General features: G+C 40.2%; 5 protein-coding genes and 2 long non-coding RNA genes across 19 annotated transcripts in view; 4 read left to right on the top strand and 3 right to left on the bottom strand.

Annotated features, from left to right (window-relative positions):
- Positions 1-11,933: 11,933 nt before the first annotated feature.
- Positions 11,934-39,842, bottom strand: LOC130928465 (oocyte zinc finger protein XlCOF6-like). The gene is made up of 2 exons (XM_057855079.1): positions 39,096-39,842; positions 11,934-13,934 (listed from the first exon to the last, which is right to left on the bottom strand). Exon 2 carries the CDS (start codon positions 13,474-13,476, stop codon positions 12,562-12,564), a length of 915 nt encoding a protein of 304 aa, XP_057711062.1. The 5' UTR covers positions 13,477-13,934; positions 39,096-39,842; the 3' UTR covers positions 11,934-12,561.
- A 7,317-nt stretch (positions 39,843-47,159) lies between these two features.
- Positions 47,160-80,493, top strand: LOC130928464 (zinc finger protein 664-like). 3 transcript variants are annotated; one of them, XR_009066688.1, is made up of 5 exons: positions 47,160-47,441; positions 64,725-65,111; positions 66,010-66,144; positions 66,231-66,449; positions 73,856-73,976. XR_009066688.1 is itself a non-coding variant. In XM_057855077.1 (3 exons), exons 1-3 carry the CDS (start codon positions 47,435-47,437, stop codon positions 74,656-74,658), a joined length of 1,197 nt encoding a protein of 398 aa, XP_057711060.1. In that variant the 5' UTR covers positions 47,160-47,434; the 3' UTR covers positions 74,659-80,493. The 3 variants fall into 3 exon arrangements, 2 of the variants coding, with proteins under 2 accessions (XP_057711060.1, XP_057711061.1); XM_057855077.1 differs by lacking the exons at positions 66,010-66,144; positions 66,231-66,449 and having other exon boundaries at positions 73,856-80,493; XM_057855078.1 differs by lacking the exons at positions 66,010-66,144; positions 66,231-66,449; positions 73,856-73,976 and adding an exon at positions 65,915-65,956.
- An 8,506-nt stretch (positions 80,494-88,999) lies between these two features.
- LOC130929181 (zinc finger protein 135-like) lies at positions 89,000-108,785 on the bottom strand. The gene is made up of 3 exons (XM_057856179.1): positions 108,154-108,785; positions 102,288-102,371; positions 89,000-90,614 (listed from the first exon to the last, which is right to left on the bottom strand). Exons 1-3 carry the CDS (start codon positions 108,272-108,274, stop codon positions 89,794-89,796), a joined length of 1,026 nt encoding a protein of 341 aa, XP_057712162.1. The 5' UTR covers positions 108,275-108,785; the 3' UTR covers positions 89,000-89,793.
- LOC130929182 (uncharacterized) lies at positions 108,621-112,056 on the top strand. Of its 10 annotated transcripts, none has more exons than XR_009066841.1 (9): positions 108,621-108,781; positions 109,303-109,401; positions 109,466-109,572; positions 110,801-110,873; positions 110,949-110,988; positions 111,184-111,252; positions 111,367-111,475; positions 111,559-111,628; positions 111,763-112,056. It is a non-coding gene; the product is annotated as an uncharacterized LOC130929182 (long non-coding RNA). The 10 variants fall into 10 exon arrangements; XR_009066840.1 differs by having other exon boundaries at positions 110,949-110,984; XR_009066842.1 differs by having other exon boundaries at positions 110,949-110,984; positions 111,373-111,475.
- An 8,500-nt stretch (positions 112,057-120,556) lies between these two features.
- The window catches only part of LOC130929064 (oocyte zinc finger protein XlCOF6-like), a 36,462-nt gene continuing 12,839 nt past the window's right edge, over positions 120,557-144,179 (top strand). Inside the window, exons 1-2 of the mRNA XM_057855977.1 lie at positions 120,557-120,836; positions 135,379-135,780. Of these exons, the coding sequence (XP_057711960.1) occupies positions 120,830-120,836; positions 135,379-135,780 (409 nt within the window). The 5' untranslated portion in view covers positions 120,557-120,829. The remainder of the gene's footprint in view (positions 120,837-135,378; positions 135,781-144,179) is intronic.
- On the bottom strand, positions 127,242-129,589 carry LOC130929066 (uncharacterized). The gene is made up of 3 exons (XR_009066801.1): positions 129,495-129,589; positions 128,078-128,559; positions 127,242-127,750 (listed from the first exon to the last, which is right to left on the bottom strand). It is a non-coding gene; the product is annotated as an uncharacterized LOC130929066 (long non-coding RNA).
- LOC130929065 (zinc finger BED domain-containing protein 4-like) lies at positions 128,810-133,195 on the top strand. 2 transcript variants are annotated; one of them, XM_057855979.1, is made up of 4 exons: positions 128,810-131,234; positions 131,308-131,454; positions 131,783-131,939; positions 132,270-133,195. In XM_057855979.1, the coding sequence occupies exons 2-4, from the start codon at positions 131,355-131,357 to the stop codon at positions 132,418-132,420; spliced, it is 408 nt and encodes a 135-aa protein (XP_057711962.1). In that variant the 5' UTR covers positions 128,810-131,234; positions 131,308-131,354; the 3' UTR covers positions 132,421-133,195. The 2 variants fall into 2 exon arrangements, with proteins under 2 accessions (XP_057711962.1, XP_057711961.1); XM_057855978.1 differs by having other exon boundaries at positions 128,810-131,454.

Below are 144,179 nucleotides of genomic sequence, written 5' to 3' on the forward strand. Positions count from 1 at the left end.
AACATAAATTATCAAGAAGTAACGTTACATTAGACCTGCTGATTCGGGAGAGACAAAAATTAGATGACCTACTCACATTCAAAGCAGAAGGAATGCTGAGATTTGTGAAGAGTAAATATTATGAGATGGGGAATAAAGCTAGTCGATTGTTGGCATTTCAATTAAGGAAAGCCCAGTCAAATCGTATCGTGCCCAAAATTAAGCACCCAGACACAAGGAAGACCACTTTTCAACCAAAGGAAATAGCAGATGCATTTGCTGCCTATTATGAAAAACTGTATGAAGGCCAAGAAGCACCTAAGGAGAAAATAAAATCATTTCTGGATATGATTCCACTGAACAAATTATCTCAGGAGGAGGCTGAGATTATGTGCTCGGCCATAACTGAGCAGGAGATAGTGGCTACAATTAACAAACTAAAGAATAATACAAGCCCAGGTGTCGACGGATATTCGGGGGAATTCTACAAAATTTTTATTAATGAGTTGGCCCCAATACTGTGTAGAGTGTATAATTACGCGTTGACTGACAGGGACCCGCCAAAAACATGGTCGGAGGCAATTATTACTGTAATACACAAAGAAGGAAAAGACCCTGCGCAATGTTCAAGTTATCGACCTATAAGTTTGCTATGTCAGGATCTTAAGATCTTGACTTCCATCCTGGCAAATAGAATACAAAAATATACCAGTCGACTAGTGAATAAGGACCAAACAGGATTCATCATTGGGCGGCATGGTACTAATAATGTTAGACGTGCTCTAAATCTCCATTCAGTTGCCTCTAGAAGACAATCCCCATCAATGTTTCTCAGCCTAGATGCAGAGAAAGCCTTTGATAGACTAGATTGGGTATTCTTAGAGCAAACACTGGGGAAAATGGGCTTTAATGAAATGTTTGTTAGATGGATTGGAGTCTTCTACACGAAACCGCGGTCAAGAGTCAGAGTTAACGGTCAATGCTCTGATTTTTTCAGTGTTGGTAGGGGAACGAGGCAAGGGGATGCCTTGTCTCCTGTTTTGTTTGCACTTAGTATCGAGCCCTTGGCGGAATTGATAAGAAATAATGGTTTAATACAGGGAATAAGGGACGAGGGTGGTCACCAGCATAAGATTGCACTGTATGCAGATGATATTTTGCTATTTATCGAAAATCCTGTTCAATCGATTCCGCCACTTCTACAAAATCTTGAGGAGTATGGTCTAGTGTCTGGATATAAAGTAAATCCCACTAAATCACAAGTAATGATGGTATCAGGGACATGGCCCAGTCAGCTTGAAGAGATTGCATCGTTTCGACAAGCAAAACAGGGCTTTAAATATCTAGGTATCACACTCACTCCTCAAATTACACGATTGTATAAAGCAAATTACGAAATTTTATTTGACAAGTTTAGAAATGAATTGTTGAGATGGGATGTGCTCCCACTTTCCCTTTTGGGTAGAATAGAGGCTATTAGAATGAACTTTCTACCTCGAATATTATTTCTGTTTCAGTCTCTCCCGGTAGGAATTCCAATTTCAGCCTTCAATATGTTGGATAAACTGATCTCCAGGTTTGTATGGCAGAACAAAAGACCGAGGGTGAGACTTAAAACACTCACTCTTGGGAAGGATAAGGGTGGACTCGGACTTCCCAACTTGAAATACTACTTTTGGGCAGCTCAATTGACAGCAATTGTTGCTTGGATCACCAATGACAAAGAATCAGGATGGGTGAACATAGAACAGAGTTCACTGCCAAATATGCCATTATCTGTCTTGGTGTTTTTAAATAAACAAACCCAAAATAGAGTGCAGATAAATAATGTGTGGGTAAAACACACCTTAAAAATTTGGTCAACCGTCCAAAAGAGAGTTAAGGGGGTTACGGCCCTATCACGGGCGGTACAGATTGATGGGAATGTGGACTTTCCCCCCTCAGTATCTGATATCTGTTTTAGGAGATGGGCAAATAATAACCTAAAAATTATTGATCAGTTGTTCCATGATAACATTCTGCAGCCATTCGCTTACCTCCAAGAAAAATTCTCTCTAGCACACTGTGATATGTTCAGATATCTTCAAATTCGACATTATATTACTACTCATAAGGACTGGGAAATTATCAAGAACGAGCCATCGAATTTGGAAACATATTTCATCAATATAATCAAGAACAAATTGCCCACCAAGAAACATGTCTCTCATCTATATAGTAATCTATTGCTGGATATAGTAGATAATACGTTTTATATAAAAAACAAATGGGAGCTTGAGATGAATGTTATAATCGAGGAATCTGAATGGGAAAAAATGTGTACTGGTTGCCATAAGGGGATTAATAGCAACACATGGAAAGAGTTTGATTGGAAGACAAAAACAAGATTCTTTAGGACTCCCCTGGCTGTCTCTAAATTTGTAAATGACCCAAATGTAACAAAGTGCTGGAGGGACTGTGGGTTGATTGGCGACCACACTCATATATTTTGGGACTGCCCAAAGTTGAATGCTTTTTGGAGGGGTGTGAAGGAAGTAATTGACAGAATTATGGGTGTGGACTTGGAATTTACCCCAAAACAGATGATACTGGATTTAACCCATGAAGAGGTCCACACTAGTGAACAAAAGTATCTCCTACACATACTGTTAATGGTGGCCAGGAAGATGGTGACAATTAAATGGAGAAATCCACAGCCCCCAACGGTGATGCAGTGGAGACATAAATTGAATGAGGTGTATGAAATGGAAGCGATAACTGCAAGGCTACAAATGAGATATTTGAGTTTCCAGAAAAGATGGAGGCCCATTGAAGAATACTTATCTTCTTGAAGGGAAACCCAGAACATGCTGTATTTGGGTTAATAATGAGTCGTGTGCAAATGTGTCCGCTTTTCATTTCCCTGATCTGATTTGTCTGTCTGTCCCTGTGTATATATGCATTCTGTATAATACTGATGACGTTGTCAAGGAGTGTTCTGTGTTCTAATGTCTTGTGTGTTAAATAAAAACAAAGTTCCAAAAAAAAAAAAAGATGATACATTCATGTCATATGAAAATATAGTCCAAGATTTCCAAATCAAAGAGGAATATTTCCTTCAATACAATCAAATCAGGGCAGCCATTAAAAGCAAACTCCCATCACTAATGGGTACGTTAGACCTGGCACCTTTCATAAATAGAATAGTAAATATTCATCCTCAACAACAAAAAAATACTTTCAAAAGTACATAAAGTTTTCTCATGTAGCAACTCTACTTGTCTTCCAATCGAAAAATGGAGTAACGTCCTTCCGGTAACATTAGATAATAAATATTGATCCGACATCTGTAAAAATACATTTATAATGACAAAGAATAAGAACCTTCAACTTATACAGTTCAAAATACTGCACAGATGGCATATTACTCAATCTGAAATGCATAAAATGGGCTTCTCCCAATCCGATAAATGTACAAGCTGCAACGAAGATACTTCAGATACATACTTTTATGCTCTTTGGCAATGTAAACCAATACAAGATTTCTGGGCACAGGTAACCAAGAAACTTTCTTTCCTATTGAACTGCAGGATTCCATTGTCTCCAATTCTTAGTCTGCTTGGCGATCTGAATACAGTTAATATCTCAAACCATCAAGCCCGTCCACTACTAGCAAGTTTGCCTCACGGTTACCTCCTCACGGCAGGCCCTACCATCCCTGCACCTTTTTTTAACGCACCACACACATCATACGCCACAGGAGAGCTCTGGCAAAGGGCGGTGGGACGGGCAGCTGGGCTGAATTTCCATGTTGTGGTCCCACTGCCCCAAGCCAAGACCTCCTATTTTAATGCAAACATCGTACTACCCTCACCTCACAATCCCATCACGGTGCTGGGTTATGGCTGCCAGCCGGGAACCTGGCAGTCACAGTAATAGGGTGGTAAGTGGGTCCCACACGTTGTTCTATGGCATGGCTCCCGAGGCGTGGCCTCCTCTCTGCCTGGGCTCCCGGCCGCCGTAGTGGGGGGAGGTCAGGGCTCCATTCTTGCGTTGCCCCACGGCGGCTCCTCGGCGTTCTCCTGCCTTCGCCGTGTCGGCTGGGGGGCTGCGGCGGCAGCTCGTGGCCTGGGTGGGCGGACGGGGTTGGGGACAGGTGTGGAGTTGGTGGTGCGTCCCCTCTCTTGCCATCACCGAGGGCCGGTAGCCACCACCCTGGATTCCGGGGGGGGGGGGGGGGGGCTCCTTTGCTGGGCTGTGGGAGGAGGGATGGGCTGCGTGGCCCCCCCCCCCCCCCCCGGGCCCGCCCTCCCTCCCCGGGCTGGCTGGGGGCCGTGGCCCTGTGTCGGCACCCGCATGGCGTCTCCGCTCGTCTGCGTGGCTGTTGCGCGCCCGGCGGGGCACGCGTGCGGCTGGATGTTATTGGGTGCGCTCGGGCGGGGGGGTCCCGGTGCCGGGATTGGCGATGGGGCGGCGTAGGGTCGGTCGCCAACGGGCTAACACTCACAAGGCATTCACACGATTACTGGGTTCTAGATCACAGAAATGATTTGTGTACACTCTACCCCTTTCTATCACTCTTTCCCTGGTCAACAGGCCCCCCACATGGTGTCAACCGGAAATACATTTAGCTGACGATAGCACCAACATATTAGTAGTTAGTGTAGTTAGGCGTTCAATGTATTTCTTGTTGTTGTTTGTGTTTCTTCTCTTTCTTCTCGTGTTTCTTTTCTTCTGTTCCCCCATAACCCCTTCCTGTTCGCTGTTTTGTCATAATAAATGAGGTATGTTGAATGATCACAAAGGGAGTATGTCAGACTCTCAATGTGAAACATTAAAACTGTTCCGACTACCCGGGCACTTAGACCTCCATTCTCCGTGTCAAAGCTGAACAGAACAGGTTAAAAAAAATATATATATAAATAAATAAATAAAAACAGATGGCGTAGGAACTAGGGCTGTCAAACGATTAAAAATTTTAATCGAGTTAATTACAGCTTAAAAATTAATTAATCGTAATTAATCGCAATTAATCTCAATTCAAACCATCTATAAAATATGCCATATTTTTCTTTGAATTATATATATATACTGTAAAATGTTGGAATGAAAAGGTAAGACACAAGATTGATATATACATTCAACATACGGTACATAAGGACTGTAGTGGGCATTTCACTCTACTGTCATTTAAATCTGTCTATGCTGTCCTCACTCCGAACCGTCTACTTTTTCCAAAGCTAGACAGCTAGTGAACGACGCCTTAATAATCAGACTTCTTCCTTTTTCATCTGATTTATTAATAAAATGGCCTCAAACCATTGTCCTCTTTAGACCGTCGTAAAGCTACAAAAAAAAGTACACAAACATTGCATTAGCAACAACGTTAGCTTAGCACGCTATACAGGTTAACTAAACATAAACAAAAAGCGTCTCATACAAAAAATATAACATTTCGCTTATTAACATAATATGTACATTCTTTACAACAACCATACTTACGGACAAATCTTGTCCAAGGATCATATAAGCACAACAGAGACGTCGTGCAGCCATATAGAACTGGCAAGAAAAAAAGAAACCATGTCGCAAAGTGACCACAAGAGTTCGCTGTTAGACAGCATAAAAAGCCTTGCTGTAAACCTTACCAAAAGGCAGAATACTGTCTGAATGGGACATGTGCGTTAATTGCGTCAAATATTTTGACGTGATTAATTTAAAAAATTAATTACCGCGCGTTAACGCGTTAATGTTGACAGCCCTAGTAGGAACATGCTACCACAGAAAAAACAGCAACGGTTGCTCAGATGTTGGAATTGGGAAAGGAATTGTTTTTCCCAGATGGAATTTCATCCAAAGGAGAAGTTTGTGTCAGTTGGTACAATATTTTGTATGTGGACTAAAAACTGTGGGCAATCGCAACAACAAATTTAGGGTAATATAAAATAATGGCAGCTGTAATTGCTCGAATTGTACGGTTACATTTTTTTTTGGGGGGGGGGACTATCACCACAAATGTTTTTTGTCAAATTAACATTTAACTACCGTATTTTCCGCACTATACATCGCACTTAAAAGCCTTCAATTTTCTCAAAACCATTGCTTATATGGATCAGTATTGGTTAATCACGGCATGACATTCCCATGAGAGCAGTACCATCTAGTGGATGTATAAAGCAAATTCAACCACTACTACTTCTACTACTGCGCCATGTGACAAATGTGGAAAAAAAAAACCATTAGCGTAAAAGAAAAAAAATAGAGGTCGAAGCAAAAAGAAAAAAAATTACATTGAAGCACAATTTTTTTTTTTTTCACGTTTTTCACGTCGAGGCAAAAAAAATGTATTTACATTGAAGCAAAAAATAAGACAAAAGATTAGGGCCAAATCAGGGAGTGAAAAAAAAAGGACGACAAGATTAAAGCTGTACTGGTGCGACGACAATAAAATTATTACATAGGGTAAACCGCTGCGCACTTTACGTTCATATACCCTAACTGGGCGTTACGACGAAAAATCAGTATTATATAATAATAATGAAAAGATAATAATAAGAAACTAGGCCTGCAAGCAAGACTGAACGGGCCCTCGCAATCTAGCGCAACTCGGACGTCATGCAACTCGGACAGTGTGCAGGTCAGGGTGGTGGCAGATCGTCCTTTCTAATCATCTCATTAGAACCTAACATGCGCGAAAGTTGCCTCTTTACATTCACACACCTAAGAGATAAAAACCCCTATTGGACAGAGGACTACAAAAAAGGAGCGAATAAAGGGTCATAACAGCAACAGACAGAGAAATGTGGACATGGGCCGTAAAATAAGTATTTTAAAAGGTCTTGAAACTACAATGACCAACCTGAAAAGAACTGGACATATATTTTAAAAAATGAGTGACTTTCTATTGCCACTAGTTGGCGCTGTAGGGTTGATGCAAATGACCCCTACAGGACCCTTCAGACTATGACTCAACAAGCACGATATGTTTGGCGCAGATATGTTGTAGAAGTTATGACTGTTCAAAACTTGTGATGAGACGAAATGGCTTCAGTCATTTTTACTTCTCCTGTTGGACCCTTCTGCTTCAACCAAACCTCAGTATTTTTCATCAGGCACCTGAACACATGTCTTCAGGCTCCCCTGATGCAGGTTTGAGGTGAATAGATTTTTTTTTCCTTGGAGGAGGAGCCTGTTTCGTAAAAAAGGCATTTCCTGTTCCCACTAGGGGGCGCTAGGCCTAATGAGTAATATTTCAATGCACTCGTGTTCAGGGTGGGATCCCGCACATACATGCCAGATATGAAAAAGATTGAACGTTGTTTCAAGGAGCTATTAGTCCTTTACTGAATTTGTCATTTTGCCGAAAAAATGGCCGACTTTGGCACCACGCCCAGGTCAGACCCATGAATGAAAACGCACCATTTTGAAAAGTTTAGATTTCATAGGTCTCCTGAATTGTCTAACCAATTTTGAAGATGATCCAATTGATTCCCTCTGTGACAAGGTCTCAAATGTGCACCCTGTTAATTGATAAAAATTTCACATTCGATCCAAAATACCCGATTTCCTGTTGGGTTTGGAATATGGGTGCAAGAGACTTTTTGGAGCAGTTTTGCACAAGGTATCGACTCCCCAAATTTCATTGCTCTACGTTAAAAAAACCTAATAGGAAACGCCTTTTTGAAAAATTCAAGGGGGCGCCACTGAGCCATTTTGTTACATTTTTTTGTAACGTTGCAAGATTATCGAAATCCACACAAAGCTGCACGTATGTGCAAAATTTGGTGAGTTTTCGTGCATGTCCAGGCCTCCAAATGTAAACTGTACTAGAAATGGACAGAAATTTCACATTCGATCCAAAATACCCGATTTTCTGTTGGATTTGGAATATGGGTGCAAGAGGCTTTTTTGAGCAGTTAGGCATAAGGTATCTACTCCCCAAATTTCATTGCTCTACGTTGAAAAAACCCAATAGGAAAGGCCTTTTTTAAAACTCCTTTCTGTCGCCACTAGTTGGCACTGTAGAGTTGATGCAAATGACCCCTACAGGACCCTTCAGGGTATGACTCTCAACAAGCATGGGAAGTTTGGCGCAGATATGTTGTATATCTGCTGAGTTATGACTGTTCAAAGTATTTTGCGAGACAAATTGTTGATGATCATTTTCACTTTCATGTTTGGACCCCTCCGCTTCAACGAAACCTCAATATTTTTTATCAGGCACCTGAACACAGGTCTTAAGGCTCCCCTGATGCAGGTTTGAGGTCAACAGATTTTTTTCCCTTGGAGGAGGAACCTGTCTCGTAAAAAAAGGCATTTCCTGTTCTCACTAGGGGGCGCTAGGCCTAATGGGAAATATTTCAATGCAGTCGTGTTCAGGCTGGGATACCGCATATACATGGCAGATATGAAAAAGATTGAAAGTTGTGTCAAGGAATTATTAGTCATTTACTGAATTCGGTGTTTTGCCGAAAAAATGGCCGACTTTGGCACCACGCCCAGGTCAGACCCGTGAATGAAAACACACCATTTTAGAAACTTAAGATCTCATATGTCTCCTGAACAGTCTCACCAATTTTGAAGATGATCCAACTAACTCCCTCGGCGAAAAGGTCTCAAATGTGCACCCTGTAAATCAATAAAAATTTCATATTCGATCCAAAATAACCGATTTCCTGTTGGGTTTGGAATATGGGTGCCAATGCTTTTTTGAAGCGGTTTTAGACAAGGTATAGACTCCCCAAATTTCATTGCTCTACGCTGACAAACCCTAATGTTATAGGCCAATTTTAAAATTTCAAGGGGGCGCCACTGAGCCATTTTGTTACATTTTTTTGCAACGTTGTTAAATTATCTAAATTTACAATTTTCCGCACGTATGTGCAAATTTTGGTGACTTTTCGCGCATGTTCAGGCCTCCAAATTGGCCGTTTTCATTTGCCCTGAAAAAAAATAAATAAATAAATAATAATAATCCTTTGCAAAACAATAGGGCCTTCGCACGCCTAGTGCTCGGGCCCTAATAATAATGTTATTCTATATCGCGTGTGCGCGAGGGTCGAAGCAGCGCATGGACACGCTGCCGTAGCTGGCGATGGTAGATATCATTGTGATTGCTCGCAGCTGTTGTCGTTCCCACGTCTGGCTTCCACCCTGCTATCGAGATATGCACTTGAGTACTTAATTAATGAAGTAAGGAGTACTCGAGTACTTGAGTAACGAGGTAATGAGTACTTGAGTACTTAAATTATGAGTACTCGAGTACTTAAGTAACGAGTCCTTGAGTCATGAAGTAACGAGTACTCGAGTACATAAGTAATGAGTACACGAGTAATGAAGTAATTAGTTCTCAAGTATAATTACATGAATACTCATTAATTCACTTAACTTCACATCACTTATGTAGTACCCGAGTACCTAAGCATTGAGTACTCAAGTACTTACAGTAAGTAACGTTTACTCAAGAACTTAAGTAATGAGTACGTATGATATATAATTACCCACGTGACATGGACCACGTAAAACTACAAAAGTACCTGCTTTAAAATTTACAAGTAAAAAGTAAAAGTATTTTCTCCTGATGCAAAAATGTAATATACGTGTATATTATACACTCTCCCAAGGTGGTGGCAAAAAGAGCTAAGATCCTGTGGGACAGACTGATAAGGTGGTCGTGGCCAACCAACCGGACATCGTGATCATGGATAAGCAGCAGAGGACAGCTGTTGCCATCCCGGACGATACCAATATCAGGAAAAAAGAACACGAGAAATGAACTTTCGCTGTGGCTTACCAGATCTGACATGTTGTGATTATGATTATGTTGTCTACTTTGCACCATCAACTGTTTTATTCAGTACAGTGGGCAAGTTTCTCATTTCGCTTTGAACTTCCTTCATGCTTCAAACTCAGGGCTGCATAGGTTTATTGCTTCAGTGCACACAAAATACAGATGATGAAAAATATGTGACAAAAAAATACCAATGTAAATATATCAAATGTTTGAATGTAAGGTGTACAGGTTGCCATGCACTGATTCTACTTACTCCTTGATGAGGGTGATACAGTCACAGCTTGCAAAGTGGAGCTTACAAGTCAAAAGACCAGTCACCTGCCAATACTCACAAATTAAGATAATATATAGAGATAAATTGTGTATCTCGCATGTTTTTAATATTACTTGAAAAGGCTAAATAACAGTCTCATTAGCCACACCAGATTACTTTTTTAGGGCCTCATCAGATTTATATGAGAGTACTTTAGTCAGAGTCCTGGCAAATTCCAGTGCCCCCCCACCCCCATACCTGTTCTTGTATGTCTACATCTTAAAGTTCAGCTACGTGGATTGCTTCCAGCAGCATCTTCACTCAAATGAGCTGAACTTCCATTTTAGAGCCTCGCATTGCGTTAGATGTGAACTGCATGTCATTTTTTATTTTTAGGTGCACAGTCAAATTCAACAAAATAATTAGGCTCGAGCGTATGACGTTGCACTAAAAAGGACATTACATTAGTGTTAGATGCAGAGTTTCTTTTTTTCCTGAATTTTTTTTTTTTTTTTTTTGCGTATTGTCATTTGTATTGTGAAGCATTGACTCGTGACAGGTGGATTTGCTTTAGCTTTTGAGACCAATTTTTAGAAAAAAATGTTCTCAAAATACACTCTGAATTGGAAAATATCACATCATTTTGTAACCGTGATATATCATGTTTATAAAGTCTTCGAAACAGGCAATCCTTGGCTGTTAGATTCATTATTCTCAATTTGTGATCTGTTGATACTTGTCTCAGAGTTCAAACTTGAGCTTCCCTGACATTTTTAACTAACACATTTCAAAACTCAAAAAAGGTCCAATACGCCTCAGTTTAACACCCCCTTTTCACAACATGAAAATGAATAACCAACAGAGCTCTGCACGCCGGAAGCTCAACAGCAACAACAAATAATATTATAATGGCTACAAAACATATCCTACCTATTTGAAGACACCAAAGATAGAGTTCCTTTCTGGACTCCACATTAAATCCACACTAAATCTGCAGATAACTTTTCCCCACTGGGCACTATTATAGAACTATCATCATCTTCATTTTGGACCTCCAATTGAAGTTTAGAGAATTTCAGTTTTTGTACAGTAAAAATTCATTTTTGCGCCACGGTTACGTTAATCCCCCTCCCCCAAAAAAACCTCATTTGTAAACCAGAATGGATTTTTTTTTTACAATTAGTATTTTTGCAATATTGAACAATATATTCTAATGTTCCATGTTAATTTAATGACAGTATTTTGAATGATTTTGAATTTGGGGTCTGCTATTTCAAATTCCAAATGTGAAAAGTGTAGTTTGAAAGGGAGATTATGATATAAATAATGCCACTTAATTTTGTAATGAAACGGCGAGCTGTGTAATATGGATTCAACACAGACGAGGAAGTTTGTGTAGGATTTATTACAAAAATCCATGGCAACAATGAACTTTTCCGTTCCAATAGCTTCTTATTCAATGCAGCCCTTGTAGCAAGCAATGTGTCAGGTGGTGACCATGTTATGAACAAACAAAAACATTTTCAACACAAAACATATATAATCTGCAAATTTAAATACAGAAATGATTCCGTGTGTCTTATTTATATAGATTTTTTTTTTTTTTTTTTTTTGTGATATACCAAAACTTGACTTGCTACAAGGAAAAAAAAACATTCTTGTCATAAGAATACAACTTTGTTGTCATAGTCCTTTATTCTTGTTCTTCATTTTTCTTTATTTGTCCCTCATACTCTGTCAATCACGAGTAGTAATAGTAATTTAAAAAAATTTATATATATATTTACATTAACCCCCACACAAAAAAAAACTTTGTGAGCCAGTTTTTAAAAAAATAATTTTTGCAAAATTGAACAATGTATTCTAAACTTCCATATTTATTTAATGACAATATTTATGAATGATTGTGAATTTTTGGAATTTGGGGTCTGCGGTTTCAAATATTAAATGTGAAAAGTGTAGTTTGAATGGAAGATTATGATATTAATGATGCCAGTCAGCAAGATAACCAAGGGAAAGACGTTGATGGCCAAAAAAGGTAAAACACAAAATGGCAAAGGCCATTCCAAACAAAAACGCAATCACAAAAATAAACTGTACCACAAATATGAACGTAATCTCCAATCCTAACCTGCGTGCAAAATCTGATGAAGCCAGCATGGTTGACAGGGTAAACAGTCATTGGCCACTGCTTCTTACAGTAACACACACCTGTGTGTTCTTTCAAGTATTGCCTTGAGCGAATCTTTGACCACAAACTGAGCAGGAAAAAGGTTTTTCGCCAGTGTGAGTTCTTGTGTCTTTTTAAGGTGCTCTTGTGACTGAATCTTTGACCACAAACCGAGCAGGAAAAAGGTTTTTCGCCAGTGTGGGTTCTTGTGTGTCTTTTTAAGGTGCTCTTGTGACTGAATCTTTGCTCACAAAATGAGCAGGAAAAAGGTTTTTCGCCAGTGTGAGTTCTTGTGTGTTCTTTCAAGTATTGCCTTTGAGCGAATCTTTGACCACAAACTGAGCAGGAAAAAAGGTTTTTCGCCAGTGTGGGTTCTTGTGTGTTTTTTTATGGCGCTCTTGTGACTGAATCTTTGATCACAAATGAGCAGGAAAAAGGTTTTTCGCCAGTGTGAGTTCTTGTGTGTTCTTTCAAGTATTGCTTTTGAGCGAATATTTGACCACAAACTGAGCAGGAAAACGGTTTTTCGCCAGTGTGGGTTCTTGTGTGTTTTTTTAAGGCGCTCTTGTGACTGAATTTTTGACCACAAACTGAGCAGGAAAAAGGTTTTTCGCCAGTGTGGGTTCTTGTGTGTCTTTTTAAGGTGCTCTTGTGACTGAATCTTTGATCACAAACTGAGCAGGAAAAAGGTTTTTCGCCAGTGTGGGTTCGTTCGTGACTTTGTAAGTTTTGCTTTAGAGAGAATCCTTGACCACAAACTGAGCAGGAAAAAGGTTTTTCGCCAGTGTGGGTTCTGATGTGGACTTTCAAACATTGCTTCTGAGCGAATCTTTGACCACAAACTGAGCAGGAAAAAGGTTTTTCGCCAGTGTGGGTTCTTTCGTGACTTTGTAAGTGGTGGTTTTGAGAGAATACTTGACCACAAACTGAGCAGGAAAAAGGTTTTTCGCCAGTGTGGGTTCTTGTGTGTCTTTTTAAGGTGCTCTTGTGACTGAATCTTTGATCACAAAATGAGCAGGAAAAAGGTTTTTCGCCAGTGTGAGTTCTTGTGTGTTCTTTCAAGTATTGCCTTTGAGCGAATCTTTGACCACAAACTGAGCAGGGAAAAGGTTTTTCGCCAGTGTGGGTTCTGATGTGGACTTTCAAACATTGCTTCTGAGCGAATCTTTGACCACAAACTGAGCAGGAAAAAGGTTTTTCGCCAGTGTGGGTTATTGTGTGTTTTTTTATGGCGCTCTTGTGACTGAATCTTTGACCACAAACTGAGCAGGAAAAAGGTTTCTTGCCAGTGTGCCTCCCCATATGCGCATGACAAGTTTGCTTGGTAGCAAATGTTTTCCCACACTGAGAGCATTTGCAGAGTTTGTTGTCACTGTGAGATTTCTTATGACCATCATCATTATAAGGTGAGTGTGATGTGGTGCCACTTCTGTCTAATGGAGCGATGAAAATGCCTGCCTGCAATCCTTCTGTTGAGCTGCTGCTGCTGCTGCAGCCGCTTGGAGGCTCCGCCCCTCTGCCAGCCTCACTCGGACCATCTTCACTGTTCAAGGGCTCACCATTTGACCGAGTGATATGCTCCTCCTCTTCCTCTTTTTTAACGCATGGCAGCCATTCCTCCTCCTTTTTAATTGGAAATTGCTTCTGTTGACAGGGCTCCGGCTCCTCCTCCTCCTCTTTGATTTGGGGGAGCTCAACATGCTCTTTAACGCCAGAAGATTCTGGCTCCTGCCGCTCAGCACCAAGATATCGTCTTAAACCTGCCAGCACAAGAAAACAATTAATATATTTTGTGAACTACCACCGAATCTGAAACAAGAACAGTGATCCCTTGCGGTGTCGTAGATTCAGTGCATGGTGCGGTTTTAAAAAGTATTTTAAAAATATGCTAGTTATGGTATTTGATGACACTTCATTTGACAGTGGCACCATAAAACTGTCATAAGACCAAGTATGACATGACACTGCTATAAATGGTATTAAATGCTTATCACAGATCTCATTTTGTGTCATCCGGCAAATGATCTCACTTTTGAATGGATGTAAATATCCGGGCTGGACATAAATGGAGTTAGTGACATATTCTGCCGGATAACACTTAATATCTGTCATATGCACTCATTAACGCCCGTGATAGTGTCATGTCATAATTATGACAGTCTTACAGCAGTCTTATGACCTCACTGTCAAACAAAGTGTTTCCTATTGACCTAATAAATCAACAAATAAGCCGCATTGGACTGTAAGCCGCAGGATTAAAAAAAATGTAGCGGCTTGTCGTCCGAAAATAACGGTACCTAAATTGTGATATTGACCTTCCGTCGTTACCCTAATACCAGAGGTGGGTAGTAACACATTACATGTACTCCGTTACATTTACTTGAGTAACTTTTTGAAAAAAAAAACACTACAGTTACTCAGCTACTTTGGGCTACAAGAGTAATCACATTTTTCCTCTTTATTCTACACATGAGATTTGTTATTATTTTTTGCCAGCGATGCCTAGAGTCGAGGGGTACCTGGTGTATAACCAGGGTATTTCTACCGATTTCACCAATGAGACGTCGCAACAATAATCACAATACTCCATTATACCAATCAGACGCAATCTTCACACCACCCTGTTCAATCATGTGGTGTCTTTAAAGCACCGTAAAAAAAGAAGTACTTGATATAGATTGCTGCCCCCAACATGACTCGAAAACGCGAATTTTAACCTCTCTCCCAGTTTTTATTTGGCACCAATTGACCATGGAAAACCGGAGATATGATCCTTTTAATTTTAAAATAGTAATTATGAAGGAACGCTTCACTTTTCAAACTCGGAACTATTTTCTCCACTAGAGGGCAGTCATTTCTTTGGACAAATAATGCTTCATTTATTAATTTTTTTTCTCTTTCGGAATTCAAAGATTTTTTTTCTGGATTTCTTTGGCTTAATGTAGTTATGTAATGGGTTATTGTACATTATCACTGTAATAAAAGTAGATAACTGCGCTCAGAAAAAAAAAATCCAACAAAAATACAAGCAGTTACTCACAATGTTACTCATTACTTGGGGATTACTTTTTACTTGTACTTGAGTAAATTTTTTTGGACGACTACTTTTACTTGAGTCATATTATTTTGAAGTAATGCTACTCTTACTTGAGTATTAAAATTTTGGGCTTCTCTACCCACCTCTGCCAAATACTGCTGATTCACACTGTTATTGTGCTAAAACCTTAAAATATGACACAGACCAATGAGAGTACTAAATGTTGTTTAATGCCAAGTTTAGAAAATTCTTGATGAAAAATGCCTTGGGTGGCAATGAAGGTCAGGTGGTTAAAACTAAGATCTCCTAATGAGTAAAATTGATCAATTTTCTGCACTTTTGACTTTTTTGATTAAATTAATTAAATTCTTATCAATGGTTCTTGGCCGATTAAAAAATGATTTGAATGCAGTTCAAACACTATTCAATTATTGTGATTTCAGTTCAATTCCATTTATTATTATGTATAGTATACGCATATTTATTCTGTAAATATTACTGAGCCCTGATCAGTTTCTATAGTACATTGCACGTAATATAAATATATTTGTGTGTACATATATATATATATATATATATATATATATACACATATATATATGTGTGTGTACATATATATTCATATATGTGTGTGTACACACACACACACACACACATATATATATATATATATATATATATATATTTTTTAATATATATATATATTTACAGTGCCTTGCAAAAGTATTCGGCCCCCTTGAATCTTGCAACCTTTCGCCACATTTCAGGCTTCAAACATAAAGATATGAAATTTAATTTTTTTTGTCAAGAATCAACAACAAGTGGGACACAATCGTGAAGTGGAACAAAATTTATTGGATAATTTAAACTTTTTTTACAAATAAAAAACTGAAAAGTGGGGCGTGCAATATTATTCGGCCCCCTTGCGTTAATACTTTGTAGTGCCACCTTTTGCTCCAATTACAGCTGCAAGTCGCTTGGGGTATGTTTCTATCAGTTTTGCACATCGAGAGACTGACATTCTTGCCCATTCTTCCTTGCAAAACAGCTCGAGCTCAGTGAGGTTGGATGGAGAGTGTTTGTGAACAGCAGTCTTCAGCTCTTTCCACAGATTCCCGATTGGATTCAGGTCTGGACTTTGACTTGGCCATTCTAACACCTGGATACGTTTATTTTTGAACCATTCCATTGTAGATTTGGCTTCATGTTTTGGATCATTGTCCTGTTGGAAGATAAATCTCCGTCCCAGTCTCAGGTCTTGTGCAGATACCAACAGGTTTTCTTCCAGAATGTTCCTGTATTTGGCTGCATCCATCTTCCCGTCAATTCACAGGTATGTGAATCAAGGAAATCTAAACATTCTCTGGAAAAACAGTACAGTGATACCTCGGCTCACGAACGCTTAAGCTCACGAACTTTTCGCCTCAAGAACATTAAATTCGCGAGCATATAGTCTCTGCTGGCGAACTAGTTTTCGGCGGACGAACCAAGCCACGCGGTCGGACAGCGCCACGAGAAGCTGACGCACGCTCACGGCGTCCCAGTTCGTCCCCTCCCTTTCGTTGAGTGCGGACGTGGTTTGTGTTTGATAGACATTTTGGACCATATTGAGTGTACTTTTGCTATTATGGGACCGAAAAAGAGTTACATACAGTCCTTATGGAAGGTGACTCGTGTTACCAATTCGCCCTCGACTGGTAATTGGCGGTGCTTTCAGCTTCCCACCGTCGTGAGAAGTGGACCGGCGAGTCACGTTGGCTCGTTGTCGTCGGTTGTCTTCGGTTCGCCCGATTTCCTCTCCAGAAAGGAGGCGGCGTGCATACAAACACCCAGAGGCGTCGGATGGCTTTTTGTGGGCACTTTTATTAACAACCAAAAGCATGTGGGGGGCACAGCAGTGGAGTCTACGCTAACTGCGCACTTTGCCGGTAACACTCTCCTTCCAAACAGTAACTCCCTCCCTCCTCCTCCCACTCCTCCCACTCCCATACCATCGCAAAGGTAAATAAAACAACTTTATTATACAGTACAGTACAGTTTATTTCTTTAATTATAATACAATAGCACACTTATTATACATAAAATAAGGTATATTTTTGTGTAGTTTTAAGGCTTATTTAGTAGAAAATTATGTTTTATGGGGACCTGGGAACGGATTATTCTCATTTTAATGGTTTCTTATGGGAAATAAATGTTCGGAAGACGAACTTTTCGCCTCACGCACACTTTCTGGGAACCAATTATGTTCGTGAGCTGAGGTATCACTGTATTCTAGTTGTGAAAAAAGAAAAACCTAAATCAGCTTGCATTTCAATGTGAAAGCCGATTTCCCGTGCTCATGCTAACAGAAACATGATGTGTTCACAATATGGGAAAGTACCCCTCTGCGTTAGAGTTTACATAGTTTTTAGTTGTCGCCTGACCACTCCAAATGTGAAACTAGCACTTACATATATGTCATAATGCAATGACATAATCAAACAAGTACTTAGATATGTTATTTTATCCATTTTTCCATAAATGCCACAATTACCGCTGTCAGTTCCATTGCAAACCACTATAGCACTGCTTGTGCTTGGAACTACTCAGCCCCACATGAACCACGTGACCACCGGCGGCAAGAACAAAGAGTGTCCCGACTCTCTTTATATGGCTCTGGTACGACTTTAATCTAGTCGTTCTTTTATTTATTTTTTTAAATTTATTTTGCCATAATACTCTGTCGTACTATATCACCACAACAACAATAGTCCTTCTGTTAACTCATTTGCTCCCAAAAACGTATAAATATGTTCTATTTTTAAACGGTTCATTGTCCCCAAAACGTATTTATACGTCTTTTGCGTTTTTTTTTTTTTTTTTTTTTTACAAGAAGCCTCTATAGCTTCCGCTCTGAGAAACAATAAACAAAGCACCAAACCCATTTTAACGCAGTAAAACTGGCCACTGGAGGGCAGTAGCGCATTTTGGAAGACCCGCAACCCGATTCAACAGCAATGAAAGACCGGGTAGCACGGTCGGAGCGCTCGTGGCATGATGCCAGGTGGCGGACGACCGAACAAAACAACCGAGAGGACGCCTGGAATGCCAGGCGCTGGACGACCGAGCAAAACGACTGGGACCACCGTGCAGCGGGCTCGTCAACCAGATCCTGCAGAGACTAAAAAATAATCCATCTTTGTGAGACAGACAAAGATGAGGGAAGAGTTTACACGGCTGACGCGGCGACACCAGCGTCATCCCTCAGTAGTACTGTGTAAATAAATTGTTGTTTTGCTATCAAAAGCTCTGTTTGTCTTGTTCTTTATGATACGTCGTAAGGAAAACATTATTCAGATGTTTGGGATGTAACTAATGCAAAATATAGCTGTGTTAAAGTCAGTTATGATTGAAATGTATGCGTTTACAAAAAACTAATTTTCTCCGTTTTTTCATCAGAAATTGGAAAATTGCTCAAACTAAGCTATTTTCTATTGCTGATTTCTAAAAAATGGAAAAGGATATGAACTTACTTTTTTTTCTGCTGAAAGAAGAGTCTAATCTTTCTTTTGGTGAGTTCCATGTTTATATAGCAATAGAACAGAATTTTCTGTGTTGCTCCGGTGAAAATGGCTGGGAGTGAATAAGTTAATGGACCCTCATACATTGACAACTTTTATCTTCCCAAAATACTCGTGTGAAATTACAACGAGTGACGTCAGCAACGAACAAATGCTTTGCAAGCACGCGACGATTCGGGTTAAAGACGCCATAAACTGAGCAGGAAAAAAGTATTTTTACTTGATGTCCTATTTCAGACAACTTCCGGCAAATAGTGCATAAATAATGAGCTAAATATATTCAGATAGACGTCATGTTCAATGATACAAATTAAAAATGATTAATGTATTTTATGAATCTAGAAAAAACAACCATCTCATTTGCAAGACGTGGCGGCTTTTATTATGGTGTGGCGGTGACATCATTTGCCACGTTTACATGGAGCCAAATATTGCAATTACAATCGGAATATTTGTTCAAACCGAATAAATGTGTTCCATATAAACATCTCATTCGGAATGAACAGGCCCAAACCGAATGGAATTTCATTCCAATTCACAGGGGTGGAATATTCCTTTTCCCAAACCGATTAGAAGTAAAATTATATCATGTAAACACGGAAGCGGAATGGTGTCTGCTTGCGTTCTTTCTGCACATGCTCCGTACTGACGTGGTGACGTCACTTGGTGACGTAAGTAACGTCACATGCAACATGGCTTCCAAGCACACGCACAGCGCACCCACATAACTTTTTAAATGAACGGCATGTCATTCTGAAGTTTTGTTTCCACTCGAAAAGTTAAAACAGCAGCTGATCTGACGATCGATCTCCATGTTTTGCAACGTGACGCTTTGTTTTGATTAATCTGCGCATGTCAGACGGCAGTTGTCAAACGTCCTTTCGGAATAAAGGCAGACACATGTAAACGCTGGATCGGAATAGATGAAGTGACATGTAAAGAGCTGATGTGAAATTTCCATTCGGAATGATTTGAATCGGTATGAATAAAAGTCAGCATGTAAACGTGGCTAAAGACTGACGTTGGAGTGGTTTAGGGGTGCAAACACCCCTGTAATGGTGGCCAACCACTAGAGGACAACATACACAAATCACAAGTCAGATTAGTCATTTGTTTTAACATTTATTCATTGATTTCAATTTGTATTTCAATATTTTTTCATTTATTTCAACATTTATTTCATTCTTGCACTCCCGTTCCCCTTGTAACTGCATAAAATAATTTTATCTGTCATTGGCTCATCAAACTCAATGGATGAGGTTTGAGTTATCAAGTTTGAACAAGTTTGCAAATGAAGAAATAAGATTTGTTTGTGGTCTTTCAGATCTATATGTCAGCCATGCCCATCGTCTTGAGCACCAGGAGTCTGCATGCGTCAAGGGGGAGGTGGAAGAGTCGCCATGCATCAAAGAGTCCGTTCACATTAAAGGTCATCCCAAGTATTGTTTTTTATTTCTTTAGATGAGGCAGAAATAAAATATGATACCTTCTCATCAGTACAAAAGTGTCTAATATAGTGGATTTTCTTTCTTAGTAGCTGTGCAATGGACTTGCGAACCAACGTAAGGTTTGTGCCACAGCATCGACTTGACTATTGTTTGCAGATTGAAAGCTTTCTTTCTATGTTAACAAATTGGCTTTGTTCGAAGTAATGACATATATATTACGCAATTACGAATGTAGAACAGACACACTGAGTTGCACAAACAAGTGCGTAACGCTGGGTCAGACACACTGACGGCAAACATCTGGTCACTACAACCACATCAAATCAAGTGGAACATTTACTCATAGGGGTGTGACAAAGGTTTGGGAAATTTCCGATTCTTAGAATATTCGCGATTCTGCCGCTGAAGAGTCAGATACCAACAGGTTTTCTTCCAGAATGTTCCTGTATTTGGCTGCATCCATCTTCCCATCAATTTTAACCATCTTCCCTGTCCCTGCTGAAGAAAAGCAGGCCCAAACCATGATGCTGCCACCACCATGTTTGACAGTGGGGATGGTGTGTTCAGGGTGATGAGCTGTGTTGCTTTTACGCCAAACATATCGTTTTGCATTGTGGCCAAAAAGTTCCATTTTGGTTTCATCTGACCAGAGCACCTTCTTCCACATGCTTGGTGTGTCTCCCAGGTGGCTTGTGGCAAACTTTAAACGAGACTTTTATGGATATCTTTGAGAAATGGCTTTCTTCTTGCCACTCTTCCATAAAGGCCAGATTTGTGCAGTGTACGACTGATTGTTGTCCTATGGACAGACTCTCCCACCTCAGCTGTAGATCTCTGCAGTTCATCCAGAGTGATCATGGGCCTCTTGGCTGCATCTCTGATCAGTTTTCTCCTTGTTTGAGAAGAAAGTCTGGAAGGACGGCCGGGTCTTGGTAGATTTGCAGTGGTCTGATGCTCCTTCCATTTCAATATGATGGCTTGCACAGTGCTCCTTGAGATGTTTAAAGCTTGGGAAATCTTTTTGTATCCAAATCCGGCTTTAAACTTCTCCACAAAAGTATCTCGGACCTGCCTGGTGTGTTCCTTGGTTTTCATAATGCTCTCTGTACTTTAAACAGAACCCTGAGACTATCATAGAGCAGGTGCATTTATACGGAGACTTGATTACACACAGGTGGATTCTATTTATCATCATCGGTCATTTAGGACAACATTGGATCATTCAGAGATCCTCACTGAACTTCTGGAGTGAGTTTGCTGCACTGAAAGTAAAGGGGCCGAATAATATTGCACGCACCACTTTTCAGTTTTTTTATTTGTTAAAAAAGTTTAAATTATCCAATAAATGTTGTTCCACTTCACGATTATGTCCCACTTGTTGTTGAATCTTGACAAAAAAATTTAATTTCATATCTTTATGTTTGAAGCCTGAAATGTGGCGAAAGGTTGCAAGATTCAAGGCGGTCGAATACTTTTGCAAGGCACTGTATATGGCAGAAAACACAGACAAGACTGAAAAAGCAGTTTCTGCTCTTGCACACCTCTCTAAAAGAAACTGCTGTATTTTAAGCCAAAACAGATTAGCAGATAGCAGATTCGTGGCGCATTAAGCCCCTGAACTATTTTTAATTTGTCCGTTTTACCCTGAAAACCCCCATTTACAGACGTCGCGCCACCGCTTTTGTTTCAACCCGGCCATAAAACAAAGGTAATTAATTATATTTATTATTCAAAATGTCTGTCATTTGTAGCATAGAATCATTAATTGATGTCTGATATTTCGTTTAAAAAAAGAAAACGGCTTTAAACAATTATTCACTCGCATATTTTAAACTTTTAAACAAATTACGTCATAATGAAAAAAATGGTGTCTGTAAAAAAAGTCACGGATATCTATCTCATAACTGTCACTTAATTGTATTTTTTTTGTTACTGTCGCATTTTCTCCGATATGTTCGATGATAAATAATGGATCCAAACAAAGAAAAAATGTTTTAAAAAAAAACATTTAAAAGGGTAAATATATGGGAAAAAAAACTCTCGACCACTCCTTGATGTCTGCGATTTCTGCATCGCGACCCTTGTTATGTTTCCATGTTTCACCCATAAAATCCCCCCAAAATCCAGCTGTGGCCATTCACAGCTGTGTCTTGACACTCAGTGATACATGCTACGTGGAGTTTTTGGATCAAAACAAGATAAGTACGCGATAACATCTCGTTAGTGTCATAGCGTCTGTATTTCTGCTCTTGAGTGTTCTCACCTCCAGATAGGGTTTTGCTGTTTAAAAACCCCCCAGGAAATTGAGATTTTAAGCTTTCCAAAGATGTATCACTCATGCATACCGGACAATTTTGAAAGTTGGCCAAATTGGGGATCTCAGAGCAGAAATTCAAGTCACCTGAGTGTTTTCCGTCATATATACTGTATATATACATATTGTAATTACTTCAAACAAAGACAATCATTTACATGTAAGGAAATCTTTCATTTTGTCGACGCAGTGGTGCAACCTTATGTCAGCTATCGAGTGCATTGCACGGCTACTAAGGAAGCAACACCACGATATAAAAGGAATGAAAAATACTTCATTAGACTGATAAACATTTCTGTACTAATGAGGAAAAAGCATTGCTCGGGATGACCTTTAATGGATACCAACTCCTCCTCATTCTTAATGGATGGCCACTCTTCCTCCTCGTCCTTGATGCGTGCAGACTCCGGGTGCTCAGAATAATGGGCTTGGCTGACATATGGATCTGCAAGACCACAAACAAATCTTATTTCTTCATTTGCAAACTTGTTTCCCCAAAGTTCATTTCTGTTGGAGAAAATTCATCCTTGCCAATTTTTTTTTGTTTATTCGTGTTTTGTTGTCTTCCAATCCAGCACCAAAGTAATTTCTAAGTGTTGACATCACTTTAACTGTGATTAAAAATTGGAATCCCATGACAGCACTACTGTTAACATTAATAATGAATTCTCATCACCGCGATCTGACATGTACAGTGTACTTATCATCGAAAGAAAACCAACCTTTTAGTCTGTGAAGAACAACCTGAGCGTGCATTAATTTGCACTCAGTCCAGTGTCGGTGACGTGGGGGCTCCTCTTTCACTCCGTGAAGTTCCTCCGGTCTCGTAGACATTTTCCGCACTTGATTTCTGAATACTAAGACGAAGATTAGCTAATGATCTTTTAGACCACAATGCTGGACACGTCGTCGAGAAAAGAGGGAAAATGGCGAGTCTTTGTCTTTTATCTTCTTGATGTCTTTATTTCTTTGATCGCGTTCTCTTATAAAAAGCCAATCGGGAGAGCGGCTGTGGCAGCGAGTCAAGATCGCATAGCCAATCACGAGATTAGCGCCAAGCAAGTCAAAGTCTGCGCAGCCAATCACGAGCGTGGTCCGATTGCTGAAGAGGAGGGCTGTTCATCGTTGTCGATTGTCACTTTCTTCTGTTTTTTTTTTACCATCGCCCTCGACCGACATTCCCGACGGACAATTTAGAACGTCAGTAAAAAAGAAAGCAAATTTCAGTTGTGGACGTCTACCCTTGTCCTGGCCCAATTTCGTATGGAAGCCCATTCCTGCCACGGAAAAAAAAAGTATGAAACTTTTTTTTTTTATTTCAACAAAACAAGGCTACGGAAGCGTATCGGTTCTTGTCTCGTGACGTTTCTGGCGCAATGCATTGTGGGTTTTCGTGTATTGCAGAACAACAACAAGCCCGCGACGTGACGTGATCCTTTGCTAGGCATCCATTCTGCGTGTTAATCGTTGAAAATGGTACACTCGTGTTGTGTGAAAGACTGCCATTCTAGGTCCCATGATAGAAACGAATGCAAAAAGGATGGGATAGTTTTTTTTTTTTTTTAGCATTCCCGCCTGGAAGAGAAGATATGGAACTCAGATGAGTTGACCAAGAGTCTTCGACTGCGGTGAACACCGCAGTAGACTTCGAATGGTTGCAGCGGTGAGAAGAAAGGCCATCACTTTTTATTCATCAACTGAAAACATGTCGGTCTGTTCCCTACATTTCCATAAAGGTAAGTAATTGGAAGTGTTAATGTTCTTCGGATGCTGATACAGACTGAAAACATGTCGGTCTGTTCCCTACATTTCCATAAAGGTAAGTAATTGGAAGTGTTAATGTTCTTCGGATGCTGATACAGACTGCATTTAAACGCTTATGGCGTGTGGTTTTGTTGTTTACTTTGGCTAACCACGCTAGTGTCTAAGAGAGTGCATAAGCAACAGGCGTTCACCGTATGGTACTAGTACACAAAAAACAGTTCAAAGGTAACAAAGTAAGGGTAGTAAGGAAGATGTAACAGCACACAATGAATGATTATAAGTATGGGAGACGCGATATTTACCTCCCGTTTAGGCTACTGATATGCTTGACCAAGCACTCTGTGGAGGAGACTACAGATCTACTAAATCACCAGAAGAATCTTCTGCTTGTTTGTTATGTCTAATGATCAGTTAAACTTAATAAAAAAAAATTAATTTTTTTTTTAATAAGTCTGTTGCATACATACAAATCAGTGCCCTATGAGGGCAGGTCCCACCAGTTTAGACACACTACAAACCTTTAAAATCCATTTTAAGTTACTAATGTTAACCTCTTGTATGACTGATACGACTTTTATAATTTCAGGAAAACCAGCATATGAAATAAATGCGGCAGACCCTGACTGGGCACCATCCTTACGCCTGGGACACACATGTGATCAGCCCACCAACGTGGACCGTTCTTCTAGGCGAAGTAGGCGTGAGAAATTGAGGATGGAGGAAGACGTTGGTGAGCTACAGGAGGAGCCATCAGCGCCCTTTAGATGCTCCTTCTGACCTTCATGCGCCTGCATTTGGACCTGCCTACACTACACATTGCACACATATTCCATGTTTCCCGTAAGACTGTGTATTGAGTGTTCAGTGGCATGGTGCCCTTTTTACATGCTAACTTGAGACGAGCAATTGTTTGGCCCAACAGAGAAACACTCTATAAAACAATGCCTCACGAGTTTGTTGAGTCCTTCAGACGCAGAGTTGCAGTGATTATTGAGTTTTTTAAAATTTTTACAGAGAAACTATCAAATCTTAAGGCGCGTGCGCAAATGTTTTCTAGTTACAAGCATAACTACACCATGAAATACCTAACTGGAATCACACCAAAGCGGGGAATTTGTTTGATGTCAAAAGGTTGGGGTGGTCGCACAAGTGACAAACATATCACCTTGAACAGTGCTTTTTTTAATAACCTTTTGCCCGGGGACATTGTCTTGACTGACAGAGGCTTTGATATTCAAGAACATGTGGGTATGTTATGTGCAGAGGTCAAACTCCCTGCGTTCACAAAAGGTCGCTGTCAGTTAGCTGGTAGAGATGTGGAGGAGACTAGGAAGATAGCACATTTGAGGATCCATGTTGAACGGGTAATTGGTAATCTTTGCCAGAAGTATAAGATCCAACAGGAACTATACCTATTAACTTGGTTCTGCCATGTGACAGCGAAGATTGCACATTGTTGGATAAGATTGTTTATGTATGCGGTGCCCTTACAAACCTTTGCCCAACTGTTGTGTAGTTTGTACTGTTATACCATTTACTATGCTAACCGTTTCAGCCTTTCAAACTTAGCTGTTATTGATATTTTGTATTTTGTTGTGACTTGATTGTATTTAATAAAACATATTAAGTCATCTTGAATCCTATTCTTTGTAAGTACAGCATGTGTCAATACTGTATTATATATATATATATATACTAGGGGTGCAACGGTTCAGTTAGCCCATGGTTCGGTTTGAACCTCGGTTTTGGGATCACGGTTTCGGTTCGGTTTCGGTTTGCGTTTTGCTTTTTTTTTTTAAGCTGCCTTTATTTTGCTTTTTAAAAAATGAAATAAACACTTAAAATGTAAACATTTTTGACTGTTAAAATGCCTCTTAGCTCTTTGGCAAGTGTAGTGACTGATTACTGAAATACACACAGTAGTAAAAAAGTTACTTGGCAAAGTAACTGGTGATACCTTTCATGTTTTTTTTTTCATAAAAAAAAACAAAAAACATAGTAACCTTTGCTACGTTCGGAGGTCATTTAATGTTGTGAATCAACCATTAAAGTTGATAAAATTGCTCCCGTTTTTGCCTTAGTTCCCTTCCGTCTACTTTTGACATGTGAACATTTTAAAACTGTTTCATCCTTTAAAGATAGACTCAAGTCAAGATTTTGCCGATTTAGGAGTATTTTGGATAAAAAGTTGCTTGGGTTCGCTCGGAAGGTTTACTACAACAGAGCCTTTCTGAGAAGTATACTGCTCTAAAATGGCGACTGTTTACTAACGCTACCGGGTGGCATTTCGCTTGTAGTTCTATATGCAAGAGATATCTAGGCGTAGATTGTATGATGTCGGCCACAGTCAGGAAATATTGGAGCCACCTAGCCTAGCATCGCGTTTGCTACAGCGTCTCAACAAACACTCTTCCCTCTCCGTGTCTGACTTTTCTCGTGTCATTCAAGTATTCACGAACATTAGCTCCTTGCAGAAACGGTGACCAAATCCGAACGGATGAAAAAAACCAAAAACGCAATGCACGAAAAACGTGCAGATTTTGAACGTAATGTACGGCGTACACATTTAAAAACCAGTGCTCACTTGTACAAATTACGACGAGACCGTACAACTTGACAGGTATGAATTATAGTGGACCGTCACAGTTAGGTAGTAGCACTCTGTAGCACGGGACGTCCAACTATCAGCGGTCAGGGCGAAACTATGTGCTTTCATCTTCGATGGCTTTCCGTGCCATTTCATAAATGTCGGGGATTATGTTGTGGGCGAAATATGTCCGCGAGGGAACAATATAACGCGGGTCAAGCGTTGCAATTAAATTAACGAAGCCCGCATCTTCAACCACGGAATATGGTTGCATGTCTTTTGCAATGCAAATCCCCACTGCGTGGGTTATTTTCTTGTGTTTTTCTGACCTGATATTGTAAGGCTTTTGGAACGCCTCTTCTATAGACCCGTGTGTTTTCACTGGTGTCATCTTCGGGGTTGTCCTTCTCTGAGAAAGCGATGTCTGTGGGTGATGCCGGGTGAGGTGCTGACTGCTGAGTCATGTTAGAAGTGTTGCCGTTAGCATAGGGAACAAGCGCTGAGCAATGCTTGCAAATTGTTTTATGTTTTTTTTCAATATTTTCTCTCCGTCTGCATTGTAGTCCACGGGGAAACCGAAATGTTGCCACACCGCAGATTTGAAAAAAGCCGGTGCTTCCTCAAAATTCGGTCTGTCGACTCCTCCGCTCGCCATAACTTTTTTTGTTTTCTTTCTTGTTTCACTTTCACCTCGCTCGTAAGCGAGAGAGGGCGTTACTCGGCTCCTATTACTCAGCTGCTTGACAGCGATTGGACATTTACTCACGGGGCGGGAATTTCTCCACAGCTGAGCTTCAAGTCACACACAGGCACACAGAGTTTGACCAATTCATTCCACAAGCGTTCGGAATAAATTACTGTAATTGCAAAACCAATAAGGCGCGGTTCATAAAGGCGTATTGAACCGTACAGGGCGAACCGTTCGGTTCGGTTTTGAACCGCGAACCGTTGCACTGCTAATATATACACACACATAATAATGTTTATACAAAGGACGACAGTTAACTACTTTGGCCAGGTACTTTTAATGTTGCCATATTGTCAGTTAAATCACAAACTACCAACCACCACTAACTTAAGTGGAGCACAGAGAGCAGAACCAACACGTCTTTATCTGTTTCATGCGGTGTAAACCAACACAGGTTAAATAATAATGGGGCAGATCTCATTATCACACGCAACCATGTCATCTTTGGTCTCCAGACCACAGCAGATGCACCATAACTGACGTCATAACTGACAAATACCGATCTCTCGCTTCCTTTTCAAGCTTCTCCACATAAGGAGTCCTGTCGTTCTTCTGGCTTTTTCCCATTTTGATGTGACATTCGCGTGGCTGCTTACCCGCAAAATTGTCAACAAAACAAACGTGACCGGGGCGGATGTAGTCCGGGTCACTGAGATACACGAAAGATGGCGGCTCAGGTGGTCGTGATGACGTAGGTGACAACAACCGATTGCATTCACTTGAAAAATTAAAAAAATGGGAGGCTGTTTTTTGAATTATTTTTTTTCAACCCTCCGTTTTTCTGAGTAATTTATTTTTAGCGTTGTTTTTTTTAATTAATTTTTTTTTCAACCCTCCGTTTTTCTAGTTAATTTATTTTTGGGTTTGTTTTTTTAATTAATTTTTTTCCTCAACATCGTTTTTCTAATTAATTTATTTTTGGGTTGGTTTTTTGAATTAATTTTTTTTCCAACTTTGTTTTTCAAAATAATTTATTTTTGGGGTTGTTTTTTTAATTAATTTGTTTTTTTCCAAACTTGTTTTTCAAAATAATTTATTTTCGGGTTTGTTTTTTGAATTAATTTTTTTTTCAACTTTGTTTTTCAAAATAATTTATTTTGGGGTTTGGTTTTTGAATTATTTTTTTTCCCGACTTCGTTTTTCAAAGTAATTTATTTTTGGGTTTGTTTTTTCATCAAAATCTCTTTATTTTCCAAAATTTCACACTAGTTGTGCATGGATTTCCAGTTCAAAAAGGAAAAGACAAAATGTGATGAAAAGCGGGACTGACATCCAACACCCACACAAATAAATAAAAGAATAATCATAATAATAAAATAAAATGAAAACAAAACAAAAACAAACAAAAAAACCCCCAAGAAACAAAAAGAAAACCAACAAAAATAAACCATTAAATTAATCCCCGTCACTGCCAGTGAACTTCGTGACCATTGAACATTGAGTTTTACTAATAGTTTTGGATAATAAATATCAATACACTAAAGAAAAGAGTTGCCAGATTGTGGAATGCCAAGGGCTTAAGAGGCCTGACAAATGTTTAAAAATGGTCCCCAGGCACGTAAGAATCTACCATTAGAATAATGGAGAGAATATCTGATCTTTTCAATTTTCAAGCATGTCATTAAGGCCGTCAGCCATTCGGTATGTGTGGGAGGGAGGGGGTCCACCCACCTTAGAAGGACCGACCTACGAGCTAGGAGGGAGGCAAACGCTAGAGTGCGGCGCTGTTCAGAAGATAGTCTTGAGTCCTCTGTAACTCCAAATCAGCCAATAAGGGGGTTCGGTTCCACCCTCACTGTTAAAATCTGTGAGAGGGAATGAAAAATCTCTGTCCAGAATTTGCCAAGTTTGGGACAAGTCCAAAACATATGAAAGAGTGAGCCGTCTGAGATATTGCATTTGGTACAAAGTGGGCTAATGTCAGGATAAAAAGTGGCCAGTTTGGTTTTGGAGATGTGAGCTCTGTGGACCACTTTGAATTGGATTAAATTATGACGAGCACACAGAGATGAGGAGTTGACTCGTTTTAAGATGGATAACCATGTTTCCTCAGAAAAGGGGGTACCAAGGTCTTCCTCCCATTCTGCCCTGACTCTATCCATAGATGCAGTCTTCAGGGCCAACATCATGCTACAAAAAACAGAGACATACCTCCTCTGGTTTGGATTTGTGGAAAGAACTATGTCAACAATAGTCTTGTCAGAGCTTAGCGTGGTGGGTAAGTTAGAAAGTATAAAATGTCGAATTTGTAGATAACGGAAAAAATTTGACTGTGGAAGTGCAAATTTGTTGCGTAATTGTTGAAATGTTGCCAAATTATTACCAATAAATAAATCTTTAAAGTGTTCTATTCCCCTCTGACTCCACTCTTTGAAGGCGGGGTCATTGAGTGAAGGTTTGAAAAAATGATTATGTAATATTGGGCTTGATGGTGAGAAGTCATGTAAAGCGAAAAACTTTCGGAACTGAGACCAGATCCTCACTGAGTGTTTGACTACTGGATTCTTTAAAGATCTGGTTGAGAGTGGAAGAGAGGAGCCAATCAATGCAGCCAGGGATACATTGTCCGCTGATCTCATCTCCATTGCCACCCAGTCAGGAGGATCTGGGCGATTATGAAAGTGAGACCAGAATGTGAGACACCGCAGGTTGGCCGCCCAATAATAAAAACGGAAATTAGGCAAAGCGAGACCACCGGCAGCCCTCGTCTTTTGTAGGTGAGTTTTATTAAGACGAGCCCTTTTTCCTTTCCAGATATAAGAAGAGATAATCGAATCCAGATGATCGAAAAAGGTTTTGGGAATAAAAATTGGTAATGCCTGAAATAAGTACAAGAATTTTGGTAAAATGGTCATTTTAATGGAATTTATTCGCCCAATGAGGGACATAGAGAGTGGTGACCATTGTGTAAGTGTTTGTTTGATTTGAGTTACCAAATTTAAAAAGTTCTCTTTAAAAAGGTCTTTGTGCTTCCGGGTCATCGTGATGCCTAAGTAGGAAACTTTGAGAGTTTCAATTTTAAATGGAAAATTAGTGAAGCCTGAAGCAGATATAATATTGCCAATTGGAAACAGTTCACTTTTTTCAAAGTTTATTTTATACCCAGATAGTTGACTGAAGTTATTAAGTAGTGATAGAGCCGAATGGAGAGAAGTGATCGGGTTTGAGACAAGGAGCATAAGGTCGTCTGCATACATCGAGACCTTATGTTCAATGCCGCCTCTCCATATACCCGTGATGTCATCGCGGCTACGGATGGCGATGGCGAGAGGTTCAATAACCAGGTCAAATAGCATGGGGCTGAGAGGACACCCCTGGCGGGTACCACGCTGCAGTCTGAATGGATTAGACAACTGGGAGTTGGTTCGGATAGAGGCTGTAGGATGAGAATATAGCAGTTTAATCCACGCTATGAAATTTGGCCCAAAACCGAATTTCTCCAGCATTGCCCACAGGTAGACCCACTCCACGCGATCAAATGCCTTTTCAGCATCAATAGAGACTATACATTCAGGCGTGTCATCAGGAGTAGAATAGATAATATTTAATAGTCGACGTATATTGGAGAATGAGTGCCTACCCTTTATAAAACCAGTTTGGTCCTCAGATATGATAGTCGGAAGGATGTTTTCTAGTCTGCGAGCGAGAACTTTAGCTAGAATTTTTGCATCAGTGTTAATAAGCGAAATGGGCCTATAGGAGGCGCAATGTGTGTGATCTTTGCCTGTTTTGGCGATTAGGGTAATACAGGCTTCAGAAAATGTTTTAGGAAGGGAGCCTTGCCTAAATGATTCGCAGAGCACAGAACAAAGTTGTGGAGACAAAAGTAAAGAGAACTTTTTAAAGAACTCAGATGGGAAACCATCGGGGCCTGGACTGGTGCCTGACTGCATTGAAGAGATAGCTGAAGCTATTTCAGCCTGTGTTATGGGCTCATCAAGTCTCTTACCATGGTCTGGTTGGAGTTTGGGAACATTGAGACTGTTTAGAAAGCTGTATATGGCATTCGGATCGGGAGGAGATTCTGAGGAATAGAGATTTGAATAGAAGTCCCTGAAAGCATCATTAATTTGAGTACGGTCCCTGGTGATTTCACCATTTTGTGTATGAATTTTAATTATGTCTTGTTTCGCAGAGGAACCCCTCAGCTGGTTTGCAAGCAGTTTGTCGGCTTTGTCTCCGTGGGCATAAAATGTGGCTTTATTTTTTAGGAGCAAATATTCTACTGAATGGGTGGTAAGTAGGTCAAATTTAGTTTGGAGCTGTAAACGTTCTTTATAAAGATTTTGATTTTTAGTTAGCGCATATTGTTTGTCAATTTCCCCAATTTGATGAGCTAGATCTGAACGCTCTTTGTTAGCTTTACTTTTCATTTGAGCCGTGTAAGATATAATTTGTCCCCTGAGGTAGGCCTTAAGGGCATCCCATACAATCAAACTGGAGATCTCGGGGGATATGTTAGTGGATAAGAAAAAGGTTATTTCATTTTTTATAAACTCTACAAATTTGTCATCCGACAGAAGAGTGGAATTAAAGCGCCACTGTCTGCTCCTTCGGGGGAGATTTGGGAGGGAGATGGCCATGGAGACAAGCGCGTGGTCTGAAATGACAATACTATGGTAATCACAGGAGCGGATAAGGGGCAGGAGTCTATGGTCAAGTAAAAAATAGTCTATGCGTGAATATGTATGGTGGACATGTGAAAAAAAGGAATATTCCTTTTCCTGAGGATGTAGAGAGCGCCACACATCACAAACACCATACTGTATGAGGAAGGCCTGAATGAGATTGGCTGATTTACTCAGCATGCCGGGGTTGGTGGAGGACCGGTCTAAGAGTGGATCCAGCCAGCAGTTCAAATCACCTCCGAAGACGAGAGAGTGTGTATTTAAGTCTGGAAGTAATGAAAATAGGCGCTCAAAAAAGGTTGGTTCGTCCACATTGGGGGCATAAACATTAACGAGGACCACCATTGTGTTGTATAATTTCCCAGTCACAATAACGTACCGGCCAAATTTATCAGAAGTCACATTATGAGGCTCAAAGGTGATATTTGGAGAGATTAAAATTGAAACTCCTCTGGCCTTGGCCTGAAAGGAGGAGTGGAATGCCCCTCCCCCCCAACCCGTCAGGAGACGCCTGCTGTCTGAGCTGCGAATGTGTGTTTCTTGCAGAAAAGCAATATCTGCTTTGAGCTGTTTTAAATGTGAAAAAATCTTTCTCCTCTTCACTGGGTGGTTCAGGCCCCTGACATTCCAACTGACAAAGTTCACACAACTATCCACAAGCAATAGAAAAAGTGAAGAATGTGAAATTAACTAAATGGCAGGTCAAAGAAAAATAGATATATGTATGTACATTTGATTCCCCAGCTGGTGGCAGTGACCACCTCCCCATCCCTCCCAAGAAAGCTGCCAAAAAAAAGAGCAGCAAGCTCTTAAACCCAAACATAACTTTAAATCTTCCTGTCTCAACAAAGTTAATCCTCCGGTATTGAACATTGGAATAGTAAAAATAAAACATCCCTTTAGACAACATTGGAATGTCAATCAGTCCTGAAAGACTTGTCAGATTATATTTAAATTAAATTGAATTAAATACGGAACCAATTAAAAAAAGAACAACTGAGTGTAAATCAGTGCACACTGACATGTCTACAGTCTTAAAGTTTCAAATGAGCTGGCTCCACGATAGCTGTCACTCCGAATGCAAACGTAAAAAGAAAAAAAAACGGATATATGTATGGCGCACGCACCCACACACATACAGGATTATTATTATTATTTATTTATTATTTTATTATTGTTATATATATTTTTTATAAAATAAGAAGAGTTACGGTAAGCGCGCTCCAAGCGTGTTCTGCATGGCTCAGCCGCGGTGCTGTAATAAAGTGGCTCTCATCCAGACATGTTGAAGAAGGTGTTTATGAATTCTCACGTAATTTGGGAAGGCCGTCGATGTACTTCTGTGCCTCCTCCACTGAGCTGATCCATTTCCTGGCTCCCCCAGCCAGCGTGAGCCGTAGTCGGGCTGGGTACAGCAGCGCGGGCTTCAGACCCCGCTTGTACAACTCCGCCATGACGTCTCGATACTCCGTGCGCTTGTTGGCCACATCGGGACTGTAATCCTCCACCACTCGGATCTTGTGGCCGCGGTAGTTGAGCATCCCTCTCCGACGCGACTCCCTGATGAGCAGGTCCTTGGTCTGGTAGCGGTGGAGACGGACGATCACCGGCCGCGGTCGCTGTCCGGGAGCCGGTTTAGCCGCTAGAGTTCGGTGGGCTCTGTCGATGTCGGGCTTGGAAGGCAGCGTCTCAGAGCCGAAAACCTCCAGCAGCAGGTCCGCAAAAAACTCGGAGGGGCGGCCGCTCTCGATGGACTCAGGGATCCCCAGGATACGGATGTTTTGCCGGCGGCTTCGTCCCTCCAAGTCAGTTACTTTTGCCTTCAACTTGGCGTTGTCGATGCTCAGCGCGGCACACCTATCCTCAAGGTCGTTAACTCGCTGGCTCAGGTCGTCCGCGGCGAGTTCCAGTGAGGACACACGTTGGTCGTGGTCATCCACAGTCTGTCTCAGCGTGTCGAGCTTTGAGTCCAGTTGGTTGAAAGAGCTTTTGAACTCAGCCGCGATTTCCTCGCGGTGTTGTTCAAGTAGCGTCGAGATCGCGTCAAATGTTAAGCTAGGGTTAGCTTCTTCTCTCCTGCTCGATTTACTGCCGTTGGAAGACATTGGAAAAGTTGATTTTGCCGTTTAGAGCGATGTCAAGCAAAATAAACGAATGACTTAAGTTCGAATGAGCAGAGTCGAGGGCGATGTTGTTAATGAAAGGGTAAATTAACCGGAGAGCACGTGCTGCGCAGCTACTCCATCTATCTCCGGAACCGGAAGGCCTCAAGGGTTTGTTTTTTGAATTATTTTTTTTTTCCTGGACTTGGCTACCGAGGAAAAAATATTTATTCAAAATTCAAGCACTTGGAAGTCTCACGCGAACTGCATCCTGCAAGTCCAATACTGGAAGACACGTCTCGCGACACCTTCAAGCGGCCGTTTTTCAAATAAATATTTTTTTCCTGAGCTTGCTTATGCTAATGGCTACCAAGAAAAAAAAATGAATTCAAAATTCAAGCACTCGTGAGTTATCGAGGTACTTGGAAGTCTCGCGCGAACTGCGTCCTGCAAGTTCAAGACTGGAGAGAGGAGTAGTGACGGGATCTGTCGTTCACTTGAGTAAACGAATCCATTCCGGTTCGTTCAGTAAAAAGATTCGTTCAAACGAATCGTTCGCCCCCCTCATCTCCCTCCCCGCCCAAACGAATGGTTCGGTTACTGAACGGGAAGTGATGTTGCCGAACGAATCACCAAAGACTGCTTCGCAGTATAACTGAACGGGAAGTGACATTGCTTGGTCCCTCCCTCTCTTGCACACAGGCTCCTCATTGACTGCTCGTCGTAGTTTCAGAAATGAGTGACAGGCGATATCATTGTGCTTTCACAGCCTCGTCTCCCTCCCGCTGCTGCTGCAAAAGCGAGGGAGAACTTCCGCGTTGTCTGTACTAGTTCTATGGGCTCAAAGTCATGGCTCGTGCTTGCATTTCGATTTAGGACACGGTTAAACATTTTCCTTTTGTGGGGGAAGTGGGGGTTTGGGGTCGGGGGCGCACGGACTTTCTTTAGCATGTTCTTGATCACATATACAATGCTGCTGCTACCAGCCAACGCAGCATGCTTGCTGTCACAAAAATAAAAATAAATCGAAAGTTTAATTTCTAAATATGGAACGACCAACACATCATATTTACCTCTTGCTCTGTTGTATTTTTGTTTTTATGCTCATCAGTATTATTTTTGGTCACTATTGTTAAAACTAAAGTGTAAATAGCTAGTTGTAAAATGTGCTGCTCTGAAATAAAAACAATACTACATTTTGATATTTGACAGTTTAATTGCTAATCAGTATTAAGATGATCATATTGAATTTTTGCACTGGTATAAATAAAACAATCCGGTCAGCTCCCCTGTCGTCCCCGCATCTCAGATCGTCAAATGCTGACGAGAAATAATTGTTTGCTCTTTACGATATCGCCTTTCTACTCTCGTTAGTCTGTTAAGAAAAATGTAGACATATTGCGACATCTCCTGTGTCCGCGTGCGTTGTTTTTGGGTGCTTGAGTAGCACATGATGGACGGATTGACATAATTTGTCAAACCAACCAACACCCGACACGCTCTGACACGAAAAAAAATAAAACACTCGGAAAAAATTGACATGTATATACAGTTTCATTGCAAATCAGTATTATGGTGATCATACTAAATATTCTTTTTTTTCCGTGCACATATGAGGAAAATATCGCTGCCATGAAGCCTCCATATAGTGACAGTTCTCTGCCCCCTTCACTGCCGTCACGCGACCGCAGCTCAGCTTTTGCTTGCCTCGTAGCTACCCGTGTTTTAAATTACTGTAAATTTGATGGTATGTCGTCATAGGTAGTCCCGAGTCTGTTGAGAAAAGTAGTACACTAAACCATGCTCGCTAGATTTATGTGGTGTTTTTGTCTGTTTTAGCAACATTTGATAGGCTCCACGTTGCGCACATATGAAGTAAATATCGCTGCCATGAAGCCTCCATATAGTGACAGTTCTCTGCCCCCTTCACTGCCGTCACGCGACCGCAGCTCAGCTTTTGCTTGCCTCGTAGCTACCCGTGTTTTAAATTACTGTAAATTTGATAGTATGTCGTCATAGGTAGTCCCAAGTCTGTTGAGAAAAGTAGTACACTAAACCATGCACGCTAGATTTGTGTGGTGTTTTTGTCTGTTTGAGCAGCATTTGATAGGCTCCACGTTAACAAATATGTGACAAAGTCATTTCCTTTAATTTTTTGACTCAAAGTCAAGTTAGCAGCAAGCTAGGTCAGGAACCGGAGGACCGAGTCACTGAACGGAAAATGACAAAACTCAGTCTTGCCCCCCTGCCTGCACGCTGGCTACTTATTGGCCACACGTGGAAGTGAGTGACAGACGCCCTGATTCTATTTCCGCCCCCTCCCCTGCCCGCGAAGAGGCTGGCGTCGGATTGGTCGTGTGCGATGTCAGAAGATGCTGCCACTTGCTCAACGCCCTCCCACGCAGCGAACAAGCACCAACTTCATAGAACGAATCAGTGCAGATGGTGATTAGTTCGGTCTCGTTCACCCAAACAATTCGTTCAAATAGAACGAATCGTTCGTGACCGATACAACACTAGAGAGGAGTCTGGAGGACACCTGTCGCCTACACCTTCAAACGTCTTCTATTTTCGTTCAATTAAGGTAAGTCATCAATATGAGTCATGCTAAAACTGTCCTTCTGTGTTAAGCCTTTATATTATGATGCAGCAGTAGTAGGTAAATTAAAGAGTTACGGACTAAGATATGCGATTGGCTGCAAACTGTTCAAAGTGCCTTCGTTTTTTAGACTAGCAAACTTCGTCGGTCAAAGTAACATACCCGAATACTTATTACAGGGCCTTTCCACACATAAAATGGAATGGTTTGATTATGCCATTGTCTATACCGTAATGCAGTACTGTACTTGTGTAAAATAGATATTATCCATGCCACGTGGACCACATGTGTCGTCCATTGCACTGGCTGCCTTCTTTATAATGAAAACACGATTGCACAAGTATGAGGTTTCTCCGATGACGGGTATGTTGATGTGTCCGAGCTCGAGATTGGTAGAAATAAACTATGTAGAAAAAGAATGGATGGATTTGCGTTATTTATTTGAGTGACCTGACTGTTTTATGTTGTTTGTTGTTGGCTTGCTAGACGTGAATTTTCTTGGCACAGGAAAAACAAAGCCCAAAACGTATTTTACAGCAATAAATTCATGTTTATCATGGGACATGTAAGCAATTAAATAATACTACTGGCACACACAGTAACTTACTGTATATTCGTGCACAATGATGAGTTGCCCGGGTTACAGCACAGAAGGACACCAACCAAACCAATTTTGGCAATAATTTGAATAAGCACATTTTCTCGGTTGGTTGCCAGTTAAATGATTGAATTCCTCCTTTTTCTCTCATTTGCCATGCCAGCATTGCAATGACAACCGCTGCTGATGTTCTACGCAGAAGAGGTGTTTCCAGTGACGTGCAGTGAGGTTCATGGTTGGTGAGGCACTGACTCCTTTAGTGTCAGATTTCCAAATATATAAACCGAAAAGGGTAGCTTATTCAATTGGCTACTGGTTATTTCATATCTCATCAGCATTCTTCACAAAACACGCACACACGGTACATATTATCAATATGTAAAAGTGAGAAAATAACATGCATTTGCGATAATTCATGCAACATAAATTAGGGTAAAGAGTTGTGTACGAAACCACAGAATTCTGACCTTTAGTGAAATATTCAGTTTTTCAAACTTGTAATTCTGATACTTTAATCAATTTATTACAGATTGCTAAACAAAAAGTGTGAAAAGAAAAACAAAGAATATTTTATTTAAGGCCAAAATTTAGTTTTTAAATATTCTATTGTATTTTTCTTAGTCTAAGCTCTTTTTTAATTTTTTTTTTATAAGATTGAAATGAAAACTGTTTGTGGTCTTGCGCCTGTCCTTCACCACAAAAAACGCCGTTACTTTGGAAGAGCATAGGTTTGGTCTCAACATTCGTAGGGATGATATAACAGCATAACCTGCATGTAGGTACACTTTTTGCTGGGGACGGGACATTAATAAGACCAAACAGATTGGATGAAGGGGGCAAAGGGCCACATTTCTCATGTATACGAACCTAGTTAATTAATAGGCAAAATGATCAATGCAAAATAAATCCTTATCTACTGATAATAACTTTTATGTGCATTGGTTCAGATGATACACTGTTCGATTCAAACCTTTGTTTTCAAAAAATACTAAAACATTTTGAAAACTTCCTGAATAAATGTCTGGTTTTTATTAGCATAAACATAATGAAAAAAATTCACTTAATAATGGTAGGGTCAATTCTATCCTTACAACATATGGAACTATTGAAAGATCTAAATTCTCTATATAACTGAACATTATATCATGCAAAAAAGGTAAGGTTGCTTAAATGTTGGTGGGGACAATTTTAGCATCCTGAAAAGTTGGTAGTGTTGTGTCCCTACCGTCCCTATGCAAACCTACGCCCTTTTTGTAAAAGTCCTCCTTATTTTCCTTTACTTTAAAAAAAAATCTCTCCGCCTCAATGGAGAGGCTTGCTTCAATTAGATCGCTGTGTTCTATTTGACAAGCCAGAACACATAGTGGATGTGTCCAAATGTCTAGCTAACCTTTCATCTTTCTCAGCAAAACCATGTAATCGTTCTACATATATGCCACGTTTAGAAGAGCTTACACGCTCATCGTTACCACGAAATGCTAACTCCTGTTTAGCTAGGATGCAGGTTGCATTAATGAGGTATTTCAAACTCTTTACCTTAGCGTTCACGATGCTACCGTTGAGCTTCCGCTGTTCGTCAAAGCCAAATCGATCCTTGAGCTTCCAAAAGTTCTTAAAGCAATCAGGCTTTGAATGTGAGTGGTCGAGCTCTCGTGTTTGCTGAGGCTTCGTGGTAGTTTTTTAATGTCACAATATCTCGTGTTAGTCCAGACATTCGCACAAGTTGAGAAAAAAAGGCAGGGAAAGCAGCAAAGCCGATTTTTTCGAAGGACAGCCACATAGCCAGTCTTTTCGGGTGTACCAGTCCGTTTGAAAAGCGCGAGTTATCTTCTGTCCCGTAGTTTGAAGCAAACCTTTTAGCTCCGGTGTTGTTAATCGCGTCCACTTTTGACGGAAAGTCCAGTTTCACGTACGCCCCCTTTCAGTGCGGCAGAGTACTATCTGCCGCAGCCTGTGCCTTTTCATTGCGGTTTTATTTCCCATCAGCAAAACTAAATATGTCGCTAACAAACATTAAACTTTAAGGGTTAAAGACATTAGCCAGACTGTGGAAAATCAGGTCAAATAAACGTATCTGGAAACATTATAATGGCGACATGCAGATGTACGGCAACCAGCACGCTCCAATTCCATGTATCAACCCAGTTTGTTATGGATTGCGCAATCAGAGGTGAGGCTTTACTCGTTGCTGCCGCACCTCTCGTTTCATTTCGTTATTTGAACAGGAAATGGGCAAATTCAGCGATTTTGACAATAAAAAATGTTTGAAATGAGTCATACATAAAGAGCAATGGACAAATATTAATATAAATTTGATGCTATAATTATTTTTTTGTCATGATGACAGGTGAGGCTCTGCCTCACCTGCCTCCCCTGACCGCACGTCACTGGGTGTTTCGGAGGACAGCTACAGGATTGCATAAGTCAAAAGAAAAATTCCATGGTAGGTTTGTCAAAAATATGAAAAAGTGTCAAAGAATTGTTATGGAAATTTCGTATACTGACATGATATTTGATCACAAAAGTACGATATTCCGCCTAATATTCAGCCTATCAATAGCTGGATAGTTTTCAACAGTTGCTGCTGCTAATACAGCATTGCAATGTGTATGTTCTGATGTTAACTGATTGGCAACTTGTTTTAGTGTCATATAGTTTTAACAAAATATGAACGGTTTGGTTAATTTTTCCAATGTTTTTTTTCACCCAGTTAACATTTGAGTGTATTGCACAGCATTGACCCTAAAATATTGTCTCATTGGTGACATTTGTTTTATTCGTTTTTGCATTTGTTGTCATGTGGAAATGATTTGCACTACACTTAATAGCAATTGAATTTTTTTCTTATTGGTAAAAAAAATTCTGGCTTTTTAATGTCGTATCATTTTTTAAGGATTGATATAGAGCTGAAAATGTGTATTTTGACAACCCTACTGCATGGCATATTGAATATAAGCTGATCTTTTTTACTGTAATATATAACTGTTTATTAAGAAATGTTCACATTTTACTCCCTTAAATTGAGCTTGTGTATGTCTAATGCATACTTTTTTATTTTTATTATAGATTGAAAGCACAATAAATGGACAATTAGATGCTGCTGCTCTGTCGTCATATATTCCAGCCTGGTGGAGATGATTCAAAGACTTTCCCTGTTCCCTAAACTTGGGGGGTGGGAAACAAAGATTCTGATCGAGGTTTGAGAGCAATCCATTAGAAGTTGGTGGGCAGGCAGGGATCATTCACTGCTTTATTGCCCAGCAACATTCAGGCAAAAGATATTGCATAAACATTTGTTTTGGAGTTGAGAATGTAGTGAATAAATACTTTGGTGTATTTCACTGTTCTTTTCCTTTCGGCTTTTCCCTTCAGGGGTGCCCACAACGAATCAGTTGTCTCCATCTAACCCTGTCCTCTAATAAATTTTTGTATTTGTATGAAGTTCTACCTCATGTGAAATTAATACCAAAAGTGTTTTTAAATGTTTTTCTTTTTCAAAAGGTACATTAATTTTTGCCAACTGATTGTGTCTTTACTGCTGAGTCAGGTAGTTCAGTACTGCTCTGCACGATGCATTACTCTGTACTGTCACTGTCAGTTGAGCAAATGAGCCAAACTTATGATTATTTCTGCCAGTGCTTGCATGTTAGCAGTCCACAATGTGTGAAATAATAATACCAAGTTTCACAGTTTTTATTTGCCATTTGCTATTAAATTTAGAAATACAGTTCACATATGTATTACAATACAATGTGTAATATATAATTTGTTTTTGATTGAGAGACGGCTTCATAAAATATTGGTATTGAAACAAGTTCACAGTAAATGTTTCAGTCAACATAAGATTATGGGCATTACTGTAATTTTTCCATAGTTATTGCACTGTCAGCACATTTTGATGTACATTAGGACAACGTATAGCTTGTGCAGTTTATTACACTTATCAGAGATAAGAAGAATGTAAAAACATAAAAAGGTCAATGGCTTCCTCTGGAAAAGTGAGTGGATGAAGACCATTTTTTGTCATGGCAAGGCAACAAATCGAAAAAAAAAAAATTTCATCACAGGGATAGGGTCCTCTCTGCAGACAATCTTCTCTGTAGGTTATCTTTATTTGAGATTCCTCTTTGAGATACTCTTTGGCACCAAAAAGATGGGGTAGGGTAGGTACTAGATTCCCAGCTGGAGGTACAGCATTCCTGCTTGGTCAAAAAGATGGGGTAGGGTAGGGTAGGTACTAGATTCCCAGCTGGAGGTACAGCATTCCTGCATGGTCAAATTCTGATTGTTCCAGCGGTGAAGAACTTCCTGCAGTTCTCTCTAAAATAAAATGGACACAACACGAGAGAAAAATTCACAAATTAGCGCCATCTGTGGAAAAATATTTTGATGCATTTAAGTACTGCAGTATAACTTTGCTCGTACTTATAAATCTGCCAGTGCAATAGAAGGCGTATTTGCTTCCTGAATTCAAAATTTGTATTTGACAAGAAACGTGTTGTCATTTGTGTGTGTAAATGATTTTTTTGAGTTAAATAAGGCGAATCGATCCCATTTGCTAGCGTCTGAATAGCGTATTCCATTGTAGGTTTGCATTAAGCTAGCGGGACACATCAATATATCCAGTGGAAGAGGAGATGCCTCACGTTTGTGCAAAAGTATTTTCTTCGAAAAAGAATGCAGCCACTGCAATGAACTACACACGTGGATAACACCTATTATACAAAAGTATTAAGAGAATTATACAGCGATTTAGGATTTAGCGATTTTTACGTGTGGAAAACCGCTGCTGTAAGCATTCAGTTATGTTACTCCGACAGAAGAAGTTTGATGTTGACGCCGTATGCTTAGTTAAGAGTCTTTATTGCTCGAAATGCTGCTCTCCGTGAACTCTCGTACACTCTCTCATGAACCAGAACGCGCGCGGCTCTTTATAGTGTCTAGTCACGTGACTGTGACGCAGCCGGTAACGTGCTCGGCCAATCAGACACACAATTACGGTTGGTGAATTATGTCAACAAAGGGTCACCACAATGTTCTAAAAAACGGGGACGCTTCGAGCAGTTTCCATCCAATTGCATCTCCTAGCTGGTTACGTTACAACTAGAAAAGAATAAGAATAACTCATATCGATATCTTACCTTAATTGAGCCAGTAGTGCGACCGTCATAAGTAGTTTGGGGTGTACGCGAGAGGTGTCCCACTGTCCTCCAGTCTTGAACTTGCAGGACGCAGTTCGCGCGAGACTTCCAAGTGCTTGAATTTTGAATAAATATTTTTTCCTCAGTAGCCAAGCTCAGGAAAAAAAATTAATTCAAAAAACAAACCCAAAAATAATTTACTTTGAAAAACGAAGTGGGGAAAAAATACTTCAAAAAAACAAAGCCCAAAATAAATTATTTTGAAAAACAAAGTTGAACAAAAAAATGAATTCAAAAAACAAACCCGAAAATAAATTATTTTGAAAAACAAGGTTGGAAATTTAGAAAAACACAAATTAATTGAAAAAACAACCCCAAAAATAAATTATTTTGAAAAACAAAGTTGGGAAAAAAATTAATTAAAAAAACAAACCCCAAAATAAATTAATTAGAAAAACGATGTTGAGGAAAAAAAAAAAATTCAAAAAACAAACCCAAAAATAAATTAATTAGAAAAACCGAGGGTTGAAAAAAAAAATTAATTCAAAAAACAGCCTCCCATTTTTTAATTTTTCAAGTGAATGCAATACGCTTCCGTACTATTGCCTGCTTCCGCCAGTGAAAAAAAAAGTTGTTTTTTTAATGTTTTTTTTTAACTTGCTGTTGCCTGTTTCTACGGAGCCCCCTCGTACGGAGCCCCCCGGGTGCCAGGATAGAAAAAATAAAAAATCATAGCTAATCTGTACCCACAGGTTACTAATCTGTGGGTACAGTTTAGTAAACTGTACCCACAGTTTAGCAATCTGTACCCACAGATTACTCATCTGTACTCACAGTTTCCTAAACTGTACCCACAGTTTACTAATCTGTACCCACAGATTACTAAACTGTGCCCACAGTTTAGAAGTGACCCGGAAACAGTAGTCACCGATGTTTGGACTCCCGAGTCCAACGCCGAGGGACCGACCAAGCAAGCATCTCCACCATTTGCCCTCGGCGAATCAAGGGGTTTTAAAAGGTAACCAATGCACGTTTTCTTTGGTCGGCGTCTTTCAGGTGTCATCAAACAATATGGCATATTGTGTTTGCACATTTTCTGTGCTGTTGCCGTGTTCGTGCCTGCTTAATTCAAGTAGTGTTCATTTGTCAGTAGGGAATGGGACGTACCACGTGATTGTTTGGACGCGCCTCCATGCTGATAATATGCTTTACTTGCGGTCCGCCAAACTCAACGGGGATTGTAACGTGTGGTAGTGCTAAGCTAATTCCTTCGGTGTATTAGAAAGAAATTATGGGTGTGTATTGTTGTGTTACCGGGTGCAACAGCGTCTCCCACCCACGACAAAAAAGGGCTAGGAAAACTGGACTAACTTTTCACTGTTTTCCTGCATGGAGGACCAAATATCAGATCATGAAGGCAAGACGGATGGTGGTTCGTCGGAAAAGCATTTCTTTTGATCATATTTTTGCTGGAATGAGAGTGTGTACCCATCATCTTTACTCTTGTAAGTTGATCGATTTATCCACTGTTTTGGTTTCAATACATTTTTGTTTTACCGTTGTGTAACCTGTTGTGTTCCTAGGTAAACCTGCATATGAAATGCTGACAACACATCCCGATTGGTCACCGTCTGTCTTCTTGGATTATTTGACAAAGAAATTTGTTCCATTTGTCTTGTGTCGGACTCAAACAAGCCCCTGCAGCAGACGCCATCTGGGTCTGCCCTTCTTGTCAATGGACCGCGGGCTTTTAACTTGTGAAAATGCAAGAACTTAAATGCACATATTTATTCTGCCCGGCTATTTAACTAAGGCCAGTGATTATGTTTTTTTTAACCACTTTGACAAAGACACGTTTCATTGTAATATTGTATATATTCTATTATTTCTTTATAATATATTCTTGTTTGCTCTAATGTAGACTTTAGACTGTCAATTCAAATAGTGTTGGAAAAGTTGCAATACCTAAAATAGAAATGCAAGAACTGTAATGTACATATTTATACACCTTTATTTACCTAAGGCCAATGAATTTTTTAAAACTGCTTTGAAAAAGACAGGCTTTGTTGTGATCTTGTATTTATATAGTATATAGCTTTTAATAATGTATTATAATATTTGCAGCCCCCTGTCAGAGGGTGGGTCATTTTGCGCTAAAAGGATTTTAAACTGTCAGTTCAAATATTGTGTTGGAGAACTTGCAATACTTAAAATGGAAATGCAAGAACTTTAAAGCCCACATTTATTCTGTCTCGCAATTTACCTGAGGCCAGTAAATAGTTTTTTTTTTAACTGCTTTGACAAAGACACGTTTATTGTAATCTTGTATTTGTGTATTACTTATAATTTATTATATAATATTTGCTGCCCCCGTCAGAGGGTGGGCCTTGGTTGCACTAATTTAAAGATTTTAAACTGTCAATTCAAATATCGTATTGGAGAAATTGCATTACTTGAAATAAATCTATTGCAACTCATGAGTCCCAGTTCTTGTCTACAACACTGTCCAAACATTGTCAATGAATATTCCATATAGAATAACAAAATTAAATCACCTGACTTTGTAATTATTACACCTGTTTATTATGAAGAGCTGAAGTAAACAAGCAATTAACAGTTTGTCAAGAACTTGTTCAAGTCATGTTTTTGTATTCACATTTTATTGACTTTTCACAACACTTGGGCTCATGTTTGGAAGAGCACTGCAAACAGAAGTTTCAGCGTGCACTCTTCGCCTTTCCAACCTCTCATAAAGCTCTGATGTGGTGCGCTTGACCTCAGAATAACTCAGGAAGAGAGACGGTGACCAATCGGGTTGTGTTGTCAGCATTTCATCGCAGGTTACCTAGCAACACAACAGGTTACACAACAGTAAAAAAAACCAAAAATGTATTGAAACCAAAACAGTGGATAAATCGTTCAATTTACAAGAGTAGAGGTGACGGGAACACACTCTCATTCCAGCAGAAATATGATTGAAAAAAAAAGCGTCGTGCCTTCGTGATCTGATATGTGGTCCTCCATGCAGGAAAACGGTGAAAAGTGAGTCCACTTTTCCTCGCCCTTTTTTGTCGTGTGTGGGAGACGCTGTTGCACCCAGTAACACAACAATACACACCCATAATTTCTTTCTAATGCACCGAAGGAATTAGCTTAGCACTACCACACGTTACAATCCCCGTTGAATTTGGCGGACCGGAAGTAAAGCATATTATTAGCATGGAGGCGCGTCCAAACAATGACGTAGTACGTCCCATTCCCTGTTAGCTATTTTTAGTTGCATGGCACCCGGGGGGCTCCGTACAAAGCTACCATCAGTGACCATTGTTAAATGAGGCCCTTCTAGTAGCGTTCCTGTCTGTTTCACGTTGGACAATGAAAAGTACGCAAAAAAAAAATAAAAAATAAAAAAGCAAGTGGTGTCGTATAGACCTTACCCACGTGACGTCACAACTCCTTCCTCCTGACTGGTGCCGCCCAATTGTCCGTCAACACATCATGTTTACCTGTTACGGCTACGTACATTCCTCCTATTTACGACGTGTTTTTCTGCTCGTTAACATTAATAATCAAAATGGTGAAGGCGTGTGTGGCGGTCGGTTGCAATAACAGAGATGATAGACGGAGAAGACGGAGAGACTTGAAGTTCTACCGGATTCCGAGAGACCCGGAGAGAAGAGAGCGAGATGGGCTGCTGCAATTCGACGAGAAAACTGGGCTCCAAACGATTACCACAGATTATGTAGTAGTCATTTTATATCTGGTAAGATGCATTTAATATATAATTAGAGGGTTTTGGGCTGACAACCACAATTAAGATCATTGCTAGGCTAATCGCCGACAACATACACGTATGTATGTAGTGAGAGTGCTATCGCTAAACCATATAAACATTAAAAGCCCTAACTCCATTGACAAACGACATGAAATGCATTAGACTTGACAGTGGATGTTAGCAATAACAAAAGATTTTGAATTGAAAATTTCGTAACTCACCTTTCCAAGCACAAGATAGATTCCTGCCGAATTTTCGTGGCCGAGGACCTGTTTCACCCAACCAGCAACGAAGTATTTATAAACCTCCAAGCTCTTAAAGTTTTTCAAACTTTCGTGAGAATAGGCTGATTTTGTGTGGACAAGATAGTTGTACATATCAGGGTAGCTAGCAGATGTCAGCGGGTCGAAAAACATCGATTTAGGCATCAAATATGGATCTGGCGAATGGATAAACTGAAGCTTTTCCACATAACGCCTTTTATGCAACGCATCAAGTGAGTTTACGGCATCCGAAAGCACCCGGTCTTCCATGAAATGCATTATAAATTGCTCGATCAATTGAGACCATTGATAATACAGACACAAAATGACGGACAAGGGGGCGGAACCATACAACGAGCACGTGATTTTGTGACGTCGGTGGGTAGGATCGATACGTGCGCGTCATGCGTCGTGACGTAGAGGATGTGAGTGGCTGGAGTTGCCGTCCGATTGCTTTGGAAAAGTGGTGCTTTGAAGACAATCCATTTAACCCCAAGATGCAATGTTATCGACTGAAAGGTGTCAGATATTTTTGGACAAGAATCCGTTCAATCTCGCTTCTGCTTCGAGTCGTTTGGGTGCACGTTGAAACTTCGAAGCCTGCTTTGTTAGCCTAGCCTAGTTTAGCAGCTAACAAAGAGAAACAACGCGCCTGGGATAAACACGTCGCCGAGCAAACCAGCGTCAAGTCCCAAAATGTCAGGTAAGTAAGTTAACTTTTGACTGAACGGTCTCGCAAATACTATACATGACAATTCGAATGTTTAAAGACACAAAATGTCTGATTAGTGCTGTCGCGCAGCACTATCTTTACTGTTTTTGTTTTTGATTCAATTCAATTCAATTTTATTTGTATAGCGTCTCTTACTAATTTGAATGTGATGTAAAGCACTTAAATTATTCTCATGTAACAAGTCTACATACTTACCAATCGAAAAATGGAGTAACGACCTTTCAGCAGTGGCGGAGCTAGACTTTTATTCTTGGGGTGGCCAGGGGGTGGCCGAGGCTATTTCAGGGGGTCCACAGACTATAACAATACATTTGTTTCTTGACTTATCAATTGCAATCAGAGTGTCAAATGTTGAAATGTACATACTAAGCACACAGGTGATGAGATTTATGTATATAATTTGTTTATTAACTTGATAATAACTATTTTTTACAAAAATGGTGAAAATGCACCAACACATTCACAGTTACTCATACGACCCCCCCCCCCCCCCCCCCCACCCATCAACATCTTAACGATGTAAAAAATGTAAAACACAACTTGGTAACAACTTTTCGATCAGTCATTAATAATAACTATTTTTTACAAAAATGGTGAAAATGCACCAACACATTCAAAGTTACTCACACGACCCCCACACACACACACACACACACTTCTCTCTTATCAATATCTTATCAAATATATTAAGATAACTATTAAGATAAATATATTTCCATACAATGGCTTCCATACTAGTGGTATGGAAGCCATTGTATGGAAATACTGTATATAGTAGAACTACTACTATAGAACTAAATATAAAAAATCAAGTTCCATACTTTCCATACTCACGTAGGAAACCTGTATCTGAAAAATTACTGCTGAAGTGAGCATGTGACTGCTTCTCAGACCAGAGAAGCTGCTTCTCTGCTCTGACTGACCTGGTGATGGGCAGTGTGTGCCAGATTCTTTCTCATCCTGAGCCTGATTCGTCCCAGACTTGGATCGCTTTAAAAAGAGGTTATAAATCTTGGCCCCCTGCCTTTTCATTCTGAACTGTCCCTATGAAACAATGAGCCAGTCCTGTTAACGTTACTCCTAGCATCACTCATAATCACACAATGTTGGTAAATGATTAAATCCCTACTTCAAGCCTTAAAAAATTCGGGGCAAATAAACCACCGTAGACATAAATTTAATATTCTGACTTTTAAGCTAGTTGACAGCAGGCCCGGCCAACTACCGTGTTCACGTGACGTTTCATTTAAGGCAAGAGAGCATGAGACAGCTGGCTAATGCTCTACAATTATTGGAGAAACATGTATGTAAATAGCGACCCAAATGAATTAAATATAGACGTTAATATCGAGCGGCTGTTGGAAGCTAGACGACATGAGATAACGTTAACGCTTGCTTGATGCCGTGGCTCTCTGTTTTAGCGACAACAAAAAATCTCCTTCCTACAAATTTAAGCATTGACTCATTAGGACACCAGCAAAAAACTTACATTACGACGAGGATTTCAGTGGCTTGAAGGCAGGGTATCCAAGTTCGTCTCCTTGTTTGTTCTTGTCACTTTGTTTATCTTCCGTGTTCCGTTCCGTCAACGATGACCAAGTACTCAAATCTCAAATCTTACTCCGTTTCAGTGGCGATTCTTCTTCTCCTCATGAAAGCGAATTTGCAACGCTTTAAGGTACATAGCGCCAACTACTGTACAGGAAGGACTTAGCAGTCGGTGCCGCGATATGTCATTGTCAATCATCTGGGGTGGCACCTGGGGGGTCCAATCAGATTTTAGGGGGGTCCAGTGCTACCCCGGCCCCCCCTCTAGCTCCGCCACTGCCTTTCAGTAACATCCTATGATAGTTGCTGGGACACAAATATGTAACAATACATTTAGAATGACTACGAAAAGCAATCTGCAATTTATCCAATTTAAAATATTGCATAAATAGCATAAAACTCCATTTATTATGTACAAAATGGGCTTTTGCCATTTCAATAAATGTCCAAACCATAGGACGTAGCTTTGGTTTCAATATGGGTAGGGAAGGTATAGACCCTACCCACCGACGTCACAAAATCACGTGCTCGCTGTATGGTTCCGCCCCCGTGTCCGTCATTTTGTGTCTGTATTATCAATGGTCTCAATTGATCGAGAAATTTATAATGCATTTCATGGAAGACCTGGTGCTTTCGGATGCCGTAAACTCATTTGATGCGTTGCATAAAAGGCGTTATTTGGAAAAGCTTCAGTTTATCCATTCGCCAGATCCATATTTGATGCCTAAATCGATGTTTTTCGACCCGCTGTCTCCGCCGTATTTGCCTGACATCTGCCAGCTACCCTGATATGTACAACTATCTTGTCCACACAAAATCAGCCTATTCTCACGAAAGTTTGAAAAACTTTAAGAGCTTGGAGGCTTATAAATACTTTGTTGCTGGTTGGGTGTAACAGGTCCTCGTCCACGAAAATTCGGCAGGAATCTATCTTGTGATTGGAAAGGTGAGTTACGAAATTTTCAATTCAAAATCTTTTGTTATTGCTAACATCCACTGTCAAGTCTAATGTATTTCATGTCGTTTGTCAATGGAGTTAGGGCTTTTAATGTTTATAGACCCTACTCACGTGACGTCACAGCCACGCCCCCGCGCCATGATGTCCGCATACTCGCCATAGAAATGCATTAGCGCTTCGTAAATTCTTCCTATTATTGCACCTTTTACTGCTCGTCAACATTAATACTCAAAATGGTGAAGTCGTGTGTGGCGGTCGGTTGCAAAAACAGAGAAGATAGACGGAGAGACTTGAATTTTTACGGTATTCCGAGAGATCCGAAGAGGAGGCCGCGATTGACTGCTGCAATTCGACGAGAAAACTGGGCTCCAAACGACTACCAAAGATTATGTAGTAGTCATTTTATATCTGGTAAGATGCATTTAATATATATTTAGAGGGTTTTGGGCTGACAACCACAATTAAGATCATTGCTAGGCTAATCGCCGACAACATACACGTATGTATGTAGTTAGTGCTATCGCTAAACCATATAAACATTAAAAGCCCTAGCTCCATTGACAAATGACATGAAATATATTGACAGTGGATGTTAGCAAGAACAAAAGATTTTGAATTGAAAATTTCGTAACTCACCTTCCGAGCACAAGATTCCTGTCGAATTTTCGTGTACGAGGACGTGTTTCACCTAACCAGCAACGTAGCATTTATAAGCCTCCAAGCGCTTAAAGTTTTTCAAACTTTCGTGAGAATAGGCTGATTTTGTGTGAGTATCAGATGTCAGGCGAAGCCAGCGGGTCGAAAAACATCGATTTAGGCATCAAATACGGATCTGGCGAATGGATAAACTGAAGCTTTTCCACGTAACGCCTTTTATGCAACGGATCCAATGAGTTTACAGCGTCAGATAACACCGGGGCTTCCATGAATTGCTCTATAACTTGCTCGACTAATTGAAAACAATGAGAATAGGTCTGAAAAAGAGGTACAGTATGGCGGCCGGAAACAGCGACACGCCCATTTTGTGACGTAGGTGAGTAGGGTCTATATGGTTTAGCGATAGGACTCTCACTACATACATACGTGTATGTTGTCGGCGATTAGCCTAGCAATGATCTTAATTGTGGTTGTCAGCCCAAAACCCTCTAAATATATATTAAATGCACCTTACCAGATATAAAATGACTACTACATAATCCGTGGTAATCGTTTGGAGCCCAGTTTTCTCGTCGAATTGCAGCAGCCCATCTCGCTCTCTTCTCTACGGGTCTCTCGGAATCCGGTAGAACTTCAAGTCTCTGCGTCTTCTCCGTCTATCTTCTCTGTTATTGCAACCGACCGCCACACACGCCTTCACCATTTTGATTATTAATGTTAACGAGCAGAAAAACACGTCGTAAATAGGAGGAATGTACGTAGCCGTAACAGGTAAACATGATGTGTTGACGGACAATTGGGCGGCACCAGTCAGGAGGAAGGAGTTGTGACGTCACGTGGGTAGGGTCTATAAATATATAACCTGCATGTACACTTTTTGCTGAAAAGTTGGAAGTTTCCAAATCTTGCTCTGCTCGGTGATCTTAATGCTGTGAATATTTCATGTAATCAGGCGCGTCTGCTACTGGCGACTTTAACGATCGCTAAAAAACAAAACAATGTTGCTCAATTGGAAAAATAAACAAAATATTAACACTAACTAATGGCTAAATTTAGTCATGGAACATATAACACTGGAGCAAATATTTGCAAAACCAAACAAACAAATTGTACAACGATGAAAAATAATGGTCAAAATTCACTAGAACGCTTGAAGCTAGAATCATGACTCTTTCTTGCATGTGAAGTAGGGGTGTGACAAAATAGCGAAATGGTGATATATCGTGATACTTTGTATCCCAAAAGGTGATCGGTATGCTCCTGCCAAGAATTGATATATCGCTGGGGCGCTTACAGGTCCCTTTTTGTCCATTTTAAGGCATTTATGGGTTTCTCTTAAGTTTGAGTCACTGCCTATAGACCCTACTCACCTACGTCACAAAATGACGTGTCGCTGTATCCGGCCGCCATATTGTCTGTATTTTTTAGACCTATTCTCATTGTTTTCAATTAGTCGTGCAAGTTATGGAGCAATTCATGGAAGCCCCGGTGTTATCTGATGCCGTAAACTCATTGGATGTGTTGCATAAAAGGCGTTATGTGGAAAAGCTTCAGTTTATCCATTCGCCAGATCGATATTTGATGCCTAAATCGATGTTTTTCGACCCGCTGTCTTCGCCGTCTTTGCCTGACCCTGTTATTTACAACTATCTTGTCCACACAAAATCAGCCTATTCTCACCAAAGTTTGAAAAACTTTAAGAGCTTGGAGGCTTAAAAATGCTACGTTGCTGGTTGGGTGAAACAGGTCCTCGTACACGAAAATTCGGCAGGAATCTTGTGCTCGGGAAGGTGAGTTATGAAATGTTCAATTCAAAATCTTTTGTTCTTGCTAACATCCACTGTCAAGTCTAATGTATTTCATGTCATTTGTCAATGGAGCTAGGGCTTTTAATGTTTATATGGTTTAGCGATAGCACTCTCACTACATACATATATAATATGTAATAAATATGAAGTGCGATAGCACTACTCCAGATTGTCCCTAGTTGAATTTATTTTTTGGCTTTTGACCTCAATAGTGAAATTGTAAATTAACTGTATGACAACTGTCTTATTATCCCCTTATAATTATATATTTTCAGGTAGTTCATTCACAACGTCTGAGTGTATGTTGTCGGCAATTAGCCTAGCAATGATCTTAATTGTGGTTGTCAGCCCAAAACCCTCTAAATATATATTAAATGCATCTTACCAGATATAAAATGACTACTACTAGAGGTGTGCATCGGCACTGCCCTCACGATTCGATTACGATTCAGAGGGCCACGATTTGATTCGATTCGATTAAGAGGGCCACAATTCGATTCGGTTCGATTCGGCAATGCATCACGATGCATTAAAACCTGGGATGCATTAAAATGCTAAAGCAAAGCATATTTTTCGTGAATCATGAGGCAACACAAGCGGTCAGACATTAAACACCTTTTTATAGGCTCTTGTGTCATTCCTGGTTGTAGTCAAATGAAAATAGTAATATATATATAAATAATGAAAAAACATCACAGCATTTAATTAGTGTTTTGAATGAGACCAGGGCTTTCTTTTTTTTTTTTTTTACACACAGCATAAGTTTGGTCAAGTTTCCCACCAACCTCATAGAAGCCAAAATGTCTCCATATGCCTGCTTTCAATGTCTTTGGTGCGTCAATAATCTTTCGCGCTCCCTCTTTCTGCGCTTCAGCCATTGTTGTTATGTCTTTTCTCTCTGCTTTCTCGATTGGTACTGCGCAATTGCGTATGTCTGTGACGTTACTCCCGCGAGGAAGCAGATTTGAGTTCCTCGTCCCCCCTGGATTGCTTGTACAGTAGCTCCCTCTACAGGTAAACATGAGAATAATAATACAAATGGGGAAACCAAATCCATTGCATCACCGGAAGATTTTTGAACGGACTTATATATTTTAATATGTGCTGAATCGATTCGGCTTGTTGCCCGCATCGAATCGCATCGTCCATGGCCCGCATCGGGATGCATCGCCGCATCGATTATTGTTGACACCAGTAACTACTACATAATCTGTGGTAGTCATTTGGAGCCCAGTTTTCTCGTCGAATTGCAGCAGTCCATCTCGCTCTCCTCTCCGGGTCTCTCGGAATACGGTAAAACTTCAAGTCTCTCCGTCTGTCTTCTCTGTTTTTGCAACCGACCGCCACACACTTCACCATTTTGATTATTAATGTTAACGAGCAGAAAAACACACCATAATCGGAGGAATTAACGAAGCGCTAATGCATTAACATGACGAGTATGCGGACAACATGGCGCGGGGGCGCGGCTGTGACGTCACGTGAGTAGGGTCTATTCATTTGGGGAGAATTTTTGCTCCTGTCCTGAAACTCAAAATAAACCGGAAGTGACCCATACATGCCACCAAATCAAAAAGGAGTCACTAAAAATCATTAGCAAAAAAACAGATTCAGAACACTGAGTGATTTCAATTTTTCCAACAGGATTCAAAACAATTCTTACATTTTCTTTTAGTGGAATGTCTATATTGTCCTAAGCATTAGGGTGATCACCAGCAGAGTAGATAATTAAATGTCACGTGTCACTGGAGTGAAGTATGTGAAAAAAAACGTAATGATGCATTGATAGGAAGTTATGACTAAGTATTAGGGCCAAATAAATAAAATAACGACTACGACATTAAAGTTGTACTTTTCCTATGAGAAAAAAGTCGCATTATTACGTAGGGATAGTTGCTATGAGCATCTACGCACTTTCCAGTACGTACGTGTACCTTAACTTGAAGCTATGATGAAGCATTAGTATAAATCCTTCTATTGATTATTATTATTTCTTCAGCTACATCAGCCCGACGTAATTATACGACTTTTATTCTCATACTATTATTTCGACGTTTATTCTAGTAGTAACAGCTCAATGTTTTTTTCTCGTACTATTACTATGAGAATAAAAGTCGTACTATAACGTAGCTGAATAAGCAGCTACGTACTTTACGTAGCGCGATGCCGCCTCCGTTAAAATTAGTGCTGCAACGATTAATCGATTAACTCGAGTATTCGATTGGAAAAAAAGATTCGAATTAAATTTTGGTGCTTCGAGTATTCATTTAATTAAAATGGCGTTGTCATGGTTTATTTTGAAAGTGTTTGCATTTAGTTTTATTGATTTGGATGGATACACTGCCCTCTAGTCTGCCTTATTTCACATGGCTGAATCCAGCTGCTCCATGTTAAGACCAACATAAGCCAAGTCTTTGTTTGAGCTAAAAATTTTTTCAATGCATTCGTAATTTAATTTATAGGTTTATTTAGCAGTTGTTGTTTTTTTTTTTGCTGAAATATGCGTCTGAACAATTGTTAAGAGCAATGTAAAAAAACAAAAGAAAGAAGAAAAAAAAAGTTTTATAGCATTTAAGCTAGTGGACTCTTGCTATGTAAGTTAGCCATTGTTCTTTTGTTGTACATAGATCCTTTTTTTTTTTTTTTTATACCATTCGAGGCTCAGCTCAGTTATTTGAATTTTTCATGTTCGCCATCCGATTATCCAATTATTTAAATGTAAGATAAGCTTGTTTTTGGGTGCCAAATATACAGTATTATGCCAGTTTGCTCTTCCACAGCTATTATACGCGCACTCCCAAGCTATTATGAAGAATACAGTTTTAGCCATCGTCATGTGCTTACAGGTCATTGTTCACATTCTGCTGATTGATAGAAGCACACACATATATTGATTCATCACACAACGTCTCAGTACCTTTCCACCAAGCTACAGTACTATGAGTACAAATGTGTGTTTAAAACAATGTTATCTTGCCTGCTCAGGTAATTCAATCAGGAAGTTTTAATCGGGAAGTGTGACTGTTCAATCACTGACTAGAATAAGGAATTTGCCCGACCGAACCTGCCACGTTGGACAACAAGTGTTGTAACTGTACTTTGCTCATCAACAAGCCCTCAATAAAAGCTGCACTCCTCAGGATGAAAGTCAGAGAAGCTTGCTGGGAGCCACAAGCTCCCATCAACCTTTTTCTCCTGACAGAGTAAAACCTTATCCCTGTTCTCCGTTCTGATCCTCTCTCCGTCCTCCCTCAGGTCTTTTATTATTTTCTTAGTACAGTAGTAAGATTAGACCCAACATTGAACTAACGAGTTAATCGATTCATCGACTACTAAAATAATCGATAGTTGCAGCCTTACGTACAATTTAGACTAACTTAAAAGTTTATTAACTAGAAATTAAAAATAGCTTGACACAAATGGAAATGCAATTGACACACTTTTAAGTGATGTGTGTTATCAGGCTGTTTTAAAACAATTCTGATACTGCTTATGATCAATCACAGTATCAATGAAAATGAATAGTAGCGAGGCTTATACACAATCACCAGGCTACAATGGGTTAACTTGTCTGTTATATCCAATCAGACAAGTATTCTTTGAGTAGACACTGCTTATAATCAATTACAGTATCAAATAATATAATAGTCACAACTTATAATCAATTGCTATGACTTATTATTAAACTCAGGATCGCGGATCGTCGGCGACTTACATGGACAGCAAACAATAACACTCCACTGCGTTAAACAAGCGGCACATTTTATTTAACCCACAGTATAAAGTGTACAAGCAAGCAAGCAACAATTGTGTTTCAGCTCATAGATTACATGCAATAACATAAATCTCATTACCGTGTGCTGGAAGGACGGAGAGCCGGGGCGTCCTCGGTAAAGCGAGCAAGGAAACACCAAAACTGGACGTCCGCGCGCGTGAACTCTCAGTAGACTCTAACCCTACCTGCCCCCGTCGCTTCTTTATAACAAGTTTCGCGCCTCGTAACTTCCCCTCCCGTTCGAGTTTCACACACGGCGAGAATAATTGGCCTCCCTTAGAAGTGTCGTATGGCCGTTAGCCTTTTGGGAATCCTTACTCCCTTCTTTTGATTTAGTGGTCAGGCCGTACCTGGGGATCCTTACTCCTTCGTTTGACTTAGTGGTACCTCGGGGCTTTTGACTTAGTGGTCCCTCGGGGCCTTTGACTTAGTGGTCAGGCTGCCCTTAAGGTTAAGAACAACACATTCCCTTTGAGATACATTAAGGTACACTATTTTGCGAAGTCAGCTTGATGGGTTGAAAACAACACATTCCAATATTCCCCTTCATTCCACTCCTGGTGCTTTCAACCACATCAAGCAGAGTCTGGATTAATTAATTAGGCCTTGTGCAAACTCTCCCCAATTATCGTACACCCATAATAGCCACGACTCTGACCATCCGGTCGGGGAGCCATGGCATCGTTGAGTCATAACAAATAGTACAACTCCCTCATATAATTCTCGCCTGGTTTGCATTTCCCCTAAGTTCCGTTCCCTATGGGTCCCATAGTTCATTATTATTTCCATGAGATGTCTGCCTCTGTCTCTCTCGGCATCAATCCTCACAGAACAGCGGCAATGTTCTGCTTCAATGGTTATCCTCATGACAATTTTAGTTTATTAGCATAGACAAATGAATAATGGTCGGTTACTATTTCATACACAGTGGCTATAAGCATATTTACACGGTCAGGGTGGCGCTTTATACGGCGATAAAAGAATCCACCCCTCATATCTTGGTAGTCCAAGATAGGCCCCCCTTCTTCAGTAAATATAATTACTACGCATGCATCTACCCCGTCCAAGTTTATTTTTTCTACCCGTACCCTCATAATTCTAACTGATGATATATTTTCCGGGCAACCTGGTCCTCTAGACCAGGGGTTTTCAACCCAGTCCTCAAGGCACACTGTGGGTCCTGGTTTTTGTTCCAGCCGATCCAGCAGAGACAGTTGAACCAATGAGGCTTCTGCTAAAACAAGCCACACCTGACTGCAATCAACTGATTGCACTTGTAAAACACCAGATTGGGGAAAAAGTGTTGTCATCTTGTTTGGTAAGAATGAAATCCTGCACCCACAGTGTGCCTTAGTGGAATAGGTTGGGAACCCCTGCTCTAGACGTTTAACATAGCAACAAATTCCAATATTACATAGCGTAGTTAAAGCAATAGCGATTAAGACTAAAATCATTGGTGGAAGCAGCGTTACCCTAGCAGTTTGTGATAATCCTGTAAATATGTCCCACCAATGATGAGCAGATTGTTGCTGAATAATTTTAGCAGCATGCCAAATTTCTCCTTTAGCCATTAATGTTGATACCATCAGCTGGGAAATATTGGACGCATGTGACTTAATCAATTTTTGTATCTCAGTGGATTGTTCCAATGCGCATTTGAAACGCTCCAAAGAGATTTGCCATGGTGTACTTCCCATTGCACAGCCGTAAACCGGCTAGCCACTGTGTAATTTGTCAACCAATACGTCCCGTTTTCCCCACTGAAAGAAACGAACATTACATAGGCATCCTACAAATGGAACCGTTGGCAACATGGAGTGATTTTGGGCAGTGGCCACACAAAGGGTATGTGGTCCCACCTGCCACAAAATGTCCCTACTAGGTTCCCTTGACCAATCGCATAAGGCGAAGTCTACTTTTGTCAAGCAAGGATTAACAAATTCATGATGCAATTTACAAGCTAGTCCTTTATCTGTGTTTTCGCAAAGATCGGTATTAAAAGTTTGGTTCGTTCCCGAATTAAACCATTCACCTTCCACATGCAAAAACCAATAGTCTAGTTCAGTTATTACGGGTAATACCTGGAATTTACATACGGTAACGTTTGAGGTTACGGTGTATTGTGTCCAATATCCCCTGCATTCGGTCGTATTACAAATCGTATATTCCGAATGTAACTGTAGCCATAACTCCGAAGATATATTCCAACTCGTACGCCACTCCTGATAATTTCCCGTAGTCATTGTTCGTATAAAACGTTCCTTCTGCGCCTGTGCATGTAGGTATTATATGCTACATGTGGTCCAGTTTAGCTGTTTAGTCACGTTGGTTAAAACACTGCTAGTGGCGTTCCATATATTCAGTTCCCATTTAAATACGTCCTGCCATAATTTAGCATTTTCTTTTTGTCCCACTATTGAATTAGGAAGCCACATTCCTACTTTTAGTAGGGCATCATGAGTTCCCTGTCCGGTTCCAGCTAATTTATATCGCGTTACCTCATTATCAATGGTATTGGATACTCCCAATAACGTTCCCGTTCCCCCTAACAACGTGTCATACCACTCTCTCTTCCTCCGAGCACACGATGGAAAAACAGGGAATACAACTTTCCAGTGCATTTTCGTAGTTATCACTGATTGTGTCAGAGGTGTACATGTATCAATTATAGGTGTTAATACTTCTTGTGTTGCATCCCACATCCCTTTATCCCATGACAATTGTGCTAAGAATAAAGACGCCGCTTCTTCATGAGGCGCGATAGATGTGGGCATCCAAAGCCCTACGGTCGAGAGACCGTGCGCAATGTCACTTCCGGTGTTGGACAACATAGTTCTGGTGACTTCTCCATCAATCGTGTTAGAGATGCTTAACACGGTTCCGGTTCCACCCAGAAGGGTGTCGTACCATGCACGCTGTTTCCGTGCGGCACATGTGGGGAAAGGGGGAAACAAGACGATCCAGTGAATCTCCGTGTGCGTTTTCTTCAATCTGGGGACAAAGGGGGCAAACAAGGGGGCAAAGGGACGAGAAGGGGGATCCAAAGGAACAGGGGCAATTCATCCGATCCCTCGAACTTCCGTGCTGTTCGAGATCCATAGGTCAGACGTGACCTCGGTCATGTGACACGTTTTGTTGTCGAGATGCCACAGACCGACCGACAGGTGTTTCAGACGTGACCGTGATGAGGCATCCTGCAGCCACCATGGGAGCCCTGCGAACCCTTCCTGTATTGTTGACTCCGGGGGTGCGGGGGGGGGGGGGGTCCAGAGGAGCAGGGACGACCTTCCTTGGACACCGGACTCCCCGAGCGTCCTCCACCATGCAGAGCCGTAGCGATCTCCCAGTAGATGTCCCAATAAACCGCCTCCACATCACATTATCAATTGTCAGGCTGGAAGAAGCAGAAGAGATTTCAAACGCTTCGGACCAGACACATTTTTGTATCAATTTTTTCCGTCAGATTTCACAATAAACGGTTCTGAAGTCAAATTGTATATTACAATCCCCAATTCGCCTTGATAATCAGAACCCCCAGCAAGTAAAGTTACCCCTTTAAGTGACAATCCAGATCTAGGTAAACCCGGAGTAGCTCGAACAGGTACTCGGCAGTTTCTGCAATTTTATAAGTTGTCCTGTATGTCTTCCACTCACATTCCCTGGCTAAATGTACCCTTTGATTGCACAAAAAGCACCTTCTTTCTAACATCGTAAAGTCAAAATCGTTATAATTATTTCCACTTGGCGAAGCGCGAATATTCACTTCTCTCTCCAAATTGTTCACTTCCGTCTTTTGTAATTTACTGTAATTACATACATTATAAATTTTGCCGTTTTGATATCATCAAGTTTCAAGTCAATCCCCCTCTGACGTGCCCACTGCAGAGTCCCCTGAATTCCCCAATGTCCTGCTTTGACATGGGCCCATCTAGCTAACCCGGGACTTGACTCCCTTTCAATTGCCATTACTTTTACCATTTGATCAACAGTTTGATTGTGTAATGCCTCAGCATCTGTCCGATTCGTGTGCGCGTCTACATGCAAGATAGTAACGGGTACTTCGTGCGTTTTTTCCCATATCTGCTCCCACAACTCTTTTCCCCACACTTCCTTGTTATGAATTTTCCACTTGGTCGCATGCCACGTTGGCATCCAGGTGAGTAACCCCTGTACTACCGACCAAGAATCGGAGTACACGTGCACGCCCATGGGCCCACTCTGCATGATGACCATATGTGCTGCCTTTAACTCCGCCCATTGACTACTTTTCCCTTCTCCCACTTCCTCTAGCAATTGCCCAGCTTGGGGATTAAAGGCCCCGGCTTTCCACTTTCGCTTTCCCCCTGAATACTGACAAGAGCCGTCAGTGAACCATGCGTTCATTTTGTCTTCTCTGCTCAATTCGTCCCATTTTTGCCCTAGTTTAACAGGTGATTCTGTTAGTGGTTTTACTTCGAAGGGCAATTCATCTTCCTCAGTCACTTCCGCAATCTGTTCGTGCAACATAGACACTCCCTTCAAACCTGGTTTTACCCGCTCCGATAAATACCATTTCCATTTAATGATACTGGCTTCCTGCGCAGTTCCTATGCGATGAGTTGTGGGATTACTCATTACAAAATTGGCCACTATTCCACGTGACGACAAAATCTAGAATTGTCTATTAGCCACTGACATCACAGCCGAACAAAGACAGCCAAATTCCATCAGCATGCGATCCAAAAGCCGTAAGCCTAGACAATATTTCGTATCTTCAAAATTCCTTAAAAAAAAAATTTCAAATTCAAATTATCAATAAAGCAACTCATCACAGTCAAATTCAAGTTGTCAATAAAGCAACTCATGACAGTGTTCAAGTTACCAATAAAGCAACTCATGACAGTAAGTGTACATTATTAACCCTTAAGTTGCCAATACCACACCTCAACTGTTACAGCCGCATCAAGGTGAATAATCACTTTATCACTGTTCCCATTAACATAATTTGTCAACACTATCAATAATCCTTGTTGTTTTGAACTTCTGGGCGGGAACTGGAATACCGTCATCTGTTGATCAGGCAGATGCTGGCATGCAGCTGTCCCCACCCTCAGTCATATTCGATTAATCAGTTAATCAAATGTCTAAACACAGTTTAATCCATGAACTCGTTGACAATTAAATTAATTATCCTTAACATTCTATAAGTTTCACTTGAGCTCAATAATCTATTCTTATCTCTAATGAAATTCCATTTCAAAATCATTTTTGTTTTACCTGTTTTCCCAATTTGTTTCTCAATTTTATCCTAAATAATATAAGGAAAAGGCTGGAATATTCCCAGCTGCAATTACAACCTCCCCTTATAATCAATTTGGGCAAAAACCCAGCGAATGCCGTCGAGGACCCCATGTTGCAAATAGGGGCCACCGAAGGGCCGCACTCCTCATGTTGAAAAACGTTCCCTTCTTCCCATTTTGCGCAGTAAACGGTCAGCTATTCACACACGATCCCACGCAAAAAATCATAATCAGTCACGCAACAATAACTACAATTATACACACACAATAAACGTTCAACTATTACACATGAGCCTCGCAAAAAAGAATCATGACGCAACGCAGCCTCACATACAACAACAACCATCCCCAATGACTTATCATACAGGACAGCACAATTTCAAATACAAATCAAAATCACCATACATTCTACCAGTGGCTCACACCAGACCAAACATAAAAACATACAATTTGAGTTCAATGACGAACTAACTGTCAACACAAATCCACCTCATTTCTCGTACACCCCCTAAAGGCGCTCTTTTTCGGACCACAACCTGAGTCAGTAAATCTTTGACTGACGTCGGGCTGGCCCCTGTTGTCATGTTAACCCACGGACCAGGGCGTCCCCCATTCCGCGTTAACAATTTCCCAATTTCTCTATACTCATGACTGTCCCACCCCGGCACTCCCGAGACGCAGTCAGCAGAATTCCCAATTTCTCTATACTCACGACTGTCCCACCCCGGCACTCCCGAGACGCAGTCAGCAGAACCCCCTTCGGGTTCATCCAAAGTTTTACTCAAACAACAAGCCATGTCCAAGTCGCAGTTCTCCGGAAATCCTGTCCGACAACTCCAAAATTGTTTTGAAATTTTCCAGGTTCGCAGTGAGTAAGCAACAGGCACACTTTTGCTTAATAGACAATGTTTATTAATTCCGCAATTTCTGAAACATCGCTATTCTGTTACGTCTCACTCAGTATTACTTTGAAATTTCCGGTCCCTTCCGGTCCCCGCGCTATACCGTTTCACGCGTTCGACAGCGTTCAGTGTCACCATGAACGTCTTATAGTCGTTCAGCGTCGCCCCGCTATTCACTCCCACCTCTCTGGCTTGGCTGGGCCGCGAACCCGCGCGCCGACGACACTTCCCGCGCTACTGATAACGCTAAACCAAAAATATACCGGAATGTTCACTCAATTTATCGAGTAATACGTAAATCCCAAAACAACACAATCCCAGTATTACTCAAGTCAATTTACCAAACAACAAATTCTCAGTATTACTTAATTACAATGACCAATTTCAATCAATACTAATCAATTTATCAATACTATTAATCCTGTCCGTGACGCCAAAATTGTTTTAAAACAATTCTGATACTGCTTATGATCAATCACAGTATCAATGAAAATGAATAGTAGCGAGGCTTATACACAATCACCAGGCTACAATGGGTTAACTTGTCTGTTATATCCAATCAGACAAGTATTCTTTGAGTAGACACTGCTTATAATCAATTACAGTATCAAATAATATAATAGTCACAACTTATAATCAATTGCTATGACTTATTATTAAACTCAGGATCGCGGATCGTCGGCGACTTACATGGACAGCAAACAATAACACTCCACTGCGTTAAACAAGCGGCACATTTTATTTAACCCACAGTATAAAGTGTACAAGCAAGCAAGCAACAATTGTGTTTCAGCTCATAGATTACATGCAATAACATAAATCTCATTACCGTGTGCTGGAAGGACGGAGAGCCGGGGCGTCCTCGGTAAAGCGAGCAAGGAAACACCAAAACTGGACGTCCGCGCGCGTGAACTCTCAGTAGACTCTAACCCTACCTGCCCCCGTCGCTTCTTTATAACAAGTTTCGCGCCTCGTAACTTCCCCTCCCGTTCGAGTTTCACACACGGCGAGAATAATTGGCCTCCCTTAGAAGTGTCGTATGGCCGTTAGCCTTTTGGGAATCCTTACTCCCTTCTTTTGATTTAGTGGTCAGGCCGTACCTGGGGATCCTTACTCCTTCGTTTGACTTAGTGGTACCTCGGGGCTTTTGACTTAGTGGTCCCTCGGGGCCTTTGACTTAGTGGTCAGGCTGCCCTTAAGGTTAAGAACAACACATTCCCTTTGCGATACATTAAGGTACACTATTTTGCGAAGTCAGCTTGATGGGTTGAAAACAACACATTCCAATATTCCCCTTCACAGGCATAATAACATTTTTAGATAGGAAATAAGATTTCTTTTTATAAGATCTAGAAGCTTTTTGAGTGAAAGTCGTGAATTTGTTTTTTTGTTGTTGTTGTCTTTTTTTCTAGTCGCATGTAAGATGCAATTGTTAGCTGTTTTCATCAATGTAAATCGAAAATAAAGACATTGTCTGAAAATGGTTCAATATTTGGTGAAATGTCTTGTTTTTTCTTGTTTATAATTGCTCTTTACCTAAAAAAAAATATATGTTCTATCCGATTACTCGATTAATCGATAGAATTTTCAGTCGAATACTCAATTACTAAAATATTCGATAGCTGCAGCCCTAGTTAAAATAAACAATAATGAAGGCATCATGTGTTTTAGAATTGGTTTTACAAATAAGGAAATGCTTACTATTTTGACTCATCTACATCAGATGATGATCAAAAGAAAGATGTATAATCTAATGCTTCGTCATTGCTCCCAGCTAAGGTAAAGCGTGTAGCAGTTTACTGCTCCATTGCTCCTACGTAATAATGACTTTTTTCCTCGTAGCAATAGTACAACTTCATTCTCGTAGTTCTCTTTTACTTAAGGCCATATCGCCTATCCCTAATCTGGATTTACGAGAGACTGCACACGACAGTGACACCCTCCTTTAATCCGTTGAATTAAGTCAATGTTTTGGCCACTGTGGTCTGCTTTTTTGACTTTTTGCGGCTTTCCCCAATTACATCCTGAGCATCTGACATTCTCAACTTTCCCTGCATGTATTTTTTTTTTTTTTTTTTAACTGGCCTTTAACCGTCGACGAGATATTGTGCTCGTTGACACATTTACTTCATCGACTATGTCAAGAACTTCAACTAGTCAGGACGGCTTTATTACATTGGGTCGTAGTGGATGACAACAAGATATGAATAAATACAAAATCATTACAGAGGTTTACTTCTGAAGCAGTACATTTTTGGGGGGAGAGATTATGGGTAATGAAGAAGTAAAATTTGGCCCATGTGTGATTATGGTCTTGGTCTTGCAGATGTCAGTCACGTGCATCCTCCTGAACGCCTGGAGTCTGCTCGCCTGGAGGAAGAATCGCCATACATCAAGAAGGAGGAGGAAGAATTTGTCCACATTAAAGAGGAGCAGGAGGAGTACTTCATTAGACTGCAGAACCCCCACATTGAGGAGCAGCAGCAACCTGATCCCCTCAAAAAGGAGGAGGAGGACCCTCCATATGTTAAAGTTGAGGTGGTGGACATCCCCAAGTGGACTGATGAACCCTTGAAGGGTGAAGATGGAGGTCCGAGTGAAGCCAGCAGAAGGGCAGAGCTTCTGAGTGGCGACAGTTCAAAAGGATTCCAAGCAGACAACCTCATCGCTCAACCATCAGAGAGTGACGACTTCACATCACACTCCCTGTTCTGTGAGTATCACATTACTCAGTTTGATGGAGTGCCGGACTGTGTCTGAAGAAGAAGCCAGAACTGTAATTTGGTGGCATTCATTCAATCTGTTTTGTCTTTATGCGATAGTGTGTCCAATCCTTGTTGTTTTACGAATTGTCACTGGCTCATTTTGACATCGGCACATCAGCGCGAGTTTAAGGTGCAACACATCTACGTGTAAACTTATGAAACGGAATAACCTGTATCGAGATCGTCTGCAAAACAAGCATGTGCACCATGATTGTATGAAAGACGAGCACATGGCAGAAAACACTCAGGTGGCTTGAAATTCCGTTCTGAGACCCCCATTTCGACCATATTTAAAAAATGTCAACATGCATGTCTCATTCATCATTGGAAACTTTGGGGAAAAAAATTCTGAGTAGGAGGGCATTTTTGACACCCTAAAAGTATTTGAAATCATGTGAGCTAAAAATCAGTTTCTCATTTTAAAAACAAGACACCGTTACTTGTACATATTAAATAATAAACACTTCAAGTCACGTTTTGCAACAGAAAATTTATTACAATTAACAAAGGGGAGATAATTAGGCAATTTTGGAGACGGGGAAGGTTTTTTTTTTAAATAGGGCCACACTTTGTAATTTCATAGTTAGCAGGAGTAAGGACTACCCATCTGTAGTAATCAGGTGGCCCTTCTCGGATGATGCCAACGTCTTCATCTCTGCCGTATGTATTGAGGCTTCTTGAGATAATTCACAGGGAAGCCATTGTCATCATCATGCACTTCATTGTTTCCTCTCACACAACTGATACTCAGAGGCTGACACTGTCTGCGGTCCACGTTCCACCAGACTGACGTTATTCCAAACCGCCGTCCAACATGAATTTGTTGCAGTCTTTGTCATTGTGTAGCCCTGAGGTCACGGAACCGCGGACCTCGGTACGGTTCCGGACCCCCAAGCTGTCTGGACCGGACCTCAAGCTGTCCGGACTAATACATGTTGCAACAACAAAAATCATTTTTGCCTGCAGGTTTGCAGAGCGGAGGTGGGCAACAAACAATAACTTTAGCGGTGATGCGTGTGAGCCAGCCAATGGGAGTGATTGAATTGAATTGAATCTGAATCCAATAGAGCATCCTTGGGATGTGGTGGAACGGGAGATTCGCATCATGGATGTGCAGCTGACAAATCTGCACCAACTGTGTGATGCCATCATGTCAATATGGACCAAACTCTCTGAGGAATGCTTCCAGGACCTTGTTGAATCTATGCCACGACGAATTGAAGCAGTTCTGAAGGCAAAAGGGGGTCCAACCAGTTACTAGCATGGTGTACCTAATAAAGTGGCTGGTGAGTGTATATTGAGAATTATTATTCAGGAGCCAACTCTGTTGGTCTAGTTGGTTGTCTATTGGTTTAGTTGTTTTTGTCTTCTTTTTTCTTTCTTTCCTGCATCTTCATTGTGTAGATTTAAAATCAAAGGACAAGAGTATCCCAAAAAAATAAGACGCTGGACGATGAGATCAGGGGTGGGATTAAATTAGTTTTTCTTCTTCCCACTCCCTGTCGAGCGCAAATAATTTTTCTGAGTGTTATGTAGTCATATGTTTACTTGCGTGCAATTATGTAGCCTTTTATTCTTAGTAAAGGCAGTCATGCATTCACATTCTGGTTAGTTTTAACATATGCCATTTGGTGTCATAAAAGTAAGCAAAGTTATCTTAGTCCTTTGAAGAACACAAAGGTGTAACATGATTCCCCTTAGTCTACTCAACTCTTTGATAATCCAATAAGGGGAAGTCACAGACGACCCACATAACTGTTGACCAATGGTTTGAATTAAAGATACACGATAATATCGGTCACCGATTATTATCGGCCGATAATGGCAATTATGACGTCACACAGATAATAAAAAAATTCAACCGATAATGCAATCCGATAATTATATACTTGATTTAACCGAAGAATTCAGCACGCCGCCTCCTCAACCCCTCCCCTCTCTGAAGCCCCTGAGGGAGGAGGGGTTGAGGAGGCAGAGTTGCACGACAAGAAATAGTTGAATATTATGGCAGCTGTTACTAAAAAAACAACGCTCGCCATCTGCGAAACATGTACCGCAGAAGTTCCACGAGGCCGAAAGAAAGCGTCCTCATTCAAAACCACTAACCCAGCATCCATTTAAAACTGCATCACAAAGATTTTTGGAACGAATACGAGACTGTTGCTAGCGGGAATGCTAAAGCCATTGTAAACACAAGCTAAACTACAGGGCTTGTGACAATACAGAGTTGTGTTGTTTGGGAAAGCAGCCCAAGGCGGGTGGTAAACTCGCATCTAAGGCTAAACACCGGAACGACTGGAGACCGATAGTCTGCAAGTAGCCGTCCTTCGACGGAGCCCGCCGCTTTGGCCGGTCCGGCAGGCCGCCGCCGCCTCGCCATTGGCGGGGCGGGCAGAGCCCGGTTCCCCGGCTTCAGGACCTCCGGCGAACACCCCGGTTTCTCGAGCGTTCCCGTACGGCGTGCGAGCAGAGCCAGGCCCCGAATACGCCGCGGCGAACCGTCTGGTGCAGGCGGCTTATCCAGTATGAGCGTAGCCGCCGCCGAGACACGATTTCTTTTTACCGAAATGACCCGAGAGCCAAAGCACTGGATAAAAAAATAATGCAGTTTATACGACCACCATTCTTCATGAAAAACATGCCAATCACATTGGAAAAGTTATGTCCAGTAAGCAAGCTTATCATTGACGGCACAGTGGTTAGATGATCATTTAAACTTGGAGAAAACGAAGTCAGCCAGCCAATAATGCATTCAGTATGTAAAATGACGAGCGGCCAGATGACTTTGTAACGCTGCCTTTATTTTCGGCTTAACAAAACTCAGGCACAAAACAACACGCACGGAGATGCGAGATCCAACTCCATCCAAATAGTACTGCCGTCTATCAGTTTAGCTGCTGTAAAGCAAATGTTGTGAGTGCCGCAAATGTAAACAAAACGCTGCAGAATGGGTACATGACATCTCGCTCTTTTGAGTTAATTATTTTCACAGTGTGCAACAAAGCATATAACATTAGCAATCACTTTTCAAATTAATTTAACTTATTTGTCTGCTCAATTACAGTCACAGTAGATAATCAAAACTTATTGGCACTTATTAACACTTATCAATTTAAATATGCACATTCCTGTTGTAATAAAATAACAATATTATTCTGTAGCCACATTATTCAAAATCTTTTCTTCTGACAAGTTTTTTTTTTTTTTTTTAGGATTAAGTATAATAATGTATTGCTTAAAATAAGGCTGTTAAGATTATTTTCAGCTAGCTATTTTTCTTCCAAGAAATCTGAGAGAAATACACTTGAAGCGCTGGCAGATAATTTCACTTATTTCCAATAGATTTACACTTAAAACTGAGTAGTTTTAAGGAGGTGTGTTTTGCAGTGTATTAATGTTATATATGTTAGCAATGGCTTACTTTTAAAGGCATTTTTGTGCAACTTAGGTATTTACTCTGTAAGTAATTGTTGCCAAAAGTTTACCATTACACAATGTCAGACAATCTGTCATTATTTAGATGTTGGAATTGAATACTTGTTCATATTTTATGTTGAGCAATAAATTATATTTTTGCACAGTAATATTTTATTTTGTGTATACTTTAAAATTTTACATAAATCTTTTAATAGAATTATCATCTTGACATTATCAGTTATCGGTTGGAATGAGGAGGAAATTATCGGTTATCGTTTGAAAAATGTATTATCGTGCATCACTAGTTTGAATGATTAACGTTAACGCCCACTAGATTGTAAAATGTAAGGTATATAAGGGAGTCGGATTGTGAAATGTGTGTGACTCATTCATTGAAACTTGTGTTTATTGTTCGACCGCACCATGAGACTCTCAGTATTTGTGTGTCGACTACTAAGCGGAGGGAGGGATGGATGGAGGGATGGATGGATGTCATCCCAATAAATCCGTTAACATTATTAATAGGCCCGATAGAAGTTACCTAAATTAATGACTATGTTAGAGGAATATGGCAGGCTATTGGGATATAAAATGAACATACATAAAACACAAGCCCTGACATTTAACTATGATCCTCCACCACAGGTTAAAATAATGTATGACTGAAACTGGGAGGCGGGTTCAATTAAGTACCTGGGTGTTCAGATTCCAAAAGACATGACAAATTTATTCAAACTTAACTATAATCCCTTAAACAGATCTGCAAAGATGGAACCTCATACTCTACTTGAGTCTGAGTTCAAAGATAGAATCAATTAAGATGAACATACTTCCATGACTGCTCTACCTCTTCCAATGTTAAAATACCATTGAAACACTTTTTGGAATGGGAGAGGTTAATTTCGAGATATCTGTGGAAAGGAAAACAGGCTAAAATCAAATTTAAAACAATGCAATTTAGAAAGGTGGAATGGGACTTACAAATTTACAAGATTATTTCTCGGCAGCCCAGCTTAAACCTCTAATTTGTTTATTTTCCCCAACACACAATACATGTTGGAAAGAAATTGAATGTACAAGGTTGAAGGGAACTCCAATGTCTGCTTTGATGGCGGACATTGCATTGTGGTAAGGTTTGAACATTGCTGGTGGCAACAGGAAGTGAGTCAGAAATGCTCCAAAATGAAAAACAAATGACCTAAAATGCCCCCAAATTAAACTCATTAGTTGCCATTGACGGCCATTGACAACTGATCCGTTTGTAGTGGGAGGGATGCCAGCGAATAAACATTCGTTAACCCTTTAACACCTAAGCCTATTTTGGCCGAATTTGCATGCATTTGATGTTGCCTTTATATTTCAAAGAAAAAATTGTTTACAATGGCCAAATTGGCTCCCTTTTTTCAGGACACCTTGAACTTCATGTCTAAACTGTTGTTTTCTTCACTGACCAATTATAATCCACAGTTTAGACCCAAAAAGACAAAAAAATCTCAAAATCTTTTTTCTAAATTTGTAATGTTGAAGTCCCATTGACAACCAAACATGCTCGACCAACTGTTTTGAAGCTTGTTAATATTTATTCAACTTGTTAGGATAAACATTCAATATAAAAAAATAAGATTGAATCGTTTTATGTTTGATAATTCAACACAAACAGCTGGTATGGTCATAGGCGTTTTTGGCCTTTACACATACTATGGTCAAAACAGTCTATATAGTGTGCAAAATAGTGAGAAAAAAAATTATATATATCATCTAACACAAAAAGGGTTTGGAAGATATCTCTTTGTGAGGTTAGGTGTTGTACCCATCACCTTATCAAAAGTATATACGTACATGCAATCAAGCTTCTCGCACACACATCTACATAAAAATTGAAAAGATTATAGTGAAGAAAAAATATATATAACATTGAAAAAAATTATTTTCAAAAATATTGACAAGTAGTTCAATTCAAAATTTCCTGGCAGGCGACCCAATAAAGTTTTTTTTGCGCACTCAATAAAGCTTCTTCTTGAACATGTCACGGAGCTGCGTCACACACAACATCACACAGCCTACTCTTTCGCCGTTTGCGCTCTACTGTCACTTCTACTCGCCGAGACGCCGATTCATCAGAGGAAAACAACGACTCATTTTCTTCCTTGAGTTAATGAAATAATTAATTAGCTCGTGCTAAATGTAGTTTTAGATTCATTCTGCACGTTTCAAAGTCGCTCGCTCAAACCAACCGATGTTGTGCATTTTTCGGCACGACACCGGCCGCTGCTTGCTTCGCATGCCTCCCTTTCAATAGTTGGCGCCTCGCTCGGAAATTTATTAAAAATGATCACATTCGGTTCGTCCTTCCTGACATCACAACGACTCTTGGGATTAGTAGTCTTTTGTGCTGCTTTCGCTTTTGAAAAAGGACAAGAAATGATGGAAATATGGAGATGGATACATGGTCCATGCAGCATTTTAATGCGTATTTATGAGTGCAATAAAACTATAAAACTCAAATGACATTATCTCCGGTTTTTCTTGGCTGATTGACTTCAAATAAAAACTGGTGTGGACATCAACTTCCGCACTTTCAAACGAGACCAACCAGCGGCACGTGGGTGATGTAATTACAGTGTGACGAAGCTTCAAAGATGATATGCGTAAACGCGTTGCTGCCGACACGTTCGGTGTTAAAGGGTTTAAATGGATCCGACGTCTACCAGCGATAAACTCACAGCAGAAGGGTGAGAAGCGCTTGTTTTTAATGTTTATTAGTTGTTTTGTAGAGTGATTTCCCGACCAATGTATCAATAATCGTTGTATCGCCATATCGTGAGATCATCGTTATCGTGAGCTTTGCATCGTCAATCGTATCGTTTAATCAGGTACCAAGAGGTTCCCAACCCTATTCGTTAATTAATTCATTAATTATTTTTAAAAATGAATAACAAAGAAAAAATCTTGTCTTTATTCAAAGCTTTATATAGTGACTGACTACAGCCTCTCGCTTGAATGAGTTGCCACAGATGGGTGTGAAAGAAACTAAACGATAACTGACACATTTGAAGCATTCGATCGTAGAGCTACCAAGCCTTCTCTCGCGAGATAAAAGCTGCAAACCTAACCAAACCCATACCAGCAACTAGCAAAAAGTTGTTTCACCGCCTGCAGCCATCGTGCAGCACAGCTGACACACTGAGTAACAACTGGAAGGGGGTAAGCCATACTTGCAGCTGCGAGGGATTTCTACCTGCATTTTTGGGGTACAAAGAATAGTTAATACCGGAAGAACGGTATGACGGAAAATTTTAGTGATTTTGAAACTGTGTCGTTTTCATACCACGTTCAAACCGGTAACTGGCACATGTTCCTATACCGCAATGTTTTGTAAGCAATGGAGGCGAACAATACAGATGCAAAATTTCTGCGCCTCGTTTTACAAATGGGAGCATTTAATTCAATTCAATTCAATTTTATTTGTATAGCCCTCAATCACAACAGATGCCTCAAAGGGCTTTACAGAGGCAATATGATACACAATTAGAAATGAAGCAACAAAGATGAATAGATACAGTTCATGTCCTGGGAAAAACTCCAGAGTCAAATTGGGAGAAAAATGAGAAACCTCACCAGATCTGGTGACTGTGGAGGCCATTTGAGTACAGTGAACTCATTGTCATGTTGAAGAAACCAGTCTGAGATTATTCCAGCTTTATGACATGGCACATTATCCTGCTGAAAGTAGCCATCAGAAGTTGGGTACATTGTGGTCATAAAGGGATGGACATGGTCAGCGACAATACTCAGGTATAGGCTGTGGCATTCCAACGATGCTCAATTGGTACCAAGGGGCCATAAGAGTGCCAAGAAAATATTCCCCACACCATTACACCACCACCACCAGCCTGAACCGTTGATACAAGGCAGGATGGATCCATGCTTTCATGTTGTTGACGCCAAATTCTGACCCTACCATACCACCGAATGTCGCAGCAGAAATCGAGACTCATCAGACCAGGCAACGTTTTTCCAATCTTCTATTGTCCAATTTCGATGAGCTTGTGCAAATTGTAGCCTCAGTTTCCTGTTCTTAGCTGAAAGGAGTGGCACCCGGCGTGGTCTTCTGCTGCTGTAGCCCATCTGCCTCAAAGTTTGACTTACTGTGCGTTCTTCTGCCTACCTTGGTTGTAACGGGTGGTTATTTGAGTCAGCGTTGCCTTTCTATCGGCTCGAACCAGTCTGGCCATTCTCCTCTGACCTCTGGCATCAACAAGGCATTTCCGCCCACAGAACTGCCGCTCTCTGGATATTTTTCCTTTTTCGGACCATTCTCTGTAAACCCTAGAGATGGCTGTGCCTGAAAATCCCAGTAGATCAGCAGTTTCTGAAATACTCAGACCAGCCCTTCTGGCACCAACAACCATGCCACGTTCAAAGTCACTCAAATCACCAACTGTGTGATGCCATCATGTCAATATGGACCAAACTCTCTGAGGAATGCTTCCAGCACCTTGTTGAATCTAGGCCATGAAAAATTGAGGTAGCTCTGAAGGCAGAAGGGGGTCCAACCTGTTACTAGCATGGTGTACCTAATAAAGTGGCTGGTGATTGTATATAAACCAATTCTCCAAGAACAGCGTCAAAAGTTGTCAGTAAATGTCATTACATTGTGATCAGACCATTATACAACAATTTAAATTTTTGGATAATTTGACAGTGCTTGAAGTGTTTGTCTAGTTTTTCTTTTATAGTATTGATCAGGGTCCTGGTCCGGAATTCCTGCAGCCAATTCTTAACCAATAAAACCGGTTTAGAAAAAAACCTCATCAGTTGCGGTCAAAGTTAGCAAAGTGTTGACGAAGTTCAAACTGCGAAATGAAGTCAGAGGAACCAACGGAATCTTCAAAAATGGATTCTGCACAACGTAGATGGGACGTAGATGAGATTGGATGATTGTTCTTATCACTTCGTTGATCATTCGTGGACAAAATTATGACAACAATTATAACATTGGACGCCAAATTTTCGGTGGCATCTCTATGCGAAACAATGTCTCTTGTGTCCCAAAATGAACTGATGTGTATTTTTTCACTTTTATTTTTGTATTTTTTATTTATTTTTTAATATATTTTTAAACCCTGCAATGCACTGAATCCGCGCTACGTAAACCGCGAAGTCTTGAGGAATCACTGTTCTCATCTTCTCCAAGTTTTGCACAAAGAAAAGACTAGCCGATGAAACAGTGGTGGTCCATAAAATATATCATTGGTTTTCTTGTGTCTTGCAGGTTTCAGAAAATATCTTGGTGCTGAGCCAGAATCTCCTGGTGCAAAAGAGGATGTTGAGCTCCCCCAAATCAAAGAGGAGCAAAAGCCCTGTCAACAAAAGCAACTTCCAATCAAAAAGGACGAGGAGGAGCTGCCATGTGGTAAACAGGAGGAAGAGGAGGATCATATCACCAGGTTGACTGGTGATCCCTTGAAGAGTGAAGATGAAGGTGTGAGTGAGGCCGCAGCCTCCAAGCGGCAGCAGTCACACTCACCCTACATTGATGATGGTCATAAGACATCTCACGGTGACAACAATCTCTGCAAATGCTCTCAGTGTGGGAAAACCTTTGCTAAAAAGTATAATTGTCAGATGCATATGAGGAGCCACACTGGTGAAAAGCCTTTTTCCTGCTCGGTTTGTGGAAAAGATTTTGTTTCAGTGGGAAACCTAAAAAATCATACAAGAATCCACACTGGCGAAAAACCTTTTGCCTGCTCAATTTGTGAGAAAAGATTCAGGTACAACAGTAACTTGATATCCCACGCAAGAACCCACACTGGCGAAAAACCTTTTCCATGCTCAGTTTGTTGTCAAAGATTCGCTCTAAAGCAATCCTTGAAAGAACACACAAGAACCCACACTGGTGAAAAACCTTTTTCCTGCTCAGTTTGTGGTCAAGGATTCTCTCAAAAGCAACGCCTACAAAGTCATGAAAGAACCCACACTGGCGAAAAACCTTTTCTCTGCTCAGTTTGTGGAAAAGGTTTTGTTCAGGCGGGAACCTTAAAACGACACACAAGAACCCACACTGGCGAATAACCTTTTTCCTGCTCAGTTTGTGGTCAAGCATTCTCTTGAAAGCAATGCCTACAAAGTCACAAAAGAACCCACACTGGCAAAAAAAACTTTTTCCTGCTCAGTTTGTGGTCAAGGATTCTCTCATAAACGAAACTTAAAAAGACACACAAGAAACCACACTGGCAAAAACCTTTTTCCTGCTCAGTTTGTGATCTAAGATTCGCTCGGAAGGATCCGATGAAGAGACACGTGTGTGTTGGTGTGAGAAGCAGTGGCCAATGACTCTTTTGCCTGTCGTGCATGCTTGCTTATTCGTGGTACACTTTATTTTTGTGATTGCATTTCTGTTTGGACTTTGCCATTTTCTGTTTTACCTTTTCTGGCCATCAACGTCTTTCCCTTGGCTCTCTTGCCGATTGGCATCATTTATGTCATAATCTCCTGTTCAAACTACACTTTTCACATTTGAAACTGCAGACCCCAAATTTGCAAAAATTAGAAAAAAAACAAACAAACAAAAACTGGCTCACAAATGAGTTTTTTGTGTGGGGGCTAATGTATATATATATATATATATATATATATATTTCTATTACTACTCGTGATTGACCGAGTATGAGGGCCAAATAAAGAAAAATGAAGAAAAAGATAAAAGGACTGACAGTAAAGTCGGATTCTTATGACAAGAATTGTATTTTTTTTTTCATTTTCCTCAGTAATGCGGACTCTGCACCGGTCAGTAGTGGTGAAGAAGGAGCTGAGGCGAAAGGCAAAGCTCTCGATTTACCAGTCGATCTACGTTCCTACCCTCACCTATGGTCACGAGCTTTGGGTCGTGACTGAAAGAACAAGATCCCGGATACAAGCGGCTGAAATGAGTTTCCTCCGCAGGGTGTCCGGGCTCTCCCTTAGAGATAGGGTGATAAGCTCGGTCATCCGGGAGGGACTTGGCGTCGAGCCGCTACTCCTCCGCGTAGAGAGGAGCCAGCTGAGGTGGCTCGGGCATCTGGTTCGGATGCCTCCCGGACGCCTCCCTGGAGAGGTGTTCCGGGCATGTCCCACCGGCGGGAGGCCTCGGGGACGACCCAGGACACGCTGGAGAGGCTATGTCTCTCGGCTGGCCTGGGAACGCCTTGGGATCCCGCTGGAGGAGCTGGTTGAAGTGGCTGGGGAGAGGGAAGTCTGAGCTTCCCTGTTAAAGCTGCTGCCCCCGCGACCCGAACCCGGAACAAGCGGAAGATAATGGATGGATGGAAATGATAATGATTATGATGACAGTTCTATAATAGTACCGAGTGGGGAAAAGTTAGTTGAGGATCTAGACTGTGGAAATGCTAATATTCCATCATCTATCCATAAACGAATGCCTTTTGGATTCATATCATGTCACTTGGTGTAATTACACACATCGCAACACTAAGAAAATGAGAGAAATTTGGGTCAATTTCAAGCTAAAAAGACCTGCCCCCGAGATCCCGGAAATCTGGCACATTGTGGGCGTGACATCAAAACAAGGAAACAACCGGCTCGGTGCTTAAGTACTGAATGGCGGCGATGATGGCGGACAATTTTGTTTCTAATTGCAGCGACGAATCCGACGTAACGAACATTCTTCTAATGGTGACGAGGAGAGTTATGAACCTTTCTTTGGTGTTCTGGGTTATCAATTTGAGCCCAAACGAAAGCCTAATGAAAGGATCATTGAGGGGAGCAATCACACTGATGAAACCCCGACAACAGTTCGTGTGGGAAACACCAAATGGTATGTTTTGCATTTCTTTTTGTGAAGCTGATACACCGTGACCGCAAAATAAAGTAATGTATAGAGTAATTATCATTTAATATGCTATCCTCGGTTTCGCTCTGCCAACCGACACAAATATGAATGGGATTAGAGCAGGGGTCCCCGGTGTGATTTTGGGTCTTTTTTTCACGGACCCGTGTCCCTCTTTTATATTCAGTTGGACTCTCAATGTTATCCAATGGTGCTAAAAAACTTATTTACATCACAAACATACATGTGCAACACGGAAATGCCGTAAATTAACGCTTAACGACACGGCGAAGTCGTTAAGTGAGAGGGCTACGTGCAGTTGTTGTGTGCGCCAAACATGGCAAACGTAAGTTAATATTCCTTTCTTTAAAGAAAGTTTATAGTGTGTACTTAGGAATCGCTGCATTCGCGGTCCTTTTTAACGTTACGCGCATGCCAACTTTGTCAGAACACCGGCAATGTGCGGCAGAAAAATACAGCAAATATAAAATAGCATTTGTTTTTAGCCCCGTCGTGTTAAGTGCAGGGAAAAAATACAACTCACCCGCTGAATCAGTGGGAGGGCTGAGTTTGTTTCGTTGAGACGAGATGGGAGAGTGAGAGAAGCTAGCATCAAGCTAGCGATGTTGGAAATTGTAGCAAAGTTTTCAGCGCGCTCCAAGCGATGTCGGGATATTCCGAAATGACTTTAATCCAGAACTTTGGTAGAGTTGTTGTCTCAAATGTACGTTTTAAATCGCCGTGATTTGCGATCTCTACAAGCTGATATTCCTGTTCCACAGACATGCTCGAATCACTCGATTTATTCACATACGGGTCACGAATTCACTCCTTCGCAGTTTGTGGGTCTTTAGTGATTGGGAAGTAGCATAAATTTTGTTTTCTTTGAGGTTGTAGGCACATCTTCTGGCTCGTCAGGTTCCCGTTTCCCTGTAAAATTGCAAAATTAGCCCTCTTAGCACTGACGAACTTTACTCATTGTCTGCGTAGTCCAGCTCTTTTTCTCGCGTTCGGCAACTCATGGGTACTACATTGCGACAAATGGCTATTTCTAAACCACATAGCATGACAGGTTTGAACCATTTTAGCGATTTTTTTGATAAAACACGAACGCAACTCTCTCGTCGATAAACAACGATGGCACCTGCCTCGACCTTTTGTTTCCTTGTTATGACGTCTCCGCCCCATTCGGCTGTTTCCGGAACACTTTCGGAAATGTTCGTCATTTTCGATCTATTTTCGATAATTGCTCATTAATGTGATTGATTTTTTTGTTAACTTTATCAATATTTGTTATCTTGGCACATAACGGTTCTATTGATGTCTCACACCCCCTTTGTGTTTTCATACCCTTTAAAGGAATATGGGACATATTGAATGGCATTCATAAAAATGGTGCTAAGCAACAGAGCTATCCTCAATACTTGGTGAAAAATGATGTGCAGAAGGATAATATGGATGACCTCGTCAGCAGCTTCAATGATTTCTTTGTAAATGTTGGACCAAATCTGGCAAAAAAAAACAAAAAAACCTTACAGATGCATGTTTATCCAAGGAGTGGAATGAAAACCTCATTGAACGGAATCCCAGTTCGATGTTCCTTCCAGCAGTGGTGGAAAAAGCAGTAATTGATACTGTAAATACATGAAATGTAAAACATCCACTGATTCAAATGACATTGACATGGCAGTTGTGAAAAAGGTCATTGAAGGGATTTTAAAACCACTAGCATATATCTGTAACTTATCATTTTCAACGGGTAAATTTCCAAACAAAATGAAAATAGCTAAAGTAGTGCCATTATACAAGACTGGAGATAAGACACCACTTCACTATTTACAGGCTTGTTTCTCTACTTCCACAATTTTCCAAAATTGTTTAAAAAATTATTCAACAACAGATTAAATAAATTCATACGTAAATATAACTTACTTTTCGACAGTCAGGATGGATTTAGGGCACACAATTCAACATCACCAGCTGTCATTGAATCTTTTGCGATCAGTAATGCTATTGATCACAAATTTCACTCAGTTGGAATATTCTTAGATCTTAAAGCTAGTGATGGCCAAATGAAGCCTCATGAAGCAATGAAGCTTTGCAGCCAATTGGTTTGCACATGTAGCAAAGCTTCATGGTGCTTCACTTACCCTATGGCGCCATCAAGTGGTCTAGAAGCCCAAGAGGTCAACATTGTTAAGAATTCAATGGCTATTTGCTTAAGACAAAGATATGAATGTGCTTGTGTTAGTAATTTAGTATGTGAACAAAATACAACAAGTGCTAAGGGTAATTTGTTATTCATTTTTATTTAGAAATAATAGCTTTCCCACAGTGGCTGGCTTTAAACAGTTTCTTTTTTTTTGGAAAATATTTCACCAGCTTTAGAAAATATTCTTTCACAAGGCACAGATGAAGCTGGGGTGCAGAGAAATGTGAGTGGCAGTTTATATAAATTTGGGTAGGTATTCTTTTGTGCCTCCCAGTACACTAATGGATTGTTCATTCTGTTGATGTTTGGTTCAGATAGGTACACACACACACTCACATTTATATTAAAGTAGTTTTTCTCCCTTACCTTATTGAAAGCAATCAAATCAAAATGTTCCCATACAGGGGAGGATCGCTCTTTTCGCGCCGGTTCCATCGCAAGCAAAGGACAAGGCTCGAAAAAAGATTGCACTGGTTGCACTGTTGCGCACAGATGTAACAAGTACAGGAGCCCGAAATCCACAAAATGTGAGAAAACAGGCGATCGCCATTGCGTTTTGCAACCAATTTATACCGTAGTCTGTCCTGTTTGTGCAATGTGCGCCAAACGTTGGATCACTTCCGAAGCACTCACGAGATTCAGCCCGGCCGCCGGCGAGGCTTCCCACGTCATCATTTCCGGGTTTTGCCGAAATGAAGCGCGCCTCGCTACAAGCTTTGTGGAAACCCCCCTCCCATTACTCGACACAAGCTTCGGAACCTCGGCTCATTTCGTCCCATCACTACTTAAAGCATTTGACACTATTGATCATGACACTTTGATCAATAAACTTGAAGAGTATGGGATCAGGGGGGTGGCACTACACTGGTTGAAGAGGGTAACTATAGACCCCACTCACCAACGTCACACAATGACGTGTCGCTGTATCCAGCCGCCATATTGTCCGTCATTGTTTATCCGTATCCTCAATGGTTTCAATTTGTCATGCAATGTATAGTGCAATTCATGGAGGCCCCGGTGCTTTCAGACGCTGTAAACTCATTGGATGCGTTGCATAAAAGGCGTTATGTGGAAAAGCTTAAGTCTATCCATTCGCTAGATCCATATTTGATGCCTAAATCGATTTTTTTCGACCCGCTGTCTTCGCAGTCTCTGCCTGACATCTGCTACCCTGATATCTACAACTATCTTGTCCACAGAAACTCAGCCTATTCTCAAGAAACTTTGAAAAACTTTAAGAGCAGCACTCTAAGCCAGGGGTCTCCAACCCAGTCCTACAAGGCCCTCTGTGGGTCCTGGTTTTTGTTCCAGCCGATCCAGCAGAGACAGTTGAACCAATGAGGATTCTGCTCAAACAAGCCACACCTGACTGCAATCAACTGATTGCACTTGTAAAATACCAGATTGGGGAAAAAGTGTCGTCATCTTATTTGGTAGGAATGAAATCCTGCACCCACAGTGGGCCTTTGTGGAATAGGTTGGGGACCCCTGCTCTAAGCAACATTACCCCGTGTGACCCTTTACTTCCAATTTTCTAAAATGGCGACAATCAATTTTTAAAAAAAGTTGACTGCGATGGCCGACGCTTCAAGGATAGGTGGATATTGGACTATTTCTTCAATAAAATGCGCAACAACTGTGTCTGCCTCATTTGCAAAGACACAGTCGCTGTTTTTGAGTTTGATGTGACGCGATATTACCAAACAAGACATGCTGAGATGTACATTACAGGGAAGATACGCAGCGAGAAATTATAGCGACTTGAAGCTAGTTTAATTTCACAGTAGCAGTATTTCACAAGAGCCCGAGTGAAATTATGAATAAAAAAAAAATAAAGCAAATGTGACACACAGAAGGGCTTGTTAAAATTTGTTTAAATATATTGTTCTACGTACAGTGGGGAGAACAAGTATTTGATACACTGCCAATGGGTTTTCCCATTGACAGTGTATCAAATACTTGTTCTCCCCACTGTAAATCAGCCAAGGTAGCCTCCCCCATTTTTACCATTGAAAGGTGGAAAAGCGCTATATAACACCATAACACCAAATCTGGCCCCCTTTGCAAAAAGTTTGGACACCCCTGTTTAACTGATGATCCGGAGACGAGGCCAGCTTCTTTCACTTGGAACCAGCTAATTATTATTCAAAACATAATGATGGCGGAAGAAATAAACATCTTCAATTTGAAACTGTATGTTGTCGGCGATTAGCCTCGCAATGATCCTAATTGTGATTGTCAGCCCAAAACCCTCTAAATATACATTAAATGCATTTTACCAGATATAAAATGACAACTACATAATCTGTGGTGATCGTTTGGTGCCCAGTTTTCTCGTCGAATTGCAGCAGTCCATCTCGTTCTCCTCTCCGGGTCTCTCGGAATACGGTAGAACTTCAAGTCTCTCCGTCTATCTTCTCTGTTACTGCAACCAACCGCCACACACGCCTTCACCCTTTTGATTAATGTTAACGAGCAGAAAAACACGCCATAATAGAAGGAATTCACGTAGCGGTAATGCGTAAACACGACGAGCTGACAGACAATATGGCGCGGAGGCGTGGTTGTGACGTCATGTGAATGGGGTCTATTCATCATCATGCTTGGACATTGCTTGTGACGTCCCCCAGGGTTCAGTCTATATAACCAAAGCTTAACTTTTCTGTTTACCAATGTAATTCGTTATGACTTACGGTGGTGCTTTTATTCTATTGTATTTCCTGTTTAGGGTGTTTTGAAGTGTTTGTGGCTTGTACGGGGGTTAAAAGGAGTGAAGGCAAATGTGGGCTTTGATCATTACTAGCAGCCCCTCTGGAAGAGGAAAAGCTCTTACGGTGATCCTAGTGATCGTTTTGTTACGGTAAACGGCTTTATTTTCTTATGGTTCAAGGGAACGGTTTTGCAAGGTTTGAAAATAAAAGACACCAAATCATCAGTCAAGTCTCATCCTTATTCATAGCGGGTCTGCTACATTCAGTGTTAGGTCCAAAACTGTATATATAAATGATATACACAAAGTTTCAAGAATACTAAAATGAGTTTTATTTGCAGAAGAAATAAGGAGCTTTTGCTCTGGGGGGTGAGCTCCTGGGGAGGGTTTCTGATGAAGTTTGTAAACTAAAGACATGGGTTGACACAAACAAATTATCATTATATTTAGGTAAAACCAAAATCATGTTATTTAGCATATACAATAAATATAGTCAGTACAAATACAGATAAGTGCAGGGGCGTTACCGGGGTGGCAGTGCCCACCCACGGACACGCTCTGCCCACCCAAAGAAAACTGGATGTAGTACTAAAGGCAGTCTGGGCACCCCGTATGGTATCCCTGTCATGTCAACTTGTTACTTGCATGTTTTTTTTGGTGTTTTGTTGCCTTCTGCTGGCGCTTGGGTGCAACTGATTTTATGGATTTCTGCGCTCTCTGCTGACGTGATTATATGTTGACGCGAAGTCATACTAATAGACAGTGCTATACAGACCAGATAACGTATACATCCAGTACACAGTGGCAGTATTCACAGTCTCATCACACCGTTTGTGTCTAATACATGCATCGCTTGTTACACTTCTTCTTTGTATATATTCATCAGCATTGCATAGTTATTAGTGATGTGTATTTCATTTTGTTAACATATATGGCAAATGTAGTTATATTGTTTGTTGCTTATGCGCTAATTGGCAACTGCAACTACTCAAACGGACACGTGTGTCTGTGTGTGTGTACTTTGTGTTATTTTTTGACTTGTGCAAGTTATTGACACAATTTTTTATTTTCAGTTTTACAAAAATTAATCAAACGTACTCCTGTCAAGAGAAATGATGACTTCAGTAAAGCCCATTCAACTTTGCCACAACGTCTGATTTCTCTTTGGAGCTTCTTATGTTCGCTATCTGTCAATTTGTGTGCTCACACACATTGAGGACAGATTAACCCAATTCATTAAGTCAGTGCTTCTCAATTATTTTCTGTTACGCCCCCCCAAGGAAGACGTAAATGTTTCGCGCCCCCCCAAACTCTCTGCCGCCACTGTAAATAGTATAATTTGTCTATAAAATTACTATTATAAATACGCATCTGCCTAACATTGTGTCCTTTTTTCCTAATAAAGAAAAAAAGTAACATAGATCAACTTATAATAAAGTATAACTTTATTAACATTGTTTTGTTTGTAACAGAGAAGACTTGACGCGCATCAGTTTGCCTGAATTAAAAAAAAAAGTCCCATCCAAATTAAAAAATACACTCAAGGAACATTTTTTACCATTTGATACAGAAAAATAAAATGTAATAAAATCAGTAAATAATAACAAATTCAAAATGATTAGAAACATTCAATCATGAGGACAATATGCCAAAAAAAATGACCGAAAAAACAAAACTGAATAAAAGAAAGAAAAAAAAATAGTGTCCTTGGACAGAAGGACAGTTTTTATTTTTGTACCTCCTTTGCAATGGTGTGGAGTTATCTTGCAATGAGCATGCTAACAATGCTAATGGGTTTACTGATATTACACTGACAAAACAGGACGATTGTTGGAAATATTCGGCCGTTTTCGCTGAAAAACAATCAAGCGGCTTATCAATGAGACAGGGTCTAATGTCTTCAAGTGGCGTCTTAATTGTTTTGGTTTCTGGCTTTCCGCTATAATTATTTTTAGACACAGTAAACAGTGGTCTTTCCTCATTACCCACTGTATTAAAAGTCAAAGCTAAAAGGCAAACGGCACGAAAAAAACGCATTCTCGGCGGCCGAGGTAGAACCGTAGGTGAGGGCGGTCGTTGTGACGATTCCAAGCCTTAAATGGCACTTTTCGGGCGCCGACGTGAGAACCGGACAAGACAGTGGGTCGCTGCGTGAGTTAGTCCGGTCAGAAAACGGCTTTCGAAAACGGCGGCGGAGCACTGCTCTTCATATCTGTTTGCTGTGTGTGCTGAGTGCTCTTCCTTAGTTCAAAAATACTGCGCGCACTCTGAAAAGGAGAGCGCCACTGCCACCCACTGAGTGGATGTGCAAGTACACTTTATTCCAGTACGGCAAAAAAAAAAAAAAGGAAAAAAAAAAAAACATATTCCCCGAGGTCACATGCGCCCCCCCTGGCATCGCTCTGCGCCCCCCCAGGGGGGCGCGCCCCACTATTTGAGAAGTACTGCATTAAGTACTGATGTGTTTTAACCTTTTGTGTTGTTACCTTCCCATTCATCTTAACAGAAAAAAAAATAAAATAAAATTGAATGTTAGTTTTGTTCCTAGGGGGGGCTACACACATTTACGCATATTTAGATTTTTTTTTTTTTTAAACATTTTATCAAAGTTTTCACCAGTGTTCACCTAGCTGTTGAGTTTGGTGAGTTTTGAAGCATTGTGAGGGGGTCAAAGTAGGGCTCAAAGCATCGGCCAAACAAAGAATGACTGCTAGGGGGCGCTTCATAGTGTATTTGGAATTTGTCTTTACACGGTATCAAAAATTGCAACCGTCTTGACCTGCCTGCCGATTTTGGTGCGTTTTGAAGTCAAGGCATTCTCAGTGGGTCAAACTGAGCTCAAAGAGGCTGTCGGACAAAGAATAACTATAATAATAATAATAAAACCGAGGAACCACAATAGGTTACCTAAAAAAAAAACATTGTAACCTGCAAGTCCATAATGTTCAGTTATGGATGTATTCTAAGTCAAATCAAATCAAATCAACTTTTGTTTAGACCAAATCACAACAACAGTTATCTCAAGGATAAAACATGTTTTAAGGTGCAGTAGCCCTATGCTGGATTTCAACCTACTTGAGCATTGTAGTTTTTTTTTTTTTTTTTTTTTTGCCACCCCAGGGAATACTAATGCCCAACCACACCTGACATCCTGGTAACACCACTGGATAGATGGGGTGAATATTGAAAGGGTTTATGAAAAGTTTCTTGGGGTAGTTATTGATGACAAGGTTAACTGGGAAGCTCATATAAAACATATACAAACTAAATTATCAGGAAGCATATCAGTCCTTAATGAAGCTAAACGCAGTCTTGTCAACAAATGTAAATAATAATATGTGCAATAAAAATCACTATTCATTTTGCAAAAATGAGCCATAAGAGTAGTACATAATGCTGGTTATATCATAATATATTTAAAATCCCGAACAATAAAACTCAGGGACTTGGTTCATTTTCAAACAGTTCAGCTCATGTATAAGGCTATATACACAGGTCACTTCGTGCCAATATACAGAAATTGTTTTTTAACAAAGAAGGTCAATACAGTTTGAGGGAGGAGCTTCACTGACAGCATCAGGGTACAGACTACAATAAAATGTTTATGTGTTTCTGTTTGTGGACTGAGGCTGTGGAATAAGTTGGATGAGCGGCTCAAGTAATGTCCAAGCATGACCCAGTTCAAGAAGTGGAACAGTCACATGGTTTTTACAGGGTATAGTGAGGAAGAAGGGGTTCAAAGACAGGTGGTGTTCACATATCTGGTATTGGCTAGGTCCTGTTTATTGTTGTTCATCTTGCATCATATGTATATAGTTATTAACTTTCTTTGTTGAAATGAGGACTCGTTAAATAGGGCGGACTGATATAATTAAGGAATAGAAAAGGGGGTGTAGGTTTTAATAAGCAAATTCTTCATCCTACTCCTTTTTGGACACAATGAATATAATACATTCTGATAACATTGTTATATTGTCTTAAATATTGTTGCTGTTGTCTCAAGTATTATTATTGGTTTTGTCAGGGTTTTTAAATTATTTTCTCATGTCCAAAATAAAACATTCATTTAAAAAAAAACTGTGTTCGTTAGCTGTCATTGAGTAGCATATGCGATCACTACACGTAAATAACAAAATCACCCCCAACAACAGTGATAGACGTAAGACAAACAGAGGATATAATATATAAGAAAGACAGGGCATACAGTGGTAAATGATAGCTTGTTGAAACAGAAGAATGTCTTTGTCAGTGGCGTAAGGCTACCTCTGGATCAGGTCGGCTCTTTTTCCCGGTCTTTTTTGGCCCTCAACACTCAAGCAATCTTTTTAACTGAACATTTGTATGTTCTTCCACATCTTTGCCAGTGAATTTGGCACCAGGTACATCATTTTTGGACAGAATTGGTAGGTTTAGCTCAGTAAACAACTTTTTTTTTTGTCTTTTTGGGTCCGAAATGTTATAATTGGTTGAAGAAAATAACAGTTTGGACATGAAGGTTATGGTGTCATAAAAAGGAGACTCAATATGGCCATCGCGAACATTTTTTGAGATAGGGTGAGAAGCCCGGTCATCCGGGAGGGGCTTGGTGTCAAGCCGCTACTCCTCCGCGTTGAGATGATCGAGCTGAGGTGGCTCGGGCATCTTGTTCGGATGCCTCCTGGACGCCTCCCTGGAGAGGTGTTCCGGGCATGTCCCACTGGCGGGAGGCCCCGGGAACGACCCAGGACTCGCTGGAAAGACTGTCTCTCGGCTGGCCTGGGAACTCCTTGGGATCCCACCGGACTAACTGGTTGAAGTGGCTGGGGAGAGGCAAGTCTGGGCTTCCCTGTTAAAGCTGCTGCCCCCGCAACCCGACCCAGGAGCAAGCGGAAGATGATGGATGTATGGCACTAATATTTGTGAGCCAATCATAATTTTCCATATTTATGTAATTATAGTATTGATGAATGATTTAGAATTTTTGTAATTTGGGCTCTACTGTTTCAAATATTAGCTGTGAAAAGTGTAGTTTGAAAGAGGGAGAGTATTGTATAAATAATACCACTCAACTTGAGCGTTATATCAGGTCAACCAATACTTTTGGCAATACAGTGGTACCTCTACATACGATCGCTTCGACACACGAACTTTTCGACATCCGACGTAAAATTTGACTCGCCATTTGTTTCTACATCCGACGACATGCTTGAAATACGACGACAATGGCAGCACCGCAGACGAATGCACGGCGGATTTTCTTGTGTGACAAACCAACACAGGTTTCAGAAAAGGTTGGTACAGGTGGTGAAACAAGGAAAAAGTTGACGCTTACCTTCTAAATGAAGATGCAAATGACAGAAAAATATGAGCGTGGGGTGAAATGGCTCAACAATATATCTCCACGGTCCTCCTCCGACCATCGTTCGCCAGTCTTTATAAGTTAAGCTGACAATTCTTATTGTGGTAACATCTCCAGAGAAATCGCCAACTTCGCCACGTTTTTATCATTTATTTCACAACTTATTCAAAACAAAAACACTTTCTGTCTGCCGCAATTGACGGTGTTCTCAAGAAAACATTCAAAGTGAAAGTGAAACTCAAGCTCACCGGTCTGTCTCTGGCACGTCAGCCCCGCGGTGCGTTCAGGGTCAGCAAAAAACGTCCGCCACATTAGAACCCGATTCGTTACATTAATACAGGAATTATTATTATTATTATTCCGATTTTGATTTATAATTTATTTGTTTTGCTATGTGTAATTGCCATTTGTAATAGTACCAGCAGTATTTTTTAAGGATTTAGTGAAGGTTTTTGGGCTGTGGAACGAATTAATGGAATTATAATATATTCCTATGGGAAAATCCTGCTCGACATACGACCATTTCGACTTACAAACAAGGTCCTGGAACGGATTAACTTCGTATGTAGAGGTACCACTGTACTGTGGATCCACATCATACAAGGATTAGACAAAGAACTTTTGAAGGCACCGAAAGTGCCAATCCTCAACAGGATCTGAGGAAGCTCTATAGAATACAATCATACTGTGTGCACAATCTGATGAAGGCAGCATGGATGACAGAAAAAAAAGTCATTGGCTACTGCCCTCACACTAGAGGTTAGATCTTGTGCCCAAATCCGGGTCGAGTCGGGCCCAAAATGTTAAGCATTCACGTTCAGGTGGGGTCGGGCCGCTGCGCCGGACTAATTATAAAATAAATAAATAAATGGGATAAAACCGAGAGCAGGCTCTCTGTTTTGTGCATTTGCTTGTGCACGCACATGAATGCCGTGACACCTGACGCCTGATTTTTCTTCTCCTCCCGCTGTGGTGCTTGTAATTCGTTACGAAAGACACTTTTATTTATGCACACAAAGGCAACACAAATGTGATCCTTTTGAATATTCTCCTCTGTGTGTCTGCAAAACCGCATGTTTTTTTTATATTAAACTTTCCCAGCGTGATTTCGTTGTGTAAATGCTTTTATAATGATCATAAAAATAGAATATTTAAACATTAAGAAAACTTGCGTTTTTTTTCTGCCAACTGAGAATTCGTTACGAAAGACTTATCTATGCACACAAAGCAAAAGAAATGTGATCCTTTTGAATCTTGTGTGTCTGCAAAACCTTATTTTTTTCATATTAAACTTTCCCAGCGTTATTTCGTTGTGTAAATGCTTTTATAACGATCATAAAAATATGTAGACTATTTAAACTTTAAGAAATCTTACGTTTTTTTTGCCAACTCAAAGAAATGAAAATAAATTGCTGCTGCTGTGTTGCTTTTTTTCGCGTCACTTCAACAAATTAAAAAAAAAAAATCTGGTTTTTCGGGCTCGGGCCTGCAAATCTAGTTAATTGATCGGGCTCGGGCCGGGTCAGGCTTCAACACCAGCGGGCCGTGTCGGGTCGGGCTGGATTTTTTAGGCCCGATCTAACCTCTACCTCACACTAACACAAACGTGTCTCTTAATCCGATCCTTGCGATCAAATCCTTGACCCCAAACTGAGCAGGAATAGGTTTATCTCTGGTGTGGGTTCTTGTGTGTCTTTTTAAAGGGTATGAAAACACCAAGGGGTTGTGAGACATCAATAGAACCGTTACGTGCCAAGATTATTAACGAAAATAGATCGAAAATGACGCATTGGATACAGGACTGGACACATGTATAAATTATCGCTCGTAAAATATATAGAACGAATCCTCTGATCCCATTCATATTTGTGTATGTTGGCAGAGCGAAAAGCTATGATTGTGCAATAAATGATAATTATTCTATACATTACTTTATTTTGCGGTCACGGTGTATCAGCTTCACAAAAAGAAATGCAAAACAAATCATTGGTGTTTCCCACACGATCTGCTGCCGATGTTTCATCAGTGTCATTGCTCCTCTCAGTACCGTTTCATTATGCTGCATTGGCGTTCGTTTGGGCTCAAATTGGTAACCTAAAACACCGAGTAAAGCTTCGTAACTCTCCTCGTCACCATTAGATGAACATTCGTTACGTCCTTCTACGTCGGACTCGTCGCTGAAACTTGAAACGAAATTGTCTGTCATCATCGCCGCCATTCAGTATTAAAGCACTGAGCCTTTTTCTTGTTGAAGAAACACCCCTCACTATCAATTCTGAATTCTCTTTTATTGACAACGAGGGGTGTTTCTTCATGAGGGAACCTGGAATATGTGCAGGACGAACACAATGCAACAGCATAAACAGCTCAAAACACCTGTAATTCTCCCCTCACTAGAAGGAATTATATTGATGCAGACAAGCGCCGCCCCCCTAGTGGCCGGTGGCACTCTCTTCACTTGTAATGACGTCACGCACACAATCTGCCAGATCTCGGGCGCCGGTCATTTTAGCTTGACAATTGATCCAAATTTCTCTCATTTTCTTGTAATTCCACGAAGTGACATGATATGAATACAAAAGGCATTTATGGATAAATGATGGAATATTAACATTTCCCCAGGGGTTGACATACCCTTTAAGTTGGTCTTGTGGCTGAATTTTTGACCACAAACCGAGCAAGAAAAAGGTTTTTCGCCAGTGTGGGTTCTTGTGTGTCTGTTTAAGGCACTCTTCTAACTGAATCCTTGACCATAATCTGAGCAGGAAAAAAGTTTGTCACCAGTGTGGGTTCTTTTGTGTGTGTTAAAGTTGCTCTTGCAACTGAATCCTTCACCACAAACTGAGCTGGAAAAAGATTTGACTCCAGTGTGGTATCTTGTGTGTTGTGCAAGGTATTTTTTCTGAGCGAATCCTAGACCTCAAACTGAGCAGGAAAAAGGTTTTTCGCCAGTGTGGGTTCTTGTGTGTACATTTAAGGTACTCTTATTGTGGGTTCTTGTGTGTACATTTAAGGTACTCTTATGACTGAATGCTCGACCACAAACCGAGCAGGAAAAAGGTTTTTCGCCAGTGCGGGTTCTCATGTGTGTTTTTAAGTTTTTCTTTTCAGTGAAACTGACCTCAAACTGAGCAGGAAAAAGGTTTTTCACCAGTGTGGGTTCTTGTGTGTACTCTTAAACTGTGAATTTGAGTGAATCCTTGACCACAATCTGAGCAGGAAAAGGGCTTTTCACCCGTGTGGGTTCTTGTGTGGCCTATTAAGTATTGCTTTCGAGCGAATCCTTGACCACAAACTGAGCAGGAAAAAGGTTTTTCTCCGGTGTGGGTTCTCATGTGTCGTTTCAAGTCTTGCTTTTGACTGAATCCTTGACCACAAACTGAGCAGATGAAAGGTTTTTCACCAGTGTGGGTTCTTGTGTGTTTTGTTAAGTAGTCCTTCTGAGCAAATCTTTGACCACAAACTGAGCAGCCAAAAGGTTTTTCACCTGTGTGGCTCCTCATATGCATACGACAAGCATATTTATAAGCAAAAGTTTTCCCACACTCAGAGCATTTAAGGAGTTTGTTGTCATGGTGAGATTTCTTATGACCATCATCTCTGTACGGTGAGTGGGACGTGGCGCCTCTTCTATCTGTTGGTGCGATGAAAATGTGTACTTGCGATCCTTCTGTTGAGCTGCTGCTTGGAGGCTCCGTCCCTCTGCTTGCCTCACTCGGACCATCCTCGCTATTCAAAAGCTCACCAGTCGACATGGTGATATCGTCCTCCTCTTTAACATATAGCAGCTCTACCTCCTCCTTTTTGATTGGAAGTTGCACTTCTGTCTTTTGCTGTTGAGGGTGCTCTGGCTCTTCCTGTTTCATATGCGGGTGCCCCACTTCCTCTTTAACGCCAGGAGACTCAGACTCATGCCACTCAGGAATAAGATATTTGCTGAAACCTGCAAGAGATAAGAAGACAAATGATATGTCCTATAGAACTTCTATGCAGCAGGTAGGCCGTGAAGGAAGAATGGCTAAGAGAGCCAGAGTGTATATACTAAAGGTGTAACGATACACAAAAATCTCGGTTCGGTACGTTCCTCGGTTTTGAGGTCAAGGTTCGGTTCATTTTCGGTACAGTAAGAAAACAAAATGCAAAATATAAATTTGCTAGTTGTTTTATTACACACGTTTGTGCTTTCAACAACAGGAACATTAGCCTATACAAAGCTAGAATTCTGCTCAAAAAGTAGCGGGAATTTAAAGATAATAATCCAACAACTATTTGCCTTTCAGACCCCGCATATTGGTCAGCTTTGTTTCTGAAAGAAAAAAAGGAAAAAAAGTCCTGTGCTAAAGAGAAAAGCAATCCCAATGACAAAGATTTTAACATGTAGTTTACAAATGAAATGCCTCAATGAATCATTTTTTCCCCCTTATGAACGGTTTTCAAAACCTTTATTGGTGGATTTTCTCAAGTTAAAGCGCCACACAGACATTAATAAATTTAATTGTGCAAGCAGGATCTGTGTATTATTCTTATTATTTAATGACCGGTGTTTCAGCTCATTTCAATATATTTTATATAAATGGGCGATTATTTATTTGATTATTGTGTTTATATTTCACAAATGTGACATAGTATTCATTTATATTGTATATTTTATGTTGTATAACTTTAGTTCCTATGTGAATATTAGTACCTACTTTTTTTGTTGTTTTAGGGGGGGTTTGTATTGAACACGGGGCCGTGTTGGTTATTATTATAGCAGAGAAGACAGCAGTAAATAAACAATGACAAGTCAACTGTGCCCCGATCTACCACTCAAGAGATCTGATGGGACTCAAAAAGTGGGTTACGATAGCATATTAGTTTGAAAATCAACCGGATCCACCGTATTGTTACACGAGTGACTTCCTCCGAGCTATTTCTCGGCACAACACCTGTCTGCCCGATCCTAGCTGATAGTATTGACGCAGGAGGGCCACGTCTCGCGTCAAATAATAAAATCTGCCGTTCTTTTCTCGTGCGTCGCGTTGAGCCGCTTCTGGGACGTGTCTAACACGCGGCCACACTACGACTGGTGTGCATTGGCTGTTTGACTTTAACACCCGTGTTTCACTGTGTTCTCGCGGCGGCCATGCTGTCGCGCCGTTGACTTTTCTGGGTTAAACTGTCCTACCGTGTTGGTCCTCATTATAGTAGAGCAGACAGAGCAAATATAATTGACACAAAGAAACCGTAACTCGATCGACTCACATCCTCGAAAAGTAAGGGTTACATTACGTCAGAAACTCGTTCGGTACGCCTCAGTTCCGAACCGAGCACCCCGAACCGAAACGGTTCAATACAAATACAAGGACCGTTACACCCTTAGGCAAGGCAAGGCAAGGCAAATTTATTTATATAGCACAATTCAACACAAGGCAATTCAAAGTGCTTTACATCACATGAAAACCATAAAAATCACATTTAAATCAACACAACGTAAAAACCAAGACAAAAGATCGCATTTAATCACAGAATAAAAATAAATAAATAAAAATAAAACAAAAATAGAAATAAAGCAAAAACTACTACTAATAATAATCATTGAAATCAGCAATGGAGATAAGCACAAGAGGAATGGAAGGCAGGTAGATTGAAATATATAGACAGTTATGGATATGCAGTGCTAAACAAAAGCGTTTTTAGCCCTGTTTTAAAGGAGCTAACGGTTTGAGCATACTTCAGACGTTCGGGTAACTTGTTCCAGAGGTGAGGAGCATAATAACTAAATGCTGCCTCACCCTGCTTGGTTCTTGTTCTTGGAACATGCAGAAGACCCGTTCCAGACGACCTTAGGGGTCTAGATGTCTCATAGGAATCTAACAAGTCAAGCATGTATTTTGGTCCAAGGCCATTAAGTGTTTTGTAGACGAGCAGTAGTATTTTATAGTCTATCCTTTGACTCACTGGAAGCCAGTGTAGCGATTTCAAAACCGGTGTAATGTGGTCCAGCTTCCTTGTATTTGTGAGGACTGGCTGCAGCATTCTGTACTAGCTGCAGCTTCCTGACTGATTTTTTATCAAGACCTGTAAATATACCGTTGCAGTAGTCCAATCTGCTGAAAACGAATGCATGCATAAGTTTTTCCATGTCTTGTTGAGTCAGAAGCCCCTTAATTCTGGTTATATTTTTTAGGTGGTAATAAGCGGATTTAGTGACGGACTTTAGATGGCTATCAAATTTTAGGTCTGAGTCAATAATTACGCCAAGGTTTCTGACTTGATTTGTAGCTGTAAGTGACATTGTGCTAAGTTGGCTGCTTATCTTTGACCTTTCCTTTTTTGGCCCAAAAATGATCACCTCTGTTTTCTCCACATTTAACTGGAGAAAATTCTGGCACATCCATTCATTGATTTGATGAATGCGTTTACTCAGGGAGACTAAGGGACTATAATCATGTGGGGACACAGAAATGTACAGTTGTGTGTCATCTGCATAGGCGTGATAGGAGATGTCATACTGTTATTAGTATATACGCATGAGTAAAAGATGCATTCTGGGCTTTTGTCCTTTGAGAACGATGTACCGATTGGCTGTTAGTCATCGTGCCGACCTCATCCTTCAGACGCAAGCAGTGGCAATTTTATTTATTTATTTTTTCAATTGATTTCCTAAAATTCTTTTTTTTTTTTTTTAATCAAGCAGTTACAATTTTAATCATGACTTGAGTATTCTTTTCACCAAATACCAAATTGTACTCAATTCTTGGATGACTACTTTTCCTTTTCCTTGAGTCATATTATTTTGAACGCTACTTTTACTTGATTCACATTTTTGTCTACTCGATCCTCCTCTGCTGAAAAGGAAGTGACTCAAGAATGTCCCTAAATGAAGTATAAATAATAAATCAAATAAATAAATCCAGGGTTTCTGCTAGGATTTTTTGAAGCTGTAGTGGTGGGCTGCATCGAGTCGGAAAGCCTTACCATGTCGTGCCATGGCGAAATTAGGTCATATCATGACAAATGAGATTCTCCCCCCCCCCCACACACACATTTTTCCCCAAAAGACTCCCCATATTTTCCCCCAAAAGAACCATAAAAAAAGATCTATTTGAAATATTTCCTTAGCCAGGCTAATGTCGTAGCTCTCAGCTACAGTAGATGTACGTAATACAGAGGTTGCGCTACACATTTTCGTTGTCTGTCATTTTGACTGACAGGGTCATAAAAATCCGGTCATAATCTATTTTTACCCGTCACTTAAATTTTTAAAATGATAATGATGATATATTCAATAGTATTTAATTTTCATTCATTTTTTATTAAAATTGTAACGCTTGCTTGGCGGCGAAAAATTAGACACGGAAGTCGTGGTATTTTTCTCCCTCTTTTTACTCTGCTTACCGCCAACAACACCAACAAAACAACAACTCCGCCCCCAAAGAAAAGGAGGCAACTATATAGACCCCAATCACCAACGTCACACAATGATCTTAATTGTGGTTGTCAGCCCAAAATCTTCTAAATATTAAATGCATCTTACCAGATATAAAATGACTACTACATAGTCTGTGGTGATTGTTTGGTGCCCAGATTTCTTGTTGAATTACAGCAGTCCATCTCGCTCTCCTCTTCGGGTCTCTCAGAATACGGTAGAACTTCAAGTCTCTTCGTCTATATTCTCTGTTACTGCAACCAACCGCCACACACACCTTCACCATTTTGATTATTAATGTTAACGAGCAGAAAAACACGCCGTAATAGACCCTACCCACGTGACGTCACAACTCCTTCCTCCTGACTGGTGCCGCCCACTTGTCCGTCAACACATCATGTTTACCTGTTACGGCTACATACATTCCTCCTATTTACGACGTGTTTTTCTGCTCATTAACATTAATAATCAAAATGGTGAAGGCGTGTGTGGCGGTCGGTTGCAATAACAGAGAAGATAGACGGAGAAGACGGAGAGACTTGAAGTTCCACCGGATTCCGAGAGACCCGGAGAGAGGAGAGCGAGATGGGCTGCTGCAATTCGACGAGAAAACTGGGCTCCAAACGATTACCACAGATTATGTAGTAGTCATTTTATATCTGGTAAGATGCATTTAATATATATTTAGAGGGTTTGGGGCTGACAACCACAATTGAGATCATTGCTAGGCTAATCGCCGACAACATACACGTATGTATGTAGTGAGAGTGCTATCGCTAAACCATATAAACATTAAAAGCCCTAACTCCATTGACAAACGACATGAAATACATTAGACTTGGCAGTGGATGTTAGCAATAACAAAAGATTTTGAATTGAAAATTTCGTAACTCACCTTTCCAAGCACAAGATAGATTCCTGCCGAATTTTCGTGGATGAGGACCTGTTTCACCCAACCAGCAACGAAGTATTTATAAGCCTCCAAGCTCTTAAAAGTTTTTCAAACTTTCGTGAGAATAGGCTGATTTTGTGTGGACAAGATAGTCGTAAATATCAGCGTAGCAGATGTCAGACAGACAGGGCGAAGACAGTGGGTCGAAAAACATCGATTTGGGCATCAAATATGGATCTGGCGACTGTATAGAACGATGCTTTTCCACATAACGCCTTTTATGCAACACATCCAGTGAGTTTAGGGCATCCGAAAGCACAGGGTCTTCCATGAAATGCATTTTAAATTCCTCGATCAATTGAAACCAATGCTAATACAGAGACAAAATGACGGACAAGGGGGCGGAACCATACAGCGAGCACGTGGTTTTGTGACGTCGGTGGGTATGGTCTATAGGAGGCATGTACGTAGTGGTAATGTGTAAACACGACGAGCTGACACACAATATGGCGGCTCAAGTCAGGGGGGCGGAGTAATGACGTCATGTGATTGGGGTCTATACACAGGCGGCAATCTAGTCCACCAATTGGATGATGCGCTGGCACACCGGGTGCACCAATAAGAACCTCGCGTTGATGTGTCAATCACGGTACCGCCGCCAGACCCCAGTGACTCTACAATATTCTGACAGAATAGCCAACGACGACATGCATTAAGACAGACAATAGCTAATTAATATGCTCACTCGCCACCCTGTGGTCTGGGGTGTGAATTGCAATCTGTCAAAATGACGGACGGACTTCAGTTTTTTCCGTCACCGTTTAAAAAAACCGGTCAACGACGGAAAATATTCGGTTAACGCGATCCCTGGTAATACATTACCCTTCATAATAATATGACTTTTTTTCTTGTGGCAATAGTACGACTTACATGTCGTCGTCCTTTTTTATCCTTTTATTTGGCCCTAATTTGGAATGAGCTCGACGACAAGCTAAAAGTGTTGAAATCAATCTCCACCATTGAAACGATGCTAAAGAGAACTTTGATCAGTAAATACAAAAATTCCAACATATCTAGAGTATAATTTCTCCTCTTCTAGGGAAGTATTTCTTTCTTTGTGTGTATTTAGTGTTTAACTTTATAGTTTGTTAGTATGATATTGTATGAGGAGACTATTATATCCGAATGTGGGGCTGCGTAGTGACCACTACCTCCTCGTAACAGAATTCACCAATGGAACTAATGTGGGGCATGTGCATGAGCAAGCGCGCTGTGTGTTATCTGGTCAAGTAGGAATGAATTGAATGAATTGCAGAGCACCGTTGAGTCAGCGTGTGTGTGGTTCGGAGGGAGGCGCACATGAGTGACATGACCAAACACTACGATGTGTACTAACTACACATATGATATGAAAAATATCATAGATTGTGAACTAGAGAAGGGCGGTAAACCGAAAATTTACCGTCACCGAAATTCTTCACGATGACCGACGTAAATTTGACCATCTCGGTAAATTCGGTAATTTAATAAAACAAGAAAATATAGTCTTTTTTTATCCCGCTTTGATGCTGTGTTGTTCGGCTACGTTCATTCCCCTTTAAGAAAGCAGACAGTGTGCTTACGTATGGAGTCACGTGGTTTTCAGGAAGCCAATCAAACAGAAGGCCGGTAGGCTAACGCTAGCAGCTAAAGTAAACGGGATGGAGTCAGGCTTAAGTTAGCTTCGCCAAACTTTCACCTGAAATAAAGTAAACTCTTGGCGGGTTCCAGACGGGCTTTCACCCGCTGTCCTCCCTGGTTCTCACGATATCAGGAGAGGATGCTTTCTTCTGGTAGCCAAGCCACAGGCTAACGCTAGCGGCTAACAACGGCTACAAATGAACGTGAAAGAGTCGGACAGCGGCTCTAATCTTGTCGAAACGGCTGAAATTAATGAGTGGACTGGGCACAGCTATTTTTCTGTATGTGTTTGCTTTATTCTGCTATCATAAAACCTTAAATGTTTCATTGGCATCAGAGCAATACATCTTTAATCTGGTTGTGTCTGTGCGGGGGTGCATGTATTAAAAAATGTTTCGGAAAAAAAATAAATAAACTGAAACCTTGACATAAACACTTGTGTTGAATAATTATGTCACAGCAGCCATTACCAATAAGTTGTCTGAAGTGTACTGTTAAAGCTGCAAGTCATTTGTGTTAGAATGACATGTTTGCACAGTCGTCATATTGATTTTTATAATGTTGTACATTTTTTAAGTCATACAAGCTGTTATAAATGTTCACACTAGAATTCTTATTGTTTACAAGATTTTTTTTAATACTTAATGTTTAGACTGCATGTGCAATTGTTAAATTGAAAGCTGGTTTAATAAATTTAACGAGAAATGGTTAATTTGCATTCCATGCATTGATTCAAATTTTCAAACTGTATAACAGTCTGCTTGGGCGAATTTATCGTCATTTATCGTTATCGAGGTAAATCTGCTCAATTTATCGCGATACGTACTTAAGGCCATATCGCCCAGCCCTATTGTGAACTCATGACGGAAACGGTGGCGAGTTTTTATCTCTTCTCGTAAGACGACAACTGGCATCCGTTTCGTTACGTTTTAGCATCTCCCAAGACACTTTTTCAGCGAATCATCGTGATGACATCATCATGAAAAAATTAAGAAAAAACAAAACTGCTGCCAGCGTACCAAATCCTTCTCCTTCTTCTTTGAGAGGGTGAAAACATTTTCTCGGAATATTACCAATGCACGGACATTTATTTGAAATAATTGAAATACTCTCAGTTTTAAACTAGCCCGACAAGCAGGACTGACCGGGCCCACGCAGTTTGGCGCTACTCGGACGTCACGCAGGTCAGGGTGGTGGCAGATTGGCCCCCTCTCATCATCTCATGAGAACCTAAATTCCTGGAAACTCGCCTATTTTGGGGGATTAGAAATACATTCAAACGCCTAGGAGAAAAAACTCTATTGAAGAGGGTCCTCCAAAAACGGGGGTGCAGCCACACCCTTATTCAAAACCAAAATATATCTTCTAACTGGGCCAATTCGACCAAGTTTGCCAAATTTCGTCGCTCTAAAAGCTGCCAAAGTCCCTGAGAAAATCTACTTTTAATGGCGAACAAAGGGTCAACAGATTTAGTGTAAGCAAACAACTGTGTATCCCGCATGACTTAATGTTCCACTGGGCTCCAGTGTGTTTCACACAGCGCTACGCAATATATCTACATCATGTAATTACGTCAAACAAAGCAAATTCGTTTACATTAAAAAAAAAAAAAAAATTTTTTTTTTTTAAATCTGCAAATACAGGGTTACAAACGAGTTTTGTTCTGAGGCTGGCGACGTAACCCGAATTTCTGCCTAAGTGTGAATGAACCCTTTAAGTACCTCCAAATATAAAATAACTGTCCAAAAACATGGACTATATGTCATATTAATAAGATCAAGTAAAAAAAATAAGACTGAGGTATGTTGTGTTAAATGCTGTTACTATATTAAATGACTATTAGGGCTTTACTGGTGAGTGAGTCACTTTGCTCAGAAAATGACTCTGTGCAAAGAGTACTGGAGATGACAGCGGACGGGCACTGACGCCATCAGTAACTGTGGACTGCGGCGACGCTGCTGGGAAGGAGGAGTTTTTTTTCTCGCAGCAAGAGTACGACTTTAATCTCGTAGTGCTTTTATGAATTTATTTATTTGGCCCCAATACTCTGTCGTAATATATCATTTTCAATCAAGAGTAGTAATAGTAAAATTAAAATTACGTAATGCGCATTATTAGTTTTTTTTTCCCGTACTTCACTCCAGTGATACGTGGCATTTATTTATCTACTCTGCTGGTGCTAGCTCTAACGCTTACAACAATATAAACAAATACCACAAAAAGAGAAAGTGAAAAGTGAAGTCACAATGTTCTGAATCCGTTTGCGTTCCGTTCTTCTGCACTGGTAATGCAAGCAGCATTTGACCTCATTGTTTGTCCTTTATGTGTTTATTTGTACTTTGAGAAAGAACTGTTCCAAAATTTTTTGTGAATAAATAATCGTGAACAAAAATGTAAGTAAAAAAAAAAAAAAAAAACTGCCCTTTTTGGGGAATTGATTGAAGATTTTTTATTGAAGTAATGTCACAATTCAATCGAAAAATAAGTTGCTCCAAACAAAGAAAAAATAATTCTAAAAGAAAAATCACGGGAAAAATTCCGATCCAGTTTTTTTTTTTTTTTTTTTTCCTGAAGTCCGGTTCGGGTTTTCCAGCGCAGCGATTTACATAATCCATTCCAGTTTTTGCTTTGGTTTCCCTAAAATCTGATCCACATTTTACGGCACACCTTCAACACACTACATTTACATTACCGTCTCCCAATTTACCGAGAGACGATCAGGAAAAATGTCAGCTGTGTGGGATCATTTCACCTTAAAGGACGACAAAGACGAAGAGGCAGAGAGCAACATATGCCACAATAAAGTCAAGTGTAGTGGTAAAGCTGTAAGAAGTTTTAATGCAACCAACCTAATCAAGCATTTTAGGGCTGCAGCTAACGAATATTTTAGTAATCAAGTAATGGACTGAAAATTCTATCGATTAATCGAGTAATCGGATAAAACAAATATATTTTTAGGTGAAGAGCAATTATAGATATACATGAGAAAACAAAACATTTTATCATTTTCAGTCAATCAATGTCTTTATTTTTGATGTATATTGTTGAAAACAGCCAACAATTGCATCTCAGATGTAACTAGAATAAAATAAATAAATAAAAAAAAGACTAATACACTGCTTTCACTCAAAAAACCTTTAGATTAAAAAAAAAATATATATATATATATATATATATATATATATACACACACACACCTAAAAATGCCTTTACGCTTGATAACACACATCACTTAAAAGTTAGGATTTTTTCCCCACGTTTTTCAATTGAATTTCTATTTGTGTCAAGCCATTTTTAGGTTCAAGTTAAGTTTTACGCTACTCTAAACTGTAAGTCCTGATAGGATTTTGAGTTTTTGCAGTGTTCAAAATAAATGTATGATACAGGCTGTATTGGAGCACATTAGGGACCAGTGCTACTTAGTGTTTTTTCCAGCAATGACTACTAAGCTAAAATTGATAGTTAGCATCATTGAGTTTTTATTTTACACTCATCACTCCACAACGCTATGTTATGTTAAAGCCTGTATGTAAGACACGTTAGCCACGCATCGAAAGTGGTCTTAATTAATTGAAACCTAGCCCTCCGCAGGGCTAACGTAAGATGAGCTAGTAGTGACAGTAAAGTTAATCTTATATATTAGCGCTTAGCGCTCTTTATTAGCGCTTGGCGCTCTACTGCTTTAAGATGGCGGCTGTTTGCTAACGCTGCCCAGAAGCGGCCTAGTCTGTCATTGTGCATCTAGTTCAACATACATGTGATCTCTATGAGACTCCTCAGACCCTAGCTGCAACTAACGTAGCACGGCGGGCTAGTATTTAGCAACGTCAGCGTCGTTTGTAGCGGTTGTCGGCTGCAGTAAGTTTTTTTTTTTTTTTTGCTTCTTCCTCTACGCACGTGACATCAGCGCGTTGTCCCGCATTAAAAGTAGTCCGAGCAAAACGTGATGCTTACAGCTGTCAAAATAAACGATTACTCGAGGTGAATAAAATTACTCGGATCAGTTTTTAAACTCGAGTTACTCGAGTTGCTCGAGTATTCGTTTCAGCTCTAAAGCATTTAGCGAAATACCACCACAAACAATATAAGGAGTATGTTAAGAAAACCGAAGACAAAAAGAAAGGTCCTACGCAACTAACACTGGCAGAAACTTTTGCTATGCGTGACAAACTGGCACTCGACAGTCCCAAAGCCCAGGGAATAACAAGAGTCATTGCTGAAGAATTCATTCTGGATGACGAGCCATTGTCTCATGTGAGTAAAGACGCACCATCCAACACGCGATTCGGCCACTGAAGATTCGAGAACAATTCACAAACATCCAAATTCCGATTATTGAAATATGTCAAGTAAAGCGAAACTAATACACAGCGCTGTCTTCGGGACGCAATGAGAAACTGACCGCATTGCGTCCCGAAAGTAAACATAACTTGTCTAAGACCCGGGTAATGCCAATGCTCAACTCACGGTTTTAGCTCAACTCATGCCGCTGGATAAAAAACACAAGAATACCTGACTTCTGCTGACAGCCGCAACAAACTACGTCAACGTCGTTTTACTGGAGATAATAGATATCATATGTACCGTATATAGAACTAGATGCTATACGACAGACTCGACTGCGTTAGCAACATTGAAATATTGAAAAACAGATGCGTTAGTAAACAGCCGCCATCTTAAAGCAGAAGACTTCCCTAGTAGGCTGTTGTGAACCTTCCAAGCGAACCTAATTAACTTTTTATCTAAAATACTCTGAAATCGGCAAAATCTTGACTTGAATCTATCTTCAAAACAGTTTTAAAACTTTCACATGTCGAAAGTAGACAGAAGGGAAATTATGGAATAACAGGAGCAATTTTAACAACTTTAACAGTTGATTCGCAAAATTAAATGAATTGAATGTAGTTTAAAGCTGCTGATACAGAATGGGGACTTGAGTATTTTATTTACCGTTTTAAAATGTTAACTTGATACTGAAATAGTCGTTTATTTAAACCTGAGAGGCTTTTTATACAATTTTTGTAACTAATGCACGAAACATTAAAAGCATCTAATAGCTTGGGGGATTTGGGGGATTTTCCACTGAGGTTGTTGGTGTGTTTTGCTTTTTTTAAGACATTTTACAATATTATTTGCACGTTTTACTGACTGACTATGCCATTTCTGTTTGTCATTCATAATGTTTTGTGTTTGTCACTGAATAAACAGGTCAGTTTCTTGTTAACAACCGTTGTGCGTTATTCAAACTCACCTAATTCAGCTGGCTAGTTGTTATCAAGGGTACTAAAACCTTTTTCAACATGAGTTTGACAACTAAGTAAGGAGGCTAAATAACTTTAAACTTTTAACACATGCTCAGATAGGTCGGTATCGGTATCGGCCAGTATTGGTATCGGATCGGAAGTGCAAAAACCTGGATCGGGACATCCCTTGTACGTCGTAACCCCGACTACCTTTAGTCAAGTTGATGTCATGGCGCAAACCTTATGTCCGTTCACGAGTCCATTGCACCACGACTAAGCAAGCACAGCCACTACCAATATATTAGACTGAAAGATATTTCCGTACTTATGGAAAAGTACCGTATTTGATTCCTGCCATATGTGAAGGAAAAAAAAAATGCTTAGAATGACCTTGGATGGGTCCGGACTCTTCCTCTTCCTTGATGCATGCAGACCCCTGGTGCTCAGGACGATGGGCTTGGCTGACATACAGATCTGCAAGACCACAAACACATAGGCCAAATCTTATTTCATTTGCAAACTTGTGTCCCCAAAGTTGTTTTCTGCTAGAGAAAATTCCAGAGCCGTATAAAGAGAGTCGCGACACTCTTTGTTCTCGCCGCCGGTGGGCACGTGGTATAGACCCTACCCACGTGACGTCACAACTCCTTCCTCCTGACTGGTGCCGCCCAATTGTCCGTCAACACATCATGTTTACCTGTTACGGCTACGTACATTCCTCCTATTTACGACGTGTTTTTCTGCTCGTTAACATTAATAATCAAAATGGTGAAGGCGTGTGTGGCGGTCGGTTGCAATAACAGAGAAGATAGACGGAGAAGACGGAGAGACTTGAAGTTCTACCGGATTCCGAGAGACCCGGAGAGAAGAGAGCGAGATGGGCTGCTGCAATTCGACGAGAAAACTGGGCTCCAAACGATTACCACAGATTATGTAGTACGGTAGTCATTTTATATTTGATAAGATGCATTTAATATATATTTAGAGGGTTTTGGGCTGACAACCACAATTAAGATCATTGCTAGGCTAATCGCCGACAACATACACGTATGTATGTAGTGAGAGTCCTATCGCTAAACCATATAAACATTAAAAGCCCTAACTCCATTGACAAACGACATGAAATACATTAGACTTGACAGTGGATGTTAGCAATAACAAAAGATTTTGAATTGAAAATTTCGTAACTCACCTTTCCAAGCACAAGATAGATTCCTGCCAAATTTTCGTGGACAAGGACCTGTTTCACCCAACCAGCAACAAAGTATTTATAAGCCTCCAAGCTCTTAAAGTTTTTCAAACTTTCGTGAGAATAGGCTGATTTTGTGTGGACAAGATAGTTGTACATATCAGGGTAGCTAGCAGATGTCAGGCAAATACGGCGGAGACAGCGGGTCGAAAAACATCGATTTAGGCATCAAATATGGATCTGGCGAATGGATAAACTGAAGCTTTTCCACATAACGCCTTTTATGCAACGCATCAAGTGAGTTTACGGCATCCGAAAGCACCGGGTCTTCCATGAAATGCATTATAAATTGCTCGATCAATTGAGACCATTGATAATACAGACACAAAATGACGGACAAGGGGGCGGAACCATACAGCGAGCACATGATTTTGTGACGTCGGTGGGTAGGTCTATGGGGTCTATAGGGTCTATAGACCCTATAGGGGTTAAAGTAACATTATAAAGTCTGTCAGAATTTTTTAAAACACACACACACGCACACAATAATTATGGACAAAAAGAGGAGGAGGACAGGACTCAGACCAGCCATCTTCTGTAACAGGCTAGCCGCTAGTGCACCTGCCAAGACCCCAGTGAACATGGCTAGCTCTCGAGTTAAAACGGCGAAATTCACATTCATTCGAAAGGCAAACCGAAATGTTTAAGCAGGTCCACTGCCTTCGCATGACCCATAAACTGCAACCTAAAGTATCTGGATGTAACTTGAGCCCCTATCACATACTCCAAAACAACGGGAATATCGCGGGACTTAACCGTGCAGCAGTTGTGTGTGAAAACATTTTCCCGTGTCGACTGACATGGGAAGCAGTGTGCGTGAAAGCAGTCGTTAAATTCCCGGGTCACAGCAGATGGCTGATGACTTAAATATCATACCGGCGGCCGATGTAACTTCCTCTCTCTTCGCAGTAAGAGGAAAAGCGGTAAACAAACATCGCAATTATAAACATAGCAAGCTGGAAACGGCTAAATTAAACTGAAAACATGACCAAAATTAAAATGTCAATTATTACTTCGGGCCGGGCCAGGGTTCTTTCTCGCTAACTTTTTGAAATAACTATATACTAACGATGTATGAATGATAAACTAAGGAATACTTGTTATAAAATAAATAATTTGGATTAAAAAAAAAAAGAAGGCACTGTATGGTCATTGCAGAGCCAGAGCGTGCCTATATGCCCTTTTTAATCTTCCCCTCTGCGAGTCCGCAAAACAGCATCTGTTTATTTATATTTAACAAACTTTTCCAGCATTATTTCGTTGTGAAATTAAATTTATAATGATCATAAAAATATGTAGTCTATTTAAACATTAAGAAAATGTGCGTTTTTTTTCTGCCAACTGAGAATTCGTTATAAAAGACAGGTTTTTATGCAGACATCGTCACAAATGTTATCACACAAAACGCGGGTCGGGCTTTAATACCCACCAACCAGTTCGGGTCGGGCTGGACTTTTTAGGCCCGATTTTACCTCTAACTTAAAGTCTTGGTGAACTTAAACTGGCTGCAGTTACGAAGTCGGGAATGCTCCCTCCGGAAAAAAACACGATTTGAGCAACATTATGTTTAACAAACTTTTCCAGCGTTATTTCATTGTGTAAATGCATTTATAATGGTCATAAAAATATGTAGACTATTTAAACATTAAGAAAATGTGCGTTTTTTTTCTGCCAACTGAAAATTCGTTACAAAAGACAGTTAAGACATCGGGAACGCTCCCTCTGGAACAAAACGCAATATGACCAACATTGTGACAGCCGATGCCGACCAAAAATGACGTAATATCTGAAACAGATCACCAATGGACTCATTTGAAGTGTATGAATAGTGGTCTGTTTTGGTGTTCAGAATCCACAATACTTCTGCCTGCAGGGTTTTCGTTCCACCGACAAACGGACGCATTCCCGATGCAGATGTGGATGGATTCTCCGTTTTGCCGGTTGTGGTGGTTTGGCACGCACGATTTGCATTTCGATTTGTAGTGCATCGTAAAAATTCTATGCGTCATCTTCGTTATGGATTTTAAGAAAAAAAAAAATACTTCGTCACGGATATAATTTAGGTTGCACTGAGATGTTCTTGAAAATTAAGACCACGGTGAAAAAATCCCAGATTTACAACAGCTAATTTAATACTTTTAATACCTTTAATAATGGAAAACTAAATTCAATGTTATTTAATACTTTTAATAACCCGCGGGTACCCTTTATCTCCGAAACAAAAAAACAAGCCTCAAAACCAATTTTACAGCAATAGAACTAGCCACTGGAGGGCAGTAGCATATTTGGTAAGACCCCCCACCCCCAACCAACCCGATTCAACCATTGCAACTTTATTGTAACCGACCGTGCTGGTAAGTTGCAGAGTACTTCCGCAGGCTTGCTGGTCCCCCGCACGCTCAAGTGTCCTGCACGGATACGTGCACGGCCAAACCAGTTCCCCCCCAGGAACACAAGTTCCCCAAGCGAACGAGACAGTGGTCGCCATAAAATAAAGACAAAAAAAAATCCATCTTTACGAGACAGTCGGCAATGAGGGAAAAGTTTAACCGCTGTTGCAGCCACCAAACGTCATCTCTCAGTTAGGTAAGTGTGAATAAATTGTTACTTTGCTATCAAAAGCTCTAACTGGCTGGTTGTTCATGTTATTTTGTAAAAGGAAAACATTATTCATATGTTTTGGATGTAACTGAAGCAACAAATAGCTGTGTTAAAGTCAAAGTTATGTTTGAAATTTTTGCGTTTACAAAAAGCCCATTTCCTCCGTTTTTTCATCAGAAATTGGAAAATTGCTCAAATTAAGCTATTTTCTAAAGAATGGAAAAAGATGAACTTTTTTTTCTGCTGAAAGAAGAGAGTAATCTTTCTTTTGGTGGGTTTCGTGTTCATATAGCAATAGAACAGAATTTTATGTGGGCCTTGCAAAATCAGTCAAAATCCAGTAAAAAAACAGCTGGGAGAAAAGGGCCTTACTCCGGTGAAAATGGCTGGGAGTGAATGAGTTAAAAATAACCAATAAAAGCATGAAATATCCCCTGACCAAAAAAATTACTTTGTTCTTGTATTTGAGTAAAAATGAGCTTAGATTTTTTTTTGCCCAGCAGAAAAAATGCACGTCTGAACGGGTTAAGTCTAATGTAAAAAAATTCAGAACTTCCACTTTAAGGTTGTGTGTAAAATGACCTAAAAGTAACAATTGAGTGTCTCCCTTTCTATTTTGCAGTCTTGTCCATTGTTCTCAACCATCCCCCCCCCCCTTCTTAATACAATTATATTATCACTTTCACAGTCTAGGCACAAGGCTAATCAATAAATTTTCTACATAGGATGTGTGCATGTTTAGTTATATTTCAGGACTAGTTGGTTCAACTTTTAATTACATATATGGAGTTTTATGTGATGGTCCACATGGTCATCACCCCCATGTAGGTGCCAGTCCCTGAAGTGCAGCTGCGACAAGCCTAGACTCCTGAAGAAATTCAGCACGTTAGAATTTTCTAATTTATTGAAGGTCTACAGCGAGACTATCCATCCTGCATCAAATATTTTGACTTGTTTGAAATGACAGCATAGCATGTTGGTTGTGGTTGATGTGACAGTACATCAGCAATGTGGAGAAATAATAAAGGCAATGATTGTTTTTCTGCAAAGTAACATTTTATTGATGACCAGTGTAATACAACACAAATAATAAACAGGCAATCGAACAAAAAAAGGACGTCCAGCACAACTAACTCGTTCATCAATCCCCCCCAAAAAATATATAAATGTCCGCTGGACACCAACATGAGCCACTTAGGGTCAAAACACTCCAACCTTCTTCGGAAGTATCTAGAAGAAAAGAGATGACAACACAAAGGCATAATGGTATAAAAAAAAATAGCAACGAAAGCATTACAAGAGACACCAGCCGGTACAAACAGTCTACCTGAGCGGCTGAGCCCTTAAGAGCGTAAACCACACGAACTTGAATGTGTAAATTTCGCTTCACTAATTTTTGCAAACGCTAAACTATTCCTTGTGAGTTTAATGTTGTTAGTAAATGTATCCGTCTCCCGCCTTGCCTCCCCTTCCTGAGACCTAATGCGAGGTATTAGCTTAAGGAAAATTATATAGATTCAACATACCTCAACTGGACTTAAGTAAAAAGTTTAAAAAAATAAAAAACACCAAATTACCAATTTAATACGCACCTTGTCTTCATCCAACCGTTGCCAGCTTCTCGTTCCCGTAGCCATTAGGACGCCGACCTTCTCGTCGACTCCCATCATTTTACGAAGCAAGCAACAAGCAGCCAGGCAGGCAAAGTCGATCGAGAGGATCGCTGCACTAGCGTGTCGATCGACCAATGGGTGAATAGTTCAACACATGTAGGACCGCCCCCTCGTTTGAATTACGTTTCCACTTGAACCATGGCTCTGACAATTAAACAAGTAAACATAAGGCAAGGCGCTTTAATTTATTGATTGACATTTATTTCAATCTATATATTTATTTTTGTAATTATTTCCACATTTATTTTTGTATTTATTCTTACATTTTTTAATGTCATTTCTTATTTTTGTATATATATTCATTTTTATTTCTATTTTATTTAATGAGCTATTTATTTCCATATTTATTTTTGTATTTAGATTTAATTTTTGTATCATATTTATTGATTTTGTATCTATATTTGTTTTTATTTTGCCTTTCATTGATTTATTTTTAATTACTTTTATTTTTCATTTTGGCAGCCTTGGTCCTCCATAGGGCCGAGTGTCCTCATTTTTGGAAATCAAAATATGGTCAATCTAGCCAAATTCAGGTCTGAGAGCGGAACTTCAAACCGTTTAACGCCATACCCAAATTTTCCCTATGGAGGATCAATCAAGGATCATTTTTATGATTCAAAAAGATAGACTTCCAATTCATTTAAACAGGGAGGTCTAGCCTTTAATGCTCATCTTTTAATTCAATACCACGGGGACAAAAAATGAATAGTATTTTCCGAATCGGTGAACCAACCTGGTAGTGTGCAAGGCACAACTTGAATTTTACAAGAAGTCGAGCGTTGATGTTGTCGCAGATCTGTTGCGCCACAAAGTTCCGCCTCGAACTTTGCGGCTGGCGTCGGTCTTGCGCGCATTTTGCACACTTTAGAAGGCTCCAGCTTGATGTTCAAGCGTCGAACCACATTGGTCTGTGTTTCCAAGCTAAGCTAAACTAAGCTAAGCTAAGATAAGTATGATTCGAAGCTTCAACACGCACAAAGATCACTTGAAGATGGACGGTTTTGTTCCGGTCAAGTAGTTCTGAACTTCCTGCGTCGCGATCTTAGCGGGTTAACTCCGCACAAAACGCAGCGTGTTGCTAAGCACGTTTAATTTTCCGCAAGGGTATTTAACCGTGTGTGTGGCGACCAGATGACGGCGCGCATGTGCAGACAAATGCTCTCACTCTCCTCTCGTCAAATGTGAGAGGAGTCTGGCTGCAGCCCGCCTCTCTCAGTACCCTGCGCCGCTCTTCTCAGTACCCATCCCGCAGACAGGAAATGACGCAATACCGCTGCTCTCAGTCCCCTCAGACCGGAAATGTCGTCAACCCTTGCGACGAAAACAAGTTACGTTATTTCACCTCTCGCGAAGAAAACACGGTAAGTGGCCGCACTGAAAAAAAGTTTTTAAAAGCGTATACATGTTTAAAAATGTTAAATAGTTAAACAACACTTGCGGTGAAAATATGAAGTGTTTATTCTGAGTTGAAAAGACCGTACTTATATCTAGTATTCTTAATGTAATTTAAATAATGTCTTCCTTTACTAACTGCATATGACTTTGCTCTACTTATATTGTTTAATACGTACTGATGAATTCAGCAGCGAATTGGCTAATGGTGCTAATGATTTTACTTTTTTTTCACAATGAACAGTCTTCTTTGTGTAGTTTTCATTATATTGCACTCTTATTTTTCATTATGTACATGCCTGCAATTCGCAGCTCGCTGTTTTTGTTGTTGTATGGTATTGTTGTTTTGCCTTCATTTGTTTTGTCTGGTCCTTTGTAGTTTGAATGTTGTCACATGATCCAAATAAGACAAGGTTGTAATTTTTTCTTCATATTGTTACTCTGCTTAGCTATATATTTTTTCATCATTATTATTATTATTTTTTACTAGCTCCTTGATCACCACCCCATTGGGAAGAAACTAAATCACGACCCCCAAATGGTAGTCTTCCCATGCAGATACAGGGATGTCACACAGATCCAAATGGAAGTAAGTAGCATAAGTAGTAATGTACTTTAGATTTTGGACTGTGCTGAACACTTTTTTTTGATAGACATCGAACACTGTAAAACCCACTGTGCAGACAGGACCAATGGTGACAATATAAGACCATGCCGAGCTTCATGGACGGTTCAAACTCATCCTGCCCAGGAACGGCTGGTATGTTTTTATGTCTGAGACAAATGTTGTGCGCAGTGGAAATCTGGATAGGCTTATTATTCCTTATATTAGTTAACAATTGGACATAATTGATTATTTACTCTTTGTTTATTTAACCAATCAACATTCTCAATAGCTTATGCAAATCTTGAATATAAAGAGGCCAGAAATGGTGTTGATTGTCTAAAAAAAGAAAGTTTGATTGACACGTGCTGACTTTTGGAACGTTGGCCTGAACAATGAAATGGAATCAACTGTGAATTTTTAGGATTTAGTTTCTCTAAAGAACATAATGTCACTTGTACAATTAAGTAAAATGTAACTTTTTGTGTTTGTTTTTTTGCAGATATGAAATGCATATTTATAACTTGTCTAACAAGTAGCTCATTCAAAGGTATAAAAATGTATTTTTTGGCGTGTGTAGGGTATTATTTTAACTATGTAGCCTACAGAATGCTTGTATGGGCTCATGTAGGTGTCTGCGTACGTTTGTATTTATATAACATATGTCCGTGGGTATAGATTATGTATTTTTCAGGGAAGGACCATATTTGTGGCTGACCCCTATGTTGTTGCAACATGGTGAAAGCCTACAGGATGTGACCCACACATGCATTTGCCTGTAAGGCTGATTAGTAACAACTACAACTTGGAGGATTGGTTCATTTTCAAAGAACAGTCAAATCATAACAAATTAAATGATCCAAATTCCAATTATTTGTGGGAAGAAAAACAGATCCAATCATCAGATCAGAGAACTATTGTTATCTCCAATGAAATTCAGTATCCATTCATATTGGCATGGCGTTTCCATGATGATCCAGAATAGCCTTGTTTGGTTTTGAAGGTATGTTCCAGTCGATCCTTTTATGTTGCCCCTTCAATTAAAGCAGAATTGCACTCCAGATGATTCATCCATTCATTTGAAGCAAAATTCTAAAATGCCACTCTAAAATTACGAATGTTTTGTTTCAAGGGCGTTGGCCCGGTCTCAACATTGGTAGGGACGAATATAAAGCAAATAAGGTTGCTCAAAAGTTGGTGGGGACAACTTTAGCATCCTGAAAAGTTGGTCGTGTTATGTCCCTACCGTCCCTATGCAAACCTACGCCATTGTTTTGTTTGCATGAATCATTTAAACCTGACTGGTTGGTGTTCTTATGCATGGAAACACGTTTGTAATTGTTTAACTACTGTATTTAATATAAACCTATATTTTCAATTGCAGAAAACGTTTACAGTCAATCAACAGGGGAACATGGAAAGAGAGGATTGGAAGTGAAATAGAGGTATTTGGAAAAGTGTGTATATTCATTGATTCAAAACTTGAAGGAAGTGACTCGGTTAAATTCTTACGTTATGGTTTTCCGGGACAGCCATAGGGGAAGGACTGTGGCATCTTCATGTTGATGGTAGGTGAGTTTAACTGTCCAATTTTGTCTTCTGTGATATTTGTATTCATTTATCCATTTGTAGTATGCTCTTTGCACTGTTCTGGATGCTCTCTTTGAGTTTAACCATTGTAAAATGAAGTTCACCTAATCATTCAAATTGGGCTACAAAATATCCTTGTCGTTATTCTTTATTTACACTTGTTTTTAATTTTGTTAGACTGATATGCCAACTCTGAGGAAGTGGTGGTGTATATTGCTAGCGGACAATTTCAAACTTGGGTGCATGGTAAGTCTTTGAAACTGTTGATATGGCATTCATAGGAAAGTAGGTGCACAGCACCTTAATTCTTTGTTGGAAAATGTGGAATACTTATTTTTGTATTTTTTCAACTTATGTGAGCCACAGGAAAGAGTTTGCCCTATGGACAGATGAGGCAAAAGCATTACTGCAGGGTTAAGTGCCACCAGTCTATCAGTTACAGAGGTGAAATTTGAATATAATTGCTGAGGTCAGCTTTTAAAGACTTTTTAGTGTCCATTACTCTGACGCACTTTTGAACATGCCCCCCTTTATTCACTGATTTATTTTTAGGAAGAGGTGCAACCACAGCTCCTTCAAGTTAGTGGTGGCCCACTCCAAAAAGATATGGCGGGAAAAAATGGTAAGATTGTTTATATACCTAGTTTAATGCAATGCCTGAAAAGAAAAATCAAGTATAAAATTAACAAAGCATCATTTTTATTTTACTTATGTAATATTCAAATAGCTCTTTTCTTTCTCTTTTCCAATGAACAGTTTTGCTAAAAGGATTGTGCAAGACAGCACAAAAGCCTCGGACAGGGCTGGGGGTGTGGAATCAATGCAGTAGGAGTTCCCAAGTATCCTGCAGATGGAAGAGGATGAGCACGAACTACAATGTCTTGGAGCCATTCAAGTTCTGTTTCAACCATCTGGAAGATGGATTTACCTTTTTTGAGGAGATTGTTGACTAAAGAAAATATCTGGTGTTCTCTCAATAATAATAAAAAATAATAAAACTAAAAAAATAAAGTTTACCACATTAGAACTGGTTGTATTGAGTTCATTTTTCTACACTTATAAATTAGTTGTTTTTTTTCTTTTATCCCAGATGTTAGTTGTAGGTAGTTTTAATTACCTGTGATGAAGGCGGGAGTGCTTGCCGAAAAATGTCAGGTAATTAAAACAACCTACAACTATTGTCTGGGATAAAAGAAAAAAACAACTAACACATGACAACTATTTTGTCATTTCTGTTTGAAATAAAGGTGCCTTTCCTGGAGCAGAAAGTTTAATATAGTTTCTGAATTAGTTAATTAGGATCTTCACCCACATGAATGAATTTAAGTAGCAAAATGAAAGACAAAATTGGTTTGGTTGCAACATTGAGAGAATATTACGTTTTTGATACATTAAATTGTAATGAAGTTATATTAATGTGTCCGTTCATGAAAATGTAAGGATGACAGCAATTTCTAATAATTCTCAATTGGAGTATATTTTACAATTGACAAACTAAAGTACACACTGTGATAGGTCACAGGCGATCTTTCAGTCACTAATTAAACCTTTATTGCAATAGTGTGTATTTTAATTTTGATGTACTGTAACCGTGTTTTTCATTTTGGTAAAATCAGCAGGCTTTGACAAACTGACCGCGCTTAAAGAGTTAATCTCCCGATTTCACCAAATCAATTTAAGGAGCATGGAAATAAATTATTATTTAAATAATAATGAGTGATGCTGAAACCGAAAATAAAAGACGTGCGAAAAGAAAAGTAAACTAGTATTTACGTTCGAATGGACGCTAACTATTACGATAAAACCGGAAGCTCGGAGCTCGAGCGCTACTTCATGTTGTCATTTCCGGTCTGAGAGCTGCGATATTGCGTCACTTCCTGTCTGCGGGATGGGTACTGAGAAGAGCGGCGCAGGGTACTGAGAGAGGCGGGCTGCAGCGCTCTCTTGAATGTGGCTAGCTCCGTGAGTAACTCCGCTACTGCGCATGCGCCACTCACATCCTGACGGGACTCACATTGGGTTGCGAAACGCCGACATGATGAGGGGCAGCTGAGGAGTTCAATTTTGGAGCGTTTTGCTCGCTTAAATGTACATTTCTTCTTATTTTATAGACTTAGGTTGACCTGACACACAAAATAATGACATTTAAAAAACACTGTATTTTCCTCAAAAACTAAGATCTTGAAGCCTCAAATTTAAGCAAAACCAAACGTTTCAATTTTTAGTAGCACTTTTTCATTTTCTGTAGTTTGGACCCAAGCAATACAATAAAATTACAAGCCAGGAACATTTTTTTCTGTCACATGGTGTAATGTTTTAAGACAACAACTCATTAACCTTTGAAAAAGAAAATCTGTTTTTTTTTTATTGTCATGATTCCTTGTTTACACCTAACATTTTATAGATCAGTGTGGTGTGATGGTTGGTTGTGCAGCATATGGATTCAACAATCGGTCCGAAAAGGGCTATATCGTACAGTATGTATGGTTTCCCTAAGGACCAAGAGCAGCAGAAAAAATGGATGGTCATGGCCAGCCGTCAAAACATCAAATTGAATGGCTTTTTTTTTTGGCTCAGTGGCCAGCAGTCACCAGCAGTAGGCACCAGCAGCTATCCCTCCCCAGCATAAGCAGCAGCATGATGTGCATCATGAAAATGACACCAAAAAAAAAATAAAAATCATACATTAAATTTGTTTTACATTATAATGTTGTGTCTATTATTTGTTGACATCTCTTTTCAATTCAATTCAATTTTATTTGTATAGCCCTATATCACAACAAGGTTGTCTCAAAGGGCTTTGCAGAGGCAATATCTCAAAATCTCTTTTCAATCTCTACACATTTCTAAAATATATTGTTAACATTTTGATGTAAACACTACAGGTTGTCATGCATTAACTTGGTACTCTTCAATGAGGGTGATACCCTCAAAGCTTATATCGAGCAAACAAGCACGTGAAAGCAGGTCATCTATACCAATACTCGCAAGCGTGAAAGTAAACAAAAAATTGAAGCATCTGTTAGTGTAAACTGTATTTTATGTGAATCATACTGTTTACTTTATTAGTTTTATTGTTGGGTGTATCAAACCTAGTACAATGCTTCGTCAATCATTAAAGTTGCTTGACTGCAAATTTTCTTTTGCAGTACTGTATTTTGTTTCTCTGATGTGATTATAACAATACATTCATGAACCACTCAACGATATAATCAAGTTTCATGAAAATGATTACGCCTGAAATTTGTTTATAGACTTGAAAATGCAATTTCTGGAGAAATTGCTATGGGAGCTTTGCTTTTGCAGGTAAACCCCTTGGAGTCACATCCTGCTGATTTCAGGTCACTTCCTGTTGATTTTGGGATACTTCAGGGTCACTTCCTGTTGAAATCAGGTCATTTCTAGTTGATATTTTTACCAACATGGCCATCAATGGTGTCGACTTACATACAGTGGGGAGAACAAGTATTTGATACACTGCCAATGGGAAAACCCATTGTCAGTGTATCAAATACTTGTTCTCCCCACTGTATCTGTCAATGGAATCCAACTACATTGGCATTAATGGAATCAACATATATGGCCGTCATTGGCATGGACGTACATTCGATTTGGACTCCAAGTGCATTGGCATCAATAAAATCGAGATTCATGGCTGTCAATGGCATCAACATACATGGCAGTCCTTAGCAAGGACGCACATGGCTGTGAAAGGCATCGCCTTACTTGTGCGCCAGTTGAATGTCAATGGGCTGTAACGGTAAGTTTTTGGTCAAAAATCACAACTACCCATGTTTTTCTGCCACTGAAGATAAAGGAGAAATTTTGCCCATTAGAAATGAATGGAACTATGTACATGGGAATGGCATGCTATTAGAAACGAATGGGCAATTTTGGGGGAATTTCGGGGAAACCGTAGGTTTTTGGCAAATTCTGTATACAACTTTTCTACCCCTAACTTTCCTGAAAATCTTAATGTATGATTAATCTGAATTGGACAAGAATTGTAGGATTTTAGGATTTTGGAAAAAAAAAAAAAAGTTTGCCCCCCCCCCCCAAAAAAAAACATGCGTTTTGGCGTGAACGGCAATTTTTTTTGGGTGTCTTTCGAAATATTCTCTGCGTCGCACCAGAATTCTGGTCATTTCGGTAGTTGAACGGTGTGGATGGGCAACCGGTTTGGGCTGTGCCATGCGCCGAAGAAATGCCATTCGGAAAAAAAAGGATTGACAAAGATTATTTCTTTTGTATTACATGTAGGCTTGCCACCCGTCCCTTGAAATACGGAATCGTTCTGTAATTGGGAATTAAAAGTCGAACCAATACGGAACGCAGTATATTCCGTATTTCACAATTGTCCCTTGGGGTGACCCCGCGCAACCCGCGGCTGCGGCGTCGGGAAGGGGTTGGGCGGCGGTGCGCCCAGCCTATGCACGTCTGTCACACAGAAACACATACCTAGAGATGGGATGCTCGAGCCTTCCTGCTCGAATCTGATTCGAGCAAATGAAGTAGAAGTGTGTCAAAGCAGTGTTCCGAAAACGGCGTCGAACAAGCCAAAAATCATGTGACCACTGCTGACGAGGCCTCGAACGTCACAGATGTATCAGCGAGTCACACTGTTTCCACAGGAAAATGAAAACTCGATGGGAGCCCGCCCGCTCAGTCGGTAGGAACACAATAAAAGGTGGCAGAATAACGCAGTTATTGCTTTTTGAGAGGAGGAATTTTCACGAGTGCGACAAACATTTGCTTATTTTCAAGTCAGGAGTGGGAATATCATTATCACTTAAAATTTCATTAAATTCATTCACATTGTTATACACTAGATAGTGGCATACGTTTATTTAGAATAGATACAAATACGACACAACCCCCCCCCCCCCCCCCCCCCCCAGAAATGATACTCAATTAAAAAATAAAATATTTCACATACCTTTCCTTACTTTTATTCGGCTGAATTATTTCCATCAGATTTTGGAAATCTTTATAGTATGCAATAAATAATATCCTGTTCCTAAGCACTGTGCTTACTGTACTGTAATATTTACAAAAAGCTAACAATAGAGTTACTCCCCGACATCTAGGACGAGCCACTTACAAGACTAGCACTGTCTTGTATTACAAATACTGCTTTAAACACGTCTTCACAGACAAAGCAATGACACGGGCTTAAAAAGATCAACTTTAATTGTGTAAATCACACTTAATGACGACACGATCTTACAGCTGAAATAGACGACATCCACTTAATCCTATTGAAGATATGTAATACTGAGGCAATTTGACAACTTTAGTTTTAAAAAGAAACATGCACTGTTTATCCAGTAGATAGAGCTCATGCAGTGTGTTAAACGCCTTGGAACAGTGATTCAATTTAAGGCAATTGTCTCAAAAGTGGTTCATTGTTTCGGAAAGCCTCGGTTTTTCCATCCCTACACATACCTGCGCTCATGAGTGACCACTGAGCCAACAATAATGAACAAAAAGGGCAGGAGATATTAAAGACAGCAAGATAGTTATCAGCCTGCCCGCTGCTGTCTGCCCAGCACTGCGCGCCACTTCTGGGTTCGTTGCCTAGTTACCTCACTCGCTCTGCTCAATGCACCGCCCCGCGCATTTTCAAAACAAAGATGTCTTCAACACCAGACGCTCAGGAGTCAGGACACCCCACCTCATCCTCGAAAGAGGAAACGTCTCCAAAAAATGGAGTGGCTCGATAGTCACTGATGATGAGCATGCTGCAGGGGACCTCCACAAACGGAATATAAGATCCCAGAAGAGCCTTCATCACAATTCTTTGTACCTGAAACATCCCCTGAGCTTTATTTGGTATGTTATGATGCTCTTGTATATTGATAACATACAGGCTATATTTATATTTACCTTCATACATCTTGCATTGATAGGAGCATAGCTAGGCTATTTCAGTTGCTACTATGGTTGATTATTTTCAGGAATGTTGGATTTTTTTTAAAATATGCATTTATTATCAATCAATATGGAATGGATTTATGTACCCATAAAGAACATCTTATTTTGTTATGATAACTAATGCTCATAATTTGGAATTATTCCTAATAGATTAACAGCAAATAAACACTAAATAAATAGTCCTACTGCGAATATACCATCTATTGATTGATTAATTGTAATACCAAAATTAAAGCAAAAATTTGACATCATCGCACGCCTACCTTCTAAATTACTGCAGCTGAGGTGACACAGGTATACCACACAGTAAAACGTGTCCAGAGCTACAATAGTGTTGACTGTGGACACAGGCTCAATCAGAAGATTTTTATGTGATTCCAAAATGGTGAAGAAAATGACTTTGGAGAGAACAAAGCAAGAGGCATTGTTGAAACAAGTCCTGGGTTCAAAGGCAGTGGGTGATGTGCTCAAGATGTTAACGTCACCCATCCCATTCTCCGTACAGACCGGTGCCTCGAATAAATTGGGCAGGAAGATGTTTCCCCTTGCTGTCCAGTACTTCAGTCCAGAGTCTGCGGTCACCGACAAAATGCTGGACTTAATAGAGAATGCAGACGAGTCAGCTGCTGGAATTGTAGCTCTCCTGCAACATTCCCTTCAGAAATTTGGCTTGTCAATGGATCACGAGACCGGATTCAGTGTCAACAACACAAATGTTAATTACGATATCCATAACTTCGTTTTCACTAGCCTGCAGAAAAAAACAAAACAGTCTGCTGCAAGGAAACTGCCATGCCCACATAGTGCACAATACAGTTTTCGCATCTAAAAATACATACATTTCTATGCATTTTAGGAGTTCTGGGGATGCCCCTATTTTTCGCCCGTAAGGCTTTGGGCGCGTCCCTTATTTCTATTTCTGAAAGGTGGCAACCGTAATCGGTCTTTGTCAGTCACGTGGCCAAACTAGCGGACATACCCCCACGCGCCACTTTGAGTGTACCACGGATGTAAACAAACCAGAACAGGAGTAGCTCCGATGCTTCATTACTGCCTCCAACTTCATCGCTGGATATTAAAAAACTCCCTCGTTTACGGTATCAGCGCTTGCTTACATTTTAAAAACTATAAATCTCTCGAAGCTCACGGACATTTAACGAATGGCCCGGTGCAGGATCTCCGCATTTCGACCGCAGGACTGCGACAACACAGTCGTCACTCTCGTTGCTCCTCTCAGAAACAGGATACAGCTCTTACTTGAACATTGTTGAACTTGAATTGTACCTTGAATATCATCTTAAACATCGCATGACTAAAACAGGTGAAGGAACTGTCATAATGACATGCAAATTCATGTATATTGCACAATATTTGTTTCAGTGTTGACATTGCCATGCAAAGATGTGCAATTCTCTCAATGCAAGACTTATCATGTGAAGAGGGAAAAAATTACTTGAACACGTTATTCTACAACTAGTGTTATTTATTTTACTTCATATGCACGTTTTATATTTCCTTGTATTGCTATTTTCTGTTTACCATTGTGCTGCCGCTGTGTTTGGATTGAGAATTTTAGTAAAAATTAAATATCTAAAAAAGTAAAACTGTCAAACTTTTTGTTTTGTTAGCAAACATCGGATTTCCTATTCAGTGTTTATCTCCACAAAATTGTTTGAATGTAATTAGTAAAACAAAGTACTTTTCATTATCAAAACCAACACTAGTTATTTATGTACCTAAGAGAGGCAGAGTCAAGAAGACTTCAAAATTGTCACTGACATACTTTTATTAAACAGGTTTAAGTCATCTACAAACGTATAAAATAACTTTGCTTGTACAAACACTACGAAAAGAAAGTAATTGTACTAAACTACTGTTGGGCACTGGCTTGTCGGCACAGCAGAATTTCAAAACAGTCAATAATCAGTCTGTGTCACATTCTGATTGGTGTTGTGCGTCTCATCCTCTGTGATTAGCTGATCCCCTTCTTCTCCAGCTTCATATGTACCCTCTTCCGTCTGTAGCTGACGACTTTCTTATCCAGCATCAGGTGTGCCCTCCTCATTATGTTGGTGACTGTTTATTTCACCAGGCTCAGATGGTCCCTCCTTGGTCTGCAGCTCTTCAATGTTTGCATCCTGCTGGACCCTCATCTCTTGTGCTTGCAGTGTCTCTTTCTGTAGCTGCTCACGCCTACTTTTTCTTGAGCGTGCAGTGTTTGGTGTAACAGATGTGTGTCACAGATGTAGGGATGGTGCCCAGTCTGGGTCAGTCTCCATCATTTCATAAGCTGGTTCACCTGCAATCACATTAGGATTTATTTAAAAAGGTAGGTAAGATTGGATATTTCCATGGCATTTCACAATCGTAAACACTTAATTAGACATGCTACCATCCCATCAGATCTTTCAGATCACAATAGGAAATCTCACGCATTGATAAATATTTCTGTGCATTTTTTCTGTTTACCTTTATCTTTCAAATCATTCACTCTATGTTTTGATAAACGATGACTGAATATTTTAAAACCCTGAGTTATCACGAACAGATTAACCCATTTCCACTGCCCTCCCTCTTTGCCTGTTGTTTACAAGTGAGGCTAGCTAGCTAAGGTTATCCAATGAGAAAATAGCGACTTTAGAAAGAAAAAAAACAGCATATTCAGTATCAATACTTTAAAAAAAACTCCAACTTGCCTTTAAGAAAATGCCGAGAGCAAACACGCAGGAAGGGAGATATGGTGTCGAAAGTATTGCCCTTCCGTTTCTTTCACCGCTGCGACCCAGGCCATCCGACGCCACTACGTTAGTTCCTCAACTTGCTGTCCAGAAGTTAACTCTTTTCCAAGCAGGAAAACGAAAAAAATCTTTCGTCGTGGTCAACTTTGCTGCTATTTTTGTCGTGTGATTTAGTATGGCAGCCTTTCATACAACACGAGTGTCCAGTTTATAAAAGACAATGATGAAAGCAAAGACAGTTCTCACCGCTCCGTTGTTTACAATAAGTGAGCACTCAAAATGGCGATTCGACCCACAATACACTGCGGCTTTTGCAAGCGTTACGTCACCTGACAAAGTCCGATTCATACGGAGCCCCCCGGGTGCCAGGGTAGAAAATTTTTTTTAAAAATCATAGCTAATCTGTACCCACAGTTTACTAAACTGTACCCACAGTTTAGCAATCTGTACCCACAGTTTAGCAATCTGTACCCACAGTTTACTAAACTGTACCCACAGATTAGTAAACTGTGGGTACAGATTAGCTATGATTTTTTTATTTTTTCCATCCTGGCACCCGGGGGGCTCCGTAGATTCACATTAATCATACATTAAGATTTTCAGGAAAGTTAGGGGTAGAAAAGTTGTATACAGAATTTGCCAAAAACCTACGGTTCCCCCGAAATTCCCCCAAAATTGCCCATTCGTTTCCAATGGCATGCCATTACATGCAAAGCTACCACCAATGACCATTGTTAAATTAGGCCCTTAAAAAGTAGCGTTCCTGTCTGTTTCACGTTGGACAATGACAAGTGCAAAAAAAAAAAAAAAAAAAAAAAAAAAAAAAAAAAAAAAGCAAGCGGTGTCGTATACGTGCGCGTCATGCGTCATGACGTAGAGAATGTGGGTGGCTGGAGGTGCAGTCCAATTGCTTCGGAAAAGTCGTGCTTTGAACAATACACTAAGCCCCAAGACGTAATGTAACCGACTGAAAGGTGTCAGATATTTTTGGGCAAGAATCCGTTCTCGCTTCTGCTACGAGTCGTTTGGGTGCTCGTTGAAACTTCGAGGCCTGCTGTGTTAGCCTAGCCTCGTTTAGCAGCTAACAAAAAAGAACAAACAACTTGCCTGGGATAAACACGTCACCTAACAAGTCAACATCAAGTCCCAAAATGTCAGGTGAGTCAGTTGACTCATGACTCAGTTGTCTCGCAAATACTATACATTACACAGCAAAAAGCCTGGTGTTGAATTGATTCTCACAGAGTCAATTTCAACTCCTTTTCAGACTTTATATAGGTCCACACTTTCTAGAGTCAAATTAACACTTTGGAAATAGTTCAATATCAACACCACACCAAGAGTTCCTTCTTTAACTCTTTACCAGAGTTGACGTTATTAGGCAAATAACACTGCTGTGGGTTAAATGTTTACTCCTTACCTGAGTTAGAATAAATAACACTGTGCTCTGAGTTAAATATTTTACTCTTTCACAGAGTTGAATACCTAATCATTTTACTCCTTACCAGAGTTAAATACAATTGATTTACTCTTTACGAGAGTTAAATAATTAAATGTTTTTTTTACTCCTTCTGAGAGTTGAATAATTAAAAGGTTTTACTCTTTACCACAGTTAAAAATAGGGATTAGACAAATGACAGTTTCACATATAAAACATTTATTAAAACAAATAAAATATTAAAATAAATAAAACATTTCGTTTGGCCATGTTCTCCCCAGTCCAGTCAGTCTTTCATTACAGCAGTATAAAATCAACTATAATATATAGATGTTCATCTGAGGCACTGTATGAGCTCTGAACATCGAACGGTGTGCAACATTTCAGCTCAGACATTTTATTTATACACCTTTCCTCACTTGTGGATACTCTGAAAGCATGACGATGCTCATCAAACATCTCTGTAAACATCATGTTTGACAAAAAATAAATCTGGTCGCGACGCAGCACCGTGTTGGTCTGTTGGCTCATCAAATTCAAAATGAAGTGCAGGTGTGTGAGTCGCGGGAGGAGCTTATTTACATCTATCCTGAGTTGAGTTGAAGGCCCAAGTACACTGCATGCGTGATCGTTGCGGTTCCGGTCCGGTTCAGTGTTGCCTGCGTGCCACGCAGTCCGTCAAAAACAGGCAAATCATACCGGCTGCTGCACGGCTGCGGTCCGCCAACTCCGTCCCCTCGTGAGCTCTCGCGTGACCGCGCGCGATCATGTGCCATTTAAATCAACGACAAACACACAGAGTCTGTAGTATGTACTCATCAGAGAAGCAGAGAGAGAGCACATTTTTTTTCTTGCATATTGATAATGTAACGTTTGCTAAGCGGAAGTTTGGCCGCGAAAACAACACACGAGCTTCAACGCCTTTTTCCTCTTTTTCTTTATTAACTTCCCGCCACCTCACCAATGCAAAAACAACAACTACAGTGGGGAGAACAAGTATTTGATACACTGCCAATGGGTTTTCCCATTGTCAGTGTATCAAATACTTGTTCTCCCCACTGTATTTACACTGACGCTATCTAGTCCACCAATCGGAGCGTCGCGCTGGTGCACCAGCACACCAATGACAGCCCCGCGTTGGTGCATAAATTAACCCACCGATGACAGCCCCGGAGACACTACAATATTTTATTTGTGTCTGTCTCTTAATTCCAGATTGACTGCATCATGTTGAGATCAGGGCTCCGCGCAGGGGGGCTATTATGCCCTTGGTTGTGTCGGTGCGTTTATATCTTTGTGCACATTTAAAATTTATGGCACATAACATCTCATAGAGCTGTTATAAACAACTGATAAATAATCTGTCATATTTATAAAATGGATAGCGAATTATATTCGACATGAACTAAAAAAACAGCGTACTTGGAATTGGTGTCTCAACACTGCAGATTCATGTGGCCAGCGCAAACTGTTGTTTTTTCTATGAAGAGTCAAGTGAAATGTAGGAAAGAAAGAGAAACGTCTTGAATAGACCACCAGGTCGAAACTTGTGGGTGTCTCTTTTTTCTCTTTCGTCTCTTTTTTCTCTTTCGTACTTTCCCCCCTCGACTCTGTATACAAACCGAGATTGTTTGTACGCGGGGCACGAGAATTTCTGCAGTGGAACCACTTCCAGATACGCTGTCTTTTTTTTTTTTTTTTTTTTTTTTTTTTTTTGCTTAGCACGTCGTGTTTGATATCATTGCCAGAAAAACACACATAATAGGACACTTTGCAGTTTCGCTTTTAATGGTGTCCTTATAGTAATATCTGCTGCATGTATATCACTTTGTGGCTTTCCACCTCCATGATGAAGCGCTCATCATCCATTTTCGCTCGTGTTTAAACCGTGATTAGGCACCTGGGCTTTTGACGTCAGGCCCAGCTCCGCCCATTTTGCCGGATGCGTGTCCGGCAAAAATAGAAAATAGCCTATACCATCCGGCGGGCATGCGGCACGCCGGAGGTGGTTCGCAGTCAAGCCGGAGCACTGACGCGGCCGGTATACGTTGAACAATAGGATATAATGGGAACGGATTGGCTCCGGCGCTATTTTTTACCGGAGTCGGACCGGAAACGCAACGATCACGCATGCGGTGTACTTGGGCCCTAACACTGATGTCACACCATTTAAATCAGAGGGTGTTAAAAATTACACTTTGGGAGTCGAAATCAACTCCAGGGCGGAGTGATTTGAATGAACAATTAAAAACAACTCCAAACACTTAACCATTACACCAGACAGTGTTAAAACAACACTTTGGGAGTAGTATTAACTCCGATTTCCATCAACTATTTAAAATGACTCCAGACACCTAACCATTACACCAGAAAGTGTTAGAATTGAGTGGTATTAACTCGGGACTGAGTTGGATAACATTGACATGATCAACTCTTTCAAATAACTCCAACACTGAACCCAATTTAAATACAATGGTGTTAAAATGACACATTGGGAGTTGAAATCAACTCTGAAATGTTTAACCCTGGAATTTCAACTCTTTAATTTTTGCTGTGTACCATTCGAATGTTTACAGACACAAAATGTCTGATTAGTGCTGTCACGCAGCACCACATATGTTGTTTATTATTATTACTGTCTTTCATCGTCTCTTTCTAATTTAAATGTGATGTAAAGCACTTAAACTATTCTCATGTAACAATTTGCTGGGACATAAATCTGTAACAATACATTTATAATGACTACGAACCAGTGGTGCTACCAGGATGCCAGGCGTGGGTGGGCATTAGTCTTATCTGGGGGGCAAAAAAAAAAAAAGCTATAATGCTCAAGTAGGTCGAAATCCAGCGTAGGGCTACTGCACCTTAAAACATGTTTTGTTTTCTCCTTGAGATAACTGTTTATGTGATTTTATCTAAACAAATAAAAGTTGATTTGATTTTATTTGACTTAGAACACATCCATAACTGAACAGTATGGACATGCGGGTGACAATGTTTTTGTTAGGTAACCAATTGTGGTTCCTCAGTTTTATTATTATTATTATTAGGGATGTCCCGATCCAGGTTTTTGCACTTCCGATCCGATACCGATACTGGCCGATACCGATACCAACCGATCTGAGCACGTGTTAAAAGTTTAAAGTTATTTAGCCTCCTTACTTAGTTGTCAGACTCATGTTGAAAAGAGTTTTAGTACACTTGATAACAACTAGCCAGCTGAATTAGGTGGGTTTGAATAACACACAACGGTTGGTAACAAGTATTGACCTGTTTATTCAATGACAAACACAAAGCATTAAAAAATAACAAACAGAAATGACTTAGTCAGTAAAACGTGCAAATAATATTGTAAACTGTCTTGAAAAAGCAAAACACACAAACAACCTCAGTGGAAAATCCACACAACCCCCCCCCCCCAAGCTATTAGATGCTTTTAATGTTTCATGCATTAGTTACAATAATTGTATAAAAAGCCTCTCAGGTTTAAATAAACGACTGTTTCAGTATCAAGTTAACATTTTAAAACAGTAAATAAAATACTCATGTCCCAATTCTGTATCAGCAGCTTTAAACTACATTCAATTCATTTAATATTGCGAATCAACTGTTAAACTTGTTAAAATTGCTCCCCTTATTCCATAATTTCCCTTCTGTCTACTTTAGACATGTTAAAGTTATAAAACTGTTCTGAAGATAGATTCAAGTCAAGATTTTGCCGATTTCGGAGTATTTTAGATAAAAAGGTTCACAACAGCCTACTACACTGTAAAATATTAAAAGTTGACTTTACTAAAAAAATATATGCAAACTTGCTGCCTTAAAAAAATTAATTTATGTTGACTTAGATGAATTAGATTTGATTAACTTAATTATTGTGAGTTGGCAGTACTCAAATTAACTTAAAAAATTTGGATTATAGTCACTTGTTTTTATTGAGTTGGCAGTACTCAAACTAACTAAAATAACTGGATTACAGTAACTTGTTTATTTTGAGTGTACAGTACTCCCATCATATTCAGGTCAACTTAATTTTCTTGACCTAAAAGAATTCCACAATAGAAATTACATCTGCACATACTAATTTCATTAAAAACACATTATCTAACAGTAATGACCCCCAAAACACAATAAATGGAGAACACTCATTGGATTAATTCAATGGAATTAAAATTTACTTTAAAATGCTCAAAAGTGCATTTAATGAGAGACACTGGCTCCTGGCAGGCTGAACGGTGTTTGGTTAATGCTCAGTATCAATGAACAATCAGTGGATTAATTATAAACCTACTTTTGCAAACATTTTGCACTTCATACAAAGTATAAGTACCTAAAATAACCTTTTGCTACAGAAATTACTGAATAATACCTGAACTGCATCAATGTCCACTCCTATCCTGTAATTTCCAAAGACTAACAGGCGAGATCCTATTATCATAATTTCAGGACATTAACTCAGCATTGAAGACATGGCGTCAAACTAGTTTCCCATTACAACATGAGCTTGAGCTCTGGTAAAGCTAACAGTTCTGATTTCTCCAACAATATTAGTGATCAAAACTGGAACTACAATCAACATTGTGCCATGGTTTAAACTGCGCAGCAGTGATAAAATAAACATAAAAATACAGAACTCTTTTTAAAACACACAACTCAGTTCAAATTCAAATTTCACTTTAACACCTGATACAGTAAACAAGATACTTTGTTTTTTTCACATCACTAAAAGAGTAAATGCAAAACGTGTACTGGAGTTATACACCTGAGAAACCTAAAATCTTACCAAGAATATGTGTCTTATTTTTATTCAAATTCTAATTTCATATTAAGCTTTTTCCTCAAAAAAAAAAAAAAAAAAAAAAAAAACAATTGTAGAAAAAAAGGTTTGAATGTGAAAAAATATTTGAGACTCAGAAATTTACGCTTTATTTTTCATTGAAACTGTTTTCTTTGATCGAAGCAATCCTTTTTGTTTTTGAGCCATATTATGGGTAGGACATTTGTGTCCAAATGATTCAATCCCAATAAAAGTTGCTTCAATCAAAAAACTATTTTTAATCAAAGAAAAAAAAAACTTTTGCAAAAATTTTTTTCTGATTTTTTTTTTTTTTTTTTTTTTTAATTGACGTGTGACTTTTTTTTGAAAAGCAAAAAGTTTTAAACTTTTTTTTTTTTTTTTTAAGGTGGAAAAAGTTTTGAAGGCACTTTTTTTTTTGAAGTGGAAAAAGTTTTGAAGGCACTTTTTTTCGGTTGAATCATTTAGACACGAAGATCCAACTTCAACGCTACTTCTGACATGTTTGAGTGGCAGGTGATTACGCCAATGGCATAAAAGCAGGAAGCAAAAATAATGGCCACCAGGGCTCCATCCAGCCATCGGACTCTGCTCGAGTCCAAGCCGAAAATAGGGCACCGGTACGGGGGTGTGACATCGGCATCTCACCGGTGTGCCGGCGATGGTACGGTGCCCTGTTGCGGCACACTGGCGGACCCCGATATCACTACCCCGGCGCGGAGGCCGGCTGTTGAGTAGACGGCCCGCGACTGACACGACACTCATTCAAAGCTGAAGCGACGGGGCTCCCGGCGCGGGCTACTGGGCAGGCTAGTGTCGGGCCACTCGTCGGCCACTCCCATACCGGCGCGTCGCGACACTGCGGTTGGACCCCGATTGCCAACCGTCACGTCAGGGCAGTGGGTGAAGTTCCCCTCTTGAATCACATTAAGCAGCAGCGCACCATACCAGCGCGGGCACTCCGGTGAGATGCCGATGTCACCCCCCCGTACCAGTGCCCTAGTTTCGGCTTGGACTCGAGCAGAGTCCGATGGCTCGATGGAGCCCTGGTGGCCATTAGTCATTCTTTTATGCCATTGGTGTAGTCACCTGCCACTCAAACATGTCGGAAGTAGCGTTGAAGTCGTATCTTTGTGTCAAAATGATTCAATCGGAAAAAAAAAGTGCCTTTAAAACCTTTTCCACTTCAAAAAGAAAAAAAGAAATGCGTTCAAAACTTTTTCCACTTTAAAAAAAAAGTTTTAAACTTTTTCCTTTAAAAAAAAAAGTGACACGTCAATAAAAAAAATATATATTTAAAAAAATATATATATTTTTGCAAAAGGTTCTTTTTCTTTGATTAAAAATAAGTTTTTTTTTTATTAAAGCAACTTTTATTGGGATTGAATGATTTAGACACAAATGTCCTACCCACACTATGGCTCAAACACATTTCACATTTCTTTGCTTTTGTGTGCAGTGAAGGTCGAATAAATACTGCTCTGAAAGTTAGTCTTGATATGGGCAAGTAACCATTTGCCTCAGCTTAAGATGTCCTTGCAAATGGGTAAAGAAGTCTGCTTCTGAGCAGGGCTCCACAAAGTTGCACAACTGACGGTCAAATGCAGTTTCTCCACTTTTGCCTGCATCTTTTTGAGAGTGCCATGTCGATAGGTGTACTTTGAGTGCATTAAAAGATTTAAATGTGCAGAGGCAGTCCTTATGAAGACATGGGAGTAGGGATGTCCGAGTGTGGTATCCATGTTTTAAGCGGTAATGCTTAAGCAAGTAGGCTCTTTTCAGCAGAAAATGTGCAGTACTTGCAAGTCCACTGCATTAGAGAATACTGCTTTGGTTGACCTGAAAAGACATGATAATTTCAGCATTGAGAACTTGTTAGAAAAAAAAAAAAGTTACATTTTTTCTTAACAGTCACAAATTAAAATGTCCAATTATTTTTAATCACAAATTAAAATCTGCAATAAATTATTTTAATATTCACAAACTAAAATGTTTAACAATGAGTTATTTTTAAATTAACGTAATTGATTATTTTTGAACATTCAAATTGAGATGTACAATTAATTTCTTAATCCATCTGTAAAAACATTCATGCATGTTTGTTATCCCAACCCATGAAACAAATACAAATATTAAATGATTCATTGATCAGTGTATGAAACATACCTGTAATTGCTGAGACTGAGGTATGTGTGGACTTTTGACCATTTGCTTCAGCCTGATTGGGGGATGGTGAAAAAGAACACAAAATTAAGGCAACAATTTCAAAATATAGGCACATAAATGACCAACCTTAAACACACCAGGTTGTTATGGCGTCGAGTGTGATCTCTGCACTCTTTCTATCTGTATTCCTATATTAGGTTAGACCAAAGTTAAAGTGGTGAAATAACAGGGGGAAATGTGATCTAGTCCTCTGATTTTTGCGATTAATGCATTTTAAAACAATTTCAAATTATCAGTGCAGTTTGATCAAACATGGAGGGGGAGCACTGCACATGAAGAAAAGCAAATGGAAGGGCAGATGACAAACACTCTAAAGCAGGGGTCCCCAAACCTTTTCCTGTGAAGGCCACATGACTTTTCCCTTCTCTGATGAGGGGCCGGGTCAGTTTGTAACAGAAAAAGTGTGACGATTGCAGCAGTGCCTAAATGTATAAAAATTATTGTTTTTCAGAAAGCCATAATTAAATAACCCTTTCTGAATTCTTCTTGGAACAAAATAAAATAAAAATAATTATAACATAATATAATATCATATAATAATGAATAATAATAACACAATTAATTAAATAGATAATAACCAAATAACCCTGTCTGGGTTCTTCACAGAAAAAAGCCAGGAAATAATAACACTATTGGGGGGGGGGGGGGGGGGGGTTGGGGGGGGTTCAGGGGGCCGGACCAATTGTGGAGGCGGGCCGTATCCGGCCGGCCCGCGGGCCGTAGTTTGGGGACCCCTGCTCCAACGCAAGAACCGATTACGTTGGCGCACATAAGGTCTGACTGTGCATTTAGCTCTTACCTGAGCCGAAATAGACAGGCTGAAGCTGACTTAATTCTAGCACTAACTCTGTAAATAAATCACTTTATCGACATTTCTAACATTTTTACGTGAGAAAGTAGCCGTTTAGATCCACAACGTGCAAATTCGGCGCTACTCAAGCTAGCCGTAGTGATTAAGGCACTTCCTGTTAGTTTCACAAAATAAAACACCCGCTAACGATAGAATTAGTGTTTTTATTTTTAAAACAGGAAGCGAACCTCCCCTCGGTCTAGCTAACTTAAAACCGCTCGGTAACTGTTTTAAATCGGTTTTAAAAACCTCTCCCATCGCCTAAAAACGTTACGAGCCCCGTCTGTCAAGAATTCAAAACGCCGGCCGGCATAAAATGGGAGTCTACCATAAACTGTAGTCTACATTTGTTTCTGAAAATGATGAGGTTCCTGTCACGGTTATATAGCATGCTTGCTAGCGGTGATATTTGATGTAATTGACACTTCTCCTCCCTGGCAGCACACAGGCTACTACACTACAACAAGACAAATCGACGGTTTACAAAAGAGTAAAATATGTACTTACCAAATCAGTGTGCTGAGGACAAGTAAACCCACAATGGCGAAAATAACTGAGAAAGGTGTTGGAAAGAGCGCGAAAGTGGGCAGGGCAGATCTGCGCATGTCTGATAGAACGCCCAAAGGACACTGGGAACAAGAAATTATTTTTTCTAATTTGACTTAACTGGGATATATCAAGTTAAGCAAGTTCTCCAACCCCAAATTACTACTTACTTATTTAAAAGTAGTGTTCACAACAGGTTGATGAAAATTGAGTTTAGTTCACTTATCACATTTAATTAATTTGAATGTTAGCATTTACAGTGTAGGGAAGTCTCCTGCTTTAAGATGGCAGCTGTTTAGTTTTCCGTACTTCAATGTTGCTAACGCCGACGAGTCTGTCATCTAGCATCTATTTCTATATAAATATGATATCTAAAGCTGCCGCCGATCGATCGGGTCCGATCACGTCATTTTCAAAGTATCGGAATCGGCAAAAAAATATCGGACATGCCTTTTTTTATATATATATATTTTTTACTTACATCGTTTTCTAATTGTATTTAACGTTACAGACAAAATGTCTTACACTCATCCAGTGTCTTTAGTTTTGGTTTAAAGATTGGTTCATAATAACAACAAACATCCTCCCTCCCCTGCCATTTAGTGTCGCACTCATAAAGTGCGGCACCGAAAAGAAAAAAAACTTGAAACATGGCCGACAGTGACGTCGTGTAACTTTATTTTAAGCGGAGGGGGTTCAGTGTGGCTGAGGGGGGAAAAAGGCCAAAGTCTAACTACAAGAAGCAGTGGATAAACGGAGACGATGTCCAAAGTTTGGAATTATTTTAAACTTGAAAACGAAGGCAGCCCAACAGCCCGGTGCAATGTTTGCAAGGCGGACATTCCGCGTGGAGGAACGAGCAGGTCGTCTTTTAACACAACCAACCTTATTCGCCACCTTAAGAGCAAACATAAAGAAGAGACATATGCAGAGTACGTCGCGGCAACGGCTGCACTGAGACGACCGACGCTTAAAGAGACTTTTCAAAAAAAGGAAAAGCTGTCGGTGAGCAGTGAAAGGGCCAAAACAATAACAGCCGCGGTAGCTGAATTCATCGCGTTGGATGACCAGCCGCTCTTCCGTGGTAAAGAATGCGGGGTTTCGCCGGCTCATGGAGATCTTGGAGCCACGTTATGCGTTGCCTTCTCGTCAGCATTTTACAAATAAAGCGCTGCCTGCCGCACAGAAAAGGCTACGCGATCACATACAAGAGAAGTTAAAAGACGTACCTGCCGTTGGATTTACGACAGACATATGGAGTTCTTTTGTATGTCCATTGTCACTAATTAGCTTCACTGCACAATGGATTGACCCCAGCTTCAAGTTACAACGAGTGACCTTGCACACTCAGGATTTCAGAGGGTCTTACACAGCAGAGCGTGTTAGAGAGGCGATCGAGGGAATGCTTAACAGTTGGGGGATAGATAAGTCAAGGGTGCATGTGATTGTACGGGATAACGCGCGGAATTTGAAGAAAGCTATGGATGATATGGAGATGAAGAGTGTGGGCTGTCTCGCACACACACACTCCACCTTGCAGTGCACGATGGTCTACTGTCTCAGCGCAGCGTCGTGGACACTCTGGCGACTGCGAGAAAGATTATTGGCCACTTCAAACATTCCCCATTGGCCTACTCCCATCTGGAAGATATCCAGCGTGAACTAAAGATGGACGTCAAGCGTCTACAGCAGGATGTGCAAGTGAGATGGAACAGCAGCCTATATATGTTGCAGAGTATCCTGGAGCAAAAGCGGGCATTGTTGGTGTATTCAGGTTCCTATAACCTCCCAGCCACACTGACAACCACGCAGTGGACCCTGATGGAGAAGACAGCTGAGGTCTTGGTTCCATTTGAAGAACTCACAAAGGATGTGAGCATGGCCACTGCATCTGCAGCTGATGTCATCCCGGCAATAACAGGTTATTTTTTTTATTGCTTATGAGTTGCACTTGCTGAACATTTATAATATTGCAATTCTAAGAGAAATTAGAGAATATTTTATTTTAATATAATTATATTTTACCTAACCACTAGAACCACATATGGGTATCTAACCGCTGTCTCTCGGGGCTCCAGAAGTGTATTTTCCGTTTTCTGCTCTTGTCAGGAATGCTCTTGCTGAAAATAGCTGATCTGCAGTAAAGTTGTGAGCTTGCTGGTCTGCTATTTTCAGTACAAGCTTTCTCACAATGTTGATGCTGGGGTTTAAGAGGTTAAACCATCCATTCATTTCACTCATTCAAACAGCTCTCAGACGTCTGCTGTCTACAGACAAGACCACTGACCAGGGGGTCAAAACAATGAAGAGCACACTCCTAGATGCAGTGGAAACTCGCTTTGCTGGTATAGAGGAGGAGCCACTGTACAGCATTGCCACTCTGGTGGATCCAAGATATAAAGACAGGCAAGTACTATAAACCACTGTACTAGTGAATGCAATCATTCATTGAAAGAGAAAAACACCTGTGTTTTTAAATTCTAAGCTCATTTAATTAAAGGCATTTTAAAATAATATTCACTTGAGTGCCGGAATCCCTTTTTCTCCTTTATCCTTATGCAGCAATTCATTATTCAAGAAGACAATTTCTATTTTTCTGTCAGATTAAATGTAGGTTTGTTGTGGTGGTCATGGTTACATTTTTGTTATAGATGTAAGGAAATTTGTCTGACAAGCTGTTGTGCTCAGCTTATTAGTTGACTAATTGTGGTAATTATTACATTTATCTATTTTTAGATATTTCACCCACTCTGACAACCTGTGCATTGCCAAGGATAAGCTCATCCAGGAGGTAACAAAGATGGAGGAGAGAGCAGCCACTGTTAGTGAAGAATCGGCGGCAGCAGTAGCAGGACAATTCAAGCAAGAAGTGCCAAGCAGGAAGTAGCAGCCTGGGCAGCATCTTGGACGAGATCCTAGAGGAGAATCCACTAGAGGGCCGGTGTGTGAGTACATCAGCTGAAGTCCAGGTGCAGACCTATCTCATGGAGCAAACCAGCAATAGGAAAAGCAATCCTCTGCAATATTGGAAACAGAATGCGTCAAGGTTCCCCCCACTGGCGGATGTTGCAGCCAAGTTTCTCTGTGCCCCCTGTACCTCCGTGGACAGTGAGAGACTCTTTAGTGCTGTTTCCAATATCCTTGATGAAAAAAGGAACAGGCTCTCTGCTGACAGAGTAGAGATGCTGATTTTAATTTTGCCTGAATATGACGTTGAGAGTGAGAGTGGAGACGAAGAGTAGCTAATTGTCCCTTGATTTAAAAAAGTTTCTTGAGGTTTTATATCCCATGTTTACATATCGTGTTTGAGCTGTGAAATTTATATCTGTTCATGTTGTATTCAACTGCTGCACTAAGGCTAAGCCAAAATTTATTTTATTCTCATTGTTTGTGAATGTGAGATTTTGACTGAATGTCACTTTTAAGCCTAGTAAGTAGGTAAACTACCTCTTTTGAAGATTTTTGTTATTGCACTATTCTGCACTCAATGTTTTAGTTTACATGTTTATTGTTTACATATTTTATGGCACAGTGCTGATAAGCTTTGTTTTGATCCAAAGCAGTGGAACAATGTCATGTTGGACAATGAAAAAAAATAAAAAAATATATATAAAAAATAAAATTATTTTTTCTTAATGCATTGCCAAAATGTATATTATTGGGAATGAATCGGGAGCCAAAAAAAAAGCAATCGGATCGGGAAATATCGGGATCGGCAGATACTCAAACTAAAATGATCGGGATCGGGGCATCTCTAATGATATATATTATCTACAGTAAAACGATGTTGACCTAGTTTGTAGCGGCTGTCAGCAGCAGTCAGGTATTCTTGTGTTTTTTTTATCCAGCGGCATGAGTTTAGCTAAAGCCGTGAGTTGAGCATTGACATTACCTGCGTCTATGACTAGAATGATGTTTACTCTCGGTACGCAATGCGGTCCGTTTCTCATTGCGTCCCGAAGACCGCGCTGTGTATTAGTTCCGCTATACTTGACATATTTCAATAATCGGAATTTGGATGTTTGTGAATCGTTCTCGAATCTTCCATGGTCGAATCACTCAAGGATGTAATGACGGCTGGGCATGTTGTACTGTGGTTCTAAGTGTTGGATGGTGCATCTTTACTCACGAGAGATAATGGCTCGTCATCCAGAATGAATTCTTCGGCAATGACTCTTGTTATTCCCTGGGTTTTGGGACTGTCGGGTGCCAGTTTGTCACGCATAGCAAAAGTTTCTGCCAGTGTTAGTTGCGCAGGACCTTTCTTTTTGTCTTCGGCTTTCTCAACATACGCCGTATATCGTTTGTGGTGGTATTTCGCTAAATGCTTGATTAGGTTGGTTGTATTAAAACGTCTTACAGCTTTACCACCACGCTTGACTTTATTGTGGCATATGTTGCACTCAGCCTCTTCGTTGTCCTTTAAGGTGAAATGATCCCACACAGCTGACATTTTTACCGATAAAGTCTCTCGGTAAATTGGGAGACGGTAATGTAGTGTGTTGAAGGTGTGCCGTAAAATACCGACCGGATTTTAGGGAAAGCGAAGCAAAATCTAGAATGGATTATGTAAATCGGTGCGCTGGAAAACGCGGACCGGACTTTAAAAAACTGGAACGGAAGTCTGGATCGGAATTTTTCCGTGTTGGATGATCCAATACCGATGCGCATTTTTTTGCCCATATCGGCGTCCGATCCGATCCAAATATCGGATCAGGACATCTCTAGTCCTAAGCATTAGGGTCAGCAGCAGCAGAGTAGATAAATAAATGTCCGGTATCACTGCAGTGAAGTACATGAAAAAAACCTTCGTGATGCACGTTGACAGGACGCTATGACAAAGTATTAGGGCCACATAAATAAAATAAGGACTATGACATTAAAGTTGTACTATTGCTATGAGAAAAAAGTCACATTATTACGGAATGGTAACTTTCCAATAAGAACATGTACCTTGACTTCGAGCCAAATCCTTCTATTGATTATAATTTCTTCAGCTACATTAGCCCGACGTAATTATACGACTTTTATTCTCGTACTATCAATTGGACGATTATTCTATTAGTAACATTTCAATGTGTTTTCTCGTACTATTACTATGAGAATAAGTCGTGTTATTACGTACCTGAATAAGCAGCTACGTACTTTACGTAGCGCGATGCTGCCTCCGTTAAACAATATTGAAGGCATCTTGTGTTTTAGAATCGGTTTTACTAATAAGGAAATCCTTAATATTTTTGACTCATCTACATCAAATGATGATACATAGAAAGATGTATAGTCTAATGCTTTGTCATAGCTCCCAGCTAAGGTAAAGTGTGTAGCATTTTACAGCTGCATTACCCCTAGGTAATAATGACTTTTTTCCCTCGTAGCAATAGTACAACTTTATTCTCGTAGTTCTCTTTTACTTGAGGCCCTATCGCCCATTCCTAATATGGATTTACGAGAGACTGCACACCACAGTGACACCCTTCTTTTATCCGCTGAATTGAGTCCATGCTTTAGCCACTGTAGTCTGCTTTCTTTTTGGCTTTGTGCCGCTTTCCTCGCTTGCATCCCGGGCGCCTGACATTCTCAACTTTCCACGCATGTATTTTATTTATTTATTTTTACTCGCCTTTAACCATCGATGGGATATTGTGCTCGTCGATGCATTTACTTCATCGACTTTAGTCAGGACGGCTCTATTACACTGTCTCACAGTGGTTGACAACAAGATATCAATAAATGCAAAATCGTCACAGAGGTTTACTGCTGAAGCAGTACATTTTTGTGGGGACAGATCATGGCTAATGAAGACATCAAATTTGGCCCATGTGTGATTATGGTCTTGGTCTTGCAGATATCAGTCAAGCGCATCATCCAGAATGCTTGGAGTCTGCTCGCATGGAGGTAGCTGAAGAGTCGCCATACATCATAAAGCTGGAGGAAGAATTTGTCCACATTAAAGAGGAGCAGGAGAAGTATTTCATTAGAGAGGAGAACCCTCACATTGAGGAGCAGCAGCAACCTCATCCCCTCAAAAAGGAGGAGGAGGGTCCTCCATATGTTAAAGTGGAGGTGGTGAACATCCCCAAGTGGACAACTGAGCCGTTAAAGGATAAAGATGGAGGTCCAAGTGAGGCCAGCAGAGGGAAGGAGCCTCCGAATGGCAGCAGCAGCAGATCAAAAGAAGGGTCCCAAGCAGACAACCTCATCGCTCGACCATCAGAGAGTGACGACTTCACATCACACTCGCTGTTCTGTGAGTATTACGTTACTCACCTTGAGGGGAATGCGGGGCTCTGTCTGAAGAAGCCAGAACTGTCATTTGGTGGCATTCATTCAATCCGTATAGTCTTTGTGAGACAGTGTGTCCAATCCTTGTTGTTTTACAAATTATGACTGACTCATTTTGACATTGGCACTAAGCCTGTCGCAATATGCAATAATTCCATTGTAAATAAAAATGAAGGCGATCATTTTTCCGCTGCGATTTATCGCCTCGCGTGCACCTGCGTGCGCCTGACGTGCTGTTAAAAGTTCGACTTCCTTGTTACCAACTACGCAAAATGCATTTTAGTTCTGTTTTTAGTTTAGTGCAGTTTAAGTTTAGTGCAGGTGGAGAAAAAAAAGAAAGAAAAGCTTATCATTGAAATGAAGACGATAATGATAGCAAAATATAAGTGTGCATCCATGAACTGGGTCGTAGAATGCGGATCTCGGCCGGCGGTCCCCCTCCGTTCGCCAGTCTTTATAAGTTAAGGTGACAGTTCTTATTGCGGTAACATCGCCTAAGAAATCGCCAGCTTCGTCAGGTTTCAAATCATTTATTCCATCAACTCGCCGAGTGTCCACTGCTGTTGACGCCAGGATCGAAACAGAAAGTAAAATAGCGCTCTCCTGCTCACCGTCAGCCCCGCGGTGCGTTCAGGTACACTAAAAAAGCCCGCCACATTACGCGGTGCGTTCAGGCACACTAAATAAAGTCCGCCACATTAGAAGCCAATTCGTTACATAATTACAGGTACTGTACTGTATTATTGTTATTATTGCTATTATTATATTATTGTTATTCTGATTTTTATTCATATTTTATTTGTTTTGCTCTTTGTAATTGCTATTTGCAATTGTAACAGCAGTATTTATTTAGGATGTAGTGTGGGTTTTTGGGCTGTGGAACGAATTACAGTGCTACCTCTACATACGATCGCTTCGACACACGAACTTTTCGACATCCGACGTAAAATTTGACTCGCCATTTGTTTCTACATCCGACGACATGCTCGAAATACGACGACAATGGCAGCACCGCAGACGAATGCACGGAGGATTTTCTTGTGTGACAAATCAACACAGGTTTCAGAAAAGGTTGGTACAGGTGGTGAAACAAGGAAAAAGTTGATGCTTACCTTCGAAATGAAGATGCAAATGACAGAAAAATATGAGCGTGGGGTGGGCATCCGTGAAATGGCTCAACAATACATCTCCACGGTCCTCCTCCGACCATCGTTCGCCAGTCTTTATAAATTAAGCTGACAATTCTTATTGTCTCCAAAGAAATCGCCAGCTTCGCCACGTTTTCATCATTTCTTTCACAACTTATTCAACACAAAACGCCTGCTGTCTGCCGCAATTGATGGTGTTCTCAAGAGAACATTCAAAGTGAAAGTGAAACTCAAGCTCACCGGTCCGTCTCTGGCACGTGAGCCCCGCGGTGCGTTCAGGTACACAAAAAAACGTCCGCCTTATTAGAACCCGATTCGTTACACTATTACAGGAATTATTATTATTCTTTTTATTACATTATTCCAATTTTGATTTATAATTTATTTGTTTTGCTACGTGTAATTGCCATTTGTAATAGCACCAGCAGTATTTTTTAAGGATTTAGTGCAGGTTTTTGGGCTGTGGAACGAATTAATGGAATTATAATGTATTCCTATGGGAAAATCCTGCTCGACATACGACCATTTCGACTTACAAACAAGGTCCTGGAACGGATTAACTTCGTATGTAGAGGTACCACTGTATTGGAATTATAATGTATTCTTATGGGAAAATCCTGCTTGACATACGACCATTTCGACTTACAAACAAGCTCCTGGAACGAATTAACTCCGTATGTAGAGGTACCACTGTATTACACATGAAACGCCATAGCAGAAGCTATGAGGGGAAACGTTTTAATTTGCCTAGATGCTTAAATTTTTAAGTGGAATTTTATTTTTCTTAAAAAACACATTTTATTTCTTCTGTATTTCTGTGCAGTATTAATATTGTTGTCTTTTCCTAAAAAGTATTTTTGAATTTAAGAGTAAACATTTATTGCATTTAAATGGGTGTACATGATCTATTAATATATACTGTATTCGCACAGTGAATATGTATTTTTTTTTTTTTTAATTGGAGGGTGCAATAATATCGCATATCGCAATAATTTATGAAATAAATTATCGCACACTAAAATTTGTTATCGCGACAGGCCTAGTTTCCCCTCATAGCTTCTGCTATGGCGTTCCATGTGTAATATTCATATTGTGTTTTCCCAGGCACCCTGAACGCAACGGTGGTGTTGTTTTGTGTCTATGTGACGCGGCAGTGAGAGACAAGGAAGGAAGTGTTCTTAGCACCGTGTGTTGACAAAAAACAAAGTTGTCAGCACGTCGTGTGTTTGATATCATTGCCAGAAAAACACACATAATAGGACACCATACAGCTTCCTTTTTAATCTTGCCCTTATAGTGATGATCTGCTGCATCCAATATCACTTTATGACTTTTCACCTCCATGATGGAGCGTTCTTCGTCCATGTCGGCTGGTTAAACCGTGAATAAGCAACTGGGCTGTTGACTCCAGGCCCGGCTCCGCCCATTTTGACGGATGTGTCTCCGGCAAAAATAAAAAATAGCCTAAACCATCCGGCGGGCTCCGGCACGGTGGAGATGGTCCGCAGTCAATCCAGAGCACTGACGCGGCCGGTATACGTTGAACAATAAGATATAATAGGAACGGATTGGCTCCGGCGCTATTTTTTGCCGGACCCGGAACGAAGATGTATTTTGCGTAGTTGGTAACAAGGGAGCCGAACTTTTAACAGCACGTCTGTAGCGTGTGCACGCGCGCACTCACGTGCACACGAGGCGATAAATCGCAGCGGAAAAATTACCGCCTTCTTTTTATTTACCGTGCGATAAATTTAATTATTGCATATTGCGACAGGCTTAATTGCGGTATATAAATATGTGCAGGTTACCAGTTACGACACGGTTTCAAAATCACAAAAATTTTCCGTCTTCCGGTATTAATTATTCTTTGTATCCAAAAATGCAGGTAGAAATCCCTCCCAGCTGCAGGTATGGCTCACTCCCCCAGTTGTTGCTCATTGTGTCAGCTGTGCTACACGATGGCTTCAGGCGGTGAAACAACTCAAACTTTTTGTTAGTTGCTGGTATGGGTTTGGTTAGGTTTGTAGCCTTGATCTCGCGAGAGAAGGCTCGGTAGTTGAGATGTGGAGAATAATCGATATGGATCGTGGTCGAAATAAAAAGGTGCGCGACGCGAGTGTATCGATTCATTCAGTGTACATCGGTGCAAAGACGGCGTAAAATCAAGATGCATTTGTTCGCTGTGTGTTGTATCGCCAATCTTCAACATTGCATCAATATTTTCCACGTTGTACTGCAGTCTGTCCTTTTTTCCGAGGTGCCTTGAATGCACCATCGGTATTTTGCGATTTGTGTCAATATGGAGGAAAGTCGTAGGCTAGGCAGGGCACACACACACACTCTCTGTTAGCTAGTGCTACAAGTTAACATGACAAAGGGTAGCATCAGAGTGGCGCTGAAGCGGAACGGATTTTCAACGCACCCTCAAAGTTCAAATCCGTCGTTTGGCAGTACTATGGATTTTACAAAAAAGATGGCAGACTTGACCAGACTCACGTTATTTCTAAAGAAAGCCGCGCATCTAAACCTTACAACGGCAGCACAGCAAACATGGGAACTCACGTGAAGAGACAGCACGGTGTCGACGTCCCGAAAATGACAGAGCAGGGTCTAACAACAAGACTGGTGAGAAAAAAAATTTGCATGTGAGCCATTTAGATGACTTTCCATATTACTATTTGACTGACACTGACAGGCATATATGGACATTGTGAATAAAACACTCAGAGGAGAGTTCTCATTTTAGAGCAGATGAAGCAAGATGAGCAGATTTACAGCAGATGTCACTCACAACCAAGTTGTTTGTATTCTTCTTTTCACAAGCAGTTGTGATTTGTTAAAGATAGACCTAATTGTGAAAGGTCATTATTTGTTATTTTCCATATTACTATTTGGGACACAGATGGACATTGAACTTAAGACACTCAGTGAGAGTGGTCAGTTTACAGCAGATGCCACTGCCAAGTTATTTGTGGTTTTTCTTTGCACAAGCAGTTGTGTGTATTTTATATTAGGTTTTGTCTGGCAGACAGGGATGTAGACATTGCAAAGTGTTACTGTATGTAACTCACTGAGAGTGATTAATGTTACTGTACTGTTTACACGTACAGCATCTTTAAGGTATCTTTATTCGTTTTGTTTTACTCTTATATTAATCAAAGCCTTTTGTACATACTTAATTGCCATCTTATTTTTTGTTTTTTTGCTTAGTAGATAAAATACGATATCATTTTTGCTTCACACTGAATCGCATTTCATTGAACTAATTTATCAAAAAGCATGACAAACAGGTGTATCGCACTTTATCGAAGTGCATCACATCGTATTGGGAACAGGTTGTATTGTATCATATCAAATTGGGAAGGAGGGTGAATCATATCGCATCGTATCGAAAACATGGATAATAATGCACAGCAACTTGAAACATTTGGCAGCACACCAGGTATTGTTTTCCACCCAACATACTTCGGAGGTACTTTCTGTTTTGAGTGTCAAATGAAGTCAATCCTAATTGTTTTTTTACATATTCTGTCCATTTGGACCGTATCAAATAAAATGTATCAATCTCAAGTTTGAGTGAAAATGATAGCTTCTCCATGATAGAGATTTCATGTACAATATCTATTCATTCTTCAATAGTAGGTGATTCTTTTGTAAGCCATCTCCTAGTAAAGATTTCTTAAAGAGAACCTTGGATAAAAAGATGTATTTCTTAAAAGATGAATGTTAGTACGAGTTACAATCATTTGACATTGAAATCCCTCTTAATGTTTTCGTTTGAATAAAATTAGTAAAATTATTTGAACTAGTAGGTCGCCATTATTGTTGTTGACGTCGCAGCGCGGTAACGTCACATGGGCTCGCTGCCGAACTTCCACAGTGTCACTCGTAGGGGTGTAACGGTAGTACACAAAAATCTCTGTTCGGTACGTACCTCGGTTTTGAGGTTACGGTTTGGTTCATTTTCGGTACAGTAAGAAAACAAAATGCAAAATATAAATGTGCTAGTTGTTTATTACACAATTTTGTGCTTTCAACAATAGGAACATTAGCCTATACAAAGCTACAACTCTGCGCAAAAAGTAGCGGGTATTTAAAGATAATCCAACAACAATTTTCCTTTCAGACCCCGCGTATTGGTAAGCTTTGTTTCTGAAAGAAAAAAGAAGTCCTGTGCTAAAGAGAAAAGCAATCCCAATGTCAGATTTTAACATGTATTTTACAAATGAAACGCCTCAATGAATCTTTTTTTTTTTTCCTTATGAATGATTTTCAAAAGCTTTATTGGTGGATTTTCTCAAGTTAAAGCGCCACACATAAATTAATACATTTAATTGTGTAAGCTGGATCTGTGTATTATTCTTATTAATTACAGGTGTTTTAGCTCATTTCAATTTATTTTATTTAAATGGGCTATTTATTTTATTATGTGTTTATATTTTATAAATGTGATGTAGTATTCATTTATATTATATATTTTATGTTGTATAACTTTAGCTCCTATGTGAATCTTAGTTCCTACTTGTTTTGTTGTGGTAGGGGGGTTTTGTATTGAACACAGGGCCGTGTTGGTTATTATTATCGCAGAGAAAACCGCAGTAAATCAACAAAGACAAGTCAACTGTGCTCCAGTCTACAACTCAAGAGATTTGATGGACTCAAAAAGTGGGTTACGATTGCATATTAGTTTGAAAATCGACCGGATACACCGTATTTTTACACGATTGACTTCCGGTCCGCCCGATCCAAGCTACCGGTATTAATATTGACGCAGGAGGGTCGCGTCTCGCGTCAAGTAATAAACTCTGCCATTCTTTTCGCGTGCGTCGTGTTGAGCCGCTTCTGGGACGCGTCTAACACGCGGCCGCACTGCGACTGGTGTGCATTGGCTGATTTACTTTAACGCCCGCGTTTCACTGCGTTCTTGCGGCGCCCACGTTGTCGTGCCGTTGATGTTTCTAGGTTACTGTCCTACCGTGTTGGTCCTCATTATAGTAGAGAAGACGGAGTAAACATAATTTACTCAAAGAAACTGCAACCCGATCGACTCCCAGCCTCGAAAAGTAAGGGTTACCGTATTTTTCGGACGATAAGTCACATCTGAGTATAAGTCGCACCAGCCATAAAATGCCCAACGAAGAGGAAAAAAACATACATAAGTCGCACTGGAGTATAAGTCGCATCATGGACGGAAATTTACTTGATAAAATCCAACACATGGAAGAGATATGTCATTTTGAAAGGCAATTTAAAATAAAAATACAATAGAGAACAACATGGTGAATAAGTGGACAGTATGATAATGTTACATGATGCATGAACAACGAAATGCGAACGTGACCGGTATGTTAACGTAACATAGCTATTAAGAGTTATTCAGATAACTATAGCATAAAGAAAATGCTAACAAGTTTACCAAACCATCAGTGTCACTCCAAAACACCAAAACAACATGTGAAATGATATAATAATATGTTAATAATTTCACATATAAGTCGCTCCGGAGTATAAGTCGCACCCCTAGCCAAACTATGAAAAAAAACTGCGACTTATAGTCCGAAAAATACGGTACATTACGTCAGAAACTCGTTCGGTATGCCTCCGTTCCGAACCGAGCACCACCTACCGAAACGGTTCAATACAAATACATGTACCGTTACACCCTTAGCACACAGTCAAGAGCAGCTAACCTTACTGTTTACATTACAGGGTTTCCCCTAAGATTTTTTGAAGCTGTGGTGGTAGTGGTGGGTCGCATCGGAGGCGGACAGCCCCACCAGGTCTTGCTGCGGCAAAATTGTTTCATTTCATGACAAATTAAAATATTTTTATTAACAACATAAATTTCTTTCCAATAAGAACCATAAAAAATGTCGAAATTATCGCACGGGAATAAAAGTCGAAAGCATCTTGTGGTTTACAATCACACACATTACAAATAATCTCTAATATTTTGCCTCATCTTAATCAAATTATAATCAAGACGGTTTTATACTAATGCTTTGTCATAGCTCTCAGCTAAGGTACATGTATGCAAAGTGAGTGGCAGCTTACAGCTGCATTATCCTTACATAATAACACGACTTTTTTGTGGTAGCAATAGTACGACTCAGGGCCTTAGAAAGAGGGTTAAGACACTCCCATAGAGATCAATTATACGATTTTACTTCCGGGTACTTCCGGGTTATGGAGCGTCGGATAGTTCCAAACATGGCTTCGATGAGGGCGGACCGCATTCATACGAATGGCTGGCTATAAAGTATATTCGGAGGTAAGTTGATGAGAAAACGATCCCTTTTGAATTTTTAACAGTCTGTATTATATCAGAGGCGCTTTAGGATGTATATGTTGAGCTTTATTTGTAGCTGCGTGGCGTAATTATACATATATTTGATCTCGGTTGACGAGCGTATTTCTGCTACTTTTTAAGCTGAGTCTGCTAACTAGGAATGTATCACCTGGTATAAATTCATTGTCCCGACCTCTTTTATGTTAACTCTTTCAGAGGCCGTTTGTTACGTACACACTCATCTGTATTTGTGAGTATTGGTACAGACCGGCTTTCACGTGCTTATTAGCTCGATTTTGTAAGCTTTGAATTAAGATACCCCCTCATGAAAGAGTACCAAGTCAATGCATGACAACCTGTATTCTTTACACCAAAATGTCCGACATTATTATATGTTAGAGATGTATATAGATAGAAAAGGGAGGGATGTCAACAAATAATAGACATATTTATTTTTTAAAAAAACTAATTAAATGTGTATTATTTTTTTAGGTTACTTTTTCATGATGCACATCATGCTGCTGTCGATCTACATTCCTAGCCTAACCTATAGTCACGAGCTGTGGGTCGTGACCGAAAGAACAAGATCCCAGATTCAAGCGGCCGAAATGAGTTTCCTCTGCAGGGTGTCCAAGCTCTCGTTTAGAGAGGGTGAGAAGCTCGGTCATCTGGGAGGGCCTCAGCATTGAGCCGCTACTCCTCCGCGTTGAGACGAGCCAGCTGAGGTTGCTCGGGCATCTGGTTCAGATGCCTCCTGGACGCTTCCCCGGAGAGGTGTTCCGGGCATGTCCCACCGGCGGGAGGCCCCGGGGACGACCCAGGACACGCTGGAGAGACTATGTCTCTCGGCTGGCCTGGGAATGCCTTGGGATCCCGCTGGAGGAGCTGGATGAAGTGGCTGGTCCCTGTTAAAGCTGCTGCCCCCGC

The sequence above is a fragment of the Corythoichthys intestinalis genome, chromosome 13 (genome assembly GCF_030265065.1).
Source record: "Corythoichthys intestinalis isolate RoL2023-P3 chromosome 13, ASM3026506v1, whole genome shotgun sequence".
Classification (NCBI taxonomy): domain Eukaryota; kingdom Metazoa; phylum Chordata; class Actinopteri; order Syngnathiformes; family Syngnathidae; genus Corythoichthys; species Corythoichthys intestinalis.

Coding starts and splice junctions, on each gene's coding strand:
- LOC130928465 (XM_057855079.1), bottom strand. CDS start 13,476: ATGGGGAGGCACACTGGCAAGAAACCTTTTTCCTGCTCAGTTTGTGGT.
- LOC130929065 (XM_057855978.1), top strand. CDS start 131,202: ATGGACGTCAAGCGTCTACAGCAGGATGTGCAAGTGAGATGGAACAGC. Junction 131,455..131,782: donor TGTCATCCCGGCAATAACAG/GTTATTTTTTTT, acceptor TCATTCAAACAG/CTCTCAGACGTCTGCTGTCT. Junction 131,940..132,269: donor GATCCAAGATATAAAGACAG/GCAAGTACTATA, acceptor ATCTATTTTTAG/ATATTTCACCCACTCTGACA.
- LOC130929181 (XM_057856179.1), bottom strand. CDS start 108,274: ATGCGCGCAAGACCGACGCCAGCCGCAAAGTTCGAGGCGGAACTTTGT. Junction 102,372..108,153: donor TGTGCCTTGCACACTACCAG/GTTGGTTCACCG, acceptor GTGGTCTTGCAG/ATCTGTATGTCAGCCAAGCC. Junction 90,615..102,287: donor AGAGTCCGGACCCATCCAAG/GTCATTCTAAGC, acceptor TATCTCTTGCAG/GTTTCAGCAAATATCTTATT.
- LOC130928464 (XM_057855077.1), top strand. Junction 65,112..73,855: donor CACATCACACTCCCTGTTCT/GTGAGTATCACA, acceptor TGTGTCTTGCAG/GTTTCAGAAAATATCTTGGT.